Source organism: Drosophila kikkawai, chromosome 3R (genome assembly GCF_030179895.1).
Source record: "Drosophila kikkawai strain 14028-0561.14 chromosome 3R, DkikHiC1v2, whole genome shotgun sequence".
NCBI lineage: Eukaryota > Metazoa > Arthropoda > Insecta > Diptera > Drosophilidae > Drosophila > Drosophila kikkawai.
In genome coordinates this window covers 35,966,991-36,097,187 of record NC_091731.1, presented here as the reverse complement: position 1 = coordinate 36,097,187, position 130,197 = coordinate 35,966,991, and the positions used below count along the sequence as shown (strand labels likewise).

Sequence of the window (130,197 nt, the reverse complement as noted above, 5' to 3'; positions counted from 1 at the left end):
TAGGAACATAGCCTGGCCTAGCTATAGTACCAACGATATATGCTTGATTGGATACGCGCGTATACGGAAAAATGCCAGGCGGTGGCGGCGGCCAGAGGCCATCAAAATCGGAATGGAAATAGGGACTCGTGGGGGTCGGCCAATAGGAATGGAAATGGCTGCTTGTCATGCGAGTGTCAGCTCCACTGGGGGAGCTAGTCCAGGATCCGGATTCGGTATGGATCCAACTGCTTATTTCCTTTTTATTGACAACACCGAGATGGACGGGGCGGGGCGGGGCGACGGACAGCAGAGTCGTAGCTTTTAACTAGTGTAAATAACGTCCTCATCAAATTGTCATAAGGACTCACCAACACACGCACGCACACCACCGGTGACAGAGAGACAGACAGACAGTTGCAGGCGTAATATGCATGTGGACAGCAATGGGAGCCAGACACGCCAAGAGGACGGAGTCCAATAATGGAATACCCTGCCTTGAGGGGGTCTATGGGAATGTAAATCAGAGTTGGAATGAAGTTATTGAATCCTTAAGATCCTTTTTGATCTATAAAATAATTTTAGAAAATTTTAAAATAAATTAAATACAGAGAAATGTATATTGTATATAAATCAGAAGAAATCTCTGATATTTTTCTAAATTTCTAGTATTAAACTTAAGATAAATGCTCTTCAATTCAATTTAATTTATTAATGAAGCTTTAAAGAACGAATTTCATTTAAAAAAAACGTATTAATCTTTAAAAATATAGAATTTTTCTTATAATTCTTCATTATTTTCCCCATAATTAAGAACAAGAGTAGCACATCCTTGGCTAATATCCCAGACCTTAGAAAATCATTTTCGTTTTCCAAAAGTATCTTTGTTATTTGGGTCGCCCTGCATGTGGTCGTTGTCCTGCGGGAAAGTTACTCCCCCAATCCTAAACCCACTCCTCCGCCTGTCCCAAACGCACACCCACACCAGATAGGACGCGATAAGCAAGGCCAACTATTTTCATTGTCTGCCATGTTTGCCAACTTGTTCTTAATTAAGCCAGGTTGGAGGGCCAGGTACCCCGGCCAACGCTCGGTTGGGTCAACAAGCTGTTCACATTTCCAGAGCCGACAGACCGGCCACCATTTTGTGAGATTCTTGCCTTAATCAGCAGCAGCAGCAGCCATATAGGAGGAACGGGTGGCCAGCCGATAAGAGCCAGAGCCCGAGGAGCTGGAGGAGATTGGAGAGTCTGCCAGAGAGGAGACCGGAGGCTAAAGCCATCGCTATATATAGCTGCACACACATACTCGCCGGTGATTCCCGTGGTCTTGGGCGTTATCTCTTCAGAAGAAGAAAGAATTTGCTCTGTTCTTGGGTCTGTTTGCTCGCTGTCCCGTCTCCGGATGCACTCTCCGGACTCCGGGCGGACTGCGGGCTTATCGCAGCCCCGACAACTGTCTCATTATACGCGCTGCGATCGCGGCGACGATCTGCGGCGTTATTTGCATTTATGCAGCGTCTGATTAGATAAGCACCTCTCAACAGATACGGATACGGACAGCAGTGCTTTGTGCGTCTTCCTGTTCTCGAGTCGGGTCGCTCCGTACGTACCTGATCCAGATAATGGGAACCGACTTTATCGTGGTCGCAGATAAACGACGGGTCTTAGCGTTGATTCGCCTCGCCTCGCCTTGTTGACAAAGTGCAATTTACAACTTTTCCGAGAAGTGTACAGAGGAGAATATGCCGCCCGGTTCGAGTCTTAATAAATGCAGTAAAGAAAAATAAAGAGACAACGCCCAGGGAGTACTCCATTACTTCTCATGGAGCTGGCCTGGGACAATCCCCTCGATGGCGGACCCAATGCTTAATGCTTTCGCAAATAGTCCACAAACATCCGGTGGTCACACTCGAAATGCCACATGTTAGTCGCTTTTGAATATCCAAATTACTGTTTGACTTGCTGCGGCTTATTTCTCTCACAGTTTCCATTTTTTGTAGCGAAAAATTAAGATCACATTGGCATCGACAATGCGTCAAAGTAACCAAAACCACTCAAATGGGTAAACAAAGCCAAGGCTAAAAAAAAGGCTTGACCGACTGAGAGGGCTGCGAGTTGTGAGCTGCGAGTGCGGTGTGAAAACCAAAAGCTTTGCGATTCCCAGAAATGCCTGCACTCTTCTACAGCGGACAACCCATTAACGGGTATTCCCGACATTAATGGAATGCCTTCGAGAAGCAGGAGAAGCTTGAGAATGTCTTGGAAGAGCTCAAAGGGTTGCTAATTTGGTCGGTACTACATAAGGATGTATAACATAAAAAAATAACCAATATGATATAGAGACAAAATGAAAAACCTTATTTCCTTGTGGCTAATATTTGTTGATACCCCAATCAAAATTCCAAAACTCTCACTGACTCTCCTATCTCCGAGTCTTATCTGTGACGCCTGAAGATTTGCTAAACCCTATTCATCCCGTTGTCTTATCAGCTAGTTTCCAACTCTATCAGCCCAAAGAAAATCCCCCCCATACGGACATTTTACTGAGCTCAGACAACTTAAGACCCGGAGCTCCCTCTCTGGCTAATTGTAATCCCTGTATTTACCTATGCATATGACTGCCAGAACGCCTTCTCCAACGAATCGAACATCGATTGGCAGTCGGCGGGGGCGGCATGTTTCGATTGTTTATTATTATCACCTACCTACAGGTGTCGTTCCATAAACATTTTCAAACAAGGCCACTCCAGCTCCAGCTCCAAGCCAGGGAGCTGCTGCTGCTACATGGCCCAAGTCGGAATCGGAGGGGATCCGGGACGAAGACGGAGCCGGAGTCGACTGCCTGTATGAATTGAACAATTGCTGGCTTCGTTTGCGCAAAGCAAATATTTTACAAATCAAGCGCTTTTCTGATTTTGTAAATGTGGGCTACCAATTTCCCTCGCACACACACACTCTACTCGGTGTGGTGTGGTGTGGTGTGTGTACACACCAACGAAAGCGCAAGTCATTGGCAAAGATCTACATAAACTCACTCGCTCACTCGCTCACTCGCACTGAATAATAAAAAGCAGGGAAAAAGGAGGCTCGTGCCCTGCAAGTCCGCAAGAGGCATTCTACTAACAATATTTAACTGAAAAATATTTATTATTTACCAATTTGTTTGCTCGACTAATAACAATAATCGTAGCAGCACAAGAACAACAACGCAACGCCGAGAAGCCACCACAGTAAAATAAAAAAAAAAAGAATACAAAATAAAAGAAAAAGTCATTCATAGAGAGAGGCTCCCCCAATGCACATAACCCCCACCATCGATATGCCCACTTCGATTCCAGTTTTTCAAGCCCCCCGCCAGCTCTTCTCGCAGCCAAGGACACTGCACCGCTATGAAAATCGAATACGAAACAATCACAAATATTGGCAGCCAGCAGCGAGTGCAGGCGAGGAGCAGCAGGAGCAGCAGGTCGCCCCCACTTCGCACTTGGCAGACATGCGCTAGACGGCGGCTTGTGTACACTCTGCCCGCCATTTGCCTGCGACTCCAAATGCACTGGGAAAAATATTAAGGGAGATTCGGGAAATCTAGAAATATTTAAAGCAGAGAGAAAGGGGAGAAAGCGTTTTGTACGATGTTTAAAAATTCGATAAACTGTATTGAAACAATACAATCTCAAAATGAGAACTCACATAAAGTTTTTCTAATATTTTTTGATTATAATAACAATAAGTTACTGTTATTTTTAAAATTTTTAGATATTTTAAATGCGTTACTTCAAATATTGATAGACATATAAAATGGGACTTTTTCTAAAAGATACTTGCGACTCAGGGCTTTGGGCACCCCTGTCCCAACCCCATCTACATATTTAGATATTTAATATCAGATATATATATCCTGATATTTTTTTTTTTTGAGTGCCTGAATTGAAATGGGAGCGGCAGCACTGCCTTCTCGCCATCGACATCCTGCCGCAGCGGCATTGTTTTTGTTTGCCTTTTTGTATTTCTATTTGCTCGCAAGTTTAGTTTGAGTTTAAATTTATTCCTCGCCACCCACGCTCACCGCCCACCGCCTACCGCCAGGCGTCCTCCTGGTGCCGGCTGGATTTCTTGTTGATTCCGCTTTGGATTGCGATGCGCTCCACTTCGATTCGACTCAATTCGATTCGATTCCCACCCAATTGGCTGGGATATGGCCTTGCCTTCCCCCTCGGAAGCCCTCCTGCCCCGCCCTGGCTGCATTAGAGCCGAAGTTGTTAAGCAGCGCTAGATAAGTGCTCGAATAAACATAAATAATAAATGACATTTACTAAATAAAAATATTTGCGTTCGCATAATATTTGAGCAGCAAACTCAAACTCGACAGCTAGCTCTGGCTCTCTTCCATGGCTCTTTGGGGTTCTAGTTCGGTGTGTGTGTGTGTGTGTTTTGGCCAACATGGCCAGCACACACACACTCCCGCCTGGCTTTGGCTTTGGTTGATTTCGGAAGCAATTTTGGCACCAAAGTGAACGAACGTCGCGCTTTTCCCAGCTCTGCCGTACTCTGAACTCTGTGTGTACTCGTACTACTATAAAACGAAGAAAAAGCCAGGAAAAAAAAAAACATGGCGAAATTTGTGCTTTCACTTTCATTTGTTTGCTGTAATAACAAGCGCAAGGTAGCGAGCGAGCAGCGAGCGCATTCGAGGACTGCGACTGCGACTATATTGTTCGGCAGGAGATGGAAGTCGCCAGTCGGCGTGTTCTGGGGCGGCTCGCTGTTGTTTACCCTCAGCTTTGACTGTGCATTTGTCAATGCAAATATATACACAAAATTAAAACCGTACCATACCAGACCAATGCAGGAGGGAAGTCATTGACATTGACACATCGATTAGCTGCAAAGTTGGGCGAGTGAAGAGCTTAGACAAGGGAGCTGGTTCTTCATAAACTGATTTCTGTTCAACTCCAAACAGACCTTGATTAGTAAGCATAGATATTTACAATCCCAAAGATTCTGGAATCGTATACACGTTAGTATATATTTATGTACCCTTTACATGAAATTTAAATCAATGGAATGTAGAGCTTCTAAAGATGCATAACTAGCTCCAAAACTTTAGACACGCCTTCCATGAGCAGTCTTCCAATTTGCATAAACAGATCCTTAATTTCAGCGCCCCCAAAGGAGGGCAGTAATCGAAGCAGGAACACGGCGGCCAGCACTATGAGGACAGGCTTCACCAGCGACAGCAAGAACCTGAAGGCGAAGACAAGTGCGTACCAAGAGATGACCATCAGTACCACATAGGCCACCAGCTCGCCCATTTCAGAGGGAATGGCCAGGTTCTTGGTGACGAAGTCGAAGAATAGAGCGCCGACAGTCATATCGCAACAATCACCATCCTTTGGTTCAAAGCATTTGATTTGTGAGGTTACAATTTAGTCAGGTTATGCCTATGTCTGATATTATAGTCAAAGCTCACTAGATTACAAAATATATTTGAAATTTAACGTAGATTCCTTAGCTTTAATATAATACCTCCTAATACTTTTACTCTCCCAACTAATGAATCAGAAATCATTCAATTTTTAATTTCTTTTTCAACTCAAACCAGTACTTACTTTTTTTATAAACCTGTTCCGGCCTAAACAAACCCTGTTTAATATGCAGTTTCCGGCCAACTTCAATGACAATTAGCCGCGCTAATTATGCAAACTCAATTAAGAGATTTTCAATTGGGTTTTTTAGCTGAAAAAATCAGTAACTTGTAAATTCATTCAATCATAATTATTTCCAGCAATTTCCGCGACTTTCCTTTTTGGCCAAGACGGAAAATCTGGCAAGCAATTAGGCGGAGCTAAAGAAATACGGAAAAAACGAAAGAGATTAAACTACAATTGGCCAAGTCAAAGTCAATCAACTGTGGACTTGGTCAAACTTCTTTTTTATTCAATTTTTCTTTCCAAGATTAATGCAGAAATGCCTGCAATTAGCCTGAAGTATATGCAAGCAACGTGGAGAGTTCCGGATTCAAGTTGGCTTATCCTCCGGCGGACAAACAAATGTCCGGATTTGATGGCGGAATGAAAAGCAATCAAAACAACTGCGGCAATTGCACCATCGCTAAGCCGCAACAACACAACACAACAACAACCAACCATCCAACCAAACAAAAAGGCTAAACGCAGTTTTATATTAGCCCATCGGTGTGCAATATCAATTGTATTAACGCCACTGTAATCAAATCAAGATCAGAATCAGCCTCAGTCACAGCCTCTCCTCACTTTGTCCAAATCAAAGTTCAGCCTCACTATTAACTGCCAAAACGGAGAGCTGGGAAATCCGAGCACAGTTGGATTAACATCAGCAGCACCACCCCTGCAATCAGTGTCACATCTACATCCTCGCCAGCCTTCACCCCCCGGCTGCCGGGACCTGCTCACAAATTGCTCGCCCCTTGCAGTCACACAAATGAATAATGAAACGCTTATTGTCGCAATTATTTTATTGCCCCGATATCTGTAGCCTCAAAACATACACCAAAGACCGAAAGGAGAGCACAATGTCGAATGGAAATGACGACGATGAAGAGGAATCAGGCCTCGCCAGACTGGGCTGGGTCTGCGGGAAAATAAATCAACTGCAAGGGTGAATTATGAATACCCTGAAATTACAATGTTTTCAGTCTAAGAAAATTACAAATTATATTAAAAAATTCTTATAATGACTTACAGAAAATACAAACAAGGACAAATATTTTTAGGGAATTCAGATTACTACATTAAATAAGCAAAGAGGACTTATACCTCATTAGAAATAAATAAATATATTGGAAATATATTATATTAAACTCCCATAAATTTCAATAGTTTTAATTAATAATTACATAAATTTCTTATACAATTTTTATACATTACTAAGCAAGAAATCATCTAAAATATATAATATTTCAAGTCGAAAGAGTATTCCAACATAGCCAGAAAAACCCTCATAGTTTCCAATCCTGCCAGGACAATGCACTCTTTCTCCCTCTCTCCCTATCACTCCTTGGCCCTTTGCCGCTGCCCTGGGTCCTTCGAACACGAAACCCCAGCCCCGTCCTGAGTCCTGATGTATGGCATAATCCTTGCTATTATTTGGGGTTGATTGTTCGTGAATCGGGAGTGAGCCCGGGACCAGACGGCCGTTTTGTTGTTGGTTTGCTCTTATTTAGGGGTTGTCCCGGCCAAGAACAACAACAGTGCATTAGCACTTTAATGCGGCTAGTGAGCATAAAATGTGGAAACAAACGCTCGCGCCCATTTCAATTAAATGCTACACGAGGCAAAAGGCGGTAAGGGGCAGCGGCAAGGACAACACAGCAAGACGGGAACACAGCATCAGCAACAATAACAGCAACAAAGCCGACCCACTCCCCCGCACCTTCTGCCAGAGCAACCCACCACAAAAGCACCCACCGCTGGCTGGCACTTTTCATGTCCTGGCAATTTATTTCGAGGGTGTTGATGGGCGGTTTTGTTTTCATTGGATTTCTGTTGCTGTTATTCTAATGCCCAGCCTCGACGGCTGGATATTTCCAATCAAAAGGCGACAGCCCTTCCTCCACCACCGCCGGACGGACGGAGGCTGATTCCGGGCTTATGCCCCGGAACCCAGAAACCTGCGTGTTAAATGCCAGCATATGTGAAAATAAGCTGTGACAAATGGCTTAATTTAGATGTCAGCGAAGGGGCCGCGAGAATTGTTGAACATGTTTTAGGCATGTAAAAATATTGGCACATTAGCCAGAGATAACAACAACCTGGCGGGGGAGTTCAGGTTGGAAATGCACTTGAAGAAAAGTCTTGGAAGTAAGCAAGAGTGCTTAGAGCTACAAGGTAAAGAAATTAGCTATTAAAATTGTGATTGTTTAGAGGTTGAAACTCTTATTAAGTCATTTGCATGCTTGATGTAAGAAATAATGACTTAAAAATTAGACAAAATTGGTTAATCAATACAAAATTGGGCAGGTCTTTATTTCAAAAGGTTGGTATAAAAAGTATTTATATCTATAATTTTTTAACAATAAAAAATCTTCTTTTAAAATAATATATCCTGGAATTTAAATTATAATAAAATCCAAGCTAGCTTTGCAAGTTTTCAGTTATTTAATAATTTATTTAAGTGTTTATTAGCCTTCTTATAAATCATAAACAACCTAGCTGGCTAGTTGACCTTCTGTTAGCATTTGTCAGAGTTTAAGACCAATATCTGACCCCGGGACTTGCACCTGCCGCGAGCTCTGACATTTATTTGCATGTCAGTCAGGTTTAAAAAACTTTCGGGCCCTAGAACATCTGCCAGTATATGGTATATAGTTGGGGTTGCTATTCTTATATTGCCGCTGAAAGAGTGGCGACGTTCTGTCGTCGGTCTGGAACTGATTGACAGCCGCCTTATGAATGGGCGCCCATTGTGCGGAGCAGGTACTTAGCCGGTACTGCAGCATTACGGATTTTGTTGGGATTGCACCCGCGGCGACGACAGCCGCTAAGCTTCGCTTCGCCTCGCTTTGCTTTGCTTTGCTGTGCTCCATGTGCCGATCAATTACAGAGGATTTGGCGGACTTGACATTTACATGAGTTGCGGTAAGCTTTAGCGCCGGGGTGTCCCAGGGTCTACTGGGCTGCCCTGCTCAATTGTCCGGAAAAACTGTTGAGCCCACTCGAACACATGACTGGAAAAGTGCATTTCCATTTTTGCCATTTCGCTGTACTGCCGATCGCTGCTCATTTGATGTTCAAATGTGCGGGGAATTCCGCCTACTTAAATCTTTTTGACTTGCAATTCGGAAATGATGGCTTATCCTGTTTTCTTTATTGGTTAAAGATGCCGTCTCAAACCGTACTGAATGGTTTTTGTTTTGATGGCTTAGCTTGGCCAAACAATTGCAGTTATATCCCCTTTGGCCGTTCTCATGCCAAATAGGTTCTGTTGTCCTGTCCCTCCTGCTCATCTCCTGGCCATTCATGAATGGATCAGAGCCCTGAGCCTGCCGGGCAAAGGGATGCGATGCCTGTCTGTGTTGGTGGAATGAATGTAACTGATCTGTTCACAAAAAATGCAAGGCAACAATTGTTTTTAATTGAATAAATTTATTTTGTAAATTTAGGGAGGAGATGGATGGTAATTTTTAATAGAATTTATAGAATTAATTATTTAAAAATAATCTATATTCATGTTTTATAATACAACTCGTTGATCCTTGATTTTAATTTACCAGAAAGCGATCTATTTGAAACTCCTTTCTCTCGGTCTGATTTCCCAAGTCAAACATCCACATGGCATATCTCAGAAAATACCCAGAAATTAGGGCAGCCGGTCTGTGTGTCAGCCGGAGTCCTTTTTGGGTCCTGAGGCTATTGCTCTACGGCACTTGAGCGATTTTGAAGGACACACATGGACCCTACGATTCGATTTGGTTCCGGAGCCGGCTCCCCTTGCTGAGCTATGCAAATCCAAAAGCCCAACAAGGGGATGCCAATGGGAGTGGGTCTGGAAGGAGCAAGAGCTGGAGAAGGAGAAGGGGGCGGGTATGGCGCCCACTTGACAAATACCATTTTCGAAATTGAAAGACAAACTTTTGAACAGTCGACGTCGGCTGCCGCTGCTGCTGCTGCTGCTGCTGAAAATGGAAATGAGACACAATGTGCAGCAGTGGCGACGGCATCCGCATCCTGCTGACGAATTTGCTGAGTGTGTTGATTTGTTGATTCGTTTCGCCTAATCGCACCATCACCACCACCAGCTCTGGCTCTGGATGTGGCTCTGGCTCGTTCTCTGGACTAGAGTTGGAGCCATAGCCGGAACAAGAGCCAGCTAGGCATCCGTCAGGATCAGTGTTGAGAAGAGTCCATTAAACTCTGGGATTCTGTTTCTATTTTAAGTAAAGATATTAAATAATAGATATTTCTTTTATATGATGTTAGATATAATATATATAATGCGAAATATATTTTATATTCCCTCCAGATTCCTCTTGAAAAAGAAACCCAACTAACCGGAAAAAGGACTCATGCTCAGCACTTGTCACAAGGCTGCCCGGATGGCGGGCAAACTTGTCCAGTCGACGAGCTAGCGACGAGCCAGCGCACATTGTCCCAAGTTGGAAGCGGGCCAGGCTGGGCCAGGACAGGCTAGGAAGGCGGCTCCTTCGTCCTGCGTACGCAAATGTGTTTGTCCTGTGCACGGACATGTGTGAGTTGTCCGGGAAAGTTTGACTCTCGGCACTTGGCACTCGGCGTGTGTGTGGGTGGAAATGTGTTGAAAATTTATTGACATTATTCAATTAATTATTGTGCAAATATTTTCGCTTGCAAATACAGATACACACAAGCACACATACACAGAACGGGGTCGGGGACTGGGCTCGTAAGTGGCAGGGAATTTGTCATTAATTGTGAATTAGATTGCATGAAACTGTTGCCGGTGCCAAATTTGTTTATCCTTGTTGTGCCCGTTGTGCAGGCTCATTCAATCACTCAATCTCTCAATCATTCACACACTCACTACTCATTCGACCGTTCGATGAGCAGGAGGATGCGCCATGACCATGTCCATGTCCGTTTCCGCTGTCCGCACGCCGGAAGCGGCGGCCAGCTATCAATGCTGCGCTCCTCCCCTTCCTCTCTTGGCCTGGCATGATTTCACATTAATTTCGCCTGCGTATGCAAATACAATTCCAAACAAATCGAATTAATTTAATACGAGATTTTGATTTGGTTTTTGCCAAATGCTAAATGTATATATTTTTCCCCTGTTTGGCAATGTTCGGGCATTAACTTAATTGCATTTAAATTGAAAATATCGCAAGTGCATTGCGAACGAGTTTTAATTAAAACGAAAATAAATAATCAATCGCCGGATGTGGAGCATTGAAGCACAGGAGCTGGAATATTGACCCTTTTCTGGCTACCTTTTATGGTGCTGATAAAGGAAAAGGTTTTAAAATGTTGGAAATAAAATATAAATTTAAGTTTTATTGAAAGGAAACAATTTTAAGAAGGGGTTTATGCTTGTATTTCAGCCAGAATTTCATTTTTTGTGGGCTCTAAATTCTGTTGAAAATGTTTATAATAATAAATAAATAAGAAAATTCATTTACTCTTATAGAAAAACTAATTGTTGTGCTTTCTATTATATTTTTTACAAGAGATACCGCTTTAATCACTTCCTATAAGGACTCTGCCCTTGGCCAAACATGGTCCGGTTCATTCATCATACTCAACTGCTAATGAGCTTCGCTCCCCATATAGCTCCCAGCTCCTTCTCCCACTCCTCGCGGCGGCCTGTCAAAACGCAATTTGATTATTAGATGCCATCGTGGCGGTCGTCTGAAATTCCATCCAATCGAATGGGCTGCTGCTCCGCGATAAAGGTGTGTTAGGACTGCCAATCGATAAGCGCCGAAGCTTTGAAGCGCCTTTGCCGGAGCGCCCTCCTTCCTGCACATCAGTCACTGTCACCGAACCAACCGCAAATGGGCAACCTCCATGGTCCCACTTCCAGTTCCGATCCCACCGACTACCCACCACCCACCAGGCCATGCCGAAGCGTGATTAATGCGTTGACGTTGCAGCTAAGCCCGCTGTTGCCCGGCCATCAGCGGCAGATACAGGCCAAGATATCGGACAAAAAACGTATGGCCATGGCTCTCCAGATAATGCCCCGGCCAAGTTTTGCTCCGATTTGTAATGTTTTGATTGCCGGGGACGCGTGGCAGGACTTTTTGGTCCAAGGACACGTGCCGGCATTTGCAAGCGTAAGGTTTCGCGGATTAATTTCAATTTGTGAAGGGAGGGTGGAGCTTTGCTGCTAATTATGTGTGGAATGTTTTGGATAAACACAATGCATTGAGGAACAACAGGAAAAGGGGCAGGCACTGGAACGGAGACAGGGACTGCAGCGGCAAAAAGGACAACCAGACCAAAGGCGGCCACTTGCCAGTGGGTGTTGATGTTGGCATCGCTTGCTGCTGATGCTGATGCTGCTGCTGCTGATGTTGCCGGCCTAATCCGTAAGTGTCGTTCTCAAGCACGCAGCAGCGGCAGGCGCTGATAGAGCACACACACACACCCGGAACCCGGACAAAGGAGGAGGACCCTGGACTATGGACTCCAAGCCCGCCTGCCTGCCCGCCCGCTTATAATGATGTGGCGCTGTCGCTGTTGCTGTCGACATCGACGTGTCATCGACGACCGGCAACGGTTTTGGGCGGGGTCCGCAGCCAGCCTGTTGGTCAGAGATAACAGCAATTTATTTTCAAGTCATCATTTTAATTATCCCGTTCGCCGGCACTGGCAATGGGAATAATGCTGGCAACCTTGCGACTGAGCTGGGCGCGGCTCGCATTAAACGTGACAACCAACAGCAACAGCAACAACAACCGTCGCACGAGGGCCGCCATTTTGCTCATTAAAATATAATATGTATTTTTTAATTTCACAGAAATGTTTGCACAAAAATTTTCTCGAAACAAAGTTGAGAGAGCGACGACGCCGCCGTTGTCTCCCACCATTTCCTTTTTCCTTTCTGGCCCGGCCTCGTACATTTCCATCTTTTATTCCATGTCTGTCTCCGGCTGCAGCCCGAAAAAATCCTTTTTTCCTTTTTGTTTCCCCTTGTTATATTCTTTTTTCCATTTGCCTAACCAGGACTAACCCCAAAGCAGCTCCACCTCCAACTTCCCAACGCCCTCGCCCTCGTCCGCGCCCCAAAACATCAACCCATCCGCCATCATGCGTTTTTATAACCGGAAGCGTTCATGAGAAAGTTTCCGCTTTCATAACCGAATTTTAATTAACTTTCGAAAACCTAATTACAAAGTATTATTATAATGAAAAAGCAGTGCACAAAGCGAGTGGAGAGGCGCCGTGAGGCGGGTCTCCCCGGTCCGGGTCTGGAGTCCGGGTCCATGGGGGTCTCCACGTAGAGAGCAGGCAGCCAACCGAGCGAGTGCTGCCCCTGCAGCGACATCCATGACTCCATCCTCCAAGCTGCGTGTTTGTTACACGGGAAAAAATAAGGAAAACTATCAAAGTTGGGGAGAAAACATATCTGATTACATACTGAAATGTATTTATGTTTGAAGATACTTAAATAAAGAAAAAACATTTAAGCTCCTCCAGGCTTAATTCCTATATTTAAACACTCTATTCCCTTATTTTTCCCAGTGCTTGTTCGCTGTCTTTGAGTGCCTTCATGCCCCGGATATCTGAAGAGTGGAGCATGGAGGTCGCCGGATAGCAAAGGCACTACTTCCTGTGTATCCATCCGGCATAAGCTCAGGAAAAAAGGGTTGCCCGACCACTTTTTCAGCGCCAGCCGGCAGGAGCATCTCCTCCGCTTTGTGTGCCCAACTCTGGCTGTGTCTCGTTTTAAAATTAAATATTCCATTAGAAAATTACTACAAGATTGTGGTTCTTTATTAGCAGCAGCAGCAGCAGCAACAGCAGCCAGCTGGCTGGCTGGGATAGAGACTCAACCAAATCCAACTTTGTTGCCCGCAAAAACCGAGCTGAAACAGAAATTTGTCTGCTTTATAAAATGGCCAAAAATGGCTCCTTGCCACTTTAAAACTTAATATTTTCGAGCTTGGTAAATAATAGATTTTTCGGGGAAATACGTCAGACATGCAATGCTGATGATGATCATCAATTTTTAATAACCAAAATGTCATGACAAATTTTTCCTATTTGCCAATTTCCTAATGGTTGTGTTTTCCTCTAGTTGTGAAAGTTCAGCTTAGCTTGTTTGTGGAAATGGAATTTTAAATTTGTACCCGAATAATGGCAAATTGATGGCGTGGCGGGGCATTTAAGAATAGATATGCGGGGAATACTATGGCCGGGCCTTGTCTAGAGAGCTCAACAAACTCGGGGAGCTCCCCTGAACCTCAAACGGCGTCTTCAGCGCGCATGTCTGGCATTAAGGCATCGATATATAATACTCTGAGGGGTCGAGTGGGTGGTGGTGGCAAGTGGCAAGTGGCAGTTGGGGGTTGGGTGGTTGTCTCTGTGGAAGAACCAACCCCAAAACACAGATTTCCTAAGCCAGCCACGATGGGGTTGTTTGCCAGCCGGGTTGAAATGAAGAAACTCCGCCAGAACGAACGCTCGCTGACTGACAGTCACAATGTCAAGGAAAAATCGAAATTGAAGCGACAACAAACCAAACGCCATTTTGTTGTGGCTCCCAGACCAAGTCCCAGTCCCAGTCCCCGTTCCAGACCCAGTTGCGGTCCCAGCTCCTCCAAACCCTCATGCCCGGGGGACAACAAAGCGAGCTCTTTATGGAACAGCAGGCTATAAAAAATGTATTAAAGCCAGCCAGTCGCCCCCACATGCACATGTATAAATAAAATGTCGCCCATAGAACATATAGAAATGGTGACCTTCCCGTTTAATTAAAAAAGACAACAGCTTGTCAAACATGGCCCCAGCCGGGCTCTGGAGATAAGTGAATCGTTGGCCTGGCGAAAAAATGTTTAATGCCTACGGTATGTCCGAGGAGAAGTCTCGCTCCAAGTGAATCACACCGATGGTAATCAACGGTGGAAGGGTTCTGGTTAACTGTCATTACCTGCGCTTTTGAAGGGGGAATTGCGTCGGATCAGGCTGTTTATATGGCACAGATAAGGGCCCCGATAGGGAATGTACTCGTACTCGCACTCGTACTGCTCCATGAATATTACTAGAAAGCAAACAGAATGGAAGGGAGCTGGGCTGAGCTCTCAGCGGTCTTGGGAAGAGGGAACTGGGATAGGCGACAGGGTTGGGCCTGAGATGGGTTAGTCAGTATGTCAGGTCCTGGTTGTTTACCTTCTTTCCGTTCCGTTGCAATTTATGAGTGCAGCGCGATAAGGGTTTATCATCGGGCAGTTAGGGGATCGCGGATCGGGATCGGGTATCGGGGTATCGGTGGAAAAACTGCACTCTGCATCTGAGTGACACCGATAAGATAGCGTCTCCTGGAACTACTACCAGGCTATCGGTCGTTCAATTCGCTGCATCGCCGTACTATGTGTATATGGAGATATAGAGATATAGCCCGCCGATACTCGACAGATAGGCCAGCCCAATCAATATAGAAATGATTGTTGGAGGTCAGTTGTTTGTGTCAACAAAGGTGGCACTCTCCGATGGCTGATTGCTGGCAAATGAAAACTAATTTATGATCTTTTTTTTCTTGTATTTCAAACATTAAAATAGTCGATTTGTTGTATTTTTTAATAATATTAATTTTAACTAGCTTTAGAGTTGGATTTGAATTCTTGCATTGACATTTATTGAATTTTTATATTGTGTATTTTACAATAATTTTCATGTTTGTGTTTATATTTAGACTATTTTTTTTTTGTTTTGTTATCAAGTTTAATTAATTAGCTTAGCTCAATGTAAAAATGTTTCATTCGCTTTTTATGGGGTTTTTTTACGCTTGTTTTGTTTTTTCTGTTTACGCACAATATAACTAATATTAAAAATTATTGAATAATAATTGCAGTTTTTTTCGCTTTTATGTGGCGCTGGTTTTCCATTTTTTCTGTGTTTCGCTTTCATTATTTATGCTAATTAAATGTTAAATGCTATACAATATTTATATTTATGTTATATTTACTCTCATGTGGTTTTGTGGCATAATTTCATACAATTTGATTAATTCTCGAGTTAGTTAAAAGTGGCTGCTTGCAATTGGGCTCATTATGTTAGTTATGTTGGGGGCTTCGCTTAGAGATATCTATTTATAGACTATGTACAAAATGCCTTAGACTAACGAATTCGTACAACAACTGAAGACACACACAGAATGTAAATGAAATGCTGGCTTATCGGCGTATATATATATAAAAATGATAAATTATATAGTGTAAGAACGACGTTTCCTACATATGCATGGCCAGATTTTTGTTGCTTAGATAGTTTTGAAGATTCTTAGGGTTTTTTGCTGGGCGTTACGATGCTTTTTTAGTTTGTAGAATTTTTTGGTTTTTGATCATTTGCGATTCGAATTCGATTGCGATTGCGATTGCCTTTGGACAAAGGTTTTTAGTGTTTGTATCTCTCCTCTTGGAATCTGCTTAGTTAGGCTTTTGAAAGGACATTACACACGATCCCTACTCTCTCTCTCTCTCTCCCTCACTATTGGTGATACATTTAAAATGCTTTAAATTTTTAGTTTTAACCGCTTTGATTGTTATTGCTTGTTTCGAAACAACGAAAACAAATGGCACGGAATTATTATTTTTGTGTTTGTATATTAGCAAAACATAAAAATGTTAACAAAAGTTCTGCTGCACTTACAACTACATCACTTTTTCTTTCGATTCTCGAATAACCCCCACAGAAGGGCTTGGTCCTGGGGGTAGAGTTTCGACTGAATCCACAGAAAGGAGACTGAACCTAGAAGTATCTCTAGGATTTCAAAGTTTTCTTGGATATTTACACATTTTCTAGATGTTTAAATATTTTAAAAAAGTATTTATAAGATACTCTACATCCTACAAAAGATACTGTCGGTCCAATCAATCTCAACCTCTGTGGACACATTCAAAACTCTAACCCGAACCTCGATCGCTCTATGTACAGGTGCGAGGCGGCCAACTCACGTGCTCAAAGGATGCGCCCAGGTGCTAAAAGCCGCTGGCACGGCACTCGCTAATTGGCGGGCGGACGGATGGAGGAGATGGTGATACCACTCCGCTCCCGCTCCCACTCCCGCTCCGAGGGCCAACTTGGGGGCTACAGCTACAGCAGGTTCTGCAGGGCGGCGGCTCCGTTGAAGGTGAGGCTGTGATTCCAGTTCCGGTAGCCGGCCGCCGCGGCGTACTGCTGGTAGTTGTTGTACAACTGCTGCTGCGCCGCCTGGTGCTGCTGCAGTTGCTCCTCGCTTAGGTCGCTGGTGATGTTCGAGGAGTCCTCCTGGAGCTCTGCCGCCAGCTGGCTGTGCAGCAATTGCTGCTGTTGCTGGTGTTGCTGCTGCTGTTGTTGCTGCTGCTGTTGTTGCTGCTGTTGTTGTTGCTGTTGCTGCTGCTGGAGTAGCTTCTGTGTGTAGTTGGAGCCCCCTGATCCCGATCCTGAACCGGATGCCGAACCAGAGCCGGAGCCTGAGCCTCCCGATCCTGAGCCCGATCCCGCCTTGCCGCTGGCCTTGGCTGCCGCTGATGTGGTGTTTGAAGCGGATGTCAGTTGCTGCGCCGCCTGCTGCAGCTGCTGCGCCTGCTGCTGCTGCTGCTGTTGCTGCTGCTGCGCCTGCTGCAGCTGGTGCTGCTGCTGCTGGTGGTGCTGCTGCTGCTGCAAGTGCTGTTGCTGCTGCGAGCGCAGCATCTGCTCCGCGCGTCCTTAAGCCAGCGGGTACTGGTGGTGTCACAAGCTCGTGGTGCCGGCGGGCGCATGGTAGCCGAGGCTCTGGTAGTACGAGTCCTGGCCTAAGGCAGCGTGTGTGTTGGTCAGCGGACTGAGCGCGTTGTAGCCGGCGTACTGGCTCATGTCGTACATCTTGATGTCCGCCTTCGACTCCGTGGGCAGCAGGCGGTTGATGGAGAACGGGTGGCTGGAGGGCGTGTAGCCGGAGGGCTCCTGCTTCAGCGGGTGCATCGACGAGTGGTAGTCGCTGATCAGCGACGGGTGGCACCTATTCGCCATCATGGCCGACAACTCCTCCTGCTGCAGCTGGTGGTGCTGGTGGTGATGATGCGTGGGCACATGCTGGGGCTGCTGGCTGAGGCACAGCTCCGCGTTGGCATGCAGCATGGCCAGAGCCTCTGCGTCCTTGCTATGCGCCGCGCTCAGCACATTGACTCCCACTCCCACGCCAACTCCCACACCAGGGATCGAGGAGCCACCCGCGTCCTTGTGGTGCTGATGGTGATCCAGCCGACTGTGGTGGTGATGGTGCATGTGATGCGAATCCTCGTGGTCCTTCTTGCCCGGACTGGTCGCCTCCAGGCTGCTGTGCGACGGACTCTTGTGCAGCTGCCTGATGGCCTCCTTCTTCTCGTCCTTGAAGCGCTTCTGCCGACGCAGATAGCAGCCGTTCTCGAACATATTCCCCGAGTCCGGGTGCAGGGTCCAGAAGGAGCCCTTGCCGGGCTTGTCCGGCGTCCGCGGGATCTTCACGAAGCAGTCGTTGAAGCTCAGCGAGTGCCGGATGGAGTTCTGCCAGCGCTGCTGGTTCTGCCTGTAGAACGGGAACAGGTCCATGATGAACTGATAGATCTCGGAGAGCGTCAGCATCCGTGTCGGGTTGTTCTGGATGGCCATCGTGATCAGCGAGATGTAGCTGTACGGCGGCTTGGCATGCGTGTAGCTCCTGCGGTAGGTGGTGGGCTTATCTACGCGCGATCTCCCCAGAGAGTTGGGCGATCCCGTCTCCATGTCCCGCGATCCCGTCGGCATACCGCCATAGGTGGCATTCAATCCCGCCGCCGACATACTGGCCGCCGACATGGCCATGCATCCGCTCATGTTTCCCAGCGGGGAACCCATGCTGGCATAGCTCATCGAGCTGGGGGTCATGCAGTTGCCGCCCATGGAGTTCATGGCTGCGGCACCCATGCTGCCGCTCATGCTGGCCACAGCCGCTGCCGAGTCCAAGACGCTGGATCCAAAGGTGGCTGCCGCCTGGGGCGACACTGAGGACATTCCGCCCACCGGCAATCCCATGCTGTTCATCGTGTAGGCGGACCTGGCCAAGGGGCTCATGCTCCCACCGCCGTTGCTTGTGGGATTTGGATTGTTTTGGCTGCCGGGTGGAGGTGGTCCTCCGCCGCCGCCACCGCCACCGCCACCCGACGCAGGACCGCCGGAGCTGGCCATGCTCACGGGAGCACTGCTGGGCGGCGGCTCCGCGTAGAGCTTCTGCATGATGTCAATGGTGGTCTGGTGGGGGCTACCCTTCAGGAAGCTGTTCAATAGTTGCGCCGTTATGTTGCCGGCTTGGGTACGCTGCACCGATGGAAAAGGCAACGCGTGCGGGGGACGCGTTCGTAAAAAGGAAAATCAAAAAGGAGATCGTTTTTTGCTTTTGTTTTTTGTTTCTTTCAGTGCACTATCACTGCATCAATGGGTTTGCATATTTCGGGCATTCTGGCCACTAGCACTGTCACTCACTGTTTTGGTAGTTGGTAGTTGCTAGTTGGTAGTACTAGCCAGTTGTGGGTTGTTCTGGGCTTTGTTTGTGCACTTAAACACTGGGCACTGGCCTTAATTTATTTGTGTGTTGCCGCCGTTAAATAACGTGGCAAATATGGCTCTATTTTCGTTACGATTCAGCTGCCGCGCACCGCCACAGACAAGACAAAAAACCGACGCACGAACGTGGATAGCTAGCTGGCTTTTGGCCACTAAAGTCCAAAGCTAGAGCTGGGAGCTGGAGTTGCAGCTGCCTTGCTGCTTGCTGCTTTTTCTGCTGCTGCTGCTGATGCTGATGCTGCTGTTGATGCTGAGGCTGAGCTGTTGCTGGTCCGCTCGAGTGTCTCTTTGGCTTGAGCTCTTGAATGTGACTGTTTGCAGAGGGGAACGCTTGTCTACTATTTGGCTTGCGCTTGCTGCCAACAAATATTGTTCGAGCCGCGCTCAAGTGCCGACGCCGGCAGAGCAGTCGACGCTGTCGGCGGCAGCAGCAACTCCTACTCGTTCTCCCTCGCGCTCACATGGCCTGCCATAGCCGGCTATCTCGCACACACACACCACCAAGCTGCAAATGGCCAATGGGGAGCGACGACTCTCTTACGCACACAGCGGCAGGGCGGCGCAAGCGCATTGGCCAAGCGGCTCTTGTATCAACAGAGCAGCAGCAGCGGCAGCCGTTGTCCCGGTTGCCAGGCAACTGTGTGTGTGTCCGTGTGTGTCTCTGTCAAAGGAGGCGTGGCCAACGGAAACGCCCTCGCAGCTGCGACTCACACACACACTCTCACACAGACACACTTATAGAGAGACAGGAAAGCTGAGCGACGCCATGTTACAGTTAACGATTTTCCCTAATGCGATCAATAATCGCTGGCTCTCTCTCACACTCTCTGGCTCTTCCGCTTACCAAAAATACAAAAAGCTGCAAAAAAAAAAAGAAGTACAAAAAAATAAGAAAACAAAGTCTGGAAACTCGCTCTGTTTTGGCAGAGAACCCGGCTGCCTCCGTTCTTTCTGCTGCCGCTATTCCTTGGCTCCCCAAAGAAGACATTAATAATGGGTGAGTGTGTGTGTGTGGTGTGTGTTTATGTGTGTTTTTTCGTACCGCTCGCCTGGCTTTTTATACCCTTGCAGGGTATTATAATTTCAGTCAGAAGTTTGCAACGCAGTGAAGGAGACCTTTCCGACCCTATAAAGTATATATATTCTTGATCAGTATCAACAGCCGAGTCGATCTAGCCATGTCCGTCTGTCCGTCTGTCCGTCTGTCCGTCTGTCCGTCCGTCCGTCCGTCCGTCCGTCCGTCCGTCTGTCCGTTTCTACGCAAACTAGTCCCTCAGTTTTAAAGCTATCTGAATGAAACTTTGCATATAGTCTTCTATATGCTCTCACTGCTATATATGTCGGAACGGGCCGGATCGGACGACTATATCATATAGCTGCCATACAAATGTTCGATATATTTCTAGAAAAAAATTTATAACTTTGCTGTTTTTCAACATTTTTGCACCATTTTTTAGATATGGCCATTCTATATTATTTCAGAATTTTGGTAAAAATTTTATCAAAATCGGACGACTATATGATATAGCTGCCATAGGAACGGTCGAGAAATAAATAGGAAAAAAAATTATAGTTTCGTTGTTTTTCAACGTATGTTTATCTACTCTGAGATATAATATTTTTTTATTATTCTAGAATTATGGTATAAATTTCATAAAAATCGGACAACTATATCATATAGCTGCCATATAAACCGATCGGTAGATGTAGAGAAAATGTAAAACTGGGAATGTAAAACTGTAACTGTCAAACTGTAAACATAATAAGTATAGGTAAAATGTAATGAAACTCTGTTTTGTGAGTGTTTTCAGCATTTAAATCTATAATATAAACATCGAAACCAATCTGCAAGGGTATACAAACATCGGCGTGCCGAAGTTAGCTTCCTTTCTTGTTTGAGGTTAAGGTATGCCAATGTCACTCTCATTCATTCCCGTCCGTCCGCATTCGCATTCGTGGCGAGGCCTCGCGACCGGCAACAGCAGCGCAGCGTTCTCCTTTTTTGGCAAGTCATTGCGAAAGTGACCCAGTTCTGCGGCCTCAGCATCATCTCCAACCATATATCCATCATCTCATGCATCATCTCCCTTGCATCAGCATCCTTCCAGGTAGCAGCAGGATAACGCGTTCATTGATGCCGGCAAGCGGAGGCAGCGCGTGCTCTGGCTGCCGCCACTTCCTGGTAGGAACACCCAGACCTTTATGGCCGCGGATAAAACGCATTTTAATTTCGGCCATAAACCAGACTCGGAACGAGACCAAATCGCTTGCCTTTCATTCAGTGCACATTCCGCTTAACCCTTTCACCCCAGCCAAGTGTTGTGTCTGTGACAGTGTCTCTGTGTGTGTGTGTGAGCCAAACTCATTATTGCAGCCATAAACCTGGCAATTGTCTCGTTTCTCAATGAAAGTTCTTGCTCAATCGATATTTGTTGCTTTACCTAAGTAATAGGAAATGCAAGGAATTTCCGTATTAGCTGAATTGCAGTTTTCTTTTTGATTTAATATTTTCTTAATCGAAACATAGATCTTCATGGGATTAAAAATGATCCTAAAAGTGATCCCTAAGACTTTAACTTTCAAATGATCAAAGCTTGGATTCAATAGGTTTTTATAGAATTATAGAAATCAAACCTTCTCCTAGTCTGTTAAAGACCAAAGCCTATCTTAAGATGCAACAATAACTTGTCAATGACTAGTAGATGTTATAATTTAAAGTATAAATAATATTAATTATTTATATAATACGCTAATATGAGCTCTAAGCCTCTCCAAGGAGTTTAATTAGAAGCTCTTAATCAGTTCTTTATAGGGAAATGACTTTTTTCTGTTCTATATACTTTCCATTCTACAGATCTGAATAACTTATCGTCTTATCATTTCAATTAGCATTTTTAATTATTTTAATAACAAATAGAAATCGACTATAGAAACATATAATCGAGTAATTCCAATCAGCAATTGTTTCTTATTAAATCTAACCCCTAATATCCCGATCAGTAATTGTTTATTATTTAATATTATCATCATATTCCAATCAGTAATTGTTCATTATTAAATCTAACCCCTAATATCCCGACCAGGCAATTGTTTATTAAGCCCAGAAAACCGTTTGTTTATGTGCACAGCAAGCAGGGCAGTCACATTCACCACTCGGATATATATCTATATCTCATCATCATAATCATTACACACCAAATATCGCTGGTGTCTGAACACACATATGTACTTAAATCTTTATGTGCACTTCTAATAACCGTAATGTGCTTAAATATTTAATATTTTTATTGTATTTCACAGGCAATTCAAGTGGCTTTGGCTCATTAATGTTTGCCATCGCAGCAGTCGTACGGCCGAATGTGTACGTTTTTTTTGGCGTAGACTCTCCGCAAATAGTAATGCCAGCAGTCCAAAAATGTGTATTTATTTACCTTTTAGTCATTTATCTATTTATTTATTTGCTTTAAAAGCGCGCCACTGTGGGTCGGATTTGATACAGTGCCACTCGTAGTCGCACTCGCACAGTGGAGCCCCGTTCGGCTGCACTCGGCAATCGAGCGGGTCTAAGCCATGCTCAAACTTTTTAATTAGTTTCAATTGTTTCACCCCCCTATCCCTCCCGAATGGAGGATATTTATGGAAAATATTTGCCTTTCTGCTTTTTTCCCGCCGTTGTTTTGATTTTGTTGTCGGCGGTGGAGCTGTTGATATTGCTTTAAAATGCTGCGCTTTCTGTTTGTTTTAAGCATTTGTGTGACGCATGCGCCGTGTGGCAGTGACTTTACAAAAATATATATATATATATCCCATATATTGTATATCTATCAAAGCATTTGACCAACATTTCTCAGCTGGACGTATCTGTGCCTGTATCTGTATCTATATCGGTATCGGTGTATTGCCATAATATGTATAATATTTATTTTTATTGTTATTATTTGTTACTGTTGATTTATTTGTTTGTACAACATTTTCACACAAATTAAAATACCCGGCCATACCCGTCGGTCATCAATGTCGTTTAAATTGTTTTTATTTGCTTTATTTGCTTTGTGCTTTTTTGGCTTAACCCAATTATCGGGGCTTATTAGTGATTATTTAATCATTTGCCACAACACCAGATGATCGCAATGTTCTAATATGTGAGGTAAACAAAAGACGAGGGATCTTGCAGAATCTTGGGGAGTATTCTTTGGAATAATTAAAAAATATAAATACGGGTATTTAGAATTTTCTGTAGAATATTAGATATAATAAAATTATAGAAGGAAGGAATTTCCCTATACTATAAGATTTAGTCAGAGACCAATGGAATTTTTTTGTTTATTTTTTACTAATCTTTTGTTGTAGTTTACACACGTAGACAAACTGGTTTTGGTTAGCAGTTAAATGTGGTTTCGGTTCTTTTTAACTTATTAGTATTTAATTTGTACCAATATTTCCATGAAATTGAATTCTAAAGACACAGTTTTTGGCTGTATGTAATTATTATTCTTTGAATATTTAAAAACATACTTTTAATGTATATTGAATAAATAATTTGTATATTATTTACAATTTTCTCAGCTTATTATTCTCTCTTATCTTGGCTTTAAACGTTAAATTAACTCATTATTAAGGACTTTTTAAAATTTTAAAATACTCAACAAAACTATTGTCTATGTGGTTTTCTTATCATTTATTTTTCCTTATTCTTTTCTTTATAAGATCCTTGCACTTTATAATTACATCTAGCTTCCTTCCATCATATAAGAAGATTTTAAATACCTTTTAGAAATTTAGATGTTACTTTTAATAACAAAAACATTTTATAAAACGGTGCCGTATGATAAATATTTTCTTATAAATAATTGATTAGGAGTTAAATCACAATTAAGGTAACTTAGTTATCTTAAATCTCTCACTTAAATAATTAATTACCAAGTAAGAAAGGTCCAAAATCTGATTACGTAACATGGACATTCTGTTTGCAGAACTTTATTGAGTCTGTCGGCTGCTTTAGGTGTATCTCCTAGATACTTTTTGCATAGCTCTAAGTATCGGCGGTATCCGTATCTGCGGCTGCGTGTGTATCTAGGTCTTTGTATTGCGTGTGCCGTAATGAGCGTGGCCATAAAAGCGTCTTTTGTTTTACGACCACATTGCGCGCGTGTTTACCGTAGAAAACAATGCCAATTTTATGACTGCCTGCCCCTGCCACGAGGAGCCGCATCCCGGTCCAGTCCGGCGATAGCCGCCGATATCCCATATAGCATACAGACCACATATACACGTACCTTATGGCATGGTGCAAAGGTGACACCGAAACTGGAGCAGTCGCTGCATTAATTAGAACGCTCCGGACAGGGACAGGGACAGGGATTCGGATGATAGTACTTTCTTCGGGGCCATAAAATGCCGCTGGACTGGACCGAACCGACGGCGACGACGGCGACGGCGGCTCTTATCTAAATTAGGATGTTGCTTGTTTGCGGCTGTGTCTGCGCATCGCCTGCACTATTTGCGTAGGTGTTTCATTTCCGTTTCACAATTTATCCGGCGAGTGTTTGCCAACTCCGCGCACCTTTTGCCAGATTTTCATTTTCATTTTCCTTTTCTTTTCCATTTTTTCCGCTTGCATTCCCCTTACTTTCACACGTGATTTTCTTTGTGGCCTTATCAGTGTGGTTGTAGTAGGTCTTGTCGTCATCGTGACTCACTGTTTTCCCCATGGAAAAAAAACTGCAGTTCCACCAAGACTGAACTAGACTGCAGTTGCTATTCCTCTTTTCCCCGTGGAATTTGGCGCATTTGGGGTGTGCGTGCCTTATCAGGGAATGGAGCCCCATGGGGCTACGACACTAGATATCGCATAAATCACGGCCTAGTCGCCTTTTTCGCCTGATTATTTCCATTTTTTATCTATTTCGCTGCGGCTGGCTATAAAGTTTCTGGTCTTTATCTTTGTGCAAACACTGCAAAGCAGCGCCATTAAGGCCCTGGCGACCTTATTTCCTCTGGGCAAGCACAAGAAAACAGCGAGTTTTATTCTTTTAATTAAAAAAGAACTCAAGAATGTGAAGTTCCTTTTACGAGGTAAATATTAGGGTTTTTTGGGAGTTATTATTCAAAACTATGTTTGAAAAATTCAAATTTTTCATGAGCTCTGAAGATCCTTAATGGAAATTTGTTTACCCATAGTTCACGCTTAATCTAGAGTTCATGCTTAAAGTTTTTCTTTACAAACAAATTATTTTGTTCAAATCAATTCAAATGGTTTAATTGATTAGGATTTTGAGCCGGTTTTTCTACCACCAAAAAAACCAGTTTATGCAGCTCGAGAACGACCACCACCAGGGGCCCAAATTGATCATGCGAAAGAATGTTTTTTTGTTCGCTTCGCGAGATTCGTTTCTGGGAGCTCTGAGGCTCTCAAAAATACTCATGGAACTTAGCACATGGCCGCTAATTATTTATTCGTTGCCTGAAAAATTAACTTTCCAGCAGTAGCGGCGACAACGAGACTGCTGCCAGAAAAGAATCGAAAAATCTAAATTTTTATCTACTCGGAGTAGGTGCTCTCACTATATGTTACTTCGAAGCTACATAGCTATCTAACAATGTGCCATGGACTGAAGCGGCAGCCAAAAAGCTGTCAAATTGTCGAAAAAATTATTGTTATCTTGCTACGCGTTATTGAGTGGCCGTGTTCACACGCGTTTCGAGCCACAGCTCAAGATACAGATACAGATACAGCGACAGAGATACATTTGTATCTACACATGTCCGGGCAAACAATTCAATTAATTGTTGTGGAGCGGAATATGTCACGCCGGGGATATGGATGGCTAAATGGGGACTGGGCTCCTGAGCCCCACTCTATATATATGATTTCTTTTTTTTCGGTAGTTTATTGATTTACAAGCTGCCGGCCCCCTATCGCAAGTATAGTTTAGTATAACTATATAGTAAGTACCCATGTAATATGCTCGAGTTTATGGGAGGCGCCGTCCACTGGAACTGGAACTTATCGCAGTGGCGTTGTGATTTTTGGAGTGTCGAAACGCCAAAGCAAATATGATTGGGGAGAGAGCTTTATTGACTCAGGCCCGTCCGATTGGGTCTTAATTACTTCCGAAAACAATGACAACGATGACCAGTGGCGGCGATACCCGCTCCCGGCCAGGGCATTAATCAATTTACAACGAGATTTAAGCAATGGCATCGGTAAATAATAAAATAAATACAATTTGAAGACCGGTTTTGCATTTTCTGGCTATCATTCATAAACTTTTGCCCGCCTGACACGAAAATTAGCTCTTCAGCCAAGGCAGACAGCGCACTGAGATCCAAGATCCAAGCTCCGAGAGATCCCAGATCGGAGTCTAGAGTTGAAGAGCTGCAGACTTTGGAGCTCTGTGTGGCTCTGGCTCTGGCTCTGTGGAGCTGAAGAGCACCCGATGGGTACCCAGGGCTGTTGATCACGGTGATGACTGCGTAAAAACGGAAAAGTAAAAACACCAAACTGGCACACAGCTTCGGATGCTTGAGATGTGTTGGCCGTTTGTGTTAATCCCATCAAGACCCAGCACATTATGAAGTAGCAACACCAGCAACAATAGCAGCAGCACCACCATCGGGCCTAGCACAAACTGGAGCTGCACTGTAAGAAAAACTATTTGTAATGATATTACTATATATTTTTGAGTGAAATAAAATGATTTTTAAACTAATTTAAAGGGATTTTATACTTCTTGACAGTGTCTCAAAGTTTTTAGAATATTTTTGAGACTATTTTCTTTTCAAGGATTCAATGTTCCTGAAAATTGAGGAATTTTTATCAATATCTTCAAGAATTTCTTTCCGTGTTGAACCTGAATCTTAAGCTGGAACCTGAAGTTAGAGTTGGAGTTGGAGCTGCATATGGTGAGTGCTCATGTGCTCCATTGGAGGCTCCATCTCTACATCACCGGCACAAGTGACATAAGTGGCGCTTACCCGATGATGCGTGCGCATCCAACGAGCAGCCAAAAGTCAGTCCACTGCGGAGCTTGTCTTCATCGTTTTGTAAGAGTCATCACGCATCATCTCTTGGTGATGATCATGATCATCATCATCCTCGGCGGCGGCGTCTGGGCTTGGGACTGCCCTGATAAGAATGTGTGATGTGCCATGGAGTTGTTAAAAGCAGCACCGCCTTCGTGTGTGGTCCATCGATTTGGTATTGATAAGAGAATTTTGGATGGCCTTGCTCAATGGGTCATACTGAGGCTGCTCCTAGGGCTGCTGCTGCTGCTGCTGCCCAGGCTGGCTCTACTCTACTCTCCTGGTTTTTGGCCTGGCCTAACCTAACCTGGCCTGGTGCGCATGACGTGACGGGCCGCTGACGTGCCAAGTGCCATCGAAAATGGCAAGTCATTGGCATTTCAACTGGACATGCGGCACCCTTGTTAGCCAGAGCTGTCTCTGGTTCAAACCCTGCTTCCTCTGCCTCCGACTCCGCTACTCAGTATGTGACTGAACCCAAGTAACATCCTTCGACGCATAACGGGCTGGACAGGATAGCCGCCGCCGGACTCCAACTCCTCGCTCGATGATGACGCAGCAAACGGCGAAAGCGTTAATTCAATAATGGCCAAAAACAGAACGCAGTCGGTTACAACAATAATAATAATTTGGTGCAATTCGGTATATATGTTATGTGTGGCACCTTTCCGATTTCGGCGGGAGGTGTGTGTTTGTTTTCCCCGTGTCGTCGCCCCCTTTTGCTGCTGCCCATAATTGTTACACTCGGCTGACTGCACCAAAGTCAAAGCTACAAAGTCAATGACATCCTGGGCAAACAGCCCAGGAGCCATGCCATAGACGGGCAAAACCGAAAGTTTAAATCAATCAATAATAAGTGAAAGGGAGGGAAAAGTCGTAGGAAAACTCCTAGGCGAAGCTAACGCACTTTCGAGGTTTAGGATGTAGAGGAAAAGGAATAAGAATTCTGTTAAAATAAGGAGAAAATCGTATTGTTAACAATAATATGATGAAAACTTAAAGAAAATGCTGGATTTACTAGACGAAATAGTTTGTAAATAATTAAATATGTTTGTTGTTTTTGATTTTATTTGCATACTTTATTTGCCTTCATCCCAAGTGAGATGTCTCTACCTCCTGGCAAAAATGTATGCAAGTGGCATTAAGGAATCGTGCCTTTTATTGGCCGCCACAATAATTTGCTAGACAAACACTCTTGGCTCCTAGGCCCCTCTGAAAGGGCTTCAACTTCATAAATAGTTTGCACTTGACAGCTACTGGCAGCAGCAACCGTTGATTTGGACTCCTGCTCCAATCCCAGTCCCGATACCAATCCCTATACCATGTCCACGGGTGTGAAGTTCTTGTGTGATTCACTCGCGGTGCGAAATCAAAGAGATTGCCGGCCAAAAGCATCATAAAAGTGTTGTATCTTGCGTCCAGCAGCAGAGTTCATTGATTTTCTGTTGGGGCAACTCAATCAAAAAATCAAAAAAATAAAAAGAACTAAATGCGAAGACATAAAACACAAGAAGACCAAGAACTTGGGAAAACGCGCACGGCGGTGGCACTCTATTAGCACCTCTAAAGCACAATTTACAACAAACATTTACAACTGTCAATTGGCAACAAAGCAAGAACAAAACCGAAGGTAACGTATCGCAGAGGAGATCTTAAGAAGAGTCGGTGAATTAAGGATACAGGTCACACGGGGGGCACAAAGGGACCGACTCGGGGAACTGTGTTCCAGTAACCCAAAGTGCTCGCTGACGAATCGCTGGCAATTTGTTAGCATTAAACAAAAACTAATGGGTGCCATTGATGAGAACGAGTATCAAGAACATTTAATAATATATATGCACACAGAAACGTGCCTGTCACAGTCACCCAGCCAGCAGTATGTTGTGTGGTGCAGTTTAAAAACGAAATTAATAAAAATTTCACTTGAATTGACAAAGTGCCCGAACGCCGTGACGTTCAACTGACGACAAGTGCCACTTGACAAGCTGCCGAACTTGAATTTTTTTACCCTCAGCCGAGCACCATATTTCATTGTTATATAGAAGTCTGACTCCTTGTCTGGCTCGATTCGCTGGCTGATTTGCCGGTTGGCTGCGAGATGCTACCTACCTGTCCGCTAACCTCGTCCCACAGCTGGCGATCAATCTTGACATTGAGTTGCAGCCAAGACAATAGCCCGAGCAGCCGAATGCCCGAATGGCATATATAAATGTTTGATTCAATATTGTTGACAATAAATAATTTAGCCGTCTGCAATGGGAGCTGATGAGCTGAAGAGCCGATGAGCTCAACTCTCTCACAGTCTGGCCATTGCATGTGAGATCATTATCATCGGGGATGTCGGTCTCACGTGCAGAGCACGCGGCCGATTTGGCCACAAGTGCCACAGGGACCGAGGACTAAGGACATGTAAATGGAGGTACTTGTACTCGCACTCGTAATAGATTCCCAGGCCAGTGCCTGGGTGCTTCACGACAAGTGCAGGTCATCATAATCAGGGGCATCATCATCATCGACGATGGCGACCTCATCACAGACGACCGCAACTACTTTAATTACACTGTTGGCCGCGGGACAAATTACACTGGTGAACACAATTTAAGGGTAATAAATTGACAAACGAAAATCTTGAAAAGAACAGGATATATGTATAAATATCCAAGCAGTGGAAAATAATGTAATAAATCTTTTACCATTGATTTGTTAATAATAATACATTAGATATTTTATAAAAATATTTAAAGCCTATTTTTAAGGCATCCCAATTTTACGTTTTATTTAGAATCTAAAATTTCTGTAGTGAAAACAGTTGGATAAACAACCTGCTGAACTTTTCGTAGTATCAAATTTCTTATAAAAAATAATTTAAACTATTACTATTTTTATTATTAATTTAAAATTCTATGAAATGAAAGCCAAGAAATTTGTAGACCCCATATTTAACCCCAAAAAACCTCCCATTAAATATGCTTTCAATTCAAACCTATTTCCTTTGTTGACAAGTGTAAGCTGAGGTTAATAACTGTAGCAAGCCGTGGGCGTTTATCGGGGGAGATCTGGGGGTTGGGGGGCTTGTTCGTTCGCCCGGCAATTGTAATGCAAAGCTCGCACGTGTGTGTGCGTGAGTGGTGTGCGTATGTGTAAGCGAGTGCTTCGAGGAAGGATCCCCGCGGGCGTATTGCAAAATTCAGTTTCATTCGATGGCTAAAGTTGGCAAAGAGCTTCCTCCCCCCGTCTCGCCCAGCAGCCGTCGCTCAAGTGCCAGCCCGCCGGGCTATTGACAGAAATCAAAACGGTCCACGTTGGGCGGAACGCGGAACGGGTCTCGCTGTGAGGGATCAGTGGGCCAAGTGGCAAGCGCGCAGCCTCATCCCAGACCAGCCGGCTTCTTGCCGGCTTATCACGGCATCAAAACAAATTCGTTTGAAATTAATGCGGAGATTTGCTTTCATTAGGCGGCTTGCCGGGACGCAGAATGTGTAACTGTAAACACACAATGGAGAGAATGTGGAAGCGGAGAATGGAGAAACCACCGGACCAACACGTTCTCGCTGTGAGCTGCGGCTAATCCCTAAGCTAAACTTTTGGCTGGTGGAAGGTCGTTGCAAGTTTTAGCCCTTCTCCACCTCCACCCATCGTAGCCACGTGGCTTTCAATTGTTACCAACCCTGCTAAGACCCAGTTCAATTCCGGATTGTGTTCCGGAATCGCTTTTCGAGCTGCGTCATCACTTTGCATTTCGGCGACGATGATGATGATGATGAGCACACGGGTAGTCAGTCCTAATGTGACACTTTAATTGCAGGTGAGGCGCAGGGGTCGCGTGGCCAGGGAAGCGGCGCTGATGCAATTAGACTGCCAACGACTTTCGCATTGTCCTGCCGTGACTTACCCAGTTGAGGCGGCTGTGCGGGCGTCCTGGTGGTAGCTTCTGTTTGGTTCTGGGATGTAGGTGTGTGTGTGTGTGTGGTGCGGGTGTACCTGGCTGAAGCTCTTTTCCAGCTCAACTTAGATGACTTTCTAACAGGTTTTGAAAGGGGGGATGTCATGGGTATTGTTCAAGGTAATCTTTAAAAATGTTTATTAAAGGACATCTTATTTTTAAATAATAATATTAGTCATATTTCCCTTTGCGTTAATCATTTTTAATTGATTTCCAAGTCCCTAATGATATTTTTCATCTAAACAATATTAATATCTTAAGTAAAACCACATTTATATATGGTGATTCTCCTAAAATCCAATAAAAGAATTTCCAAAAACTTAACTCTGTTTTAAATCAACTTTTGGCACGTTTCTCTGGGGAATTTCTAGGGTCAATTAACCCGTCATTATTTCGGGAAACTTATTCTCAGGGACTCGCCCTCGCGGCCAAATAGATCAAAGGCGAACCCCCAAAAAGTAGGACTTCCTCCCGCTCTCATGCCATCCTCTCGTCGTCCTGCCGAAACTCGACCACCGACCGACAAAAACTTTCTCACATTACATCACGGGAAAGCGGAGGACGGCTAAAAACAACAAGGACAACAACTGGAGCGCTCTAAATGGACACCGAACAACATCGTTTAATATTGATGGACATTGTTTGAGCTCTTTATGATGGGAAAGTGAGGCCATCGCTGCCTACGCTTTTTGTTGCTGCTGCCTGCCTGCCGGTGGTTCAAGTGAATATTTAATTAAATTGTTTTCTAATAACCACGCGCAACTTTGTCGGACTCGAAACACGCGTCGACAAGCGGCGGGCGGCGGCCAGGACACGCGGCAATCGGTCCGGGCCAGGACACACCTTGTTGTGCCAACAACATTAGCAAGAGGCCGAAAAAAAAATCGAGAGAAAAAAAACGAAACGGCCGGAAAACGAGAGCGAAGTTGGGCAGAGCCACCCCTTTTAGCTGCGTATCCTGCTTCTAATTTTCCAAATTACGCACCATCAATCATCGCTAGCTTTGACGAACGTCGAACGGTAAAGTGGTCGTGGGATGTGGCTGTGAAGGATGTTGATGATGACGTTAGAAACTACCCCCTACCCCCTGGAACCAGGAACCCGTGAAGCCATCAGCCAATCCCCTGACGCAGCGACGACGCTCCGGCAGCCGCAAGAAAAAATTAAATTAAAACTTCAAGTGGCCGCAAGGACCTGCTGCAGCATTATCCTGTATCTCCCGACCAGCTAGCCATATTTTCCCTCGTAATTAACGCTAATTGCGTTTGCTCCTAAGCCGGACTTTTTGACTTTTCCACGTGTTTTTCGGATTGTCCCATGGATTTTCCCACCTAATCCGGCCCCCGCCGAGCCGACGACTGTGTTTTTGTTATGGCTTGACTTTGGCTGACAAAAATATTTGCGTTGCATAAATAAGCAAGAGATAATGCTGATCGGAAGTGATTAACATTTGCCAGTTTTCCCGGGAAACATTCCTGATCCCCTGGACAGGCTTTAAAGACGGTTAGATAACTCCTAGACCCCTCCTCCTCCATCTGGTAATTGAGAATGCACTCCAGCTAATGAAAGTGGTCGGGGAGGGGGACTCAAGGATTAATATCGCACTGCAATTAAGAGCTCAATCACAGCGACTCCGACTCGGGCTCTTGTTTGCCTCTCTCTGATTACATTTATGAAATTATTATTGATGTTTCGGCAGTGACCACCACAGCCCAGTGTCCATCGTCCGTCGTCCATCGGCCATCGTCCACCCCAAAAGCCAATGGCATTTCTAATTTTGTTGAGTAGCCCTAACTCCGTTGGCTTGGCCTCCTCCTTCGCCCGACCGAGACAGGCCATTTTGATTGAAATGCAGACACAAAATGCTGGCAGGCAGCCATTATATTTAAGCTGAGGCCCCCCCGATCTATACATAAGTATGTGCCAGTGCGTGGACACAGTGGGGTTCAAACTAATAGAGCTGCTAAGTATTAAAATCGTAATAAAATATTTTACTATAGTTATTATACCCTTGCAGGGTATTATAATTTCAGTCAGAAGTTTGAAACGCAGTGAAGGAGACGTTTCCGAACCTATAAAGTATATATATTCTTGATCAGCATCAACAGGGGAATCTTTCTAGATATGCCAGGAAGAAATCGATTTTTTGGCCATTTTTGCAAAATTCCATAAGGGGTTACATCATTAAAATTTTTGATTTTGATAAAAAATTGAATTTTCAAAATTTTTAAATGAAGTATGCAGATCTATTAACTGTAGAAATTCTTGCACAGAACAGTTTTCCGATTTAAAATTAATGCTCTTATGGCCGAGATATGATATTTTTAATTTAAAAAAAATCAAGAAGTTTTTTAATATAAAAAATCAGATTTTATAATACAAAATAATATTTTTCCAAGTCATGGAATCATTTCCGACCCCATAAACCACATATATTCTTGATCAGCAATAACATGCGAATCTCTCTAGACATGTCCGGAAGAAATCGATTTTTTGGCCATTTTTGCGAAATTTCATAAGGGGTTACATCATTAAAATTAGCAAAAATGGCCAAAAATTTGGATTTCTTAAAATTTTAAATTTAGTATGCAGTTTTTTTAAATTAATAAAAACTAACACAAAACTGCTTTCCGAATCGAAATTAATGCATTTTTGGCTTAGTTATCATATATTTTAATTGTTACCTGCAAGGGTATACAAACTTTGGCTGGCCAAAGTTAGCTTTCTTTCTTGTTTTTAATTTAATTGCAGCAAGCTGCCAGGAACTGAAAGCGAATGCCGATGGCGAGACAGAGAGCGTTGGCAAGGAGGATCAGGACGAGCAGGAGCAGAAGAGGACCAGGAGCTGCGGCAGCACGACGAGGGTGCCACCAAGACCAAGCCGAAACCACTGGGAATGACCTCCGACATTCTGTTTCTTTTATTTATTTAAAGCTGAAGTAAATAAAAAACCTTTAAAAATTTGTTATTTTTTACTTATGAGGAGGATTGCGGTTTTTGATGATGCAGATGAGCATCACAGATGCAGATGAGCATCACTGATGCAGATGAGCATCACTGATGCAGAGAAGCATCACCGATGCAGATGAGCATCACTGATGGAAGTGAGCATCACTGATGGAAGTGAGCATCACTGATGGAAGTGAGCATCACTGATGGAAGTGAGCATCACTGATGGAAGTGAGCATCACTGATGGAAGTGAGCATCACTGATGGAAGTGAGCATCACTGATGGAAGTGAGCATCACTGATGGAAGTGAGCATCACTGATGGAAGTGAGCATCACTGATGGAAGTGAGCATCACTGATGGAAGTGAGCATCACTGATGGAAGTGAGCATCACTGATGGAAGTGAGCATCACTGATGGAAGTGAGCATCACTGATGGAAGTGAGCATCACTGATGGAAGTGAGCATCACTGATGGAAGTGAGCATCACTGATGGAAGTGAGCATCACTGATGGAAGTGAGCATCACTGATAGAAGTGAGCATCACTGATAGAAGTGAGCATCACTGATGAAAGTGAGCATCACTGATGGAAGTGAGCAAAACTTTTCATTCAAATTGGCCGCTTTCCAAATTGGGGTAACAGGCGAACAGAAACCAGCAGCAAGCAACTGAAAACTGGTATAAACTGTTATAAAAACATTTGGGCAAAAATAATAATTGGTATAAACTGTTATATTTCATTTTATGCATTTATACCTATTTTTTGCCGACAACAACAGCTTATGGCAACAACAACCTTTTTACAACAACATCCCTACAGCAGCCCATCCAAATTTCCAAAAATTTCCATGCAAATTGCCCGTTTCCCAAACTGGGGTAACAGGCGAACAGAAATCAGCAGCAAGCAACTGAAAACTGGTATAAACTGTTATAAAAAGTCCAAGTTTCAAACCATTTAGGAGCCGGTGCAAGTAAGCGGAGACTCAAACCTTTTGAATAACTGTTATATTTCATTTTATGCATTTATTTGTTGCCGACAACAACAGCTTGATGGCAACAACAACCTTTCTACAACAACATCCCTACAGCAGCCCATCCAAATTTTTGAACATTTCCATGCAAATTGCCCGTTTCCCAAATTGGGGTAACAGGCGAACAGAAACCAGCAGCAAGCAACTGAAAATTGGTATAAACTGTTATAAAAAGTCCAAGTTTCGAACCATTGATCTTGGAGTAAGCGAAGACTCAAACCAGATGTGACCATACTGTAAATTTTTTGGCTAAAATGTTGCTTAAATGCACCTGGGCACACTGAGTTTCATACTAGCAGAGACTCAAACCTTTTGAATCCAAATTTAGGGATTATTTTACAACTGCACCTGGGCACACTGAAACTGATCGTCGTTAAATTCAAATTCAAATTTGGCAGTTGAAATATTTAAAAAAAATTTTTAAATTCTGAAAAAAATCTAAAATAAATATAAAAAATCTGAAAAAAATGTTAAAAATTCAGAAAAAAATTAAAAAATATCATATATATAAAAATATATATATATATAAAAATATCAACAATTTTATATTTTACAGATTTTAATAAGTAATTTAATTTCCTTCATTATTTTTATACGCATTGAATCACCCCTTTAATAATTATATCATTCAAGCTATTGTTTCACCCGCCGCTGTACTATGTGCATCCCATATATCCTCTCACACTAATCTGTATTATGTACACAGTTGATTCGCCTGCCACTCACCCAGGCCCACACTCCCACGGATCCCACACCCACATAACCAGGACATCCCCTACATAAGTAACGCCACATATGATTTCATTCATATGCAGAAGAACTATGCTGATGCTCCTCCCTCCTGCAGAAGGGCCCATCATTGATTTGCAATGCCTAAAATGTTTCAGCCTGATGATGGGAATTCCCTTCCTGACCCCCATCCTCCATTGCTGCTGCTGTTGCTGTTCCGCTCTGCCTAACTGCCAAACATTCCGAAATGCCGGAGTGCGTGTCTGCCTCTGTGTGTGTGTGTGGTGTGTTTGCCATCGTTTTTGGAAATATTATATGCTCATACCTCCGTTTTCGAGTAAATTGTGTAAATATTTGCGCTCGTAAGTGGATTGGAGATGGATGAGTCTATCAACAGAGAAGCCGGCGTCGCAGCAGGCAGAGCCGCTGGCATGGCCATCATCATATGCGTGTACCCCCCGGCCAGGTCCCCAGATATACTACATTCGGATGTACATGTGGTACAGCTGGCTACCTGATATCCTTTCCGAAGATGATGGAGCTTGTTGCATCTCGTTTACGTTCTGACAAAGAATTTATTCACTTAAACATTTAGAGCAACGAGTGCACAGCCCAGGAACTCACTAAGTGGGTCATTCAAAGGCCAGATTTTAACAGTTTCCACAACCCCGATGACCTTATTTGGCGGCTTTCTTGCCAGCTTCCTTATCCTTCTCCTTCTCCGGCTCGCTTTCGGTGGTCTCGCCTTCATCCTCCTCATCATCCTCGTCGTCGTCTTCATCGCTATCATCCTCGTAGTCGCCATCGGACTCATCCTCATCATCATCATCGCCGTAGGAGTAACCGCCGCTGGCTCCACCGCCATAGTAGCCACTGCCACCGGCACCGTAGTAGCCGCCGTAGCCCTCCTCGTCGTCGCTGCCACCGCCCTGTTGCTGGCGACCGAACTTATGCGAGCGCGTGGACATGCTCAGATCCTTGGTAACCGAGGTGTCGTAGTTGCACTTCGGGCAGGGAATGGCCTTGTTCTTGTCGTACTTGAAGCCCTTGCGGCGCACATGATCCTCGCAGTAGCAGGTCTTGCAGCGCAGGCAGGAGTACTGGCCCAGTCGGTTGCACGACTGGCACTTGTAGTTCTCCGATTCCAGCACCTGGAGATGATCAAAAATGGTTAAATAACAGCTCAAAAGGAGGACATCCCAAGAAACTAACCTGACAGCTGGCCTGGTGCTCGAACTGGTCGTCCTCGCACAGGAAGCCATTGCAGAAGGAGCACTTGAAGATGCGTCCACCATGCTCCCACACCCCGCGCTCGCACTCCAGGCATACCGCATTCTGCAGCGGGCACGTGCAGGCGTGGTTTTGCAGGCACTTGCGGCCGTGGCACACCCAAGCCTCGCAGAAGTCGCAGATGGCGCCCACCATGCCCAGGCCGGTGGTGTAGACGCCGGGATGCTTCACCACACAATCGCCCGTCTTCAGCATGCACTTGATCTTGCCGCACTGGGCGCAAATGGGCAGGCGCTGGAGGCTCTGGCAGAAGTAGCAGAAAGCTCGCGACTTCTGCTTCTTCTCGCACTTGTCGCACTCCATCGGGGCATTGCAGGGCAGATCGGCCAGCGGCACCTCGCGGCTGCGGATCTCCTTGAGGCGCAGCTTTTGCTTCTCGGCCTTCTTTCGCTGTCCAGTTTTCTTTTTCGGCATTTTGGAAAACCGGGGAAATTTATTTTCCTTTTACGTGTGCGATAAGTGTGGCTGCAAGTGGGAGCGGCAGAAAATACCAATAAATAAATGACATTGTTGGTATTTTTCAACTGTTATAGCTAGATATAGCTATAAAATAGCTGTTCTATGTCTATACCTGACAACCCTAGACGCCTAAGGTCATACTGCTGTGGAAAAAATAAATCAAATTTGTAAATCCGCATTTTCACATTAAATTTAATAAAATAGCGCAATGCCAAAGTACTATTGCGACTACTGCGACACCTACTTGACCCACGACTCGCCGTCGGTGCGGAAAACCCACTGCACCGGCCGCAAGCACCGCGACAATGTGAAATTCTACTACCAGAAGTGGATGGAGGAGCAGGCCCAGCACTTGATCGACGCCACCACCGCTGCCTTCAAAGCTGGAAAGATCACCAACAATCCATTCGCCGGGGGACCATCTGCGGCTCCTCCCAAGCCGGCGGGCGTCTCTATTCCGCCGCCAAACATGGGCGCTCCGCCGCGTCCCGGCATGCCTGGAATGCCGTACATGCCACCGATGATGAATCCCATGATGACGGGCATGCGTCCGCCTCCGATAATGAATCCCATGGCCATGATGGGCCCACCGCCACCGCTGGGCACTATTCCCGGCGTGCGTCCGTCCATCATGAACGGACCCAATTGACAGAAAGCTGGGATCTCCAGTACAAGGAAGGAGCCCACCTCTTGAGGTGGCCTAATTAAGTCGTAGCCCTTAAGTAACAACTATTGCAACCTAAAGAAATTATGTAAATTTATATAAAAAAGGAAATTTACTCAAGAAGTGGTAGTTTTGGGGATTCCTGTATAAAGAGATGTTTTTCTATAGTAATGAATATATTTAGGAAACATTTAAACACAAATGCATTTTGCCCTTTGTCTACAATACAGTTGTCTAGCAGCTTTTACAATTTTCATCTTACTCACTAGTTAGGTTTATGTGAAGAGAATATAATGCGGATTATAATTGTTAAAATACGAATGCGTTTCGGGATTGAAGTGTTAGTTGGGTAGCAGTAGGATATCCTGGCCATTGTCCCGCGAAGGCGCCGCTTAAACTAAATTGTTACTACACACACTTAGGATCTTAGGATACGATATATGTTAAGGAATTGGTCAGGAGCTGGGGCTATCTAGCGACACGCTGGCGCTTGCTGGGTGAGACCAGCACTGGAGATGGTTGATGGTTGCCGGAGATTGCGTCAAAAATGCTGGTCTCCGAGCGCCGGTACTCGCTGCCAATGTTTTCCAGATTCAGATCGGCGTCGAGAACCAGAACCTGGAAGATAGAACGAATGGTTTAAGATGCAGCGTAAGCTCCTCTTAAGAGAATTGCATTCTTACCTTGCAGGTCTGCGGTCGGCGGTGATGTATCAGCCAGTCCTCGTGCAGCTCGTGCAGGTCCTGGAGGTACTTTAGCGGCACACAGCTCTCCTCGGAGCGGGCCCGCTGGCGTATGCGCTCGTGCGCCACCTCGGGCGAGGTGCGCAGGTAAATGATGAGATCGGCTTGCACGTGGATGGACTCATCGATGAATTTGTACCATTCCTGCAGCGTGTTGAACATCCCCTCCTCCAGGGAGCCATTGCGATGCATGTTCTCCACGAAGCAGTAGCTGCAAAAGGGAACTCGATTAACCCTAGACGGTCATGCTTATTTTTCCTACGTTAAGGTTATGCTTCGTCGAATCGACGACGCCAATTTTAAAATAAGTATAATTGTTAAAAAACAAACAAATATTGTAAAAAAAAATTTAACATCGTTTAATTCATCATTTTAACTGTTCAAAATTAGAAATAATAATTAATTCTTATATTAAGAATATACTTAAAAACTAAGAATAAAAAACGACCTTTTTTTCATTTTTCGAACTTTTGTGATTTTGCGTCGTCGAATCGACGAAGCATGACCGTCTAGGGTTAATGACCTGGCCAAACCGGATTGCAGATGCACTTACCGCGAGCTAAAAATGGAGCGCTCCATTATTTTTAGCTTCTTGTCGGTGGGCGCCGTATGCGCCTGCAGCATGGTCAACGTGACATAACTCTGAAAGGGCATGGCCCACTTCTCGGGGTCCTTGTACATCAGCTCCAGCAGGTTGACGCCGTTGACGTTGCGCCACTTCTCCACGGGCTCGGTGAGCAGGCAAATGTCGTTCTTGTACTTCTCAAAGTGGTTCAGATACGTAGTCTTTCCGCTCCCGATGTTGCCCTCGATGAGCACAGTGAAGGGCTGCGTGCCCTCGGCGAACTTGCGTCCCTGCCGGGCACTGGATGCTGCCGCCGCCATCAGTCCGGACAAACCGCGATCTGCACGTGAAGATTGAGATAATGAAGTACGGTTCGGTAGGTACAGCTCCGCTCAGATTTTCCGGATACAAGAGAGTGCAATGTACTACTGAACGAGGCGGCGGGAGAATTCTGACTAACCACCCCGCCAGAGCGGCACAATGATCGTCTTTTACCGCCGATATTCCAAAAGAGCGGGAACCGCCATTTGTTTTTCAATCGGGTTTTTTCTCGATCGTTGTGTTTGTTTTTGTCAACCGGCTGACACGATTGTGCGTGTGTGTGCGTGTGTTGCGTGAATGTGCGTGTTAAAAGTTTAAATTTTAAATTAAGTTTGATTTACCAATAAAGGTTAATATTTCCCGTTTCCACATATCAGGCGTCGGTGGTGTCCGCGGAAAAATTAAATTAGTACATTACGAAATGTACTTTCTTAAATGCAAAAAGAACAGCATAGAAATCTTTAAAATAAGCCGGTATTTGTCTTTTTTGTGCCTTTTTTCCTTAATTTCACAAAATGTGTTTTGTTTTTGCAATGGCAAAACAGCTGATTAATCGATTCGCCACAGCTGTTTGATGGTTAGTTATCGAATATTTACTATCGGTTCTCGGCCATCGCTAAGAAGACGCATTTTTTTTATCAATATTTGTAAACTTTTATAAAAACCTGAATAAAAACTTGTTTTAAGGGGCAATTTTAGCCAGGCACTTGACTAGTCATGTCCATAGAAATCGAATCAGCCGAGTGAGTACCATAAAATACAAGTTATTACCCTGAAAAAGCAGTTTTAAGCCATTCTGAATTTCCTCATCCTCCCAAAGTGTGATCCGGCTTATCCAGCAGTATCTCAAGGAGTCCAACTTGATGAAGACCCTGCAGACCCTACAGGTGAGTCCAGCTCTTATCCGGAAACCCCTTTAAACCCATTTTTATACCAGGAGGAAACGGGTGTCTCTCTCAACACAGTGGACAGCGTGGATGGCTTTGTACAGGATATATCCAATGGCCACTGGGACACTGTGCTGAAGGTGACGCAATCCCTGAAGCTGCCGGACAAGAAGCTGCTCAATCTCTACGAGCAGATCGTGCTGGAGCTGATAGAACTGAGGGAATTGGGTGCCGCCAGATCCTTGCTTCGCCAAACAGATCCCATGAGCATGTTGAAGCAGCAGGAACCCGAGAGATATATACATTTGGGTTAGATTAAGCTCATTTATCAGTTTAAAACTGAATGTCATTATTTAATAATCTCTATTTATAGAAAACATGCTGCAGCGCGCCTATTTTGATCCCAGAGAAGCCTATGCGGAGGGCAGCAGCAAGGAGAAGCGACGCACGGCCATTTCCCAGGAACTAAGTGGCGAGGTGCATGTGGTGCCCTCTTCCAGGCTCTTGGCCCTCCTCGGCCAGGCTCTCAAGTGGCAACAGCACCAGGGATTGCTCCCACCTGGCACCACCATTGATTTGTTCCGCGGCAAGGCGGCCATGAAGGATCAGGAGGAGGAGATGTATCCCACACAGCTGTTCCGGCAGATCAAGTTTGGCCAGAAATCGCATGTGGAGTGCGCCCAGTTCTCACCCGATGGGCAGTACCTGATCACGGGCAGTGTAGATGGCTTCTTGGAGGTGTGGAACTTCACCACCGGCAAGGTGCGAAAGGATTTGAAATATCAGGCGCAGGATCAGTTTATGATGATGGAGCAGGCGGTGCTGGCTCTGAATTTCTCTCGCGACTCTGAGATGGTGGCCTCCGGGGCCCAAGACGGTCAGATTAAGGTGTGGCGCATCATCACTGGTCAATGCCTGCGGAAATTCGAAAAGGCTCACACGAAGGGTATTACCTGCCTGCAATTCTCGCGCGATAACAGCCAGGTTCTCAGTGCCTCCTTTGATTATACTGTAAGGTTACATGGCCTAAAGTCGGGAAAGATGCTGAAGGAGTTCAAGGGCCACTCGTCCTTTGTCAATGAGGCCACCTTCACTCCCGATGGACACAGTGTGCTCAGCGCCTCCTCCGATGGAACTGTGAAAGTGTGGTCCCTAAAGACAACCGAGTGTGTGGCCACGTACAAGCCTTTGGGCAACGAACTGGCCGTAAACACTGTTCTCATACTGCCCAAGAATCCAGAGCACTTTATCGTCTGTAATAGATCCAATACGGTGGTCATCATGAACATGCAGGGACAGATTGTGCGTTCCTTCTCGTCGGGTAAGAGAGAGGGCGGCTCGTTTATCTCGGCTACTCTCTCGCCCCGCGGCGAGTTCATCTACTGCGCTGGCGAGGATCAGGTGCTGTATTGCTTCTCTGTTTCATCGGGAAAACTGGAACGTACTTTGAATGTGAGTTGGGATTTTACTGTGCATCTAGAATTTCTTTTTCTAATATTAATTTCCCCCCTTAGGTTCATGAAAAGGATGTCATAGGTCTGACGCATCATCCGCACCAGAATCTGCTGGCCAGCTACAGCGAGGATGGCCTTCTGAAGATTTGGAAACCCTAGATCTTATAAGCAATTGACTTTTACTCCTAGTTTTAGTTTAACCAACAAAATATACCTACTGCCCCCGAAAGTATTTACGGTTTTGCATTTTCTCAAGCCCTCAGCTATACCCCCATCAATATCTTCAATCATGTCTCTCTATATGAAACAAATTGACTTTAATTAAAAATTATGCAAAGCGCTAATCCGCAGAGTTTGCCTCAATTGCTGGGCCTCAGCGCTTAAATTAGTCGAGCAACGACACTCAGCCGGTTCACTTGCCGCCAGCAATGAAGAGCGACGAGATCATTGAGAAAATCCGAAACAAGCTGAAGGAATCGGACCCAGCCCGGCGGACTGTGGTCAATACCTTTCAGTTTAACTTTACCGATTCGGATGGCAATCTCATCAAGAGCATGGGTGAGTGCAGTGCTGGGCCTTGTCATGGCTAAGTGGAGGCTGATCGTCTTATCGCAGTCTTTGATTTCAAAGCCCTGGACATCTACGAGGGCTGTGCCTCTAGTGCAGATGGACAGGTGACCATTTCTGATGAGGATTTCTACTTGGTGGGCACGAAGCAGAAGACGTTTCAGGAGATTTTGCAGCAGGATAAGGCCAAAATAGACGGCGATGAGGAGGCCATTAACAAGATGCTGGAGAAGTTTCGCATAAACACACAGAACTAGGGGTGAATCATATCGAAAATATCAGAAAGTTTTATATATCGAAATATATCGATATTATCGAAAGAAGATTTACAAAGCTTTTGATAAATAAATATTCTTAAAGCCTTAAATGAGGATGTTATTTTCAAAAATATTGCTTTTTTAACCCACCCCATATAGACTGCAATTAAATAATAAAAATTAAATTAAAAAAAAATTAAAATGTGTGTATTAATCACTGGCTTAAAGCCTTTAATTTAAAAATCATTCATTAAATTGGTTTTAGTATTCATTTATTTAATTACCTTTATTTATATTTAATGTTAACATGGAATTGTTTTTGTAGGTGTTTCCTTTTAATTTGAAATTTGCTGTTCTGCATTTTATTATTCAACTATTTTGTTATCTCTCGCCATCATACTTCTTTTGGTGCCAATACTGCGGTTTTTAATTTTCTGTTTATGGTTTTGGTTTTGAAAATCGTCTCCTTTTCTCAATTCAAATATGTGTTTGACTCTCCGTTGCGTGGCTTATTTATAGGTTTAATTGTAATTTTAACATTTGCTCTTTTTTGGGGGTGTTTTAATTTAACCTTGTGTTACTTTAGTAAACGTTTTGTTTTTAGTTTAGAACATTTTGGTTTTTGGGGGCAGGTTTCTTTTCTTTCTGGGGACTTTCCTTCTCGAACATTTTATTTGCTTTGGGTTTTAGTACTATTTTTTTTCTTTTTCTTTAAATTTATGTTTAATTTTTATTGCTAGAACACAAATTCAGAGTTTTCCTTTTTATTATTAACTAATTGAATTGTTCTTTTTCGGTTTTAATGTAATACAACAACAAAATTTGTACACTTAAACTAAGGTTTATTTTCATGAATTAATTCTTAGGAATTACTTGATCATTATGCTTTTTTATGCAACAATTTAACAACGTTTTACTTCTTCAATGTAATTGTATTTATTTTTTTGGTTTTTATTTATCAATTTTAATTTTTACTTTTACTTTTATTTAATTAATGTAGCATTTTTTGTAACACCTACATACGTTTATTATAAATGGGGGTTTTTTACGTTAAACGGGTTTAAGTTTCCATCGCTGATTTAAGCCATATTATTTAATTTTTCTCAATTTGTTTTCTTCTTTGCAAAACGTACGTGCGCTATGAAACCAATAATTATTATTTATTAGACGAAATTTCAGGGAATTTATCATCATTCGACTCCAAAACGGAGGAAACTGATATGAACTAAAGCCGTTATTAAATTCACAATAGGTTTTGCATATGTATAAGGTCGATAAAATAACGGTAAACATATGTAAAATATATCATACACAAAACTGAAGTGGAATTAAATGTAAATATTCGGTTTCCTTGTGTTTTTAGATCTCTTTTGTTTAGCTTCTTGTATAATTTACTTTATTATTATCGTTCCCTTTAGCGTATACATTTTTATAAATATTCTTGTTCGCCTTAAATGTTTATAAAAATGTGCTTAAATAGACAAAAATCTTTGAATTTATTCTCTTTCCATTTCTCTGTCGCTTTTCATTTCATTTTCCATCTGCGGGCCGCTAATTTTTATTAAATGTTTCTTTCTTTTATTCTCATATAAACCTCGCTCCCTCTCGATTTAGCGTCATTTAACTCTTTGCTTTTATTCTTTGCTGGAAGATACAGTTTTGATAGTCACTAATTCTTTTATTTATGCATTATTTCATCTTCAACTTCTCCTCTTGGTTGTTGTATGTTTGATTTGTGTAGCTTCAAGGGTAGAAGATTTTTCATTTTCATTAGTTTTTGTACAAAATGTATAAATAAAAAGTCATGCGCGTATGTATAGGTAGTTAATTATTATTGTTTTATGCCCTTTAGTATGTTGCTGCCGTTATTCGTTATCGGTTTATCTATCGGTTTGCGAATGTGTGTGTGTGTATTGTTTTATTTACGCTTACGCTCTTCGATTCTCCTGTTTGTATAATTAATTCAATTTATGCTTCACCTAAATATTACTCGTATCAAATATAAAAATCAACAACATTATTTTATTTCTTCTTCGTCCTGTCTGCGCGGTCGTCTCCTGTGGCTGTGAAAATGATTCGTTCCTGCACTTCCGCTTGCTCTATCCTGCCCATTTCCGCTTCCCTTTCATTCTCCCTGGTTTCTACATAATCCTTCTTCCCTTCGCCATACGTATTTCGCTATGTGTATAATATAGTTTATTAAATGTAGCTATTATTTGTTGCTTATGCTCCCCGTCACGCCATCCTTTACTTTCCTTACTTATGTGAAACGCTTCTGGCTAATCGTGTTATCGCAACTACAATATGCGCGCCCTACTGTACTTTTATAGCGTCGCATTCGCTCCTTTCCATCTATATTTCCTACTAATCGCGCCCCGCTTTGATCGCCATTAAATTTATGTCTTAATCAATTCGCATTTTTGCATAATTTCTTGTCTTTTAGGTATTGTTAACTTTTGAATTTCTGTTTCTGTTTCCGTTTCCGGTCTCCTCCTGCTGCTGCTGCTGATTCCTCCCCTGTCGCTGTATGAGCCTGTGTATCCTGTGTAAACTACTACTCTTGCTCTGCAAAGTTGCTTTGTTCGCCATTACCTAGTTTTAGCCTTATTCTAAATGCGTTTTAAAACCGAAACTGAAGGTTGCGATAAAAGTGCCTAAGACTCCGCTTCCGCCGAACCATCGTTAGACATTCGCCATTTGGTTGACATGGTCGATATTATCTTCATCGAAATGCACATCGTTGATGAAAATGTCCGCGGCCAGCTGGTCCTCGTCCAGCTCCAGGTCGTCCTCGTCGTCATCTTCCCCGCTCATCAGTCCATGGCCCATGTCCACGCCGGCAATGCAGATGTGGGGCGGCGGCGGCACACTAGTGGGTGGCAAGGGAGCTGGCGGTATGATCAGGTTGCCGCTGTTGATCCCATGCAAGCTGCCCGCAATGCTGGCACCGCCGCTCTGCAAATGCCGGCGACTAGAGCTGAGACCTGCTGTTGGGAGAAAAGTGGGATTAAGGTTGCTATTTAAAATGTTTTTAAATCACTAAGAAAATCCCCTTAAAGTTTTAAAATCATAAATAATTACCTTGAAATAATGTAAATAAAACCAAACTCAAAGAAAACCTGAAGAAATCATAAGGCAATGATAAGGTTATGTTAAATATAAGATTAAATTTGATATATCCTGATAAGGACTCACCTGTGGCACTCGTCTGCGAGTCGTAATGTGCATTGCGATGTAGGCCCAATTGACGGACATGGTTCCTACGGTTTCTTCTGGAGTGACAGAGTATGCATAGGAGACAGATTAGGGACGAGACGACGAGAAGTGTTATAATTATTAGAACGTCGTAGTCCTCCTCGGCCGCTTCCGTGGTACCTGCAGGGATGTAAAGCGTTTTGGGGGGAAAAGGCAAGAGCACACAAAAGGTAGACTCGTTAGTGAATAATACAGCTTAAAAATGAATCTTTATTAATAGGATGGAATACAGTTGGGCATGTGTGGGTAGATCTCTGTAGGAAGTTATCCTAGAGAGTCTTGGGTGTGTCATGAACTTGATGTTCTTGTTCTGAGTGCTGTGGTGTCGGCTGTTAACCTAGGCTTCACAAGTTTTTAATTAGCGATAGATTTAGGGTTGACGGTTTAGTTCAGTTTATCAGCGGCGGCACCAGGAAGGTATTAAACAAATGGACTACGTGCGGTGCACATGACAAGTGGGTTTTGGGGAAGGGTGCAGAACATAAAGAAGCCAGAACCAAAAAACAGAGACTATAACTTTGGCATGCTCATCAACTCAACAACTCTTACAATGCAATCGAAATGAACTCAAAGGCTGCAACTGAGGAGAATATAGGACTGTGAACAGTGATCATCTGCTGGTCAGGACATCTACGGGGCTTCAAGGGGGTTTGAGTTATTCATTCTAGGTTCAAGTTTGAGTTTATGTTCGAGTTTGAGTGGGTCTATCTCTGGGTTGAACTCTGTGCATGTCATGAGCGTGGCGTGGCGTGGAGTGTTGAACGATTGTAGGACAAGCTAATGCAGAACTCACGTGTTAATTGTGACCAAACAGTTTCTTTACTTATGTAATAGAGTTAATATTCTTTTCTTGGTTTAATGTTTTTTGTTTTATTTTGTCGCTTTGCTTGTTGTTAGAAAAGTGAGTACGAATTCTCGCGCTATCAGAATGTTTCATTTATGTTAATATGTTTTCTTAATAATGTTGCTCGCTTTTGATTCTCGTGGCAATTCCAATTCCGATTTGAAAATTTTGATTTTTCAGGTTTCATTTCGTTTTTTAGTTTTAGTTGTAAGTATTAAATACTAATGCCGTAATTGCTAAAACAAATGTCTGTAGAAATGTGGGCAAATGCGTGGACCTTGCGTCACCTGTGCCAGAGGTTTGGGGGTAAAGTTCAGATTCGAGGAAGGGTTTATTTTGTTTATATAAAAAGTTTCACAGTCGAACAGTTTGTAGTTGGTTTTTGTTAGTGGAGACAAAAGAAAGAACAGAGAGAAATAGAGGGAGAATTAGACAAGTAGAGAGAGAGAAATAGAGAAAGATGAGTTTAGTGTAGAATCACCGGGAGTGACATGATCGGGAAAGCTGAGAGAGTGTCTGTATAAGGGATGTTTATCGAGGGGGAAAAGATAGATTTGACGGACTGAAAATATTATATATTTTATATATAATATTTAAAATCCTTAAAATAGAATGCATCGATCTTTTCTACCATCCCCAGTCTGTATTAGCGAGTGTTCTGTATGCCATTCGAGGTGAGAAAAGTCATGTAATTCGTGGAGGGACCTATTGAAGGGGGTTTTTTGGGGGATCTGAGCTCAGAATGTATGTACAAAGGTCTCTGGCCAAAACACAAAACAGCTAGTAAATGTAGTTAGAGTTCAAAACACGAATACTTAGGTGCAAGAAGACTTAGAGAATAAATACAGGATAGCTTCGGTTGGGCCTTTAGCTGGTATTTAGGTTAGTATGGATTATTTTAGTTGCTATATTTAGTGGTTAACGCTTTGCAAGTGTTTCGTCGGGTTCAAGTTTTCTTTACGCATCAAATGAAAAGTGTAAAAAACGGAATCATAGTCATAATCATAATCATAATCAGATGAGGTACCAAACCAAGTTAAATGAAAGTGGAAACTATATATTGGCCCCATGGACGCACTGGAAACACAAACACGAAACAAAACTTAATAGTAAAATTAAGTTACGTAAACTTAGGCGAAAAAAGCAAATAAAAATTGAACTGAACCGTTCGACTCACTCACGACTCACAGTGCAATTCGTCAGTGTCATCGCCGGGCCCGCAGTTCTTGACTCCGTCGCAGCGCAGCTTGTCGGAGATGCAGTATCCGGCCCCGCACTGAAAGTGATACGTGGACTCGCAGTGCAGGCCCACGGACGGTGGTCCAGGACCAGAGTCTTGGATCTCGGTCCACACGATGCGAAAGCCCTAAAGGAAATGCGTTAAGAAATCCTTCCGGTTTCTAGAATGGAGCAGCTTACCTGGGCGCCCACTGTCTTGTCACTAGTGGTGAAGCTTATGCGCGCCGTCTGACCGGTGGAGGTGTAGTGCCAGTGCTCCACGGGTGGCTTTTCGCCGCACAGTTCCAGCGGCGGCTGGTCAGAGTCCACATCCATCCACAGTCGCAGCACAGCAGCAGGACAGCCGCGATCTGGGGGGAAATAGGTTTAACTACAGGAAATTTCAAAGAGGAAACAGGATACTTACTGGCTGGGTCTCCTTCCAGGCCAAACTGCTCAAAGTGTATGGACAGCTTGTAGCCAGGACGGGCCTTCATTACCCAATTGCAGGCATTGGAGGCCATGCCTCGGCCTGGCGCCTTGTAACCCGCTGGCCAGTTGGGCGAGGTGATCAGTCCCGAGTCCTGGTTGCTGAAGTTGCCGCCACAGTCGCCGGCATCCGATTTGGCAGACTCGAAGAAGTAGCGCGCCTTGAAACCACTGGCCACGCTCTCCTGGTCCGTGTGCAAAGTGATGCGCAGCCCCACCGCTCCCCGGGGGCTCTCGACGGGTCCGGGGGCTGTCTGACCGCAGTAACGGCCCAGCAGGCGGTCATTGTTGTCCCGATAGACCACATACATCTCCAGCCAGTCCTCAAAGCAGGCGCCGGAACTGCAAGGATTAGATTGGAATAGTTAGAGGAGAATTCTCTGTGAAAGAGTAGTGTAGTATTACCCATAAGCTCCCGCCGTGGCATTGGCATTGTTGTCCGCTTTGATCTTGAAGTGATCAAACACAATGGTCACCTGCTCATCAGCCTCGGCCAGGAAGAGGTACGAGCAGTTCGTGTCCGAAGGATAATTGGAGGGATACCGTGGACTGTTTAGTTCGCCGCGCTTCTTGGAGCTGCTCACATAGGTGAAGCTGCAGGTGCCATCGGGCGCTGCTGTCCCCGGGATCTTGTACTCCGTTTCGAAGGTGTACTTGCCCTTGAAGCCGCGGCCTTGAAGCTCACCGGAGCTGAAGACCATGGCCAGGCGGGGTCCCTCGCTTATAACGCGCTGCGTTTCATTGCCACAGAGCTCGTAGTCGAACTTGTCATAGGCGTCGGCTGTTTCCTGGCCCTTCAGATAGATTTTTAGATAACCGTCCGTGCAGTTGGACCTTAGAGAAGAAGGTAAAAAAAATATAGTATAAAGTATAATAATTATAAAAGATTTTTAAGTATTTTTTGTGAGATATTTGCTTACTCGCTCTTGTCCTTGTGCTCCACCTTGGGAATATTGAAAGCGTTAAACTCGAGGCGTACACGCTCCAGATGCTGGGCATCCTGCATGCCATAGATGAAATATCTAAAGGAGAATCACATGTTATTAAATGCATACTTTACCTTAAAATGGATTATAAAGTTATACACTCACCTACACACAGTTTTTGGTATATAGGGATAGGGATAGTTGGGTGAGAGCACAAAGCCAGTGGATTCCTTCTTCGATAAAATCTTTTGATCACATTCAGAGCCACGTATGTGAATGCCATCATTTTCACCTGATGTTGGCATTTTGATTGTAAAGATTTTGAGGTAATTTCGATAGGTCAGATCAGGAGCCAGATTGTAGTATATAGCAGAAGTCACCAGAGATAGTTTTTGATTTGAATTTATGTAGAGAGAAAGTGTTAAAGGTTAGCATTTTTTTTTGTAGAAAGGGGAAAAGGGTTAAATTGAAATAAAAATGGCATCAAAACTCAAACAAAGCCAGTGAATAGGTGGGTTCAAGCACATACAATTAGCACATAAATGCTACCATTTTTGGGGTCCCCGAAAGTAGGACATAAGAACCTTTCGGGAACCCCAAAACTCAACAAATTGGCAGAACTGAAACGACAAACAATTGTTATTGAGTAACGACAATACTTACGTATAAAATCTAATTTAACAAAACTCTCGCTAAATTCATAAATTCCTTTAAAGCCACGATTTTGGGTATTTGCGGTGCGCGGTAACGTATAAAAATGAACGAAAAGGCTCGACTCGCTCGAATACAAAACTAAGTTTCTTTGCTGTCCGCAATATGTACCGATTAATGCTGACGAATTATCTGGACCATCGTACACTTTCACATAGTCAAATGGGCAGCTGTTTTTTTTAGGTTTTTAATAGTTGTAGTTGTTGTGTTGATTGGTGATTGTTGAAATTTTGTTGTAGATAATATTGCAGATGGAATAGAAGTTGGGATAGAGAAGAATTTAGGTTTTAGATAGGTCACAGATTAGGTGTATTTTGTATGTGTGTTTGCTGCTAAACAAAGCAAGTCCTAGTACCTGGCCAGGACTTGCTCTGATCTTGACTCTTAATCGTGTTTATGTTTGTGTGTTTTTTTAATTGTGCAGCATTAGAGGTACTCACTGTGGTCCACCAAAAAACAGATCGAAATCACGAAACTCTAATCTAACTCTCTGATTCGATTCACCAAGAAATTGATATGTGCATGACATATCCTTCGGATAGGCACCTGGATAGGTTGGCGATATGAGCGCACCAGTTTTGTTGACGCTCATGCTTGGCGTTATCGTGTAGGAACATGGCGAGCCCGCAATGGGTATGCCGATTTCATATTCCGCTTTTTGAGGATGAATAATAGGTAAAGGTCAGTAATTTACTCTAAAATATATAGTATGGTCTCTAAATCTTTACTTACATGCATTTATAAACCTAAACGTGCCCTCGAACAGGTCCGTGGTCACATTTTTGTTGCTAAAAAACGAAATCGCAACTGCCCGGTACATGGAAATGCGACGACGAGGCGGAATGGTGCCGCAGTAACGGCCACCGAATGGCGAATTGATCAGTTCCGCCGGCTCCGACGACTGCACCTCCGAGTAGATATCCATGTACTCATGAACACAACTATAACAAGTAGAGGATTACTATGAATAACTTTCTATCCAAGATGAAACCTTAATATTTACCTTGGTAATTCACCGACGGCCGAACCGCTGCAAAAGCAAAATATAAAAACGGGGAAACATTAGCATTTCTTTTATCTTTTTTCTATAGTTCCTATTATATACTCACTCTGGCGGACTTCCTCTTAAATTAAACGATTTAAAAACTACTTCGACGCGCTGTCCAGGTCCTGCTAGGAAGGTGTAGAGGCATTGGCGTGAGTGATTGCGATGGTTGTGCAATAACGGGGCCGAGAAGCTGCCATTCTGTGGACCGCCGATCCGTGACACAAAGGTCTGATCACACTCTGTTTAGGAAGAGAGAGAAATGGAAAGAGAGCGGCGCCAATGGCAGCGTTTCCGGTGAGCTTAGTGATCTTATTTCCGGTTAACTTATAGGTTAGACATAGACACACACAACAATACAGAACACATACACAGAACGTGGCATCGCAACAAGAGCTGTTAACATGGCATCTCAGAGTTGGGTGTTGTGTGGAATGTCTATGTGTGTGTGTGCGGACAGAGGAAAATATCATAAAGGTTTGCCAGGAAATTTTAAGGAATTATCTTTAAATAAAACCTTATAAAAATCAGTAATAATTTATAATTTGTTTTCTTGCATTAAATTTAGCTCTTCATCAACAAATCATACACATCTGGCTCCATCTAAATGAGGAAACATTTAAGGACACTTATGACTTTATGATCTCTTCTCTGTGTGGCGGTAATCGTGGTTTTCTGGCAATGTTCTATGTCTATGTCTGTGGTGTACAACTAGAAGCGTTTTTGGTTGGTCAACTATGGCAACTTCAACTACGGGTGGACATTGAAACGTAACTGGTACAACTACGGGCCCACGCATACACCAAAAACGGCAAACACACACACGGCCCACACACACACAACACAGCACGCAACGTGACATCGAGAGCGGGGGAGTGAGACTGTGTGTGAGTGTGTGTTTGGGTGTGTATGCGAGAGGGAGAAAAAGAGACAGAGAGAGTGAGATGGCGCCACCTACTTGGCGATTTCGTGGGACGCGACGACACCTCCAAATAGGCCACCACCGGCTGCATCCAAGGCTCGCCGTCAGCGCCGTTCGACTTTAGATGAGCGCCACCTTTATACGCCAGAGGAGGAGGAGGAGGTAATGTTTATAGCCACGGGGAGAGGGAATCAAAGGTGGGGGGAAAGGTAGACAAATACACAGTGTTAATGATTTCGATTTAGCATGGAATGCGGATGCTGTTCCCTCCCCACTTGACACCCGACATGGAAATGCGCTTCCCGACTTTATGACAGCTGTCAGTCCGTCTGTCCATCTGTTTGTCTATTTGTTTGCCTGCCAGCAGCTCGCACGCTCCGCCATGTTATCTATCTATCTATCCAGCAGGGGGAGTCGGATAACCGCTGCTGATAGTGCACTTCGAAAAGGAAATTTGTGTACTCGTGGCGTATACGCAACGTTTGCTGTGGGTGTGTGTAGGGTGGCGGTGTGTATGTGCCCCAAAGCCAGCGGAAATTATTAAGCGCTTAGGGAAAGTCACCGGGAAGTAGGAGCTAGTGATATATATTGACAGGAAAAGTTATCAATCAAAATATCAGATTCAATATGATATTCAAAATAATATAAATTTGTTATTTATCACCAAGTTCTCTTAAATTTCCATTTTTATGCCGTCCTAGCAAAAGAAGAGCAATTGCCCATTTCATTAAGAAAGAAAGTTAAGGAAGAAAATCTACCTAATTCTTAGATTTGCTTAAAGCCTTGCCTTAAATTCATTTAAGCTTTTTCTTAATTGTAGAAAAAATGTCTTAGTTTTTAAGAGTGTCATAAAAGTAATTAAGCTGTTCACAAACAAATTAAATAAATCAGATTTCCTGCTTAAAATTCAAATGACATCTTCCTCGGGATATGTAAATGATTGATTCCCTCAGCTCCCTCACAAGTAACCGCCGTGAATTACACATAACTGGCTGCCGCTTTGGTTGAACATTAACCGACGCCTTGCGGGCTCCTCTTCTATTAAATTCGTTTCGAAACAGAGCACATAATAAATGAGCTGACCGAGAGATGTGTTTGATGTTCCGGCGGCGGAGGAAAGGTCGGTCTAGAGAACGCTTTGTGTTGGCTTTTGTGGGTTGCTCAGCTGCAGCTGCTGCGGTCTCTGGCAGTGAGTAGTTTTGGGGGGGCGGAAATCAAATTCACAGAATTTGGGGAAAACCCAAAAAGAGCTGGAAGGGGCTGGGCAATAAATAATGGCATGCCTCCTCACCATCGACTGGATAAACGGTTTGCTGTCTATTGATTTTGTGATGTTGCCACCAAAATTCCATGTCAACACTGTGTCGACTAAAGCCCCAACTAAGCCGTTTACATAATTTCCACTTAATTATTCACGCAACCAAATAGAATCCCTTTAGGCAAGCGATCAGGGCGATTATCCCTCCCCCCTGCCGTTTGGCGGTATTTTAAATTAATTTTCGACAAAAACCCACGCACACGGCGACATTTTATCTGAAATGCAGTTTACTAAACAGCAAATAAATGGCGCACGAGCACAAAGTTTGCTCATTAAAATGAGAGCGGATTTGTGTGGAACACACCCGCCCACACACACACACACACACACTCGAACTTGAGCGCACACAACACAGCTCACGTTGCGTGCATCAACACAAAGAGATATAGTATAAAAAAAGGGAGAACAAAGCCATGTAACCCGACTATGAAATACTCGGTATTCAGGTTTTAGGAAAGCTGATCAAGGTGTTAGTAGATATAGGAGAAAATAAGGATATATAGACACGTAAATATTCTTTAAAACGAATAAAGGTAATCCCCCTTTAAAGTACATTTTATACTAAAAGTTTTATAAACACAAGCAAATGAATTATTTATTTTTATATCAAGAAGCAAATCTCCTAATGAACTTCAGGAAAATCTATATTATAAAGCCTGAAATGCTTCACAAATTCTCTGTTGTACGATAATACCCTTGTAACCTACTCGTATTGGGTGTAAAAACGCTTCAGGGGCGTGGCCGTGAAGGTGGGCGTAACAATGTCAACCGCAGCACAAAAATGCTGGCAAACGGATGCTGCCGCCCAACTCCCCTTACACCTGCACCACACCAGCACCCCTCTGCTGTGCCACCGCAATGACAATGCGCTGTAAAGTGTCAATAAATTTTATGCAGACGCCATTTGCATTGCCATAAATATTTTTGTTCCGCGAGCAGTGCGCTTTGCCGTTGCGTTTTGCTCTGGCATTTGTTTCCCTGCCAACCACCCACTCGCACTCTGTCTGTCATTATGTTAATTTACACCTTTTGTTGGCCGCACCTCGGTTTCAATGCCAAAGCAAGCAGCCTGCTCGAACAATACAGATTTTAATTGCGAACCGTAAAAACTAACTGAAGCAATGAAAAGCTGCTAAATGGCAGCCATTCCGCTGTGCAAACAAGTTGTCTGCTAAATATATTTACCGTTCTGTGAATAGGTGTAATTGCCAAGGCAGCCAACAGCCGCATCCTTGGGTTTCTTGAGCTCAAATGACGCCCGAAGGATGCGTATCACTAAATGCTCCCCGACCGAAACTGAAACCGAGACGCATAATGATGTCGATGACGGAACTTGTTCCCCAGGAGGCACGTAATACCACTAATAACCACAGTTCCCACACTTTCACTCACACACAGGACTAAGTCCTGCCAGGCGACAATCAAGCGAAGGGGAATTTCTCATGGATTGTGTGGAATTTAATAATCCATAAACAGAATTTCACACATGTGAGATATTTAGACACTGTCACAAAAAGGGTTAATTCTAGGACTTAGTTGGGGAATTATAGTTTTAGTAAGTTTTCAGGATCTTTAAAAATCCTTAAAATTTGTATTATAATTTTACAATTTAATTTCATAATTAAACTATTGCCTCTTGAGATTTTCCTCACAGTGCAGCTTAGCCCAGTTTATCTTTCAATATCTTTCTATATGAAGCTGCACATTTTCACTTACTCGTAAACTCTTGCAAAATAAATAAACTTTAAGTCCTTGAGATTAACTTTGCCGAGTGAGTTTAGCAAAAGTTTTCGGTTATGAGAAAACTATAATAGTAACTAGAGTCATGTGTTGAAGCTTTCAAATCAAATCTTTCTTTATTTTGGTGATTCCATTGCGACACTTTTGTCGCCCTTTCGCTCATATAATCTTTAGTGGCTCTGTCTGTCTGCGGCCCTGATCCTGCTCTTGCTCCTTCTCCTGCTGCCCCCCGCTGCTGTTTGCCTGGGTTTCCTGCTCGAGTACACACACTTCTTGAAAATTTAATGGCTGCCACTGCTGTTGGCACTTACATTGCCTCCCGCTCAGCCTGCCTCAAGACACCTTCTCGTCCAAACCAGACTCGAACCCAGCACAACCACAGGCCCCTTTGCCAGTTACACTCCCCGTCGCGGAATCCCCTCTGACACCTTTTGTGGATGGGCTCATGCTACAGACAATTTGCGTTAAATTTACAAGTAACACCGTTTCCCGAATGCCAGGCCAAAACCAGAGACGGCGAAGCACCTTATGTTGTTTTATTGGTGCCTGGCATGCCGCTCTGATATAGCCAGGAAAAGCAGAGGCTACACTGGGAGAATATTTATTTAAAAAATATATTAAATTAGCTGGGATAATGAATCATAACCTTATGATTTCAGTTGTAAAAGTTAAATTCTTGATTCTTTAAAGGTTAAACTTTTTTAACAGGAGATTGAAAAAACCCATAACAAACTGAAAGCTCTTATATTTTCTTCAGTGTTTTATATCTGCCTGTCAGGCTGCCATAACCACAGCTCCAGATGGGCCAATGGCAATGGCAATACCAGCTCAGCAGCAGCGGCGACAACAACAACGGCGGCGTAACCGTAACAGCAATTAAAGTGGATTTTCATGAAAATGAGTTTTCCTAATAGTTTATTCTGGCCCGAAAAATAAAATCATGGCGATAAAATGCGTTGATTAAGACGAAGACGAGGAAGAAGAAGGCAGGTGAGAGAGCGACTAGCAAGGACTAGGCAGGTGATGAGTCTCTATGGCCATGGATAAGCATCTCAGACACAGCTGCCACGTCAGAAGGTGTTCTGGCTTGGATTTGGGTTACGGGTTACGATTACGGGCTTCGGGGGTAGGTGGGCATAATAATTATGCATATTATGTTGCAGGATCTTAAGTGCATATTTGTGTAGGCCATCAGGTAAATTGATCCTAATTTATTGGCAATTAGCACGGCGATTAAATTCAAGTGCTTATCTTATGGTTCATTAATAGCTCCCGCCTGCCTGCCTGACTGGTGTGCCCTAATGGGTTAAATTTATAATTAATATCACGCATACGCCACAGGGGTCACCGAGTGAGAGAGAGAGAGAGAGAGACACTCTGTGGGCTAAAAGTTAGTACAACTTTTTGTGGGCCCAAAAGCCAAAAAGCTTCCAACTTTATATATTGCATTTGAAATCTCTTTTGGCCCCCCAAACTGCTCTTCTGCATTTATTTATGCTTTTTACTTAGCTCGCTAACTGCAATTGAGGCGCCGCTTCAACTCGGAACTTTTTCAACTTTTATCGATAAGTGGCAAATAAGAAATAAATTGGCTGTGGCAGCAGCTACTCACGCTTTTGATTGACTCTTGGGAACGTACCTGCAACGAAACAGAGAAAAGCAGAGAGTCAATATGAATTAAATGTATTTCCTTTCGAAGACGCCTCCATTGACAGAGGGGGTTAATAGTGGTGGCTTGCAATTAAATGGTGGCCTGGCAGGAAAATGCAGGAAAATTGACATAATGGAAATGCAGGCGCCGCGGCGACAGTCAAAGAGATCGAGGGGTGCGGATAAGAACACCGACAGCCACTCGAGCATCCTTCAGTGTCCTGGCCTGCACTGGCGATTCCAAAGATACAATGCAATATCATTAACAGGCTCGGTCCCTCAGAGGTGGCCGTGGCATGGAAAAGAAAGGAACGAGAAAACGGAAAGGCGGCAAAAAGGGACCAAAGGACTCGGTAAGCGTCATATTATGCTGTCTGGTCGGGTTTCTGCTGAAGCACCTTGTGTTGCATGCCTGCTAATCAATCATGACAGGGCAAAGGATTACACTAGGAGAAAAATTCTATAGGGAAATGAGAAAAGAAGTCATTCTAAGTTGTGTTTTAGCTTCCTGGCTCTTCATATATTTTTTAAAATATATCGTCTTTTGGAATCTTTTCCATTTGATTTAAAATCTATAAAAAAGTTCTAGCTTCTAGACGTATTTATAAATATTTTTTAATAGCTTTTAAATTGTTTTTCCCTAGAAATTCATAACTCTGAAATGATTCACAGAAAAGTATTTTATTTTTCCCGATGTTCCACTGATTTGATTATATTTTTTCTCAGCCTAGTGAGTTCCCAGCGAATGCTCTTCCAGCAGCTGCCTTCAATGGGCAATTATTGATTGATGTCAAGTGCACATCGCTGGCAAGGATGCGGAGGACGTGGGAATTGCACTCGGTGTTGCCGCTGAAGTGGCCTGCACTGGGCTTGGTTGTAACCCTGATCTAGTGCCCCTTTTCTGCAGCATCTGCTGTCAATGTTAAGATTTTAGACATTGAAATTATTCCCTTTTGCGGGGTCACGATGCTTAAAGTTTTAATTTGTTGTTCGTTGCAGCACTTCACAGGCTTCAGTGGCTGTTGTTTTTTTTCTTTTCAGCAAGTTTTTCTAGGACTTCTGTTCAACAAAAGTATATAAATACATTTTACAGTAAATTTTCATAATTGCAAGTCAATGTTTTTCGGCCCCAAAAAGTATGCTAGATAAAATGATTTCCCCCAGATTTCCACGCAAAACGTGTTCCGCATATTTAAGGGCAGCCGAAACCAAACAAATTTATTTAAATGAGTCAGGAAAATTAAGTGGAAATGCGTGTGCCCCTGTGTATATGACAGGGGGGGAAATGAGCAAAATACGCAAGATGTAGATAAGTCGAAGCGGGGCAAATTTTAATGCCTCTCCAGCAGAGCGACCTTAGACAAATAAAACTATAAATATAGACGGAGCCGGGGAGCGGGAGAGCAGAATGTATTTACATAAGTGCCTTGTGACTGGCGCACGTGTTTGGTATTTCCCTTAGTTTTATGTCAGACAATGTCATTCCCCCCCGCGCACACATGCTGATAATTCAATAAACCAAACAAGATTCTGGCCAAGATTTATGGGTATGCTGAACCCGCACACACACACACTAGTGGCAGCGGCTTGTGTGCGACTTTCGGGAGTTGAAACTGCTCGAGGCTGGTTTATAAATCTTCATTTCAACCCCTAGATCTTAGTCGCTTATTAAAATGCCATTTCGGGGCGGGGGAACTGGCTGGCTGACTGGCGCGGCTGTGTTCATAAATTGCCAACACTTATGCTCAATAAATGGCCATAAATCTGGGTCCGACTTGTTGGCGGCATTAAAATGCGTAACGACACGGCGCAAGAACACAAAACCCAGAAGAAAACAAACCAAAAAACAGGAACATCAGGAACAGGAGCTACAAATGAAAAATATGCCCAATGTGCCGTTTGTTTTGTCGAATCATTTTCCACCAAAGTAGAATGTAATTTGGTTTTAAAAACACCAACATTTGTTACATCCTGCGCTCGGTACTCTCCTGTTCCTGTGCTCTTAACGTGGCCACATTAAATTGATGGCCCAGACAGCCTGAGGACTGGCCCTAAATTGATTAATTGACAGTTGACTCAGCGTCATTTTCCACGACTTGTGCGAGCGTCATGGCCCGAAAATAGGGCCAACCAATTGGTTTGTGCCACATTTCACAAAACTGCATTAAACTTCGAGTCATTAGGCAGCAGTTTATGGCACCCTCTTCCTCTCAATGCCCTTTTCCGTTTCCCTCCTAATATATAGCTGACAATTGCCAACATTGGCTGGACATCTTCTATCTGCGCTTTACACATCGCTGACTGCAATTCTTGTTACTATCGCGCTGCCATTGTGGAGGAGCGTTCATCATCATGCAAATGTCGGGGAAAATAAAAAACCTAGTTTTACTTATGCGCAATCATCGAGGGGAGAAGAGCAGAGGAGAAAGGGTATGGAGAAAGGGAGAAGAGACACGGAGAAAGACACAAACTTGCATAGAAGATTGGGTGGGGGAAAAAATGACATTTTTATATTGCCATTTTCATTTTTTCAATCATTACTTTGCTTGGGGAATTTTCTAGTCCCTGATAAATGAGAGGAATGAGTAAATCGGTTGGCAATATAAGGGAAATGTTGCAGTCTTAAAGATGAATTATGTTTAATAATAAAAAGAAACATTTAGGGATGTAAAGAGATTTATATTTTGAACGTAGATATTCATATAAAAATGGCTTGCAACTGATTTTAACACCTATTGATTTCTTTAATCTTATTTTTTATATATAATTTCTATATTTCATCTCTTAAGGTCATAAATTAACCTTAATATTTGTGTACTTTTTCCCTACATGTTAACCTCTGTAAGCAACTGACTCTTCCAATAGCTTTCTGCCTTTTTTTTGCCCCATTTTTGTGTGTGTTTAGTTTGCTTTTCGATTTGGACTTTCTAATTGAGCAATTTCCTTCAGATAATTGCTTTTGCGCACTGTCGGATCTGGATTTGGATTTGGATTCACATTCCGATTCAGATTCACTTCCGCGCCCACCAATCTGGCCACCAATTCCTGACAATCCTGCCCTGGAATTGGACAATTAATGTCTATCTGGCAGCAATTCATAAACAAACAAATTGAAATTGGAAGAAGCGGGCCATTTGCATAATGCTGACTAAGTGAGATAGGGAAAGTGAGGTGAACCAGGTGAGCACTCGAGCGGATGCAGCTAACACACACAAGAAACACACTGTTATGCAGAGAGAAAAATTATGGATTAATTATTAGATGAAGAGAGAAAATTCTAGACTCTCTCTGAAAATAAAATCTTTAGTTTAGGTTTAGTTTAAAATGTAAGTTTAATTTCTACACAGCTTTAATATATTTTTATATATTTTTTCCTTTGAATAGGTTTTCTTTTCTCAGTGCAATGAAACTGTTGATATGCAAACGCAGTCATAAAACGTGACATTTGCTGTCAGCTTCAATTTGGCCAAGGCATTGAATGCCCATAAAGTGTGTGTATGTGTGGGTGAGTGTGCTGCCTTTCTCTGGCAAGGCAAAAAGGTAGCAAAATTTCAAAATGAAATGTAATTTGCATATGGGTGAAGGCGGCAGGCAGGTGAGGTCTGTGATGGAGAGGGCGTGTTCAAGCTGCTCGGGGGCAGCTTTTTATGCACACTCAGACACACTGACGCTTGTTGGCTTTCAATGCCCCGAATCAAGTGAGTAAGGGCACAGGTAAGAGCTGAAGCTAAGAGGTAGAGGTAGAGCCTTGGTCTAATCTGCATAATAATAAACCGCACAAACACAAACATGGAGACCACGCAAAAACATATACACACAAACGCATAAATTGCCACCCTCAAGATGGGGCACCCATTTTGCCATATTTAATACAGTGTAAATTGAATTTCCATCACTTTATGATTACTTGATGCGGACTGAGATGGAAATATTCATCAAGCTGACTTTTGTCCGGAGACTGAATTTATTTTTGGGGCCAAGGTTTACCGGAGAAACTAGGCACTATATACTGGGCATATCCATTTTAATCAAATTGACAGGCACCAATAAAAATTTATTACCCACTCTCGCACTCTGGCAGGAGCAGGTGCCGAGAGTTGTGGCTGCTTTAAGCCTCGAGAGGAGGTCCTTGTGTATTTAAATTGAATTTGATTGCCATTTCTTTTTTCCCCCCAATGGAAACTGCAGCTTTCCCGGAAGTACTTTAATGTATATATGCTTACCTCTTGGTCTGTGCTCCCACAATGGCCATTGTTGTTGATGTTTATATTAAATTAATTTATTAATTTATGCAGCGCATGGTTGATCATTTGTTGCACATTGTGTTTGCTGATTTTGGCATTTGCATTGATTAAAATTGAATTGAATGGGCGCGGGTTTTATATATTTTTATCGTTTTATACAGCGCACGTACGTTTTGCTTTGAATTAAATCGGGGTCTGGGCTTATTAAATTACATTCAATGGTTTATTCAGATTTCATAATTTTGTAATGGGGATTAAATTGTTGTAGGTTTTGTTCAGTATTTCGACAGTTGTCTAGTTCTAGTTACACGCACACGTAAAACTTATCCAAAAGTTGTTTGATATATAAAATGCATATCTCCGCTATATAATTCATATCTCCTATATATGTTGTAGGTATATATATATATTTATATTTATATCTATGCTCCAGGACATTGCTTCCTTGCTGCTCTGCTGTGCAATTAACAAGTGCAATTGCTGGCATCCTTCCCACTTGATATGATCTTAGGGTAAATATATTTAAACAATTGAGCTCTCCGGTTGCATTCCCTATTGTCCTGCTCCTTCCGCTGATCTTGCTTCCGATCCTCTTCCTGATCCTTGGCACTCTTTAGCTTTTTGACCTCGCTGGACATTTAATGTATACTTATTCCACTTATTCTTGTGGTATATATATATATGGATGTATATACGTTGTATTCAACATCAATAAAACATCAATAAAAATCGGTTTGTTAACAACACTTTTATAAAAAAGAACGCAACGTTACGACGGTTGGGTTACACATATATATCTCTCTAGATATCTTTATATATATATATCTTGTATTTATATACATTTATTTTATATATATTGACAACACCTAACACACACACAGAAATGCGCTACATGACGATGTATGTATGTGTTGTTGTTATCGGGAGGCGGAATGTTCCGAAATTATGTGCTCTTGGGTTGATTTCTCGATTGGTTTTTGCTTCACAAATTCTAAAAATTTCACATCACAGCCAATGGATACTGACGATGGGACGCATTTTCTCCGCTCCTCCTGCTCCTCCTCTCCTCCTCCTCCTGCGTGCTGCTGGGTTTCCTGGGCTAATTTTCTCTGGGGCGAAATATGTTGATGATGTCGTCGATGATGATAAGGTGGCGCTGATTTTTGCTGGCGGCCCCGGCAAACTAACAGTTGGGGGGCCTCTGTTATCCATCTGGGAAGTTGCCAGGTCCCAGCTGGAGCATGTCTCACTTGGGCTCCTCGATCGTCTGGCCCACGACTATGATGATCACAATGAAGACGGCCAGCAGGACGAGGATGCAGCAAATGGCCACGGCCACCATGGCGCTGTTACTCATGCGGGCTCTGTTGTTGTTTTTCCCTTCCCTTAGGAGCTCACTTCAATCGGCTTCTATCTGTCAAGGGGGAGTGAAGAGAGTGGATATTTGCATATTTCGAGGGCCTGTGATTGAGTTGGTCTCACGGTGCACAGTTGAGATTATCGGGACATCCACTGGGCCATCACTTGTCATAACCAACGCCAACCAACACCCCGTCTGGCACTGACAAATGGAGAGCCTCCTGCCCCGCCTCTTGCCCTGATACCACACCACCATTGGAAACAAATTGCCTGCCATAAATTGCGAGGACTGCCTATCAGTCGCTCGACTGTGCATGAAATGCCCCGACAGCCTGTGGACAGCCCAAAACTTGTCGCCCACAGTCCGTATGTGTGTGAAATGCGACCCTCCGACGGTGCGTATGAGTGATATTCGTCCCCCTTTTCGTCTCGACACATATACACTTCATCGGCCGTGTCCCTCCCTCGAGTGGGAATTTTCCAAAAAATCACAACCAATAAGGTCGGGAGAGGATGGGAAGAGTCCTTTTGTCTGCCACTGACACATGATTAATGCTGTCCGGGGCCCAGAGTGGGACCGGAGCCTTGCACTTCCTGCCAGTCAGCTGAATGCAGCTTCAAGGGCCCTTTATCCTGCTGCCTAATAGCTGCCCATTCGACCTGAGCAGCTTATCTCTGCGGCAGAGTGCATTATGAGTCCTGACATGGCAGGACGACACGTTCACTTAATTATCGGAGGAGGTTCGGTACCGTCCAGCACGGGGGCGAAAATTCAATTACTTTGAAACAAAACTTGACAAGCCATCGTCCATTCGATTCAATGAAAAATGAAAATAAAACATGAAAATAATAACGAAGCAATTGAGTCTAAGGTTGGGTGGTGCTAGGTGAAGTTTAGATACTCTTTTTTAAGAAAGAAAACTTTGATTAAGAAGTATTTGAAGGATTTTAAATTATTTTAAAAGAAATTAGATAGTGTTTCTTATGCGAAATGATTTTTCTGGCTTTAAATTTTGAGATTCCAAAGTCTACTTAAGCCTAAATACCCCATCTCCTTGGCAGAGTATAAACAAATCAAATAAATGTTGCTTTTTTCGCAACTGAAAATGGCTGTTGGCCCATTGAAACGTCTCTGACATGGCTGGCCAAAACAGGAACCAACCAGCTACAGCTGACTTTTGATAAGTTTTTTGCAATGCCAAATGGAAGGTGAACGGAATTGAAATATAAAAACTAATGCAGACCCAGTTCTCGCATAAATGGCCACAGCTGTGCTGTGCTGTCAGTCGCTATCAATGGCGCCACCAATTCCATTCAGTGCGACACCAAAAGGGAAAAAAAAATATATACAACAAAATTCAGAGAGCTTAAGAAGGAGCGGCTTTAAACCACTACCCAGCACTTAAGCTTTAATCACTCGACGACTCTTGCGGTTCGTGCGATGTCTATTAGCCTCCTTTTAATTATGCCATTCACGCAAAATAATTTAGCTTTCGTCTGTGCCTAAACTAAGTTGAGTGGATTCCCTGTTTTCAAAAAGGCTTGGTTATTTAAATATTTATTTTTATTTATTTGGGTTCATTTGTCTGCGACACCGAGAGCCCCGCCGTTTTACGAAAAAATGTTATAAATACGGACAGGCTCTAACTGGCTTTTAGGCCTTTATTACGCCTCATTTTCGTGACTCAATTGTTCTTTGTTACTCTGTCCCTCTGAATTGGTCAATTAATATTAATGAAATGCTCTGCCCTCTGGAAAATATTTTACCTGTGCATAAATTTTGCTTCTCCCGCACATATATACAATGTACATATACTTTTTCCCCGAAAAAGAACAGTACACAAAACTGAAAAATTCCCCCGTCAGACGAATTAAGTTGTAATAAGTCAATTTATCAGTTTATTTCTGGCTTACACATGTAAGCCGCGGGCGCATCAATCAAATTATGTTTGCCAAGCGGCAGGCGTAAAATTAAATGAAATGCAGCCCTTGTTCGGTCCAACGTGGCGTATGCGCAACGTGGCCCAGTGTTTTATGGCAGGGCGATAAAAAGCCAAAGCGCCTGAAATGATATTTTATATTTGTTTATTGTCTTGAAGACAGTCGAGAGGGCGACGACGGTGGGGAGTCACTTGAAAAGATTTACAACACATTGCACTGACACATATTGTTGTCTGTTTTGCTGTGTGTTCTGTTCCTTCCGTCCGTTAGTCAGTCTTTGTCTATGAGGCTTAATTAAATTAGCGCCAGAAGGCGACGAGGCGAGCCACAAACGCAGATAAACAGAAAAGCCAAGATGACAGGATCCAAGACAAAAGGCGGACAAAGGAAGCGCCAAGGAAAGGCGCTGTCACACAATGAGTGTGTGTGTTTTGTGAAATAAAATAAATTTTTGCAATTTCGTAAGTTTTATGCGCACATTTGCAAAATTTGTTTATGCCTTTGCCGAAAAGTGGGTTGTGTGTGGGTGTGGGTGTGAGAGGCCATAGAACAAATGGGCCATGACGTGGCCAAGGGAGTGGGTTGGGAGTCAGCCCACCCCCTCGCAGTGCGTAGGCATTGCTTCGTTGCCAGTGACGTTGGCAAAAAAAAAAACATTTTTTGCGTGCTCTCTCGGCACTCAAATTCAATTTGTTTCGTTGAAGGGTTAACTTGGCTTAACCCCGCGAACAAAGCGAGAAAAATTACAGAAAATTGGGGGAAAAAACGTTTATGATATTACATATAAAATTAAAGACCAGCCCCCAGAAATCCTTTGTCAAGTTCAACTGCACGTTGCATGACCTTGGCTCGGATGCGACTCAAGGAGTCCTCTCCGCCAAGAGCCGTGTATTCGTGAGTTTTGTGTGTGTGTTTGGCTGAGACAATAGCCGCATAAATGCTTGAACAGGGCTTAAAGCCCGTTGTTGGCCCGTCTTGGCACGTCAAAAGTCAAAAGTGCATTAAAATAATTGCACTTGTTTAGGCGGCCCTTGGCAACTGCCAGCGAGCAGTTCTAATTTATAAGCGCGCAATAATCCACGGTCAGGTGAACCTCAATGGCCTTGGGTTGATCTCTAGTGTTTAATATATGAAGTAAAGCATTGTAAAATATAGAAAATATAGCTAAAAATAAATTAAATCTTTTATAAGATTTCAGAAGGAAGTATTCAAGTAGCTTACGTTTATTAAACTCTTTCATTTTATCTATATAATATTAAGCTTGCTTTTTTTATATTATCAAACTCTTTCTCTCTAAAATTCCTCCCTACACTACTCCCCCTTAATTGAATTTCTTTCGGTGTAGTATGTGCCAGCCTCACATTTCCGCCTTCAACTGCACTTAAACTTGATTTCTGTGTATCTTTTGTCTTAGTTCCTTGGCCAAGCGTCGTCTGGGCCGCCTCATTGTACCCCCCACATGAATGGCAGATTTATACTCGCATGGTGGCGTGTGTGCCGAGGGTGTGGGTGTAACCTCGACATAGTAGCTGGTAGTAGCTGGGATGGCCTTCTCCTGGCCCGCTTCCTGACCCAGCTTGTTGCATGTTTCAAGCTGCCTTTTATAGGAGGGGGCGGGTTTGGAGATTTTTAAAGCTTACACACAAAGATGCTGCTCTCGTTTGTCCTTTTTCTGAACATTCACGTATCACAAAGAGAGATATTTTAATATGCTAAGGAACGTGCGACAAAGATTAATGAAATTCCCGGCTTAAAGAGCCATCTCCTCGGAGTAAGTAAGTGAATTCATGTTGGCCAAGATGCGGAAACAGTGCGAATTTTTAGGCAGTAGAAAGCCAAATGAAATTTCCCGGAAATATTGTAAATTCAAATTGGGTAATCAGCCATTATGCCAAAGTAATGGCTGTTCTCTGTTTGCCATTTCCATTATAAATTAGGAATTCGCTGAATGCTGAACGCTGACTCGGGCTATTTGAATTGGCTTCCTGTTGCGGGTTTATTTTGTGCCAGGCAGCCTCTGTTTATTTATAATTCGATTGGGAATGTGTTTGGCCAAGAAGAAGTTCATTTCGATGGCGCCACCTCATCGCATTTTATGACTATTTGCGGTTTGTTTATCAACCAATCTCTCCCCCCTCTGTGCCTTTCTCTGTTTAGCTTAATTACCGAGGTATTTCATTCATATTTAATGTGTCGGAAAGTTTTGCTTGCCCACACAGAAACAACAGAGAACTCAAAGCAAATCCCATCGAATCGAATCAAAACGAATTGAATCGTTCTTTGAGTGCTCGGTTAATGATTTTTATTGAAATCGGCATAGTTTTCGCTTGGCTTGGCCATAAATACCTAATGCCAGGGGGAGCGAAACTTTTACTGAGCTATTTACTGTGTCCAGATTGATCAAAAGATTGATGGACCAGGCTGCAGCTAAGTGACTTCAACTTGCTGAACTTAAGTAAACCATAATTGATGGGCTTTGGTAAAAATCTAGGGCTAACTCAAAGGTCACCTCATAATGTATAGATTGAACAATAAATTAATACCATTTATTACCTTTAAATTGCTGTAAAATTAAATTTTTTTAGCCTGGCAAAAGACGGTCCTTTTTTAAGCAGCAAACTCATTAGCATCGTTCGCCAACTAAATACAAATTAAAGAAACAGCATCCACAGCTGGCAAAAGTCCGTTGCTTTCCCCCATTTTCCTCATTTCCCCCGTTATATTTCCCCCCTGCTTGGGTTGGCTGGTAAAAAGTTTTCACTTGGCAGCCGTCAAGTTGATGTAATGAAAAAGTTGCAGCCTTTTCCTAACAATATTTCCCATCCCGTATCACATGACGTGGACGCTGCTGCTGCTGCTGCGGAAAAGCCTTCAAAACAACCGGCACTCTCTGCAAAGGGCGCTAATTAGTTTCGAGTCGGGGATTAAATACAAAAAATATTTAGAGAAAAAAAATGAAATGGGAAAGCACACATTGCTCATACGCAACGTTGGCCCGCGTCCATGGGGTATTATTATAATAGCTAAAACGGAAACAGAGGAGCAAAAAATTGGAATACTTTTGCAAATGCTACCACCAGCACGAATGGCCAACAAACGAAAAATAAATAAACACTTTCTGCGGAAACTGAACGACCACGCCCACGCAGTCCTCCTCCACGGGCTCAGCCGGCGGGAAGCCGAACGAACAATGGGGCAAAGGCCAACCATGTGAGCTAAGGGTTAGCTGTAGGAGCCTGGCACGGGCTCATTATAAAAAATAGCCAAAGTGAAAACCCCATTTTCAATTCGGAGGCGGGTCAAAGGAGAGAGAGAGCCAACCGACCTCGATGTCCCGAAATTCACTTTGAGGCCCCAAAAGAAATTTTAATGATGCATATAAAAACCCAGCGACGGCAAATGAATAAATAATTTATGCGTGAGGGTCCTAAACACTCGAGTGAGTGGCTGGCTACCGACATTATTTGCGACTTTACTCGCCAGCAGCTCTCCTCAGCTTTTTAACACACTTTCCACACGTAGCAAATTTTATCTCTCTATTACCTGGCAGCAGCAGCAGCAGCAGTGGGAGTAGCTTGATTTAGTGGCAATGTCTGGGCTGGGATACCAACGAAAAAAAAAGGGTTGGGTTTTCCCCTGTTTACTTATCACCTGGCCAGGTTGCCCAGGCAGAAAGTAAAGAACGTCGGCTGCTGCTGCCCCACTGTTTGCGCATTTGGCAGGTTTCAATCCCACAACGATTGCCGAACTGCATGCAAATTGCAAGGATAAATCCTGTAGTTACAGGACTTCTAAGCTTCTTTGGACCGGCAAAGAAAGTTTGTTTCTTTCTTTTAGAGCTAAGCTTTCTTTACAAGCTGAGAAAAGGCTGGGAAAATATATATCTATCAACTTGTAAATGGTGTCTTGGACTGTTTTTTCTTTAAGATTTTTATTTGCTAGTTAAAAGCTATGATTATATTCTTTAAAAATATCTTACATTTCGTATTTCTTTCTGTGCATCTCTTTATGACATGAACAAAAGGGTTTAGCCTTTGTCAAAGTTGTCACTTGTCAGCGGCAGACGCTACTGGGTTGAAGAAATTGGAAAGTTCTTTCAGACATTGACTCCAATTAAGCAGTTGGAGGTAACAGCTGAGAGCAGCCATCTCGGCCAGTTGTCATAACTGGTTGTGGACACATTTCCATCTATTTTTCTACCTTTTCTTTAGCAGGATTTTATTGTTGCAACAATAAGAGAGAGAGCAGAAGGAAAGCCACCTTGTAAATCCCTCAACAATTGCCTCTGCCTTTCGTTGTTATGTTATCATATGTCCTGTGTAAGGACGCTCCAAGGAAAGCACTCTCAGGGTTAACGATTAGAAATATATAGTGGCTGTATGTATGTGAACTAATAACGCAATTGTGTATGGTTTCAATGGGGAGAGAGACAGGGAGAGGTTTCCCGAATATGCATTCATCTGCTACATATGCATTGAAGACAAACAATGGGGATTGGGTTTGAATGGAAATGGGTTCTGTGTAATTTTATGGATATTTCTAGACTTGATAAATATGAATTGATAACTTACTAAGGAATCCAAAGAAGGTTACAATTATTTTTTTTACAAAATATTTCAGATTAAGATTTAAAAACCTATTTTAACCCAAGTCTCTTAGAAAGTGATTAACCCCAAGTGAGTGATGTGATCCCTCCCTCTTCAATTTCGATCTTGTGCCCCCTCCGAAAAAGACTCCTCCTTATCTTATAAAAGCCCCAATATCTCAATTGTGCACCACGACGACCATGGCAATTTCAAAAGAATATGTAAATCAGGCATAAGTTCCATTTGAATATTTACGTCTCGCTGCCGCGGAGGGCTGCTGCCTTCTCAATTGATTTGTAATTCACTTTTGTGTTGTACAATTTCCAGTTAAGCTCTCCTTTTCGGCTCGCTGGCTCTTATTGCCCGGATTGGGGTTCGCTTTTTGACACCGAAACGGAATGGTTAAGCAAACAAAAATATGCAAAATAGAAGCGATAAAGCGGAAGCACACAAAGGGTCCGTCCGTCCGACCGACCGACTTTTCGTTCGCGTTTTGGGGAAAAAGTGCGCGCGTTGCTGGGAAAACGGTTTTCGTGGAGCCTGTGTCACACGTTGCGATTAAAAGGACGCGATTCCTTGAAATCAAGCTGCTTTGGAAGCTGAATCTGAAGCGTTGGGTTGGCGGCTTTGGCTGAAAAGCAGACTGCGTGTATGCGGCACGGCCGACAGAAATCGACTGAACACATTCGGCAGCTGCCACGGCTTTTAAGGCAAAAAGATTCAAAGAGAAAGCGAGAGACTGCGATAAAGGCCAGAAAAGCGGGAAATGGGAAATGCGAGTGCCGAGAGAACGATGGGTGCTCTCGGCGATGACATCAAGCGAAAGCTTTTGCTACACGAAGAGGAAATTATGACTGAATAATGGCCAAAGTATAAGAAACTTAAGGCTTAATCTTTATGAATATATAAATATTATAGGACTTTTTTAAAGATTAAACTGAATTGTAAATATTTTTATGTAAACTTTAAAATATTTTATTAAAATAATGGTCCTGAATATGTTAAAAACTAAACCTTTGAAGTTAAGAATTAAGGACTTTATATTTTAATGTGGAACACTTGTCATAAAACGTATTTAGATATATATTCTTTTAATGGTTTTGTTAATCATTTCCAAGAAATCATTTTATTACAATTTTTTGCAGTGCATCCTTTGACAGCATTTGAATCTGAAGGCGGTTAGCCCACCGCCAATACTGTACAGCTGAAATAAATCAAATTGAATTTATGATTTCGTTTTTGTGCACTTCTTATTTTTCTTGGATTTGGTCCGGAACCTCATGCTCCTCCTTCCCCTCCAACGATTCCTTTTGGATTGGCGGCTCCTTAGAGTTGTTTGCCCCGGGATTTCATTTCATTTCAGTCGCTCAATGAGCCGTCGATTCTGTTTGTTCGAGTGGCCGCCAAGGCAGGCGATGCCGTCTTAATCGCCGCCCAAAAGCCGCCACTTGAGACACCACCTGGCAGGTGGCAGTTGGCAGTTGGCAGTTGCCAGAGTTCAGAGAGGTGGCCGAAAGCTGACAGGTAAAGAGTCCTGTTTGACTTTGGCTTCCGCTCATTATGCCGGCTCCTTTGTGTGGATAATTGCTAGGCGAGGCTTTTGCTAATTTAAATTTGGCATAGAAAACTTGGGCGAGCTCAATTTTCGATTTCATTTAATTTTGGCGAAAATCTCATTACGCCGAGAAGGAGACAAGATAAATGGGTGTGTGTTCGATCTGCAGATACTTTGACCTGTGCCCGAGGCACTGTCTAAGTCTTGACTTTCCCGCTTTTCATCGTATCCCGTTGTTCCCCCATTATTCGAGGTCCGGCCTGCCAAGTCAGCGATTTATTTGGCCTAAACAAAGGGGCCAAGGCAGGATAACCCAGCAGACATTTCATGTCTCAGTGATAACAGCCAAAGAGAGAGGAAAAATGATAACATGGAAAAGCCTAAGCGCAAGCGCGAGCTTTCCTCCGAAAGAGAAAGAGAGTAAAATCAGAAGTTCTCATTTTCCGAGCGAACTGATAAGAAAGCCTGCATCTGCGGCTTCAATTGTCTTTAATCGCTGCTCAAATGTCGATGATGATGGCAGGTCCTGGCTGTCTTAGTGTCCTGGGTGTCCTGGGGTTTGGGGCTGGCAAAAGCTGAGGGGGACCTTTAACGAATTGTCATTGATTTCTTTTGAAATGGTGCCGCTTTTGTTTGCCTTCGCTTCTGCCACATTAGGCAGCTGAGCAGGGGCATCCCCGCCCTCCTGCCTCTAATGCAACTCCTGCTATCAGGCACTGATCACAAATTGAATTTGCTCCGGCGACAGCTCCAGCTTGTCTTAAATAATTATGTTCGCGTTTAATTAATAAGTTTGCAGCATTAACAAAGGCCACGAGAAGGGTCTGCCAGCATATTGTTTTGGCTGGCAAGCAATTAAGGACCCCAGCATATTGTCTTCTAGGCTCCAACCTCGCTTGACCCCTCTCGAACTTTGTAATAATTTTTGCCTCGTAAAAAATGAGCAGCAAGGATGCAAAAAAATAAACGAAAAAACTGTCACACAAAGAGTTTGGAAAAAAAAGGGAAAATGGAGAGAAAAACTGGAATCAAAGGGACGCAGAGCGGGGATTGTTTCCTTCCTGTCAAGGGACGCACACTTTGTCGGTCATTAAATTTTTTCGTCATTGCCTTTGGCAGTCAATACATATTTGGCCCGCGTACATAAATAATGAGCTCAGTTGTTGTTTGGCCAGATTTGCAAATGTTCTTCGACAGTTTCAATTATTTATTTACCAACCCGAGCGACTACAGTGGGCCCCGTGAATGAGGTCCTTAAAGCAGCACAAGGCACAATCACGAGGCTAGAGCTGCCACTCGAGGCTGGCAATTAGAGCCAGGAGAAAATTGCTGACAGGATATACAGTTCTCAGGGTGCTATGAGAGATGGCAAAAAAAAACTTTCAACAGAATTAAAAGTCTTACGCAGAAGCTTTAAGGGAAAAACTAACAAGGTTTATTGAAGGAAAAACTCTTGCTTTTGTTTTGTGATTTCAGTAAAAAGAATTCCATAACTTATTTAAAGTTAATTGGGATTAATTTCGTTTATAAAAGATTTTAAATGAATTTCTACACTTTTGTTCTTTGTTTGAAAGTTAAAAATTCATACAAAAACATAAATAAAGTTCTTAAAATTCAGCAGAACATATTTTCCCCCTCGAAATGTTATTTAAAGACAACAAATAACTATAGTTAAAAGTGTAACTTACCTGCATAGAATAAAGGCAGCAGATTGAAGATGATAACCAGCGGAAATATAGAGCGTGCAAACTTTTGCATATCCATAAGGATGCTGACAGCCGGATTCGTCGAAGTGGAAGCATCCGAGTCCCTTGTGCTGGCGACGTGCTGAAGGGGCTTTCGTTGTTGTGGCTGTTCTTTTTGGTGTGGTTTCGTAGAGTCCTGACTGAGACTGGCTTTGGAAGATAGACGTGATAGGCAAGAAGTGCTCGTGGCATAGCAATCCCGCTCCGAAGTCCCTGCAGTAGCTGCCAAGCAGGCAGGAGCAGCAGGATGAGTGGATTTGTGTTGCTGCTGCTGCTGCTGCTCGTGTCGCTGCTGCTGTTTAGCAGTAGAAGCAGCAACATGGAGTACAGCAGCACTGCTGGCCAAGGGATGTTGCATCCTGGGCTGGTTCTCGAGGCTAGCAGCGATCTCATCTGCGGTCCAGGACTCTCGTACATCATCTGCTGCCGTTGCTGTTCCTCCAGCTGTTGCTGCCCCAGGTGGTGTTGCTGCCTCGGGTGTTGCCTGGCATAATGTTGCTCCTGTTGCTCCTGTGACTGCCTCCGATTCTCTGTGTTTTTGTGTGTGGCCCAGAAACGTATCGCTTGGAAATTGCTTCCGCTTGCTGCTGTTGCTGCTGTTGTTGTTGCTGCTGCAGTTGTTCGTGTGCTGCTGTTGTTGTAAGAGTTGGCGTGTCGTTGTTGTTGTTGTTGAAGAAATTGTTGTTGGTGTGTTATAGAAATGTCGTATCTGTGCTGAGGCCATGTTGTGCCCTAAAATGAGATTTGATAAAAGAAAAACAAACATCAAGTAAATGCTTAAAAAGCCATAAGTAAATTGTCCGGTTTCGCTTTGATTATCGATTCCTCGAGCGCTTTTCGAGGATTACGGACAGCATTTGGGTTTTCTTGTCTTTTTAATCAATTTCCCGTGGTCCCGCCCATTTCGGTTAACGCCCACGGGCAAAGGATTGTCCAGCTTTTTTCCCCTGACAAGCTACCCCAACTTTTGTTCAAAGGGTCCTCGACTGAGAGTCCAATTCATGTTGTTTGTTTTCTTTTTTATTTTATTGTAGAGCTGGCTACTCCTTTGTGTGTTTTATTTGTATTTAAGAGGAATTTAAAATGGGAAACGCCACAGTATATTTATTTAACATGGAAATCTTAGTTAATTTTATCTTAATTTTATATATTTTATATATTTAAATTAATTTTTTAGTTATCTTTCTGATTCAAATTCCTACATTACGCATACGCCGTGTTTTATGGCACTGGTACCTACTTTATAGCAAATCCTTAGGAGCTTTTTACTGTAAAATGTGTAACTAGCAATCCCTTAAAAGTCCACAAAGCTTACAGGATACAAATAAAAGCTTACTAGCTAAGTTACAAACAATAAGGACTCTTTACGTATACGTAATTTTACTGTAAGTGTTAACAGGAAGCTCCTTCTGTTACAAAAAGCTCTCCTCAACTTACATATCTACAGGACCCAAGACTCTCATAACATTCAATGATAAGAAATTGCCTGAAACTGGAATATATATATAATTTTTGTTCCAATATGTATTAACTAGTTAACTCCCCCCTAAAACCCTCACTCATCCCCTACTTTCTCTTAACTAACTACGCCCCTGAGTGGCGCAAACACATTCCTCATTTGCAAGCCATAAAAATATGTGAAATAATCATAAATAACCAACAAGTACACTAGATAAACCCTTGGCGAGTGCCACGCCCATTGGGTCAGGGACCGGCATTTATCAAATTTCCGCCACTCGAAATGTTTTCTGGCCGCAATAACAGACGCCGAAACAAGTTTCGCTTTGGCATATCCATCAGAGGGTTGCTCCCCCTGCTTGGTGTTGTTCTTGTAGTGATTACAGACGTTGATAATAAAGTAAAAATTGCAACAATGAACGCATAGACATCATGTCTATGGCAGTCCACGGTCTGTTGGCCAAAGCCAGCAGCCAGAGCCAGCAGCAACGCCCACACGTAGCACGGAGCCATAAAGTGCTCGTAATCAACGTGAAACTGCGTCGCACGCACACACATCTATGGCGGAATTGGTGATGGGTGAGCTGTGTGCACACAAAAAAAAAATGTTGAAACTAAATAAGGATATATTATTTAATAGGTTTTTGTTTTACATTAAATTGGGTTGGTATAAAAACTAAAAAAAAAAATTCTTTCAAGCTGAACAATCGAATCTAGGTCATCAGAAACTTTGGAATTAATTGAAAAGTCCAAACTTAAAATATTTTGTAGTATATTTTATGTTTGGACTGCCAGAAAATATAAGCCACAAACAAGCATTTATAAAAATATATAAAATAAACCCTTATAAAGAAATCCTTTCATAAATATAACTATGATTTCTGTTTTCTGAGAAACCGTTGTTTCCTTTAAATTTGGTTTTAAATATTTTAAGAAATATTCCTAAATTTCTAAGATAAATTCTTAAACTTTATTTATCTTTCAAATTAAAAATTCAAGCTCATTAGTTTCTAAGAAACACCACCAAAGCCTTGCTTTTTTTCCAGTGCACATTTTGCGTGTGTCCTTTTCTGGCCCCTGGCCGGTGGCTTTCCCATTTCGCCAACGAAAATTGTCTGCAATGCTGCACTAATGTCATCAGGGCGTATGCGTAACTAGGTGAATGTCGAGCGAGGAGTGCGGAATTTTCCGGCCTGGTCTGAGTGGAGTTTTCTGTTACGTTTCAGCTGTATCCATTAATTCCGGGCAGCTGGCAGCAAAGGATGTGTGTGCTCATGTGTGTATCCTGCTGAATAATTAAGGAGCCTGCCAGGCAGTCAGACGAGAGCAGAGTAAAACCGAGTCGAGTCGGCCATGGTGCCATGGAACTTCGGCGAGCTGTCAACTGCGAACTGCGGCTGCCACATAATTGGAAATTATATGCTGCACTCGACACTGGGACAACTGTAAAATGTTAATTGCAGTCGAAAGTAATAGCCGCAACAATGGACAACGGACGCAAATAAATTGCAATTTGTTGTGGCTAATGTTTATTCAAATGCACGTTTTCATTCCCATTTCCCCCTGTTTGCCCACCTGCGGCTGACCTGTTTCTGTTTTTCTCGCAATTAGTCAGACGGACGATACTTTGACCCGTATCTGTGGCCCCGGCTAATTGTGCACTTGGCCAGCAGTTTAATGAGTGCTTCTCCTGTTCGCTCAAAGCTGGCGAATGCGAAAATAATAAAGCTGGCAAAAAAATAAAGTAAAAATTAAAAGCCAGCCAGAGCCAATTAGAACGGACTAAAGCGCAGGAACCACTTCAAAGCGGGGCAAAAAGTGGAGAAAGCGCAGCAAATAAAAGGGCAGCCGCAGCAGCGATACAGATCCTGAAGGTGCTCCGATGCCCTAACAGTCAGAGTCCTTGGGGGATTCTATAGATTCAAGCTTGGGAATGGGATATAATCTCTTAAATTACTTAATTGATCAGGACAAAATCCCTTTCTGGTAATTTCTTTTAATTTAAGTTTTATAAACAGCAATTTAAACTGTTATAACTCTTTCTAACCTTCACCAACTGCTCTTAGACAAGGATTTTCCCCTTTGTTTTTCTTTTTTTATACAGACCTCGCCTCAGCTGCAACTCCTTAGCAACTTAATGTCTTCTCCACTCTGCAATCTGGAGCGTTGCAAACACTCCAAAATAGTTATTAAACCCTTGGAGAAGCTAGAGCTCTGAGTGCCCAGCCAGGGAGTGGCTCTTGGCTGAAACAAATGGCGCTCGATGGAGCACAAAAAGTTGCAGCATTCGCATCATCATCATCAACAGCAGCAGGAGTAGGAGCAGCAGCAACATCAGCAGAAACCAGAACCGCAAAACTCTACACTTCAACGCCGCGAGTCTCTGGCATAAATTTAGCCGTATCTGTATCTGTATCCGCGTAGCCTGAACTCCCTTATACAGATGCATTTATGCATTCCGCCCTCGGGAATTTACATTTCTGATTCACAGCGTAGAGGGAGCCACAATATGCATTCACTTGGTTGATTAACATTCTGTTGGAATTAAAGTTTAAAAGTTGTTTGCATGCGGCCAACATCAACAAAGGCTGTCACACGTTTTTGTGAAAAATGAAATGCAGGCATGCCTTTTTCCCCCTCTTTAGATTGCCAAAGAACTTCATCATCGTCATCATCATCATTCACTAGCAGCAGCAGCAGCCGCAGGAGGAGGAGAAGAGAACCCAGCTGGAATGGAAATTAGCCAGGACACAGAGCCTTGTACGCACATGTTGCATGTATAGAACATGTCGCATGCCACCGCTGCAGTGACAAATTGCAATTTAAATTTGGCTTTCGCGGGTGCAGCACACTTGGTCTTCTGTGTCGGAGTGTGTGAGCGCGCTCATTACGAGTCTCACAATTATTTGTAGTTTTTAATTAGAAAACTTGGCTCGTCGCCCTCTATTTCTGTTATCCGTTGGTTGTGCTTGTGTGATGCCAGCTCCTTGCTGCTTGCAACAACCTGCACTCCAGGCACATCAAAAACAAATTCATGAATATGCAATGCGCTTGTTAATAGTTCTGGGCATATGCGGCGTATACGTAATGCATGATTTATAATAACGTCGTCTGTCTGGTATGGCTTAATGCCAGTATTTGTGTGTGTATGTTTGGATGTAAGTGTTGTGTATAGACGAGAAGAAGGAGCTGCATTTAAAATTAATCAGCCGGAAGCTCAACTTGTTGAACCTGAACTTTAAGCCAATCAAAGGATTAACTCAAGGGTTATCCCCGTTGAAGCGCGAAAAATAATATTTTCCTAAGGAAACTACTTGGGTATTTAATAAGCTTAATTTCCCAGCTTCAGGTAAAGAGTTTTAGTAAGATTTAAACATTTTTATACCCATTAATCTAGTCAGAGGTATGATTTATAAACATTATTTAAAACTATAAAAGATCTAGTGATCTAGATTTTTAGATAAATACTTTCCCCAGATGTATCTTAAATAAAACGCCAAGTTGGCTTAATAAATTTGATTTGGCCACTCACCATATCGTCTGCATTTAGAGCGTTAGGGTACAACACGTCCTAATCACGGAATTTTCTGAGTTTCTGCAAAGAGAGAAGCGAACAAGGTGACAGACGACGGCTGGCAGGACTTAAGTTTAACTTTAGCCTAGTTGCGTTGTGAAATAGATCCCACCATCCACCGACAGCTGGCAGCGCTTAAGTAAAAGTTGCCAGCAAAAAACATTTGCAACTGCAGCATTAATGCGACTTGGGCCAAAAGTTGCTAAAACTTTCGACACGGCAAAAGGCGTGTGGGCGTGTCAAAAAGATTGTAAAGTCTAGAGAAAAAAAAAGGGGGGAAGCGCGGAAACTTTGCAGCAAATCAATTTCGCAGCAAACTAAATTAAACAACGACAAGCCAAAGCAGCTGCCAAATAGATAAAAATGCCAAACACACGTGCCAAAAGCGAGGACGAGGGACGGGACGCAGCAGGGCAGGAACAGGACGCGCGAAGCCGCAAACAAAGTGTAAAAATGTAGGGGAGAACCCAGAAAGGAGAACCGAGAACCAAGACAGAGATAGAGAAAGAAAAAGAGTCTGGGACCGACACCGAGACCGAGAATCGCGCATTGGCAGCGCCTTGAGTCGAGTCCCAGAGCAATTTATCATCTCTATGTTTAAAATTTATTACATTTATTTTATGTTGTTCTGGCTCCTTTTTCTGTTTACTTTTAACTGTTTTCCTTGCGCGTTTCCCCTTTTTTTTTTGTAGCAGCAGCAGCACTTTAAGGACCAAGTCAAGTGGATAAAGTGGCGGAGGCGGCCAGGATTCCTCTGCTGCCGCTGTCAGTTGAGTTATAGCGCTCGACTTGGCCCCACTCGGCTCTTGTAATTGAATTTATCGCTGTAGCAATATTCATCAACGTCGGGCTGCAAGGAGCAGCACCAGCAGCAGCAGGACTAGGAGCAGCCATAGGAGTACCAGCAGGACCAGCAGGACTTGAACTGCCATCGAAGGCCTTACAAATGCCGGGCGATCAAACTAAAGTGCCAGAGATTATGCTATGCCTGCAGTTGCGTTGCGCATACGCAGCGTGGGCCGGACTAACAGTGGCAAAAATTGAATTACCCCCAACCTCACAGCCCACCCACATGGCCAGGCTTCAGTCCATAATCCACAATCCACCCTCGTAGCCATCCAAAAGCCGAACCCCCGGCCGTCCGTCCGTACGTATCTCTCATCCGCAGAGGGCAGCGGTGCCAAATTGCTTTCGATATCAATTTCCTGGCAAAAGCTTTTGTTTCGCTGGCAGCTCCGGCCGCAGCTGCAACGAAATCCGATTAGAATTCCTGCACTGCCAGCCCCTGTGACCCTACTGCCTCCTCTCTGGTCCCTGGTCCTGCTGCTGCCTCCTCCTCTGCCGCGTGCCTCAAAATCAAATTGTTTACGATTGCTACTGTTGTTGCCGGGCAAACAAACAGCATTGGAAATCAACTGGAAAGGCTATGACTACGAATGAATTTCCACATAGTTAGTACTCAATTCAGGATCTACGTTACATTTTTATATCTTTTTTCACATAGTTAGTATGAAATTCAGGATCTGCATTACATTTTTATGTCCGTGCAGGGTACAGTAACTTTAGTTCGAAGCCCGCAAAGCAGTGAAGAAGTTGTTTCCAACCCCATAAGTCCTATATATTCTTGATCAGCATCAATAGGAGAGTCTTACTAGCTATATCTTTAATATAATATCAAAACCACATTCCCTTAATATTCTTTAGAATACTGGGTACAAAATGAAAAACAATTCGAAAACAAAAACCAAAACCCTACCATTGCAAAAATCAATGGACCAGCGGCCGGAAGTGGCCAACGAAAGTAGAGTAAAACGGCATCCAAACTGAAGGGAAAGGACACGACAGGACCAGTTTGCAATTCGTGGAATAATCATGATAGGGTTGACTGCATGCATAAAATATGCATATGCTGCAGTGGCCAGCCCAGATCGAGGGACTAATGAAACCAATGCCAAGTCAGCAAATTGAATCAACTTTCTGTGGAACGAAGCGAGGACTGCAGGGAGCGTTTTCCAAAACATTTAACAAATCGCATTTAATTTAAGTGCAACTTTTGGCGCACTTTGACTGCTATATTCCGAGCTGGAAAAGTTGAAAATTGCGCGACTAATTGATTGGCAAGTGGTTTCAAGAAGGAAATATATCAAAATATATATATCAAATATATCAAAAGAAAAGTCTAAGCTTGTTTGATAGTAATTTGCAGAAATTACAAAACTTTGTAGCCTTAAAAGCTGAGTAAATCATTAAGTTTACTATCAATTCAAGACCCCGCCCCATTTCCCCAAGGCCCAGCCAGGTAAAACTCCAAATAAACTCACCTCTGTTTGGGCCAAGTTATAGGCTCAATTTACCTAAAGCATTTAAGCAAAGGGCCCCCGGAGTGATGGTAATTCGCAAATCAGGCTTTGAATCAAAAGCTAAATGCATTTCGATTGCAGCTGTCAATGGCAGGCGGGCAGGGGAGATGGGTGGCCAGTGGCCAGTGCCAAGTGGCAAGTGGCATGTGGCAGATGCTGTGCGCTGCGGGATGATGAATGGAGCCGTAATGAGTGTTATTAGACAGCGTCACTCGCACTGACCATCAATTTGTGCGGGCGATTGAACAAAAAGCTGCCGATGATTCCTGCTCCTCTTCCTCTCTCTCCCCGCCTTCCTTTTCGTCCTTGGCCAGCTGACAGAGCGTGTGACAGGATGTGTCCAATTGAAAACGAAACTGAAGCCCCGTAAGAGGAGTGAGTGTGAGTGAGTGTCCTTGACAGTCGGCATAATCAATCCATGTCCTTTGTGCAGCGCGCGCGTTCGTGGAAATTGAAAAAAAGCGTATACATTCTGCTCAGCAAGCCGGGTTGACAACGCCATCCTGGGACCTAGCAGGATCTCCCCTGGCAGCTGGGGCAAAGGAAGCCGGGAAGCTGACTGGCCGGATGGCAGATGTGATATATGCTTATGGCCACCGTTGCCAGGGAGCCTGCAACATAAATTATCAAAGTGCAAGTTGCAAATTGCTTGGCCTTCAGCCTGCGGCACGAAATGTGCACATAATTTCAAATTTATTACGAATTTACGTGCCGTTGCGATATGAAAGGAAATCCCGAACACTCGCCGGGGAAAAAAGAGAACTCAAAAAGCTACCTTCCATAGTTCGAACTATGTGTGCACTTGGAAAAATACTTCTAGCAAGGGTTCATTTAATCAGGAACTTATAAATCGCATATCAGCGTATTAATCTCTCAAAAATAAGTTGAAATCTATTTTTTCGAATTTTATTTCAACTTTTCTTTTAAGAATTTACTATATTTATTTTATAGCAATGCACTTTTGTTTTCCCTCAGTGCATCTACCTGCATGGCTGCCACACATACACTCAGGTATCCATGGCACGTTGGGGCGTGTGTCACATGCAAAGCAGGTGACACCCAAAACGCCCACAACCACGGACTCGTTACCGCCCAGGACAACGCCAGCGCCTGCTTGGGCTAAGAGGAGACCTTTGCTGGCGTGTCAACTTCCACCAGCCACGCCCAGGTGCTGCCTTTTAGTTTATTCCTCCTGCTTAGCCACCCCCCTTGGATCCGATTAAATGCATCATTTCTCCGCATTTCAGATGCAGCAGGAGCAGGCCACAGGACCTGCAGGAGCCACAGGAGTCGAGGCCACCGCATTTGCCATCCTCATTCCTCTGGCCAACACGATGCCCAGCGGGCAATGTCACTCGTTCCCATTTCCCTGAATCCCTACATTGAGGGAAATAAGAAAGGAAGGAAAATATCAACGAGAATACAAAGAACTAGGAAAAGCATAGATGAAAAACCTATGTGAACTGGAAAAATAAATAATACAATTAGGGATGCCTGAAGGACACTTTAAAAATTCTGTACAATCTACTAAAATTGGATAATATTTATTATTAAATTAAATGTATAGAAAAACTCCTTAAATTCTCTTTTAAATTAATTTTTAGCTACATTTTTGCTAATATTTCATTTAAATAATATTATTAAGAGTAAAATTAAACAACAAAAGGTACAAAAAACTTTCAAAAATTACTCAATTAAAAAGAAAACTATGTTTTATAATTCCTTTCAGTGTATTCGCCAAAGAATGTTGTGCATTTGTGTTTGCCTTTGTGCCGCCGCTCAGCGTTGTCCTGGCTCCTACTGTGTCCTGCGCTATGCTAACAATCTTGTACTTCGGAGCCCGCTTGAGTTTAACTATTGACGTTGTTGGCGCTGCTGCTGCTGTCGTTGCTGTCATTGCCATTTTGCCGTTGTCCCCGGTAATGTTACACGGCTTTTTATACTCCTCGGAGGCAACGGCGACGACAACGACAACAATAAAGCAGGTGAAGGATTCGCATAAAAGTTGTAAAACTGATTTAGCCAAGGCACACACAGATACACACACACGCGCGGATTGTACGACGATATTAAAAATCAAATCAAATTTCAGCTTAGGACAAGATAGGAAGTGTACATGGAACATAGTAAACTTAAGGCGGCTTTAAATTGAGCATAAAATGAGATGATCAAATGGAAAGGAAGATTTGGATAGTTCTGGTTTTAACTATGCAACTATTAAGGATACTACCACTGTTCAAAGGTATATTAAGGATGACAAAAAATATAGAAATCTCGAGACTGAATCGTTTTTTGAAGCTAAAACCTATTTACACATCAATATTTTAACGTTAAACTCTTTACAATTTACTAGTTCTGTTCGTTAATCCTGGAAATATCTATTTAAACTCCTCCTGCTGATTGAGTGCAAACTGGCAAACTATTGACACGCCCAAAGACGATTATTAGGAGCTGTTGAAACACTCGTTACACAATCAGTTCTACCAGGCCTGGCAATGTTCGTAAATCAATCTCGTTTTGGCACTTCGATCGATGCACTTGCTAAGCGCCATCAAATTACCATTTTTGGGCCAGGCAAACATGGCATTTTCTTTTGTGCCAAGAATCTATTTGCTGCCGATTCAATAAGTTTTGGGCCCAGGGCTCTGCCAGCCCACCAAAATCCAAATCCGCATCCGAATCCAAAACCATCCTCTGGCTATTTGGCAAGCCTGAGCTGCATTTCATATCAGTTGATTAAGGAAAGGACGAGAATGAGGATGAGGATGCGGGCGAGGACAAGGACCAGGATGAGAACTGAGGCTGGAGATGAGAACGAGGAGGCTGAGGACACAATGAGGCCGCTGCCAAGGAGAAACTTTAATAATGGCCGGGAAACGACGGCGAATGAAATGTGAGACGCCAAATTAGTGCCGAGCAATTAGACGGCAGCCAAATTGAAAGCAAATGAAATGCCCCGGCCCCTACCTTACCCTACTACTCCCAGAGTACAAGCCAAGATGTAGACTGTGTGTAGTAGACCCTTCGAGCAATTAGCCGCGACACCAGACCCGTTTCCCTTTTCATTATTTTCATTTGAATTTTCGCATTTCCTTGGGGGCTGTGTACTCACGTTTATGCTAGTTGCATCGCATGGCATTTGCTGTTCCAGTTGGGCCATGTTCTTTCCCCTGCTACATTTTCAGTTAATTGCTTCAGCCGGGCGACGAAGACGAGATCCTTCCTCTGCGCTGCTGCAATGAAAGCCATGCAAATGGAAATGAGGTTAGTACGCATATTTTGTGTAAGTAAGTGCAATTTGCAGTGGCAACAAATCATGTTTCGGATGAGGGAAGGTTAAACCACCACAGAAGTGGCAGCTGGGAGAGTAGAATTCCAAAAGGATGGAGAAGCACTAAATCTTGCTGGTGGTATGTAGGTTATTCAAGGGATGGAGATTATAAAGATTAAAAGTTCAGTAAAATATAGAGATGTATATTAAGAAAGTTTAATGATTTGTTTGAGATAAACCTAAGCTGAACCAAGAAAATCTCCTGTACATATCAAATAAATGTATATATATTTATTTATACATTTATATTTCTCTTATTTTATAAACATTTCTAAATCAAAATCAGTCTTTATTTTATCTCCAGTAAACTTTCTATTATTTAATATTTATCTTGTGCAATTTTATTGTATGCCATTAACAAGCTGCAATTAAATAAGTCATTAGGTCATTAAAATGAACCTTTACCTCCTGGAATTCTCACAACATAAGTTCTAGTTTATTTTCCAGTTTTGAAATTAGTTTTTGTGAAATTATTTATGAACTTAACTGACCCATATGCTGTTGCCAACATCATAAATAATGTATTTGCAATTTTTATGTGAAACTTGCACGTTGCATTCCTGCACGGTGCAGCGATAGTGATTCATAAAACATTAGCTTCCAGTTTTCCGAAACGAACCAATTATGCGACTCACGTACGAGGTGCTGTGTGTTTGTGTGTGTGGTGTGTGCATAGATGGCCATAATTGGCCTATGACTATGTAAATTGCGACCGGCCGCAAAGTATGCCATTCAAATAGTGGAGCCGCAAATGGCATTAAAATGAAACACGCATCAACGAAAGTTAATTGGAAGCCTAGAAAGAGCCTAGGCTCCTGCCAAGGGACAGGAAAGACAAGGCAAACAAAGCTCTCCCACAGGCTCCGTATCAATCACAACAAGGCGCACACACAGCCACGAACAGATACAGATACAAATACAGATACAAATACATATACAGATACAAATACAGATTCGGATTCAGATACACACGCTGGCAATGATGGGAGGCAACTAAATTACAACCAATTTTTATTGCTGTGAAAACAAAAGGCGCAGCAGCATATTATCACAAAATGGCGCTAGAGGGGGGCGTTGCGGCTTCCTTTTTCGGGGCGTGGCGAGACTATATATGCGTCTGTCTATCAGTCTATCTGCGGATAGACCGGCGCGCACGTTTTCACACAAAAGACACAATAAATGATAACACATAAATTCGCACACACAAGTTTGGCTTTCGTGTTTGTGTGTCTCTGCCAGTCGTATCGTTAAAAGTCAATTGTAAACTTGCGCGCTCAGAGGCACACACAATCCGCAACTATCGAGGCACAGTAAAAAATGTAAAGGGATTTTTAAGTTTAAATATTTTTGTTTATTAAAAAAATGTCTAGCTAAATTATATAAATTTCAGAAAGAGGGTAAAAAATAAAGCAAATAGGGTAGGTGATTCCGAATTCAAGCGTAAATCCGTCATATTTTACTAATGAATCTTCATTACTAAATATATGAAGAAATAAAGATGATAAATAGTCTATAAAAAATAGTTTTTTAATACAAAATATAGACTCTTTTAATATAAGGCAAAAATAAATAGGTAATATACATCAAGAATACCTCAGGAATGTCTCTAAAAAAAGGTTTGAAAAACTTCATCTTCCCTTGGATTTTTTGAATCAATTCTTGAAAACCTATATTATTTGTAGAAATTAACTAATTCCTTTAAAATGTTTATTAAATATAACCTTTTTAAATTTGTATGTTTTAAAATATGCATATTTTTTTACAGTGAAGACACAAACTCATTGTGAAGCCCTATGACTAAGGCAGATCGAATTATAATGCAAAAAGCAACTTCCTCCAGCTTCCTTGAACTCCCTCTCCCCTACCCCCCTGAAAAAAGATACCGCTAGCTCTCCTCTCCTTCCCCAAGCAGTTACGCGTAATGCCACCTTATCAGTGGCATTCAAATCAGAGCATAAACACACACACGCACACCATCAGCCAGCGGAGCGGCGACGGCGACGCTGCAGCAAAGGAAACCAGTGAAGCGGCAGCTGGATAAAAGTTACATTGACATTGCCCACCATTGTGTGTGTGTGCGCCTGAATGTGTGTGTGTGTGGTAAAAGAGAGCCAAAGAGACTGCGGGAGAGAGTGAGAGAAAGCGCCTGCGCTGGTCGGCTTACACCAACGAATAAGAGTCGCAAGGATAGACACGCAGAGAAAGCTAACTTTCCTCTCTGCTGAGCCGCCCTTTTTTCTGGTGGGGGGGGGGGAGGCTGGAGGAGCAGAAGAGAGTAAGGAGAGGGGAGTTCGGGGAGTGGGCAGAGCAAAAACGTCGTTTTTGTTTTTGGCCAGGCTTGTTGTTTACGCTTTGCCGCATATGTCGCTGCCAATGTATTTAATTGTGAACTGCGCACAAAAGTAGGCAACGATAATTTCTGCCTACCCATACTGTATGTGCGTGTGTGCGTATGAGCGAGTGTGCTGCTTGCTTAGGTGTGTGCGTGTGTGATTGTCTCTTATTTATTTATTTTGTTTGCTGTGTGTTGTCCTGGGCCTTTTACTGGCAGTCGCTTAATGACGTAACAATTATCTTTGGACGCATGCTTATGGCACTCACGGGTGCGCTTACTGCAGCATCCCGAGCTTGCCAATTGAAATTGCCAGCAAAGACCCACAGAAGCACACACATACACAGACAGACAACTCATGCCAAAGCCCCCGCAAGGATGTCACGTTGTGGCTTAGGATGGCTCACATTATATATGCCTTATTGAAAACTTTTTCAATTATGAAACAGCTCCCTGGCACTTGGCAAGCGGATTCCAGTCCATTAGCGCCCAACGGAAGCTTAACTCGATGAAACTCTCTAATTGACCGCCGCTCCCGTTCTTGTTCCTGTTATAGTACCCGTTCCAACCGCCTCCGCTCGAGCACCCCTGGGCTAAACGTTTTGCAAATAAACTATTTTTTATTCATAAACAAGCAACAACAGCGTGGCACACTCTAAACGACCACTTAAGTGTGTTCCCCCAACAACGGCAGCAGCATCAGCAGCAGCACAGTCAGCAGAAGGACCAACAACATCATCAGTGGCAACAACGATGTGGCAAAGATGCAAGTCTTACAGGCAGAGAAAACATAACAAAGAAACTATTTAAATATTTGATTATTTAAAAAGGGAATTGCATTTAAAATTTTTAAGATCCTTGAGCCATTAAGCTACTCCTGACTGCAGTATGAATAAAATATGATCATTTCCTAATTTATAATTAAAAACAGAATAAAATTAAATAAATAAATACTCAAAATATTCTAAAAATAAATAAATAAACTCTCAAAATATTGATAGTTTAGGCAAAAGTCATGCTATAAACGTGCAACTAGGGATGAAATAAAATAGATCAATACTGTGTCACAATTTAACTGAGAAAACTGATTCATTCATCGATATTTAAATGTTTCGATATACAAAATATCTCTTATACCATTCAAATTACTTATAATTACTTATATTTTTTCATTTCACTCCACAAACCTTCCTAGTGTCCACTATTTCCCCATTAAATAGAAATAGCCAACACTTGTGTTGTTCTCAATTATTGATGGGGGGTTAATATTAATGAGTTAGTTTCCAATTCTCATCACGTATTTCAAGAATGATGGAATACGGATTTGGGACATAAGTTGTCTAACAAGTTTACGATTACTTAACGAGATTTTGCAGCTGGGCAGGAAGGAGCGCCCCCCCCCCCCAGAAGCATAAACAAACTCGGTTTGAATTTATTTTCGTCGCATTTCCCTCTGTGTAGGCCACCCACTGGCTCACACACACATCCGGCGACATGGCCAGAGCGCATGAATGGATGAATGAATCCCTGAATCGCCACTGGCAGCCAGACAAGCCAGCATGTGAGGGGCGTGGCCAGCGGTTGGCCCCATTGTTGCTGCGGTGGCTGCTGCCTGCTGGCTGCTGCCTGATGTTGCTGCTGTCATTACTCGAGTTGCTCGTTGCTCGCTGCTCGCTGCCCGTTGTTTTTGCTGCTCTTTGTTGTGGACGCTGCTGGTGCTGTCGTTTTCATCTAAGTGCATGCGAAGAGCGCTCCAAGTCCTTTCTATTTTTTGTCTATTTTTTGTGCTCAGTCCACATCCACAGTCAGAGTCACAGTGCCCCAGCATTTCCCTCTGGTGGGACTGTGTGTGGGCTGAGTGCATGGCTTGTTGCTGCGGGGATCCATTTGTGCATGATTATTTTTGCATGCGACTAGCTGAGTTCCGGGGCCAGGCACCCACCTGCTCATGACTAAGAGATGTCAGCGTGGTCCTTTGTACACATCCCTGTGCATATTCTGTGCGGGGATGTGGCCATTTTGCAGGCAATTTATCTCAAGTGCGGATTGGCCAGAACCAAAAATACTGCTGCACATATTTGCTGCTCCTCCTTCGGGCACCTTGACACATTTAACCGATCGAAAAAGCGTAGTGGGCCCCCAGGATTAACCTTGAACTGTCCATGCAAACACGGACATCGATTGGTTCTCGTTGGAAGAAGGGATGCGGACTCGAGAGTGACACAGCAGCGACAGACAACAAAACATTTGTAATTAAGAAAGTTTTCGCAGCTGAAAGGCACTTAAATGAAATTTTAATTTATTTCTAAAATGCTGCCATCACCAATAGTCAAGGAGGGAGCTAACCAACAAGGAAAAAAATAGGAAACACACAAAAACAAAAGGCGAGGCATCTGCAAAAACTTTTCCAAAGTGACAGAGACAGAGAGTTGGAGGAAGGGACTCACAGGACCGACTGACTGACTGACTGACTGACAGACAGACAGACAGAAGACAGTTGTCGCTAGAGAAATTATCCTGAGAGGCTGCCTGCGAGGCTGCCTGCGAGGCTAGAGAGAAGAGAGCAAAAGTTGCAGGAGTCTCGCACACAAAAACCTATTAAATATTTAACCTTATCGCAGTCATTTCCACCGAGTCGACCAGGAAGTCTCAATGCGGCCAAGAAACCATCTGCAATTACCAAAGGCTAAAGCAACCACAACAACAACAGCATTGACTCGCAGGACAACAATTGGCAGCGTTTTAAAAAGCGCCTCCAGGACACGCCGGCCACATTATGGCGCCCCATGAAACGCTTAAGCCATCAACACAATGTTCGGTAATTAACCCGGCTAAATACGATACGACGACCAAATTATGCCTGACTGAGGCCCGGGCTCAGGCCAAGACGGAACGTGTGCTCCCTTAATGTCCTACGAATAGCTTCCTTGGGGGCGGGGCGGGGGACTCCCTGAACCCATCTCCTTTATTAAATAGCTACTACATTTTTTTGTTATCTCTCTGTTTGAATTTGGTTACTATTATAGACATTTTATTGCTGTTGGAATATAGTGTATATATTTCTTAATAGGAAATTAAGCTAAGTTCTAATTAGCTTCGTTTAGTTTGGGTAAATTAAAGGGGAAATGCCTTAATGAGATGACCCTTGAGGGGTTAATAACTTGTTACTAACAAACTATTACCTTTTTATTACAAATATTGTAGAGTAAATTAAGAAAATAAATTAAATTTGACATAAATTCTACTATGAATAAACTAGTTTTTAAAATAATAATAAATTAAATTATTATTTAAATGTTTCACAAACAAAACGTTTTTTAGTTATGGAATCTTTAAAGTTTACTATTTCCATTATTGTAGTTTTAAGCCATTAGAATACTGCATAATTCTGAAACTAAACCTGTGCTTAAATGATAATATTAATCTTTAATTCATCCCAAACTATCTTATCTATTTATCTTCATATCCCAAAGTTTAAAAACATCCCCATTCCTTTTAAGTTCAAGTGTATTTCAGAGTTCATGTGCGAGGGCGTGTGCTTGCTATTTATTTTTTTATCGGTGGCCCGCATTATCGCGATTAAAGTGTTGCAATTTGGAGGCGAGCTTTCAGAGCCATTAACAACTGTGCAGCATTGTTATCAGCCACAGGATGCACCCCGCCGCCAGAGCCACCCCCCGGGCACACACACAAGCAGCGAGAGAGAGAGAAAGTCCTGCAAAGAGAAAACGTGTGCGGTTTTTGGGGGTGGTGAGATGTGGAAAGCCCAGAAAAGAGACAAAGAGAAACTAAAGTGTGTGTGTGTGTGTGTGTTGGGGGGGGGGGGGATTACCACAAAAGTGAGAGACGGTAAACAACAGACTCTTGACTCTCGAGTCTCTAGACTCGGCTCAAAAACTCTCGGAGAAGACGGATACGAAGACCGAAAATCGCCCATTATCCATTTTTATTTTATCATCAATTTTATTACACACAAAGTAAAGAGGCGCAGCCGAGCAGCAAGTTGATGATGTACCAGGCCATCAACATCAATGAAAAACGCCAAGAGCGAGGGCAGCAGCATCAGGAGCAGCAGAGCGCCACAAACACACAACACACACACTCTTGTGCCGCCGCCGCACACCCACAAAAGAGATGCTGAGAGACGGAGATACAACACACGCCCTTTTGGTCGGAAAATGGCTCTGACTAAAAAGCACTCGACTGTCGACTTAGTGGCTATGTAAATGCTAATTGCAGGCGTACTTAGTCTCACTTACTTAGGGCTGCATCTGTGCAGCTCCTATGTAAATCCTCGCTTAGGCGCTTTAGGTATCCTGATGATCCTGTGAGGAGTCTTTTGTTGCTGAACACTTTTGTTTGTTTGGTATTTATTTTTTTGTTATTTTCTTATTTGTATATCCTTTTACACACACACTTGGGCTTGAGTTTCTTTCTCAGCTTGGCATTTCACACTCGAGACACTTTCCTGGAGGGAAATTGTAATTATATATCTTGTTTTAACACTTATATTTTATCCCGAATTCGATTCCGATTACGATTTCGCACCGCCGACTGTCCAAAAGCAACTAAACGCAAATCACCAGTCACCTCATCTGCTTACGGGCCATAAAACGTCTTTCGACGTTCTACAAGGGGCACCTTAGCAAATTTTCCTCAATTGACCGAACAATAAACTCAATTTGCATTGAGAAGACGCTCTGCATTGTGCGAGTGTTTGTTTTCGTACTCGAGTGCTTGGGCCTGTGCTTGGCCTGCGCTTGATTGAATCAACGGCAAACAAGTGAACAGATTTAGATTCGGTTCTCGGTTCGGACACTTTAACTAGTCGCACTGGATTAGTGCGCTTAAGGGGCCTCTATTTGCCTCTATTTGGCACTTATTCAATTGAGGCGTTTTGGGGACATTTTCGCCAGTTCTACGACAACGACAACACCAACAGGAGCAAGTAATTATATATATCTGTTTTATTGCCTGAGAGGAAAGAAAGCGAGACCTTCACGGGGAAGCAACTAGGTCGTCCTATTGTCTCTTAGTTTTTTTACTTGAAATGTAAAGCATAAAGGACTCATTAACTTGAAGCCTGATTCTGTGAATTAACATTTGCTAGGCAATAAATAAATTAATACATTTTTGGAAGGTGTAGATTAAACTCTATTTTTGATTGAACTTTTAATAATTTTAAGAACTTTTTATTTGGATAATTACAGGTTGCTTTTGAGGTTTATATTAACAGCCTCAACTATTTTTATACATTCAACTTTTGTTCTACTTTTGGCAAATTTATAATTCAAAGAAAATGTAAACTTAAATACCTCAAAATATATAAATTTTAGAAGTTTAGATTATGTTTTCGTTCTTTCCTTTTAAATTTATTGGGTTAACTTTATATTATAAACTTTTCAGGCTCTATTTTTCTCTATATTTTCCATCCGTTTAACTATTTAATTTTTTATTTTTATCATTACTTTATTCAATTTTCTCTTTCCTTTCTTTTTATTGACCTTTCTATCCTGCTAATTTCTATTTTATTTCTTTCCCTCTGCTTTGTACACTTTTCTTTAATTTTATATCACATTTTTATTTAAAATTCCCTTTTATTTAATCATCATAAAACCCTTGTTGTTAAACTAATTCCACTTTTTAAGGTTTCGCCTTATTATTTTCGCATTTCTTTGTCTGTTGTTGTGGTTGCTCTTTCTTTTCGTCCTGCTGCTGCTTCATCTCCATCTTCCTCTTCTTCTCGCCTTTGCTCTTGTTGTTGTTGATAAATTCGGATTTTTTGGGAGCGGCTCATTTGCTTTTCTCTTAAACTTTTCCTTTTTTTTTCTTTCTCGCGTGCGAAAACCTTTTGGCAGACTTTCTGGTGGAAATCAAAGATAATTTTACGCTAACTAACAACAAATTAGACCAAAGGAAATATTTTTTACAAGAAAAGGATAACTCCCACGTTCTGCGGGGGATTGATTTTTCTGGGGTTTCTTTCCCAAGGCGCGGAGGTTTTTCACAAGGGGAGGGCGGGCATAAAATTTGATGACGCGTTGTCTTTAGAAAAAAAGGCTTTTTTATATTTAAAAATATCTTTCTTTTTTTTGTGGTTTTTCATCATTTGATGCTTTGGCTTTTTCGTCACAATTCGCTTTTCCTTTTGCCATTTGCTGGACCGCACATGGAAAATGCTTGCAAAATGGCACACTGACCACACATAAACACTCGCACGCACGCACACACACGCACACAGACACGGGGATTACAAGCTGGCAGAGGCTGCGACGTCGACAGAGCCAGCGACTGCGCGACCATTTCCATTTGCCTATTCCGCTACTTTTTGTTGTTCTGTCAGATGCTGTGTAGCCGTTGTTCTTGTTGTTGTGGTTGGTGCCACTTTTCCACCATTTTACCGAGCCAAGTTTCCTTTGAGCCGCATTCGTCGGCGGCACAACCGCCTTCGCTGAGTGAAATTGTTGAACTGGTGGATAATTTTGAACTTGCGCGCGTTTCAGCCGCGAAGGTAAAGTTCGTCTGCGCTCGGGAAAACCCACGAAGGAGCCGAGTGGAATAAGCTTGATTCTGAATAAGCTCTGGATAAAAAAAATGTAAGCTAAATAAACTAGGAAAATAAATTTTAAAATAATAAAAAGCCCTAGAAAAAATGTAACCCTAAATTAACTATGGAAATTAATTTAAATAATAAGTTCTAGATGATAATTTAGAAATATATAACAAAAAAATTAAAAAATAATGATACCTAGAGTATAATATTATTTAAACTAAACAAAAAATTAGTTTCCAAATCGTTTATTTTATGTAAACTTTTTTAAGCATTCTTTTGAAATTTTTGTGAGAAGTTTTTCTAATTTAAAAAATAAATTTAATAATTAAATAAACTTATTTCAAATCGGTCACTTACGTTAAAAACGGTTACTTTTTGACCCCTTACGTTGTTTGATTACGTTCTGGTTTAGTGGGACCAGCTGCCGTTAAGGCAATATCCTCTCCTCCCTGTTGAAAAATCCAATTTTATGATCAGAAAACCCGGCGGGCACACTGCACTGTCGTTTAACAAAATTTTTTTATATAAGCTCAAAAATAAGGAATACACTTAGTGACAGGTAAACAAACAATATACTCCAGCTTTTCCAGTGTAATTACATATTCCCTAACTTTGTTTCCCTTTCCGGTAGATCAAAATTCGTGGTATTTAAGATCAAGGTTCCAGACGCGGAGCAACAACAACAAAACAACAACAAACAACCTGTAAGACCTTGAGGGGATTTTTTTTTTATTTGCATTAATACGGCAGACAGACAATCTAATCTGAATAATTCCACCAGGTGTGTGGATTCTGATTAATATTCGCTGTTGGGCCTTTTCAATTATCAGTTTGAAGCATCATGTCGATCCGGAGGACCATGGCCACCGCGGCCAACACGACCAGCAAGGAGTGGAGGGAATACTTCATGAGGTTGGCACAGATATAGATAATAGCAATTGCAATATATGACTATTTACTTTGGTTTATTCACAGCACCCACTTCTGGGGACCGGTGGCTAACTGGGGCATCCCTGTGGCTGCCCTTGCCGACACACAAAAGAGTCCCAAGTTCATCTCTGGCAAAATGACACTAGGTGAGGGAGAGAGGAGAGTTATGTGGGTTTTTGGCTAGAAAACCTGATTGCCAGACACGCGCCGCGGCATCGAAAGTTTCCGCTAAAGATGTCGTAATCAGAGCCGCTGTGATATGTTCCTGGCAAATCGCTGCCAGCGGCCTGATAAGCCAGATACGGAAACTGTCGAAGCGGCTGCCGATAAGAGTAGCGGAGAAATCTGTTTTAGGGAGTGTAAACTACAATTTAAAGAGTTTTCCCGAGGATTTTTAAATGATATTTGTTATTATATACATCTATCTATAGATATTTCTATCATTAATTTACATTTTGTTTCTTCCAGCTCTGACCCTCTACTCGTGCATCTTCATGCGCTTCGCCTACAAGGTTCAGCCCAGGAACTGGCTGCTCTTCGCCTGCCATGCCACCAATGCCACCGCTCAAACAATCCAAGGCGTTCGCTTCCTGCACTACAATTACGGAGCCAAGGAACAGGAGGCGTAAATAATGAAGGCGTGCCTTAATACACCCCCAAGAGAGACGTGCGCTGATACTTCAAATGTTTACCCAACAGCAGCAGCAGCAGTTACTGCAATTTACTGCCACTAAACACACGCAACAAAAATCAAGCAAATTGCACTGCCCCCCCAAAAACCTGAAGCCACAAAGTGGTGACAGTAATTGCAGTGAATCACACCCGCTCACAAATTGGCCGAATCTCGAATTCTCGGATTCCATCCCAATCCCAATTCCGTATGAGTCTAGCCTGGTTCTACCCTATTTAGTTAATACCCTTTCGGCAGTTGATCCAAAATTTCTAGTTGGTGCAATCCTTAGTTAATGAACATAGAATATTTTTTTATACTATTGGCCCGCGTGTAAATGGAATATTGTTAAAATTGAAATAAAGAGAAACATGAAACATGTATCTACAAAATGGTTGTTAATAAATCGGGTTTAAGTTGTTAATTAATAATTAGCAAATAGCTTTGTTCCTGGAAATTAATAATAAACCCAAATTATATACGCAAAGATATATATTTTTTTGTATTTTGTCATGCTATGTAAACATGCGCTTTATTGAAACAATTACGGTTATATATTCATATCTTGTAAAATATTCCTTTCAATTGTTCTTAACAATATTTTATTTTTTTGTTGACATTTTTGTAACATTTTTTGTTCATCAATGGGGTTAAAGAAAATAAAGAAATTTTAATCTTTACATAGTTTTTTTTTTTTGTGTGATTTTTGTTGCTTTTTTGTAGATTACACTTAGGACGAAAAAATATATGTTGTGTGTGTGTGTGGGTACAAAAACAATTAAAATTTTTTAGAGTTTTCTCAAACGTAATAAAAAGTACAATTATAATTAAAAACTTCTCGCGCTCGATGGGCGCCTCCTCTTCTATGCCTACATATGTACGTGGCTTATAATGGTTTACGTTTTACATCAATCGCTTGGGATTGATGTCCACATGTTGGAAATTGGATTTCTGCTTCTCTTCTTCTCTCTCGACTTCTACAACGACTACGACAACTTAAGTAGCTAAACGAATGGATGACGACGACGAGGTTTGGGTCCTCGGACTAAGGCTAATGCACCGCAATATGCGACATCGGTAGGTAACGACAGTTATGCTATCTATGGCTAAATGGCTACGAGAATCTCAATGCTGCTCCTGCTTGACGTAGGTGCTGTTCTTACGCTGGCGCTCCATCAGGTACTTCTTGTACTTGCGTTCCATGAGCGCCACCTCGTCGGCCTGGGCGCGCAGGCTTTGATTCTCGGCCATCAGCTCGTCCTCCGCCTGCTTCTCCTCCTCCTCGCGCTTCTTCGTCTTCCGGCGAGAGATGCGGCTGGCCTCGTTGTTCTTAATCCTGTCCTGGTACGCCTTCCGCTCTTCGCCGCTCATGCGGGACATGAGCTCGGGATCGGGTCCGTCGGCATGATCCTTGGCAGGACGGCCACGCTTTCGCTTGTTGGACGACGCGGAGCTGCTGAACTGGGAGGTACTGGCTACGGAATAGGCGGGCGAGGCAGGTGCAGTAAGGAAACCACCAAAGCCGGTCTGGCACGTGGGCGCGGCGCTGCTGGAGCTGGCCGAGTAGTTGCTGTGCGGGGTGTTGGGCGGTGAGAAGTCGTTGGTGGTCTCCTCCTCGGCACTGCGCAAATCCTCAACGATGTCGGCTTGGCTGATGGTGGCGGTGGTGAAGGTGAGATTGGAGGTGTTGTTGTTGCTGGTGCTGGTGGTGGCGGGCTCGAGCTGTAAGTTCCAGAAATTATCTAGATTAGCATCTAGCTGGCTGTTAAGGACGTCCAGGAAACTTACCCTATCGAAGTTCAATAGTTGCTCGATGATTTCGGGCGTGCTCGGCTCGCTGGCAGCTGGTGCCACTTGGGTGTTGATCTGGAACACCAGCCGGCTGCGCTTCTTCGCCTGGGTCTCCACCACTGGGGCGGGGGCGGTGCGCTTCAGCGACGTGGGGATGTGATGGATGCTGGATGCTGGGATGGCCACTGCGAGGTCGCCGCCAGTGCTGGCAATGCTGCCACTGGGCTTGACGTCCTCCTCCAGGCCGAAGCCGAGCGACTCCTGGCTGCAGCCATAGGTGCTGCCGGCGTAGCTGGCCACGTCGGAGATGAGGGGCTCCTCGGTGAAGATTTTGGTGTGAATGCTGGATGTTGTGGTCTGTGAGAAGTTATTCAGCATGGGGTCCTGCGAACCGGTGAGTATGGAGGTGAGGTCGAAGTCCTCGTTCTGGTGGGTGATGTCTATGCCGCACATCGCAGTCATGTCCAGGGTCTCCTCCTCGCCGTGCAGGGGCAGGTCGAGTCCATCCATTAGCTGGTAGTCGTCGTTTAGTGTGTCGTTGTTCATCTCGTCCATCGTCGGACTGTAGGGATCCATCTTCTTGCCGTCAAACTCGAAAAGATCCTCCTCGGCAAACATGTTTATATCAAAGTCAAGAATATCCGTCTCAGTAAAAATCTCCTTTCCGTTTTCGCTGCTGCACGTAGATGACGTTGCTTCTATATCTTGCAGGTATTCTGTGGCAAAGAAAAAGTACTATTAGTATCGAAGGATAAATAAAATAGAAAAGTTTCAGCTAGATGAGTGTGTGTAAGATAAGTTCTAGGTACCCAATTTTATAAGTTTGGAGAAAGGTGTATAATTTTAAAGTCCTATTAAAGCTCTATTAAATCATTAATAGTTAAATAAATATATTTAATAATAAATAAAATAAAAGAAATAAAGTTCCTTTTGACTTCCGGTTTCTACACGATATCTACGCCATATTGAATCTTGCTTCGAAGTTTGCCATGTTTTTATGCAATGGCGGCGCCACCTAAAATTTTTACACGGCCGTTTATCGAACTATACAAAGTGAGTCAGTAGTTGTCTCCCTCGCACAATTGTTGTGAAATTAAATAAACGAAAGGGAAATGGGAGAAGACGAAAAAAAAATATAACTAAACAAACGGAAAGGAAAAGGAGAAAAATCGGAGGACAAAAAGCCGATTTTTACAATTTAATAAAAATGTAAATTAAAATGAATTAAGAAAATAATTTTGTGTAAATAGAGGAAATATAGTAAGAAAATAAACAAAGAAAAAATATGAAGAAACAAAGTAAAGAATATTTTTCAATGAGTAAATTGGCAAGTTCAAGTTTTTTTTATCAACTCAATCTGCATAACAAAATATAATTATTTATTTTAACAAAAATAAGCAGCTACGGCTAGGGGAAATTAAACATTTGAATTTTGTCAACATAATTCAACTAGTTTATCTCTCTCCCTCGCGCACGCACACATTCATAGCCGGCAATTCCCCCCATACAATCTCATGAATCATAGCGCACCACTGACAACAACCACACGAAAACTGAACAGGAATAATCGTGCTCGCTTTTGTTGGTAGTGCGTGTGTGCCAAGGTAGGGGTTGGTAACACAGACAACACGCACTTTTGCTTTTTACGGATACCCCTATTCTCACACAAAATCAATTTGATCTAAGAATGAGAGAAATGCAAAAAGAAAACAAACAAAAATAATGTTTAAATGGCATAAGAATAAATAAAAAAAAAAACTATTAGGAATTAAAATACTATAATTATGCATTTTTAATATTTTAGCTCCATATTCACCTTTGTGTTTTTTATTTTGGCGCAAAGTATCTTTTAGTTGATTTATCCGCTGATCCGAAAAGACGAACCAAAACGTGAAGCGACTTCAACGAACTGCGGCCGCGCTGCTCAATACCCGGCAATATAAAAACGGTGCTTGCACTGGTGTGCGTGAGAGAGCGAGAGCTCCAACAGCTGACTGCGCAACAAGTCTGGGGCCCTAGCATCGTCTCGCTCACACTCCCTCAAGTACATGGTCAGAGGTGAGAGCGAGAGGCTGGTCGCTCTGCTGCTGCGCGGGAGCGATTTGTTCTTCTGCCAATTACATAGATTTTTGACCGCTATAGGCCGTGAAAATAAGTTAAACCGTTTGGAATATGCACAAATACAATGCCACTTGAATTTCACCAGAGCGACGAAGGTTCGCGAATAATTATTATTGTCATTTAAAGCAAACGCACGGAATTGCATTTTTACCAATAAGAACTTCCTAACTAAACTGGGAATTAATTTCTGATCGGAAAAGTGTCAACAAATCTAATTTTTTTAATTAAAAAAAAACAGAAAACTCTATACGAAACCATTTCAAATTAACTAACTGTATTAAAATTAAAAAATAAATAATAAATAAAGTATCTTCAACTCCCTTTGAGCGGCAACATTGCGGATACGCAATGCACTTTGCCAAAAACCAAACTCTCTTCTCTCATTATGTGTTTGAGAGAATGCGGTTCGGTTTGCTTGTACATATCTTTGCATCTGTGAGATACATTTCCCCTGCCGGTCGGTTAGTATAGCTATCCCTTTCGCTGAGAGAGCGGCCGGCATTTCGCACATGAACGGGAGTTAGAGCGAGCGAGGTATAGGAACCGGAGAGAGACTGGGGCACAGATACTCTCACGCAGCAGGTGTCTGTGTGAGGGGCAAACTATCCTCTCTCAATTTCTGCGGATCATTCCGATTGAATTTCACAACAAATAAGTTAAGTATATTAACCGTGAAAAAGAACGAAAGCCTACGACAATTTAAAAATCTGATTAATATTTATGTTTATCTATGTTTAAAAAACCGAAAAAAAAAACTAAATAAATATGTTTCAAAATATATGGGCTTTTTGGGGAAATGTTGCTATTTGCCGGCTAGAAAACATGTGCGAAGAGAATTTGGGTCATGAATCAGCTGGTTGCCCTCTCTCTAGGCAAGCCCCTATATTGCTTTGATTATATAGAAACCGAGTATATATTTCGCCAACTAAAAAACATTTATTAACAAGCAGTTACGCTGAGCAGTTGAGGCAATAATAGCCTTATATGGACATTTTGGAGTAGAAAAGGTTGGTAAAATCTATAATATATTGAGCTTTATAGAAACAAATCCCTGGGGAAAACTGATAAAATGAATAGGGGTTTTTTTTTAAGAAGAATTTGTGAAATACATTTTGGTAAATAATTTTCGGCAGCCTGTAAGTTGCACTAAAATTCTTTAGAAACCATTTCTAGTTGTAAGCCCTTTACTGATTCTAAGAGAAAAAATTACCCCAAAGAATAAAAAATTATAAGAACAGTTCATCTCTGACGCATACTTGTAGTAATTATATCCCTATCCAATTGCACATATGTATAGATATACAAAACGGTAGGTGGCATGATTTTAACTCTGTTTCTGATTGGACAATCGAAGACAAACCCCTACACACATTTAAGTAGCTACTCATATAAGTGATATATATTTATAATTTGGAGGCCATTACACGAGATACACACAATGTTTAAGCGTATGTAGTTTCTTTACGCTTATCGCATAAATTCGCCCTCTGCTGACGTGCGAGCGTTAAAAAATCCAACAAATTGAAAACTGCGCAATTAGTTTGAGATGGTACCATTCAAATGATTCACTCCAGTCACCGAGCGAGAGCATCAACTTTATCGATAAGAGCTTGTAACAAAGAAAGCACCTCCTCGGAAGTACATTCGTTGCCAGGCAGAAACTTGGAGGCACTTTTTAAGGTTGAAGGTCGAAATTAAATGGATTCTAGGTACTCAGCTAATTAATTTAATGATTGAAATATAAATCAGGAGGATTATATAACTTGAGTTGGCTGAAGCACTCTTATAGGTTTTAAAGAAAAAGAACATCACCTACTTTCAGTCCGGTCCAAGCATAAAAAACTTTTATATTGTTTAGGGAATTTATAGGGGATTAGAATCTAGTTAGAAGTTAATGGGGAAAATCCTTTTCTAATCAGTAACAAGACTTGTTCAGTATGGAAACCTAAAGTATCTTGTAGATACATACATATCTATTATGAAATTTTAATGAATGTTGTGTGCCTGAATGAATAAATTAAATGTATATATTCGGATTGGATAAAGCTGAAGAATGTACAAACTAACGCATGTGGGATCATATTAAAGCAAATATCTGAACTCTAAAGATGAGGTTTTTGTTTGAGAACAAAGAATACGTTACAAAATGTAATATCAAACTTTTATTACTTTCAGGCAAAAAAAACCTCACATCATTTTTGAATGATTAAAACCTTAAAACTGACATTGTGCAACGCATTGAAGAATAATAAATTGGAAGATACAACTCAGAAATAATTCCAGGACTACAAAAATATCAAAAAACAAGGTAAGAAAAAGCAAATTTTCTTAAAAAAAAAGTAAATATTTTTAAAAATCGGTTTCAAAAAGTGTTGAAAACATATAGAAAGAAAGTAGCCGATAAATGGAAGTACATAGATCAAATATCTGACAGATATCGAACGTACGAATTATTACGTTGCCATTTACCGACAACAGAGGCGGGACGGAGGCAGGCGTTAGCCGCCCCCTGTCCCCCTCCTCGATCTTCCACTCGTTTCTTCAATGGGTCATTGCACTGTGATCTTCGCCTTTCGCCCGCTACGTGGTTACACTGTACCTCGACGTCCTTGGCAGAGCGACGGCGCCGGGATCCAGGTGGGGGACCCAGGACCCAGGCCGCGCTCAATGCCTGCTATCTGACTCTTTCTCCAACTGATTGTGTATCTTTTGGGATCGCTGATCGCTGAATGCGCTTAGCAACAGTAATGAGAGAGTGCTGGGTACATAGGCAACGCACACACACAAAACACAGTACTCACCATCAATGAACACCGGAACGTCTATCTCTTCAACTGTGGCAGTAGGCATTGCTCCACTCATATCCCGGCGGGATAGCGGCTCGTCCGCACCTGTCAGCTGGATACCAGCCATGGACGCCAGGGTCTGTGCCGGAGGCGGGATCGAAACCGGGACCGTTTGGTTCACCATTTCCGTAGTCGGTAAACCTGCCAGCGTTTGTCTGGGCGAAGGGGATATTGCAGTCCCAGTCGTGGTGTACGTTGCGATACGGGTTGGCGTCGCCGAATCTGTCGGATTTACTATAGACCTCGTTGCAGGCGAAGCCCGGTTGGCTGGCGGACGCGTTGGTACCGACCCTGGTAAAAAGGGTATTCTGATAATGCGAGTTCGAGGCGCTCTGGGCTCTGTCCCGCTGCAATTGCTGCAATTTCTGTTGTTGCTGCTGCTTGTGGGTACTTTGATCAGCAGAATTCTGGGATTTGGCTTGCTGTCTATCACGATCGGTATGGTGGTGATCGTCGAAATAGGCGAATCCCTCGTACGCTCCGTTGGCTTTGTTCTCCTCTGATAGCAGCAGCAGTTGGGCCACAAGTTTGTCGCGCCAGCCGTTGCCTCTGGATCCTGGGATGTTGTTGACGTGGACGTTGCCTTCTGCTCTGCCCGGGTTGTCGCCTCGTATGTTGTTGCCTGTCGTCGTGCTGGCTCCTGGATCGTCAATATTATATCTCTGGGATTTTCGGTATTCCTTCTCGTTGCTGTTGCTTGAGTTGGCGGTGCTGTATACACGATCTGGGTTGCTCGGGGAGCTGCTCTTGGGGGTGTTGTTGCAGATACTGCTGCTGGACTCTTGGTTGATTGGGTTGCTCTGGTTTGATTCGCTCTTGGGCCTGGCTTGGCTGGTATGGGCTTCGACGGAGAATGCCATTTTGAACGTGGCTGTTTTTTTCAGTAACAACAATCAAATCAATTCGTTCGTGGCAAAATATACGGTTTGGTGTACGGTTCGTTTTTCAGACGGTTTCGATTTTTGGGTACGACAGGATTTGCAAAAATTTAAACGATTTAAATCGCATTATTTTTGGCATTTCAGGATTTGGTGGATGAGTGGAGCAAGCGCAGTTAAGAGTTTTCGTAATATTTTGTTTTGATTTTTATGTGAAAGAAAATAGACAAAAGAAAAAAGATTTTGTTATTACACAGATCGACGACGGGCAGAGGCGCGATCCTGTTTCCTTGAGGATCGCGCCCCGATATATTCTTGTGGCTTGGGTGGGTTAGCAAATGTACAAGTTGTGGGGCTGTGGGCCTCAGTGACGCAGAATATAGCTAGTATATCCTGGCCACTGCTCCTTTAGACCATCGTGTTTTATTGGCGATTTTCAACAGCATGAATGCATTGTGTTTAGATGGTTGGTTAAGGTGTTGGTTGGTTGGTTGTGTGAGTTGTGATTTTTTCGTTAGGCCTTGTTTTCATTTTCTTTTTTTTTGTTAGTTTGCTTTTCCATTTTTTCGTTAGCCTTTTTTTAAACATTTTTTCCCATTTTCTTTCTGTGTATATTACAAATCTTTTTCTTTTGAGTGTTTTTTGTTAATTTTTTATGGAATTACTCCTTTTTTCGTTTGGAATTACTCCTTTTTTAGTTGGAATTGCTCCTTTTTTGAATGGAATTGCTCCTTTTTTGTTTGGAATTACTCCTTTTTTAATTGGAATTACTCCTTTTTTAATTGGAATTGCTCCTTTTTTAGTTGGAATTACTCCTTTTTTCATACAACATTAGGTACTTATGGTCTAGTGGTTCGTGCAAGGACTTGAGAGTCATGAGGCTTAATGCTAGTACACAGAAAAAGGATAAGGTATACTCACTTTTAATTGACCGTTAGAAAGAAACAATGAAATTGTTAGGGTCCCTCTAAACAAGCTCTAAAAAGAGTCGTCGACACAAGTTCCCCTTAAGCTGTAAGCAAAGAAACGGAGAACGCACATTACTTATAGGCCCCAACAGGTAAGGTGATCGTTGATATATCTATTGTTTTGACGATGATAAGGGGCCCGGGTACATAGATAGGATTTTCCTAAGTACTCTTCAGTTACAATTAAAGATAATTTGGTGTATTTTTCCGCCCTAAACAGCAAATGGTTCCTCATTCGATACGTAGTCGACTTTCAGATAAGAATCTCTCGGCCACACGCCTGCTGTGAAAAGCTTTTTTTTCGAATTTCACAAGAGGCGGGCAGGCAAAAACAACAACAATATGGCAACAGGTCTCTGTTTTGCCAGTGGAGGGAGATGGGCATGGATCGTTGGTGGGGGGTCTAATCAGCGATTGGCAACCACTTCACCCTGCTCTCCTCCCTTTTCCACTTAGATAATTAAGTCACACACGCTCGTGTCAGTACATTATCGCCGCTCAGATATCAAAAATCGTGCGGCCGGCAAAAACAACACCACAAAGCAATTAACGACCGATGGAAAAATCCCCCACGAAAAGCTCACGCAAGCTCTGCCTAATTACACACCAATAAATGTCACCCTATAATTTATAAAGAAAAAATCCCCTAGCGTAACTTTTTTTTTTAGTTTTTTTAGTTGGTTTTTTGTGTCTGTGTGACTTCGAGGGCAAGTGACGTCAACGGCTCACTTAAGCGATTCAATATGGCGGCGCAAAAATAACTAAAGAGCTTTCAGTGCAAGTCTCTAATATATAGTATATCTTATATACACTTGGCTAGCTGAATTTTATATTTTACAGGTACTGGACTGGCTTTTTAACTTACATAAATTCGGTGAATGTGTCTCCAAGTGCGGGGGTCTGGTTTTTTAAAAAACCCGACCGCAAAATTCACTTGTCTTTGCTGCTACGCAATTGGGTTGGGTGGCTCCTCGCACCACCACTGGGTATTTGGTTCACGTCCGGCCGTTGCTCGGATCTGCTAGATACTTTTTGCCACCGACAAAAGTGTCCAGTTGTTGCTCCACGGAGAACAACAACGATTTGCTAAACTATTTTGCACTGCGACTCCTTGCGACAGGAATCGAAAACTAGGGTTTAAATTTGATTTTATTTGCACTTCTTTTTATATATAGAGAACTGTTCACTTGGTGTGTGGATCTGTTCAGAGTGAGTCAACTGACTGCTAGAAGTATTCACTGCGTATTGAATCGAACGAACCGTCACTGGTACGCTACAAGCGGCAAACAGAATCGAAACTGTGGGCTTCACAGGCCTTCTGTGAATTTCATTCGTTGTGAAATTCAAAAAGCACCCGTAGAAACCGGTTTGCCATATTGAGATACTTTTTCTTATCGGTGTCGTAGCGAGTGCGAGTGTGTGCGTTGGAGCTTTGGGCTCACCGACAACACATGTTCGTATTGTGAGATACTTTTGAGCGAGAGCGGGACAAGGCTAAAATTTCCCCCCGGTGAAATTTCCCTGCCATCTGCGAGAGCCACAAGTTGAAGGCCTTTGTCCCGACAGCCGGCCGGTGTTTCTTTTAAAAGCAAAACATTGCCGAGATCCATTTGTATATATGTATGTATATTTATATGTATAATAAAGACATTGGCAAGTTATACAGTCACTAACCCGCTTTTAGACATTATTCTATTGGGAGCAATTGCGGTGTGTGTGTTTGGTTTGGAAACAAAGAAAATCTCGGCAGCACAGAGACTTGTCAACTGACCTAGCACAAAGTTATAGACAAGATTTTTATAATTTGTAAGCTGGGATAAGCGTAATTACTGCCTAAAGATACATTTTAGAAAACTAACTGACTGTAATAAATATTAAATAATCTCATTAAATACTTGGTTTTAAATTTTAAATAATATCATAAACATTTTTATTACAAAAAATAAAATAAAAACAGCAACTGTGGATGCACTTAAAAGGTGCAAATATTTGTTTATGAATGTTTTGTTTTCTTTGATGGAAATTCCAATACATTAGGCAAGGGGTGGTTAATTCAGGAGTTACTTTTGACTTCTTAGCGTTGTGAAATTCAATTTCAACCCCAAATTTACTCTTTTTTTTGAAGACATCAGAGGCCTGATTCTGAAGTTCACAAGTCAAGATACGTTGAGGGAAATTTATTCATATTGTCTTGCTCTTTTCTTTCTGAAAGCTGCCTACCCATACATTTCAGTTTGAAAAGCTTATATTAAATTGGTATTAGTAACATTCGTTGGTGTGCGCAGATAAAAGCTATTTGAAAAGCTTGCATCTGTTCGCAAAACCTACAAATATAAGTATCTCAGAGCTTTGCCTGATAATTAAAGAAATCCATGAGTCACGCTGAAACTCAGAAATCACCGAAGCACAAAATGAGCTCTGAGCGGTTTGCAAAACAAAAACAAAAAACTGTCATCATGTGATATTTGTAATGGGGCCCCCCGATCTGCAGACAAGTACTTGGCGTGGGGCTTTCATACTATTTTGGCCACGTACAAAAGCTTTATACACCATTATTAGGCGGAATTCGTGGAAATTTTCCCCAGAAAGCAAACGCACACGCTGACTTTCAAATGCTAATCTTTTGGCACCGAGCACCGACTGGCACGAGATCTTGGAATCGAAGACGAGCCCCAACCAACACAATGGTTGGCAAATTACCAAAAAATAAATGGCCAAAACAACAGGCAAACAAGAAGGTTGCCTTTTCGGCTTTTTCACGATGACCGTGCGATTTTCACTCCCCAAGGGACTGGCCAAAGATAGTGCTGTTCATGTACTTGGATTATTATTATTATTGGCGCACAATGCCTCTTCCTTGTTCGATTTTACTATCTTATCTATCATTTTTTGCTATCAATTTGGCTTATCTGTAGTGTGAACTTACGCATGGTGGCTGCCAAAATATGACTAAGTTTCAAGAAATTTAATAATGATCAAAATGTGTTTGGTGTTGCCAAATTTGGAAAGTTTTTTAAGCCAGTTTGGTGTGCTCATTTTTGAAGGCTGTCTATATTTTTGGAGTGTTTAAAATTGAGGTTAGCTGAATTAAAATGCCGAAAACGTAGGATATTAGGTGTAAATTGGGGAAGGGCAATGACTGATGAAGGGAAATAATTTACAAGACAAGTGGAATGCCCTAAACTCAATTAATTGGGGTAGGTACTACTTTTTAAAATATTTTTCTGTGAATTTTGTAAAAGCATTATTGAAGTATCTTTAAGTTTATTTAAGATAAATTCTTCTGACATATTTGCCAGTTCCTCTAGAATAACCCTTTATGTTCTTGCTTATAATAATCCTTTTCAGCAGTAGCTACAAAATCTCTTATAAAATCGAAATACCCCATTGGAAATACTGTCTAAGGGCAGGCCCTATCAGCTTGTAAGTTTACTAAAGCCCTTAGCTGGGTGGGCTCGTCTATATAGCCCCCCTGTAAGTAGTGCCAATGTCAATGACACGGCAAGTAGCAGCAACATTTGTTGCAGCAACATTTGTTGTCTTGTTTACGAAAATGTTGCTAATGGATAGATGCATACTGAATGGATATAGTAAATGTATCTTTTGGCTTACCCTCCATCATGTTGCTGCCTTGGTAAGCAGGTTCCAATGATGACGACACGAATATGTTGCTCGGGTTGTGTTTCCTTATTTCCGCTGGATTAACTTAATTTTTTCGTGCCTCAAAAACGAATAATAGTGGCGCGGCGGCGAATGCAGTCCCGCTTCTTCCGTAGAAACTTGGAGCGCTTTAGGACCTTGGTGGCGAGGCTCGTACCCGTACCGGTGCCGATCTTGAGGGTAGTGACGTGGTTGTTGCAATAATACTTGTTATTATGCCAGCCGCGCATACGCATACACATAAAGTTGTTGAGCATGGGAACCTGCTGCTGCGAATGTTGCACACACATGAAGACAACGACAGGCGAATGTTGCATGACGTTGTTGCTCGACTCGGAGAGAGATTTTCCGCCTTTCCTCGCTGGTGATGTCGCTGTTGTACTCGTAGGACCAACCGCGGACACAGCGAACATAATATTCGGGCAAAGAGCCTATTGATGGATTTTCACACACAGATGGCTAACTTTAAGCGATCGGTTAGGTTAATGTTCTTGTCAAGTGTTGGTTCACACGCGGCGTTATCTTTATAGCATCTAGATACAACTCTTATCTCAGATACTATATGTAAAGTACAAATATGGAAATATGTTTGCTTTTTTCTGGGGATTTATTGCGTCTCTCGCAAATGTTTTTTTCAGGCAAACCTCGATTAATCGCTCTGAACTTTGCACTTGTTGTTGGGTTTATCTTTGAAATTTCCACACAAAAAGATAGATTTATTATTGTTCTATGAATAAGAAGTCGTTGTAACGGAATTCAGCTGATGATGCCATTAAGAATCGCTCGGTTTGGGTTTATTAAACTCGAATCGAAAATAAATTTCACAAATTCCACGATGATTTGCACACACGAAAGCTCTGGCTGCCTTGACTCACTGAAAATGTTGTTCTGTTCGCGACGACTGAAGTATTGTTACTAACTGACGGCAAAGCTGCGAGCGCTGGACGATTGCCGCCTGTCGGGGCTGATATAAAAACTTTGCTGACGTCGTTGGTCGTCAGCGTCTCCACCACCGCCCTGTCTATATACCCTTCCCTTTATCCATGCTCTCTCTCTCTCTCGGCTGCTGTGTCTATGTCTATTTCTATGGACGTGCCCCCAAAAACATTTCCACGTCTTGCTCGTGATGCCGAGAAACGGCCACATCGACAGACCTAATCTTCTTTTGAGGTTAGTCAGGGGGTTTAAGGCCAAACTGGTTTAAGGAAGTTTAGAGTAGTTATCACAGGTGTAGAAAGTATTAATCAATTTATTGTTTGTTTTGACAGTTTAGCATCAACTAATTTGTCAGTTGTACAATAAATTGAACTAAATTTTGCCATAAATAAAAATGAACTTTTACTGTACTTTTTTATGACCTATTGTAAAACTATAAAATTATTTACAGTGTATTTCAGATAAAGTGTAAGTTTTATACTTGTGAGTAATACATTTCTCTGCAGTGAGTAATATTTTTCTTAAGAAATTGGAATTTATTTATTAATCTATCTTCATACTGTAGAATAATTTTTCTTAACTTCAGTTCACTCTGACTACGCAATATCATAAATCTAGTGTGAAAATCAAACCAGCTATAATCATGACCCTATAATGCCGTTGGCCTATGCCATTTGGTATGAAAATGGCAAAGATAACATTTTGGCGACACTGTTCCTTATCAGGGGCACAGCCGAAAGATACAGATAAGGCAGCTAAAAGAGATTAAAAATAGCTTTCTCTATGTCTAGATAATATACAAATGTCGGCATAATGTTTGTTAATTACCACAGAAACGTATAATAAGCTGCACAAAAGTAGATAAAACACCAACTTTGTTTCAGGAAATATTTCGAAAATATCTATCTATCTATCTATCTATCTATCTATCTATCTATCTATCTATCTATCTATCTATCTATCTATCTATCTATATATCTATCTATATATCTATCTATCTATCTTCCCAGCTGTCGCCTATGCCTGCTCAAAATTGTGGTAGGGCAACTTGCTTGGCTGCTTGCAACAACAATCTCCCCTGAATGAAAATATATATACTTGTATATATTCGCACTCTTTCGCTCTCTATGGGAGTGAATCAAACTGGTTGCCACTCTTAGTCTCTTTCACTCCTTTGTGTGTGGGTCAAATGGCTGATGCAAGACTTGACACGCATTGCAACAGCTGTTTGGTCCCAGCTGATAGCTGGTGGCATGTTGCCAAAATCAGAGGAAATCTCTCTCTGCAACATGTTGCTAACACATGCGCATCTTGTGCTGCGGAAAACTCAAACGTTATGTTGTTAAACATTTCAATGGAAAGTTCTGGCACGATTTTTCTTTCCCCCTTTTGAGCCGGCCAAGAAGGGGTGGCTAAGAGAACATGGCAACGAGGCGCTAAAATTAGCCGGCACATGATTCACTTTTGGGGGGTGTTGACCAACTTACATAACCCACTGGGTTGACAAAGCTTGTTGGAGGAAAATGTGGTTTGGGCCATATAATGGTACATAAAAGAGGCTCAAAAGTGTACATAATTTTTTCAAGAATTTAATGAGAAATAAATTTGATCAAAGGAGCATGAATAAATATTCGTTATTAAATTTTTCTTTTAAGGTTTTAGAGGTACTCTGAATTAAAATAAAAATCTTGGTTATAAGACCTCAATCCAAAACGATTTAGATTTTTATAAATTAATATTGAATTATTTATTGAAGTATTTGTTTTTCTATATTATTTTTCTTTAACTTATAATATTTTTTACTTTTTTCGAACGTTTCTTATATTACTTACTAAGTATTGTCCATTTTCCTGAAGAGGTTTCCAGAGGAGGTTTAGTACTGGTCGCAGTTCGTTTGGAATTGAAAGAAGAATGTATACGTTTAAGAGTTTGTATACAACATTTTTAATACTCATCATATTTGTAATTTTCTCAAAGTGCAAACTACACAAACTGATGTATGTACATTTATATGTATGCATATATTTTTGCAAATATAGCATCGCACTTTGGGATTGGCGCAAAAGTAACGAACCCTGACGTGGTTCCAATTGGGCTTTGGGCCTGTTTTTATCATTTCTGTGTGTCATGATAAAATCTGAAAAACACCAACGTGTTGATTAACTAATGGCCGGTGTCCATCTTGTTTAAATATATAGACAGAAATTGGTTTAAATGGACATACATATGTACATGTATAAAATGGTAGTCACGAAAATATAGGTCGTGGAAGAGCTGGTGCCTTATAATTTTCACACAAAGAGTGAATCAAAAAAATATACAGATTTTTACGGGGATACTAAGTGAAAGAATTTAAAATTAGCAGAGAAAGAATGTGATATTTTTGAATATATATATAAGTGAAAAGTGTATACTGGATATAGTTATAAAATTTATGAATAAAATCTGTGAAGCTCATATGTAATCTTTGAAAATTATTATTCATGTTTTAATTTTACAAGTAATATATGCCAAATATTGTTTATAGTAAATATAGAACGTTTCTTACTTTAAGAAATTACATTTTTCTTGACTTTTATTGCCTAAGAAAATACAAATAAAATATTTAAAAATTTTAAATACAAAAATTTTTTAAATAAAGAAATAATATTAAAAATATTTACCTATTTAAAATTTAAATATTCCTTCACTGGTTTACCTCAACGAATGCCCACTGTAGTCAAACCGCCTCCGAATGAAAGTCGGGCCATGGTAAATGTACCTAGGGAGGCTCTCCCGCTGAGCTCTTGATGGGTTAGAGAGATTAAAACTGGAACTGGAATTGAATAAGACTTGAGCTGAGCCGGAGAAATGAGAGACTGGGTCGGTCTGTCTGCGATTACTTGAAAAGTATCGGACTCTCTTGAACCAGGCTTCAGTGTGGTGACGACGTTCAGTGGCTTGCCTTCTACCCTAGGGCAAATCCTAGTTCATTTCTTTTTTGGATCATTAACTAAATATATTTTCCATGCAGTTGCTGCGGTGGCTATGGCCACTATTCCTGGTGATTGGAGGTGGCTCCTCTGCCCCCCAGAATGTGCTGCTTCTTCTGGCCGACGATGCCGGCTTCGAGTCGGGAGCGTACCTCAATAAATTCTGTCAGACGCCCAATCTGGATGCTCTGGCCAAGCGGGGACTGGTCTTCAACAACGCCTTCACCTCGGTGAGCAGCTGTAGTCCCAGTCGGGCACAATTGCTCACCGGCCAGGCCAGTCACTCTAGTGGAATGTACGGACTCCATAATGGCGAGCACAACTTCAATGTGCTGCCGGAGACGAGTTCGCTGTCCAATCTGCTGCGGGATCAAAGTGGTGGTCGGATCTTGAGTGGCATTATTGGCAAGAAACATGTGGGAGCAGCAGCCAACTTCCGATTTGATTTCGAGCAAACCGAAGAGCAGCACTCGATCAACCAGATCGGTAGGAATATCACCCGGATGAAGGAGTATGCGCACCAGTTCTTGAAGCAGGCCAAGGATGAGAAGAAGCCCTTCTTTTTGATGGTAGCCTTCCATGACCCACATCGTTGTGGTCACATTACACCCCAGTTTGGTGAATTCTGCGAGCGCTGGGGTAGCGGTGAGGAGGGAATGGGCAGCATTCCCGACTGGCGACCCATCTACTACGACTGGCGTAATCTGGAGGTGCCCCCTTGGCTGCCGGATACGGATGTGGTTCGTCAGGAGCTGGCTGCTCAGTACATGACCATTTCCCGGTTGGATCAGGGTGTGGGCTTGATGGTCCGGGAGCTGGAACAGGCTGGTTTGGCGGAGGATACCCTTGTGATCTACACCTCTGACAATGGCCCACCTTTTCCGGGTGGCAGAACGAATCTCTACGAGCATGGTATTCGCTCACCGCTGATCGTCCGCTCGCCCAAAACGGAGGATCGCCATCATGAGACCACCGCTGCCATGGTCAGTCTCCTGGACATATACCCCACTGTCTTGGATGCTCTGGAGATACCCAAGCCCAATGACACAAAGATTGCTGGAAAGTCTATTTTTCCCGTGCTGAAAGAGGAACCTGCCATCAAGGAGAGCGATTCCGTGTTTGGCAGCCACAACTTGCACGAAGTAACCATGTCCTATCCCATGAGGATGGTGAGGAATAGACGCTACAAGCTCATACACAACCTTAACTTTTGGGCGGACTTCCCCATTGACCAGGACTTTTACACCTCGCCCACCTTCCAGCAGATACTGAATGCCACCATAACCAAGCAACCGCTACCTTGGTATCGATCTCTGTTGCAATACTACCAGCGACCCGAGTGGGAGCTGTTTGACATCAAGGCGGATCCGCTGGAGCGAGTAAATCTGGCCGAGAAGCCCAAGTATAGTGGCACTCTTAAGCAGCTTAAGCAGCAGCTCTTCGACTGGCAGGTGGCCACCAAGGATCCGTGGCGTTGTGCCCCCCATGCCGTGCTTCAGGAACAGGGCGTCTTCAAGGAGCAACCAGTTTGCCTGACCCTGGGACACGAGGCTCTGCAGAGGCCCAATCGTAGGATCCTCGGTCAGTACGAGGAGTATGAGATTGCCTAGACCTCCTATAATACCCTACAAACGTATAACCTAAGTATTCTGTAGATAGTGGTGCCAGTCTTATCGCATCGACAATAAAAAAACAATCAAAAGTGCTGATAACACAAACATTTTACTGTTTTTCACTTCCAAAGTGGTTACAATTTTTGCCAGGAAAATAGGTATTGTAAAAGTAAACTAATTAATAAACAACTAACTATTAACTAACTAAACAATTATTATAGTTTATCTGAAATCCCATAATATCATTGCTAAATAAAATACATTTAGGTACAAATGTTTATCAAAATTGCACACAAATTATAAACAATTTTTCTCTTTACCAAGAATTAAGAGAAAACATTTAGGAAAAGCCTTGAAAGCATAGAATTTAAAATAAACTCTTTTTGCCATAATTTTCCAATTCAATTACCTTTTTAAAGAACTACCTCTTGGCGCCGGTTGCCCTTGTTATTTCGTTCACCAAGTGGCCCCCACAGCACTCGTCACGCATCTATGTTAGTTCTCGGAAAAGGGCAAATTTTTCAGCCAGCTTCCGAGAGGTTGCATCAGTCCCAGACTGGCAAACACTCGTATCCTGACGGCATGACCTCAGCCACTTTAGGGTGGCGTCGGGAGATTCACGGGGTGGATGCGTCACGTTTCAATGTCATGCCCATTGGGGAGCCTTGGGGATGCAGGGGCTGGAGGATGTGGAGGCTGTTGCTGCTGCTGCCGCTGCTCTTGCCTTGGGGGTGGCTCGTACTCGTGTGTCTGTGTGGAAAATCGAAAATTTCAATGCTGCTCGGGTTTATTGGTGGCGCCGCTGTTATCCACCCATCCCCCCTCATGACCCTGCAGCATCCGAGATCAGAGTCAGTGTTACACAACAGGCACAGACCGAATGGCTGGGCCAAGGCTGTTAAAGGGGCGGCAACTGGGCGGAACGGACGTGCTTTAAGGTCAGCTCGTAAATATCAAAGAGTATAAAAGGAAACACACACAGGCTGGTTTGGCTCTTTTTCTCATTTATGACTTTGAACGAAAGACACATTAAAAATTAAATTTTATTAATTTTGGTTTGCATAAATTAGGTCATCAGTTTGTTTTTAGCGTAATTATTATATAGTTTATAATGTATATTATTTAAGGTTCCGCCCACACAAATGCATAATTACAATTATTATTGTTTACACTTCTTCGGCCCTCGTCACTGCGTCGATATTGTCCAGATAAGTCCGATGCTGAGGGTCCCCAGATGGGGCCCCTCTGGAAATGTTCGGTCTGGCCGGGGGCAAATGTTTCATCTTCGCTCTCAAATATAATTCTGTTAAATTGTTTTCGTCGCCTTTTCGGCTTTTAACTAATTTATTATCAACACAAGTTGCATGGATTTCAATTCAATTTCGCTTTCTGTATATATCTGTGTATATATTACTTTTATACGGCCCTGTTCCCGCTGACATTCCAATCTAAATTGGGGGAATCGGAATTTGTAGGAAAGATCTTTTTGGTTTTTGCAATAATTTTCAAATGTTTTTCTTATTTAAAATCGGAGTATTTAAATTGAATTAACGATTTAGATAATTATCAATGGAAACGCTTTTATGATGAATACCGATTTCCACATCATTTGATCGGAATCGAAAACGGGAACATCGGTGATATATGCTTGTTTCGTTTATATGCCAACATGAGACTATTTTAATATTTTTATAGCATTTCTCGTCTGTTTGTTTATTTCGTTTTTGTTTTTCTCGGGTTCCTCTTTAAATACATAAATATTTGATCTAGAGTTGCGGTTAGTAAACGCTTTAGTTAGTAGGTTTTTGTAAGTGTTGTTGCTATGCTTCTTCGATTGACTTGACTGGTTTCGCTTACGTTTACGTTTATTATTATCAACATTTTGTCTGGAAATCGTTTAACTAGAGTTATGCTGCTTGTTGGTATTGTTTAGGAGGATTCTGTTACATCATTACTTTGCTTTCATATACTTTAATATTGGTTTCGTATTTACTTCATTATGTTGCTGCTCAGTATAATTTATAATAAATACATAATAATAAATATACATGTAGATAATACGCTTAATAAATATATATATATTTATATATATTTGATTTCATTTAATATATAGTTTTGTTATGTATATAATTAACAAAAAAAACAACACACATAAAAAGGAGCAAAAAGTAGGATAAAAATTTCTCGCTTGTCTCCATCATTTTTTGAATTAGAATTTCCGAAGTATTCTTTACAATTTTACAACGAACATCGAGAGAACGTTAGAATAGAGTGTGGGGAGTATTGTTTTCGCACAAATATATATACGTAGGTAGAGTAGGTATAGGTATTCTTGGGTATACAATAAATATATATTTATATGCGGGGCGTATGATGTGGATAGGTAGCATAATAGCCTTATTTGCCAAGACAATATAAGCTGCAAGATGCGTAGTGCCTTCATTCTACCCTTCTACCCCGTTACGCATCTTGAACATTATATAGCCTTTCAAGGGACTCAGCTTAGAGAGCGCTTTGGTGTAGGTAAGGTAAGTTGGCTTAAATTACAACAATGAGACCGGAAGGAACAACATAGGGGCATAATAAGATCGAAAGAAAGAGACCCGTGATCGATAAGTTAAAGTATGGGTAGTTAGTTAATTGGCTAAGTGGTTGCTTTGCTTTCGACCAGCTGTTCTAATACGTGTGCTAATAGAACGGCGGCTGATCTATTGTGTGGAGTTAGTTAGCACTAAGACGCTGCTGCTGCTGCTGCTTCTGTTTGAGAATCAAAATTGAAAACGCAAGGAAGTCGCTTATGGGGCGCGTAACATTTCTCGTAAATTTAGTTAGTTATACATACGTATAGTACATTAATTTAACTCGTAATTTAATTTGTTAATTATTGTGTTGCCAACTGGTAAAATTTGTCGCACATAAAATTTAGTTAGCTTGCTGTATGGCCACCAAGAATATTTTAGCCGCAACGTGCTGCTCTGTGTGCTAGCTAAGCCGTAATTCGTAATATCGTAATCCGTAATCCGTAGTAACCCGCTCTTCTAATTCAACTATTTGTATATATATATACTATATATATATATATGCTTGCATGTGCGCCGCTGCTGCGCCTCTGATGGCGGCGAAACCAACATTATTGTTCTCCAATCCCTTCCGCGATCTCTACGTACGTTTTCAGCTCAGTTTTGATAGGATATGGGAGGATAATTGGGATGGGAGTAGCGGTAGCGGTTGGGAGACAGGATCCTACGCTTTAGTTGCCATTGGGCAGCGGTACCTGCACCTGGACGTAGGATTGCGGGAAGTAGCCGGTGCGGCCATTCACCGCTCCCTCGTACCAGTTATCGTCGACGCGATTCAACAGGGTTATGATGTCGTTCTCCTTGAAGCCCAGCTCCCCGGGATTCTCCGGCTCGAAATCGTAGAGGGCCTGGCAGCAGGGCTGCTGCTGGCGCTGCGGCGTTACGGCCATCGACTTGGCGGGCGAGCGCATCGGCGAGGGCAACGGCGAGGCGCTCGAACTAATGTGAGACGGCGTGCCATCTTCGTTGAGGCCGCCGCCACCGCCGTCCAAGTTCAGATCGAGCAGCGTCTTGGGCACAAACTCATTGCGTGGCCGGCTCTCCGCCTCGGAGCGCTTCTCCTGCAGCGTCTCCTGCAGGCCGCGTAGTACGTCGGCGCACTGCGAGTGAAAGTCGTAGAGTGCCTCGGCGAAGGTGACCAGCTGGGACACGTGCTCGGTGTCGTTCTCGAGCAGATTGAACATGCCAACCTGAGCCAGCTGGAGCGATTCACCAAACTTGTCCTCGGCACCCCGAATCTCATCGTCCTTGGCCTGCCGGCGACGCTTGCAGTCAAAGTCCAGCCGCCGGCCCTGCAGCTTCTTGCGATGGTGCATTACCTCCTTGAGGTCTTTGGTCTGCATATGGTGCAGTGGCTCCAAAAAGTTCTGCTTGATGTTGTCGTCCAGCGAATACTTGACGTCGGCCATCTGTTTCAGCGCCTCGCCGAATTCGACGAGCGCCTGCGCGAACACGCTGTTGTCCTCGCCGAGCTTCTTCCCATAAGTCAGCATGCATTCCGCGAGCAGCCCCTCCGGCTGCGGGTACGTGTTGGACTTGGCCTGACCCGACAGCTTCGAGATGCCCTTCACGGCGGCCATCTTGGCCCGCGCCGTGGGATTCGGTTGCAGGAACTCCTTCGTCTTCAGCTGCAGCTCCTCAACCAGCTCCACGGTGACGTCCGTCTTGCGTTCCATCTCCATGAAGTCCATGTCCAGCTTGGTGCCCTCGGCGCCACCCATCTTCTCGGTCATGTACTGGTTGGCCTTGTTGATCTGCTTCTTTAGTCCGGCGAAAGCCATGGTGCTGCTGCTGGTTTTTCCTGCTCGCCGGGGGGATGTGGTGTGGAGGTGGTGTTGCAATCACTGGCTTTCCAGTGGGGGCCAAAGACGCGGTGGCTGTGAACGGGTTGGTTGGGTTAGTCGAGACTCGAGTTTTGATTTCGTTTTCGATTTCGGATTCGCCTCAATGTCAATATCGCTGGCTGGCTGCGTTGTTGCTATTTTTAACGTTTGGAAGACTTACGCGTCGTGCACTTTTCCTCTCCTCGCTTTTCCTCCTGCTGCGCTGCCGCTGCCGCTGCTGGCGTCTCTGCTGCTGAGCTGCGCGGGTGGTGCTGCTACCTTGTGGTACCTTTTCGTTTGGGTATTCCCTTCTTCTCCCCCGCTTTTGCTGGGTGGCTCTTCTGCGCCGCGATGCCTTCGTGGAAGCTGTGGCGCAAATGCTGATTAGAGTACGGGAACGACTATTAATTTCGAGTTCTACTTCTCCGCTGGCACTTTCACTCGCTTCGCTTGCTCGGCACGTTCTGCCCGCTGCTTTCTTCGGATTCGATTTTTTTCCAGAACGTAACGGACCGCGGAACCTTGGGGCTGCGTAATGTTTGAAGGACCGTGTGTGTGGTGTGTCGTCGCTTCGTTACTACTACTACACGTCGTGCGCGCGGCGGGGGCGGGGGCGTTTTTGGGGTCGCGTTTTTCCTCCAAAAATCAATATCTCGGTTGGGTACAACAATTTCAGTGTGACCGTGGTGCGAAGAAAGTGGGAATTTCTCCTAAAACATCCACACCGGATATTCGAACCACACCTGATACTCGAACCACATCTGAATATAAACGAATACTTTTACGTCCGTTAAATTCAAATATGAGCGGACCTATAGATGCAAAGATTAATACTGTTAATTCTTGATATTTTTTTCCAGTTTGACGCTTAAATCCTTAAAACATTTTCCTGAAGAACGCTTAAGACTCAGTAATCTGAATTATTTAACATTTATTAAGTAAAGTATAAAGTATTTTTCAACATTTTTTGCAAGTCAATATATTGCAAAATTTCCGAGATATAGGGAGCCGAAGTACTACACGGAAAAATAAGGTACTGTCATGGTCAACACGATTCTGGGGAACTGGCAAGGTCGATTTCCACAATCTAAATACAGTTATGATCTGGATAAATGCGGATACGGAATAGACTAGGATATTTTGAAAATATTGAAATATAAGAATTTGGCTCTACTTTGATTTTTTTTTTTTTTGAAAAACGAATATTTTTTGTGTTCATTTTGTAGTGTAAAAACAAAACTCCTTGACCTATCTAAAAGTTCCTAGTTTATGCAATGTCTGCATATATTCTGAACACATTCTGAAAATTTCAGGACAATCGGTTAAGTCGTTTTTAAGAAATCGTTCAACAGTTGGAAAAACATGGTTTCGAGAAAAACGCAAAAGAAATAATCATTGCGGCAGTAAACTGCTCTGAAGAGCATGTTTTTTCAGTACGACATTGGATATCGAATAATCCTTTTAAGCACTTAATGTAAATAGTTAAGGAAGAATTTTTTTGCATAAATAATTTTCTATTTTTTGAAACCGTCACATGACCTCTTAAGAGTGTTGCATTCAAATATATCTAGATAATTAAAGTTTTCTGTTTACTTCCATAAAATCGCCTGTAGTTATAGTTTTATAATCTTATTATGATAAAAATATACCAACACTCACCGGAAACTATTAAAAACATACCCTAAAAACAAGACAAGTCCACGCTGACTCAAACTGGATTTCAAAAATAATTGTCATTTTGTGCAATTATGCATCAGCATTCCACAGTCTTTGCCAAATGGGTAATTAAGCTTATCTGACCAAAAGGTGCTACCGATTTTCAACCTGAAAGTGCTAGATAAACCTCCAGGGATTGTAAAAAGCCACGACGTCACAGCATGAGGCAGCAACTTTTCGACATTCTCCCAACACACTCTTTATTTTATTTTATTTAATTTTATCTCTGCAGATAACCCCCGAAGGCGACTTGGCAGCAGCGGCGAACAAATAACAATGTAAATCAGTTCAATCGCACGGCAGAAAGATATAGTTGAGATATAATCGGGGAGATAGCAAAGTCTCGGCCTGTTTGCCATGGCGTATAAAAGCCCCGCACCGCAGTGGAGCTGGCAATTAGTCTCGACGAAACCACAACGACTGAGAATCCACAAAGAACTCAGAAAAAAATAAAACAGAAACATGAAATTCGCAATTGTTCTATTGGCCGCCAGCATTGCCTGTGCCAGTGCCCAGGTGAGGATTATCCACTCTCTCTCGCTCTTCCTCTCTGTCGCAAGGATTATTTTGTTACGAGTTTTCTTCCATTTTATTTTCAAGTATCCACCTGCTGCTCCTGCTGGAAATCCCCTCACCGGAAATCCCTTTGCCGCTGCTAATCCCTATGCCGCTGCCTTCAATCCCTTCCTGAATGGAATTTTCGGTGGTGCCGGCACTGGAGCTGCCGCTGGAGTTGCCGCTCCCGTTGGACCCTCGGCTCCGTTTGGAGGCGCCTCCATTTCCAGCTTCTTCCAATCGATTGTCCTGCAGCGCGAGGCCGAGCGCCTGCTGTCCCAGCCTGGCTTCCCGGCCGATCTGGCCGAGCGCGTCCAGGATGTGGTGGCCAACTCCGAGGAGGCCATCAGCAGCTGCAACAACGCCACCTTGCCCTGGCTCCAGATCCGCTGTGTGAAGCCCCTGCTGACCGCGTCCAAGAACCAGTTGAAGGCCATCGATGATGAGTGGCAGGCGCGCCTCTCCGCCGCCTCCAGCACAGTGGCTCCTGCCTAAAAAACACTGGCAGGACTCGATTCTTTCTTCCTGCTCTCAGCTCCCTTATTTAATAACCCTTAATCCTTAGCAATCGACCAACATAGATGCAATAAAATTTAAATAAGCTCAATGCAGGAATTCTTGAAGCTTATACTTTAGAGGGGAAAGGGGTGAGTGGTGGCTCTTTGGCAGAACTCTTAGGTCCTGACCTAGGCCGCGCTTTGATGTGGCCGGCCGGCTGGGCTCTGCATTCCGGCGCTTTATTAAATTTCCCATCGGGAATTACGAACTTTAGCGTTGGCTCCTTGCCTCCTTGACGCTTTTTGGAAGGCAAATACTTGGCTGCTCACGTCAGCAAAATTTACCAGCTAGAATTTAGTCCTGCCGGGGAACGTGAACCATCAAATGGGAATGCTGGTATCCTGGCGAAAAGAGAAAGGTGTTCTCAATTAGAACACAAAAATTAGAGAACTAATCTTGATTAAGCGTTTTAATAAACGTTTAAAAATGTCTAAGAAGCAGAAGTTAAGGTCAGGACTTAAGAGTTAAAGTCCTTCAAAGTACTCCGATTCAAAATACCTATATTTCCATAGTTTTAAATGGGCCAACAGGCCAACACTGTCACGCACACTTGAGCGTGACCCAGACCATCGCTGGAACTTGACGCATTTTGGCCAAATATTTGAACAGGGTTTCCCCCTCCTTTGGCAGTCGTTAGCCTTGCCCTCCCCTTCCCTCCTAGTCTCCTTTGTGACGGGTTATGACAGCTCTTTTATGCATTTATCAATTGACGCTGCCAAATTGTTTCCAGTGCATGATTTGGCTCTCAATTGGACCTCATTTTGGGGGCCAGGAGTTCAGCTCGCTTGCATTGAGCTGAGTTGCAGCGGCAAATGTTGATTTATGTGCCAATGCAGCCTCAATTATCCTGGCATGTCCTTCGATTCCATTCGCTTCGATATGGCATTTGCATATGAATTCGAGGAGGTCCCAGGACTTGGCTTGGCTTAACGACCTTAAGCCCCAGGAAGGATGAATTTAAATTCAAATTCAACTTGAAATGTGTAATTAAATGTAAATTTCCAAACACCGGCACACACAACACACCCCTTGGAATAGGGGAGTGCAAAGTTTGAGCCACTTAATTGAAATATTTCAAGATTGAAACTTGGCTACGGCCGTTGTCATTACAACAACGGCGGATGAGCAGCAGCCGCTGTTGCCGCAACTTGGCAAAGTTTCGTGTAGTGTTAGCCGCGAACTCCTCGAGCAGCCCACTTGCCATCCCCCCCCAAACTGAAACCTAAGCTCTGTTTTGGTAATGCAAAAGTTGCGGCATTTGAAATTCACGCAACAGCAGCAAAAAATGGTAATTCCAGGCACAAAATAAAATCCAGCCGCATTCGGGGCTGCCCAACTAAATATATATATGCCAAAATTGGTTAGCAAAAACAAAAAGCGGGGGGTTGACACACACACACTGGTAGGACACTCTTTTAAAAGTGCATGTATGTAAATTTGTTTTGGGTTTGCGGCTTTTGTTTTGATGCAAAAGTTGGACGCAGCCCCCAAAGTAGGCAACGAAATTTCTGCGGCTTTTGGCCTCTGTCAGAGTTCGTTAGTTCACCATAATGTTGGGGGGGTTGGAAAATTAGTAAATCTCTTAAATCTCTCCTCGACCAATGTCCGAATTTAGTGATCCCTGGCTTTAATGGTGTTTAGCCGCTCGCTGTTTGCTTTTGGCACCTGCTACTGCCACTTCCGTTGGCCGCTGATAAAGCCATCTAATTATACAAAGTTATCCCAAGAGTTATGAGCATATACAACATAATGGGGTTGAGGCTATCTAGATATCAAAGACACAGATAAGGGGTACAGTAAACCCTATCAAGAAACAAACAAAAGATAAATATACAGCTGTGTTCACGGAAATAGCAGTGCCCAACGACCTGCACGTTTAAGATCGGAAAATCCTGTTACAAACACTATTTTCATAAATTTTTTTTTCATAAAAGCTTAGTATATTTAATTATTAACAATACCACAATCATTTAATTTAGGTAACATAAACCTTTTAGAAGATATAGCTAATAACAACAAAAAAGGTCTATATTATGCCGATCATTGAAATAGCAGTGAAAAACTAAAATTCTTCATAAATTTAAAAATTTCGTATAAGAAACCTATTTCTTCTTAAATTCCAATTGACTATGATCTAATATTTTGTTAAATAGCCTTTAGAAGCTATCATAGCCTCATACCTGGGTGGCATGGAGTCCACCAAGTCTTAGCAATGCTTGAGGGGAATATGGCCTCATTCCTCCTGCACAAATTGCCAAAGCTGCATCTTAGAAGTCGGAAACTTCTTTAATAAGTAGCCCTTGATGTCCCCCATAAGTTTTCGATCGGATTTATATCCGGGGACTGTGCAGGCCATGGCATTGCATCCACTTTTTCATTAAGAACCCACTCCTTGGCTACCTTGATGGTATGATTAGGGTCACTATACTGCTGAAATGTTCAAATTAATGGCATATTTTCCTCAGGATACGGCTGCAAGACAGTTTTTAATATTTAGACGTAAACATAATGGTCTTTGATCCCACCGATCATATTTACGGGACCTAAAACGTTGTATGAAAAGTATACCCATACCATGATTTTTAGGCCACCGTGTTTTACTGTCTTCAGCGTATGGTTTGGGGGGTACTATCTATTTGGGGGTCGACGGACATATTGTCTTGTCCTATTCCACCAAATAAAACCAGTTTGGAGTCATTTGTCCAAAGGATATTACGCCATTTGAAAAGTGGCAGTTCAAGGGGCTATTCGCGAACTCCAATCTGGCCTTGATATGCCTATAACCAAGCAGTGACATTTTCCATGGACTTCGCGAATCTAAAATTTATTCAATAAGTCCCCGGCGAATGGTCCCATGACTGATTCCCATGCCAATTCCCGCTCATATATCCCTAGAGGATGCAAAAGGACGAGCTTTGCTGAAGCGAAGTACGCGTCGAGCCTGTACAATTGGGGTTTTGCGAATCGTACCCCGTTTTTTTTGGGTTCGGTTCATATTTTATGACTTATAAACTATTTTAAAAGAACAATTTCAAAGATTTGGAGACTCTTTACATGTTTTCCCCTTCTTTCTAGGCTAAATTATCTGATATCTTTCTCTCATGGAGCAGTGAGGTCCTGCGCCCACTAAAATAATTTTTTTTGCGTTGTAAAGGTGTATTATAGTATAAACTATAATAACGACCTTAATTAAAGTAATTTTTTACAAAATTAAAAGAAATTTCGGCACTTTTTGCGAAAGAAAATTAAAAACTGCTATTTCAGTGATCGGCCAAAACGAGCTGCATATGTGAAAAAATATCAATAAAACATAAAAGTAGAGCAAATCTAACGGAATTTTTTCTCGATTCTTATCTTTATGTTCCATTTTACAAAAACAATGTGCAATAGATCAGCTTGCAAAAAGGAATATGTACAAAAAAACGTTTTGAAGTTGTTCCTCTGTCGCACTGCTATTTCCGTGAACACAGCTGTAGATAAAGATAGCTAGAGACATCTACAAATTTTTGAAAAATTGTATCTCAGTTGCTTATTGAAGGTTTAGCCAAGATGTCGAGTGTTTCCCTGATCGCAGTCTGTGTGTTGCTCTGCCTGGTGGGTTTAAAGTTAGTATAACTGTTATATTTTAATTAACACAAAATTCTTCTTTAAGAGCGGACAAGCCTGGGGTCAATATGAGGCCGTAGATCAGGCCATTGCCTGGGCCAACAATGTCTACCAGACCGTTGGGGTTGTGACCAGAGAGAAGCTGCCAGTTACAGCTTCGGCTCAAAAGGAGGGACAGGATATGCTGGATACCTTCAAATTGGGCCTAACCCATTGCGAGACTGAGCTGAAGGCCACCAGGAATGTGGACCAGCACAGGACGTGTGTCAACGCCTTGACAGCTGGCTATTACGCCTCTTTGGGTCAATTGGCCGGCGAGCTGTGGGCCATCCATGGAGCCACCTCTGGGGCATCGCGTCTCAGTTTGTTTTGGTAGTCTCAAAGTATTAAAAGAAGGTGTCAACTGAATCTCTTTGAAACTTGCACTTGTATAAAAATGAAATAATAATTGTTATTGGTTTAAGTTTACAAAAACATTTAGAAAATAAAGTAAAGAATTGAAGACATTTTGTAATGATGAAGAGACTTATTATTTAAAAATTCCAAGTCATGATGTGTACACAAAAAACAATTTTGATTATTTAACAGGCTAAAATACCAATCTGTCAAAGCTGAGAAAGTGACGAGTACAGATCCCAATCCATTTCCGATCGCTGGCTGTTTTCTTTGTGACCTCCCTGCGCCCTCTCTTGTACTTTAATTAGACTGTCTACTCTTGAGGGCCAAGTCCCTGGGCTGGGGTGGCTTTAGAGGGCTTTGGCTTGGTCTAGGTCCTGGGTCCTGGCTTGTCTAGTGCTCATTAGGTAAATGTGCGGGAGCTGGAAGCAGCATTTCGTAATTATAATCATTAGACGCGAGACAAAATCCGCACAAAGCAAATAGCGACATTAGCTGCGTGGAAATGTGTGTCAATGAAGATGAATCTGCCTGAGACGTTTCGAGTTGTCAGGCCCTTAGTCCCGGGACAGGCACTGCAGCTAGTTCTCATGAAATTGGAGGGCACTCCTCCGCAAGCTTGAATCCCCAGGCCAGGCCCTAATGAGAGTGCATGCACCGCGTTAGTTGGGCGTGTGTGTGGGAATTCCCATTTAAGTGTTCAATTATTTGCTCTACTTTAAATTTAAAACTAACAGACAAGGAAGCTTACTTTGTATACCCTCTGAGAATCTCTTAATTTCGATATATTAACGTGTCTTTTACTTAATTTTATTAGTTATTTTTTTTTTACATTTTTGAATCACTTTATGATGGCTGCGGGTTACCTTTTTTTACATTTTCGTGCCTCTTTTAGGCAATTGCATTTATCTTTCTTGGAGGCCTAAGCCTTGGACTCGGCCTCAGATGTGGTTTCTGTATCGGAAGCAGGTGCATCCGGTTTGGGCTCATCGGTGTTGCCGAATACGCACATAGGACACTGCAGGGATTGATAAATAAATATTATAAAATATGATCTACTTAAAGGTCTCACCTTTTCCTTGAGAACTATTCGGTATTTAGGATGGCTAAAGGCAAAGCAGGAATTTGTTAGAAATTAATTTAAATGAATTTATTAATTAACAAAAGAACCCCTCTCACCTTATGCCATACACAATAGGATTGTATACCGCGCTCGTCTTGGCAAAGGTGGCTCCCCAAATGGTGGTCAGGGGGGTCAAGCCATCGATCTTAAAAAGACCAAAATAGCAGATAACCAGGTAGGGAGTCCAAGCCATAAACCACAGAGAGATGGTGGTTAGGGCCACCTTGGCCAGCTTGCCCTCGGCACTCTTGTCGCAATCCTCAGAGCTCCTAAGCGACTTGACGTTCATCTTCTTGGCCTGCTCCCGCATTGCCTTCTCGTGGGCAGCCACGGCGGCAATAATGAACCAGTAGGAGTAGCAAATAAGGAACAGCGGCGTATAGTAAACGAACAAGGAGTAGGTTATCAAATACGATCGAGGATTCCACAAACGCGTCATATAATCAATACTGCAGGCAGTCAGATTGCCCTCCGGCACATAGCTGCTCCATCCCACTAAAGGCATGACGGTCCAAAAAACAGCCATCAGCCAGATGAAAAGGATTTTCATTATCGAAGTCTTGACGGTCATGGGAGTGCCATTAATGCCCTTTACAATCACATTGTAGCGATCGAAGGCAATCATGCACATGGACCAGATGGAGACGCAGCCAAAGAGGGAACCACAGCCGGCGTAGATGTCACACCACAAAGGACCCAGTACCCAGGTTTGGTAGTAAAAGTTGATGATCATCACCGGGGACTGCGAGGCCATCATGCAAAAGTCCGAGAAGGCCAGGTTGAGAACCAGGAGGTTCGCAGGAGTGCGTAACGATTTAGTTCCTCCAAAAATGTAAACAACCACTCCATTGCCGCAGCAGGATATAATCAGGATGATCAGGGTGAAAAGGCCTAGAATCTTGCTCATCATGGGGTCCATAGGTGCGAAGCGGCTCCAGTAAGGGTTCACGAGGTGCGCCATGTCGGGCAGCACCTGGCGAGAAAGTAGATATCATAAAATTATATTATAAATTAGGTCAGAAGCCTCACACTCTACTCACATTATCCAGCACGGAACCATTGCCGCCCGACTGGGCCTCAAACCGTGGCCCAGAAAGGGCCAAGGCCAATGGCGTCTCTGGCAAATGACTGCGCTCCATGCTCAGCTGCCCGCTGCCCCTTCATCGAACTCGATCTGAGCTGGACTGCTAAGAAAAACAGCCCTTTATAGCCAGGTTTTAAGCCAATTAGGCGTAACAAGGGGGGCAGGGCAAAGACTTATAAACGACGGACAGCTGCCAGATAAAAGTTTTTTATTTTTCTTTTTTAATTCCAACTCAAGTCACATTCTCAGACTCAGGTGCATACGCTTAATAATCAATGTCTCAAGATCAAAGAGCCTCTGAATCCATCTAAATTGGAGGTGGGTTGTCCGGCAGTCCAAGCTCAAGCTCATAACGTTGCAAGAAATTTCTGGCCGCACTTCTGGCAGAGCTTTCGTCGTGTTCCCTCCTCCTGGCAGCAATTCATCTCTGTGGAAGCCGGCGGGCAGTGCTGTTTACTGTGAGAGGCCTTCGAGTAGTAAAGGTCCATCTTGGAGGATGTAGTTTGTCCGCCAGTGGATCGGATGCTCTCAGAAATCTCAGCCGGATTGTTGTCAAAGTAGGCATTATCCTCGGAGCTGGGCACCTCGTACCTAACAATGTCTACCTTTTGGAGAAGGATGAGCTGCTTGCAGCACTCCTTGATCTGGTAATAGGCGGCCCTAAATATACTTTGCTTGCAGGTCTGCATTAGAAAGAGTAAATAAGGATCCGATAATGATAGGATAAGGATCAGGAGTCAAACTCACCGGGGTAAGGTTGTGGATAAAGGCCGTCTGGCCATCCTGGCCAAAGGAACTAAGCAGTAACAACTCGGAGTCCACCCTAGAGCGGTTGGCTTCAGCCCAAAGCTGGAGTTCCTTGTAAACGGTCTCATCCATGGCCACCACGTAATCGAAGTAGGCAAAGTCATCCATGGAGAACTGTCAGCCAGAAGGCCATATATGGTATAATTTAGATAATGTTGCATATTTAAAATTTTAAGCTGACCTGACGGCAGAAGTGATCAGAACGCAGACCGTGCTCACGGAGCACTCGCAGGCAGCGCTGATCAGGTCTGCGTCCAGTGTTCCAGGTCCTCAGGCCGGCGCTATCCACCTCCCAGTAGATGCTGGTCTTAACCATCAGGCTCTGCATGATTGCCTCGGCCATGGGCGAGCTGCAGGAGTTGCCTGGTTCCCCAGAAATCTTTAGTTAGATTCCGGAAAGTCAACACACGTGAAAGATCTTACCCATGCACACGAACAGCAGCCGTTTGAAAGACATTTTCAGCGTTTCTTTTACTTGGTTTTGCGTACGGGATTGTTTCGTTTATTTGTGTATTTTTACTAATATCAACTAAAATTTATAAAATTTTGTAAGCTTCCGTTCCTGGTTTATGCTATTTTTGAATGATCTGTATCTATCGAAGCTACATGTCGACTCGGAATACTTGTAACTGCAAGGCTACTTTGTTTTTGTCCGAATCCAAAATGACAGTAAATGATCATTTCCCCAGATTATTATCCGCACTAATGCACTTTTTACAGCACTTGCAGCCCACCCACTAGATTGAAGTCCTAGTATGTGTGTGCCACGCCCACAAGCCCATTCAACACTCTGCAGTCAAGGTGCAGAAGGAGGAGGGGAATGAGGAGGGCCACCAGATAGTGTCACGTGGCTGTCAGGTGCTGGCGGTGGCCACGTCGTGCCGCGAGCTGCATTCGAAATTAGCCAACAAGTTCAGCGAACTTGCAGGTGGCAGGGGTAAATTGGAATTGGAATTGGATGAGGCGAGTGCCAATCCCACCCTCGTATGGTAAATTTCTTGGAAACATGCACTGTGGGGACACAAATCTACATATATATGGGAAATGCAGAATTTAAGTCCTTGTTTCTTGGCAGCTTAATTTGGGAAAGCAGGTTTAATATAAGACTTTGGTATATTGTTTTAAGATATTGATTTATTTGGGTATTTAATTCATTTATCCAGAAAGATTATGGCTTATAAATGACTTAACAACATTTTAAAACTCTAATAAAAATCTTGGCTTTCGCTTTAAGCGTTCCCTTAGTACTGGTGTCCTATCTTCCTGTTTCTTGACGCTTTTATTCTAATTTCCAAGCTATAAAAGTCTCTTATAAGAACAATTTATTACAACAGCTCTTAAGATCAACATAAAATCGAATTTCTCCCTGTGTAATCGTGATTGATAGAAGTCCCTTTTATGCAGTTGTCATGTCATAAAGGTGCAACCCACACAATGCACCGGGAATTCATTTTATTTCAGTCTCAATTAAACGAGTTCTGTCTGAACGGATCAATTTTGAGCATTTCAGGGGGCCAATGCTAGCCACCACCGTTGCCTTTTTTATTTCCATTTACCATGGGGAACCGAGAGTTGCCCTGTTGTAACTTGGCCATTGGCAATATCCAATTGGAATTGCATTGAACGACTAAATTGAAAATGCAGCTGAAAAAGCATATTTCACTTATCACTTTTCACACAAAACACACACACACACACACACACACACAAGGGCCAGGCCAAAACAAAGAGGGCAGATGCTGCCAGAGGGGCAGGGCCAGGGACAAAAAACGGGGCAAAATGAAATTGTAAGCGCAAAAGTAAAACACACGAGCAACAGCAGCAGCGGCAGGAACAACAGCAACAAGTCAGTCAGTCACCGGGCGAGCGGGAAATAATATGTGCAAAAGCGGGTTAGATGCCGGACGGAAGGACGGACGGAAGTGTGGCTCTGGCACTGCATTGTTGTTTTAATTAAAAACAAACCTCCCGAGCTGTTGGCCCGACAAAAACAGCACCACCAACAGCACAGCCCAGGCAGCAGTGGCAGCAGCAAAAAGTAAAGCCAAAGTGAGCAACCTGAGAGGCAGGCTGGGGTGTCTGTACTGCTGAATATTTAGTGCAAAGCTGAGGGGGGAAAGAAAAATAAAAATAAAAATAGAAAATGGTTGACAAAATCCCCGCAAAGAAAACCCAACGGGCAGACGGAAATGTGCGACTATCTCACACATACACTTATGGGAAGTAAGTAGTTGTGGCCGCCGTCGTAATGCTGTGGCATTTCCCCAAATTAAAGGATGAGTCCGACCAAAGCCGCACCTAATGGCAATTTAAATGAACGGAGAGAACAAATAAAACTAAGGCCTCGCACCTGGCGGGTAAAATGCTTTTTGTGTTGACCGCAAATGCAATTCACAGCACCACACAATCGGTGGTGGAACGCGGCAGGTCAAGAAGAAACTAATAAAACATGGAAGTGGGAACTATGTACCTAAACTAACTAACAATTGCTGCAGCAAAAGCAAGCAAAAACTAGAAAAGCAGCAACCATATTACCAACAAAAGCAGAAGCAACAACAGCTGCAAAAAAAGCAGCAATAACTGCAATAGAAGAAGCAACAAAAGCAGCAATTCACCCCCCAAAAAAGCACAAGCTACAAAAGAAGCAACAACACCCACTATGGCTGCCATAACAGCAACAATTGCTGCAACAACAGCAGCAACGTAACGCAGCAAACACATCAGCAGCATCCTCATAGTTTTGGCCATACAAACACATACAATTAGGCACAGGCACACAAAACGCACAGACAGGTGAGGAATTGTGCCAGTCAGGTGGGCTGCTCGCTGTGTTTGCGGCCATTTTCCCACTGATTGAGGTTCAGCGTAGATTGATATACATATGTTTGTATGTAGTACTTCCTGTTTTGCTTTTTAAAATGAAATTTGCCCCCAGCATATGAAAATATGCAGCTTGCTGTCTCCTGAGGTGTGATAAATAAATTAGAATGCCAGCCAGAAATGGGCGTGGCTCTCTATTGTTGGCTAATTTCATGTGTTTTCTAGCTGTGGGCGGCCTCAATAAATATTTATTGTTGGCACTGACAAAACAAGCGGGCTTTCAAATATAACGTTTTCATCAGACGAAAGCAGAATTGCAGGTCAAACTAAGGGGAGAGATTAAACTCTATCATTTAAAGATTACGGGTTGAAAGTCTTGAGATTGTGTGCACTGACAGAAAATTACTTAAGTAAATTTTAAATAAGGGGATTATTATGGAATGAGTTGATTTAATTTGTAATTAAGTACGTTTTTATTTAATTAATTTGAAAAGGTAAGGCAATCTTTTGTTCTCGTCTTCCCTAATCGTTGTTTGCTCACACCTTTATAATCTTTTAACTAAACCAAATTTTATTTCTCCATAATTTATTTTTGAGTTTCTAAATAAGTTAAACTCAAAATAAGTTTTATTATTTATGTAATAATTGTACAACATGCCATTTGATTTAAAAAACATATCCTCCATACAATAATCTCCAGGGTATCAAAAACGAATAATATATTTCTTTTTGAGTGCGGTATCTTATCTGTAGAATATTTTTTTTTAACAGATAAATAACAATCATATTGTGCTGTATACTTTTGGGGTTTCGAGGGGGTCCGTTTTCCTAAATGTCTTGGGAAAACATTAACAAATGATGCGGCGGGCAGCGTGGAAGAGCGGAAACTGACCTAAGATAGGCGGATCCGAACGGAGGAAACCCAAACGAACCAAGGGGTCTCATTAAAAAGCCAAAGGCAAATATGGTCGGGCGTCTCTGCAATTTCCTCAACCTTAAATTCGACCTCATCAATAGCAACGGCAATGGCAGCCGGGTTGCAAAATCGTCTGGCCGAGATTTTTTGTGGCCGATAATGCCGCACGTAGCGGCAATTCAGCAAATGATGCAGGACAGGCTGGGACAGGACAGGAACCGGGGCAAGGAGCACGTTCCACGGCCAAGTCAAGTCAATCGTCTGGAGCGGCATCTTCATCTTCTGGCTCCGGCTCGGCTCCGGAGGAGCTCGTAAGTCATTTAACATTTTGAGGTATTTAATGAGCCAAAAACTTTTGGCCGCACATAAATTAAAAGTCGACTGGCAGCAGGCAGCCGGCAGCCGGCAACCTGAGGAGCAGTGCCACCCCTCCCGGGGGGAATCCCATCTAGGGTCAGGGTCAGGTGTCCGTCGGCTGACCAGGCAATGGCTCTATTAGCATGCCCATTAAAATTAGACAAATGGTTGCCATTGCCGTTTGCCGTTTCGCATATCCGCAACTTTGGGCCAGTCCGCAGATTTATGGCCATCTGA

The 130,197-nt window shown here is 42.8% G+C and overlaps 16 protein-coding genes across 24 annotated transcripts; 7 read left to right on the top strand and 9 right to left on the bottom strand.

Annotated features, from left to right (window-relative positions):
- Positions 1 to 15,183: 15,183 nt before the first annotated feature.
- fkh (fork head) lies at positions 15,184 to 19,510 on the bottom strand. Its single transcript, XM_017182444.3, is given in 1 exon segment — positions 15,184 to 19,510. A coding segment is annotated over 1 exon segment (2,118 nt). The 5' UTR covers positions 18,869 to 19,510; the 3' UTR covers positions 15,184 to 16,750.
- A 16,912-nt stretch (positions 19,511 to 36,422) lies between these two features.
- On the bottom strand, positions 36,423 to 37,648 carry Noa36 (zinc finger protein 330 homolog Noa36). Its single transcript, XM_017182374.3, has 2 exons — positions 37,085 to 37,648; positions 36,423 to 37,023 (listed from the first exon to the last, which is right to left on the bottom strand). The coding sequence occupies exons 1-2, from the start codon at positions 37,574 to 37,576 to the stop codon at positions 36,550 to 36,552; spliced, it is 966 nt and encodes a 321-aa protein (XP_017037863.1). The 5' UTR covers positions 37,577 to 37,648; the 3' UTR covers positions 36,423 to 36,549.
- Positions 37,649 to 37,739: 91 nt separating this feature from the next.
- Positions 37,740 to 38,408, top strand: snRNP-U1-C (small ribonucleoprotein particle U1 subunit C). The gene has a single exon (XM_017182377.2). It carries the CDS (start codon positions 37,830 to 37,832, stop codon positions 38,268 to 38,270), a length of 441 nt encoding a protein of 146 aa, XP_017037866.1. The 5' UTR covers positions 37,740 to 37,829; the 3' UTR covers positions 38,271 to 38,408.
- Positions 38,409 to 38,442: 34 nt separating this feature from the next.
- On the bottom strand, positions 38,443 to 40,397 carry dnk (deoxynucleoside kinase). Its single transcript, XM_017182376.2, has 4 exons — positions 40,256 to 40,397; positions 39,582 to 39,933; positions 38,969 to 39,239; positions 38,443 to 38,903 (listed from the first exon to the last, which is right to left on the bottom strand). The coding sequence occupies exons 1-4, from the start codon at positions 40,284 to 40,286 to the stop codon at positions 38,754 to 38,756; spliced, it is 804 nt and encodes a 267-aa protein (XP_017037865.1). The 5' UTR covers positions 40,287 to 40,397; the 3' UTR covers positions 38,443 to 38,753.
- Positions 40,260 to 42,487, top strand: Smu1 (Smu1 spliceosomal factor). Its single transcript, XM_017182373.3, has 6 exons — positions 40,260 to 40,388; positions 40,602 to 40,657; positions 40,735 to 40,801; positions 40,852 to 41,110; positions 41,175 to 42,253; positions 42,316 to 42,487. Exons 2-6 carry the CDS (start codon positions 40,632 to 40,634, stop codon positions 42,412 to 42,414), a joined length of 1,530 nt encoding a protein of 509 aa, XP_017037862.1. The 5' UTR covers positions 40,260 to 40,388; positions 40,602 to 40,631; the 3' UTR covers positions 42,415 to 42,487.
- Positions 42,488 to 42,658: 171 nt separating this feature from the next.
- On the top strand, positions 42,659 to 43,263 carry euc (eucalyptus). 2 transcript variants are annotated; one of them, XM_017182368.3, is made up of 2 exons: positions 42,659 to 42,813; positions 42,886 to 43,263. In XM_017182368.3, exons 1-2 carry the CDS (start codon positions 42,684 to 42,686, stop codon positions 43,077 to 43,079), a joined length of 324 nt encoding a protein of 107 aa, XP_017037857.1. In that variant the 5' UTR covers positions 42,659 to 42,683; the 3' UTR covers positions 43,080 to 43,263. The 2 variants fall into 2 exon arrangements, with proteins under 2 accessions (XP_017037857.1, XP_017037856.1); XM_017182367.3 differs by having other exon boundaries at positions 42,871 to 43,263.
- Positions 43,264 to 43,334: 71 nt separating this feature from the next.
- LOC108085711 (cubilin) lies at positions 43,335 to 92,140 on the bottom strand. Of its 7 annotated transcripts, XM_070287258.1 has the most exons (20): positions 92,084 to 92,140; positions 89,942 to 90,150; positions 83,132 to 83,249; positions 77,618 to 77,680; positions 72,571 to 73,359; positions 52,526 to 52,624; positions 51,632 to 51,809; positions 51,526 to 51,552; positions 51,255 to 51,463; positions 50,963 to 51,176; positions 50,475 to 50,692; positions 49,977 to 50,103; positions 49,806 to 49,907; positions 49,291 to 49,719; positions 48,824 to 49,227; positions 48,598 to 48,767; positions 48,367 to 48,544; positions 46,275 to 46,454; positions 46,161 to 46,198; positions 45,934 to 46,066 (listed from the first exon to the last, which is right to left on the bottom strand). In XM_070287258.1, the coding sequence occupies exons 5-19, from the start codon at positions 73,349 to 73,351 to the stop codon at positions 46,188 to 46,190; spliced, it is 3,327 nt and encodes a 1,108-aa protein (XP_070143359.1). In that variant the 5' UTR covers positions 73,352 to 73,359; positions 77,618 to 77,680; positions 83,132 to 83,249; positions 89,942 to 90,150; positions 92,084 to 92,140; the 3' UTR covers positions 45,934 to 46,066; positions 46,161 to 46,187. The 7 variants fall into 7 exon arrangements, with proteins under 7 accessions (XP_070143356.1, XP_041632178.1, XP_070143355.1 ...); XM_070287255.1 differs by lacking the exon at positions 46,161 to 46,198 and having other exon boundaries at positions 43,335 to 46,066; positions 89,938 to 90,150; XM_041776244.2 differs by lacking the exons at positions 46,161 to 46,198; positions 52,526 to 52,624 and adding an exon at positions 57,160 to 57,186 and having other exon boundaries at positions 43,335 to 46,066.
- LOC108085712 (uncharacterized) lies at positions 51,675 to 69,988 on the bottom strand. Of its 2 annotated transcripts, none has more exons than XM_017182435.3 (3): positions 69,583 to 69,988; positions 61,421 to 62,855; positions 51,675 to 51,809 (listed from the first exon to the last, which is right to left on the bottom strand). In XM_017182435.3, the coding sequence occupies exon 2, from the start codon at positions 62,796 to 62,798 to the stop codon at positions 62,688 to 62,690; it is 111 nt and encodes a 36-aa protein (XP_017037924.1). In that variant the 5' UTR covers positions 62,799 to 62,855; positions 69,583 to 69,988; the 3' UTR covers positions 51,675 to 51,809; positions 61,421 to 62,687. The 2 variants fall into 2 exon arrangements, with proteins under 2 accessions (XP_017037924.1, XP_070143360.1); XM_070287259.1 differs by having other exon boundaries at positions 61,421 to 62,851.
- A 567-nt stretch (positions 92,141 to 92,707) lies between the features above and the next one.
- Positions 92,708 to 94,218, top strand: Mpc1 (mitochondrial pyruvate carrier). Its single transcript, XM_017182408.3, has 5 exons — positions 92,708 to 92,794; positions 92,867 to 92,939; positions 93,017 to 93,147; positions 93,211 to 93,311; positions 93,634 to 94,218. Exons 3-5 carry the CDS (start codon positions 93,077 to 93,079, stop codon positions 93,792 to 93,794), a joined length of 333 nt encoding a protein of 110 aa, XP_017037897.1. The 5' UTR covers positions 92,708 to 92,794; positions 92,867 to 92,939; positions 93,017 to 93,076; the 3' UTR covers positions 93,795 to 94,218.
- Positions 94,219 to 94,328: 110 nt separating this feature from the next.
- Xrp1 lies at positions 94,329 to 106,512 on the bottom strand. The gene is made up of 4 exons (XM_070286268.1): positions 106,237 to 106,512; positions 100,549 to 101,464; positions 95,624 to 96,342; positions 94,329 to 95,557 (listed from the first exon to the last, which is right to left on the bottom strand). The coding sequence occupies exons 1-4, from the start codon at positions 106,510 to 106,512 to the stop codon at positions 94,961 to 94,963; spliced, it is 2,508 nt and encodes an 835-aa protein (XP_070142369.1). The 3' UTR covers positions 94,329 to 94,960.
- A 3,321-nt stretch (positions 106,513 to 109,833) lies between these two features.
- Sgsh (N-sulfoglucosamine sulfohydrolase) lies at positions 109,834 to 111,725 on the top strand. The gene has a single exon (XM_017182360.3). The coding sequence runs from the start codon at positions 110,043 to 110,045 to the stop codon at positions 111,615 to 111,617; it is 1,575 nt and encodes a 524-aa protein (XP_017037849.1). The 5' UTR covers positions 109,834 to 110,042; the 3' UTR covers positions 111,618 to 111,725.
- Positions 111,726 to 113,467: 1,742 nt separating this feature from the next.
- On the bottom strand, positions 113,468 to 116,719 carry EndoA (SH3 domain containing GRB2 like, endophilin-A). The gene is made up of 3 exons (XM_070286659.1): positions 116,444 to 116,719; positions 116,204 to 116,388; positions 113,468 to 116,076 (listed from the first exon to the last, which is right to left on the bottom strand). The coding sequence occupies exon 3, from the start codon at positions 115,978 to 115,980 to the stop codon at positions 114,871 to 114,873; it is 1,110 nt and encodes a 369-aa protein (XP_070142760.1). The 5' UTR covers positions 115,981 to 116,076; positions 116,204 to 116,388; positions 116,444 to 116,719; the 3' UTR covers positions 113,468 to 114,870.
- A 1,379-nt stretch (positions 116,720 to 118,098) lies between these two features.
- On the top strand, positions 118,099 to 118,908 carry LOC108085706 (uncharacterized). The gene is made up of 2 exons (XM_017182421.2): positions 118,099 to 118,254; positions 118,339 to 118,908. The coding sequence occupies exons 1-2, from the start codon at positions 118,201 to 118,203 to the stop codon at positions 118,786 to 118,788; spliced, it is 504 nt and encodes a 167-aa protein (XP_017037910.1). The 5' UTR covers positions 118,099 to 118,200; the 3' UTR covers positions 118,789 to 118,908.
- Positions 118,909 to 122,345: 3,437 nt separating this feature from the next.
- Positions 122,346 to 122,971, top strand: LOC108085676 (uncharacterized). Its single transcript, XM_017182370.3, has 2 exons — positions 122,346 to 122,445; positions 122,504 to 122,971. The coding sequence occupies exons 1-2, from the start codon at positions 122,401 to 122,403 to the stop codon at positions 122,831 to 122,833; spliced, it is 375 nt and encodes a 124-aa protein (XP_017037859.1). The 5' UTR covers positions 122,346 to 122,400; the 3' UTR covers positions 122,834 to 122,971.
- A 670-nt stretch (positions 122,972 to 123,641) lies between these two features.
- Positions 123,642 to 125,155, bottom strand: Rh2 (Rhodopsin 2). The gene is made up of 4 exons (XM_017182409.3): positions 125,017 to 125,155; positions 124,033 to 124,949; positions 123,926 to 123,959; positions 123,642 to 123,871 (listed from the first exon to the last, which is right to left on the bottom strand). The coding sequence occupies exons 1-4, from the start codon at positions 125,113 to 125,115 to the stop codon at positions 123,776 to 123,778; spliced, it is 1,146 nt and encodes a 381-aa protein (XP_017037898.1). The 5' UTR covers positions 125,116 to 125,155; the 3' UTR covers positions 123,642 to 123,775.
- A 96-nt stretch (positions 125,156 to 125,251) lies between these two features.
- LOC108085673 (low molecular weight phosphotyrosine protein phosphatase) lies at positions 125,252 to 126,468 on the bottom strand. Its single transcript, XM_017182366.3, has 4 exons — positions 126,291 to 126,468; positions 126,049 to 126,230; positions 125,808 to 125,981; positions 125,252 to 125,743 (listed from the first exon to the last, which is right to left on the bottom strand). Exons 1-4 carry the CDS (start codon positions 126,322 to 126,324, stop codon positions 125,408 to 125,410), a joined length of 726 nt encoding a protein of 241 aa, XP_017037855.1. The 5' UTR covers positions 126,325 to 126,468; the 3' UTR covers positions 125,252 to 125,407.
- Between the last annotated feature and the right edge of the window lie 3,729 nt (positions 126,469 to 130,197).

What these genes read in the sequence shown, in the direction of transcription:
- snRNP-U1-C (XM_017182377.2), top strand. Translation starts at nt 37,830, where the DNA reads ATGCCAAAGTACTATTGCGACTACTGCGACACCTACTTGACCCACGAC.
- Sgsh (XM_017182360.3), top strand. Translation starts at nt 110,043, where the DNA reads ATGCAGTTGCTGCGGTGGCTATGGCCACTATTCCTGGTGATTGGAGGT.
- Mpc1 (XM_017182408.3), top strand. Translation starts at nt 93,077, where the DNA reads ATGTCGATCCGGAGGACCATGGCCACCGCGGCCAACACGACCAGCAAG. An exon ending in TGGAGGGAATACTTCATGAG is followed by an intron (nt 93,148 to 93,210) that starts GTTGGCACAGAT and finishes GTTTATTCACAG; the next exon opens with CACCCACTTCTGGGGACCGG. An exon ending in CTCTGGCAAAATGACACTAG is followed by an intron (nt 93,312 to 93,633) that starts GTGAGGGAGAGA and finishes TGTTTCTTCCAG; the next exon opens with CTCTGACCCTCTACTCGTGC.
- LOC108085711 (XM_070287255.1), bottom strand. Translation starts at nt 73,351, where the DNA reads ATGGCCTCAGCACAGATACGACATTTCTATAACACACCAACAACAATT. An exon ending in GCGTCCCACGAAATCGCCAA is followed by an intron (nt 51,810 to 52,525) that starts GTAGGTGGCGCC and finishes CTTCCTAAACAG; the next exon opens with AGTGTGATCAGACCTTTGTG. An exon ending in ATACCAAAAACTGTGTGTAG is followed by an intron (nt 49,908 to 49,976) that starts GTGAGTGTATAA and finishes ATTCTCCTTTAG; the next exon opens with ATATTTCATCTATGGCATGC.
- LOC108085706 (XM_017182421.2), top strand. Translation starts at nt 118,201, where the DNA reads ATGAAATTCGCAATTGTTCTATTGGCCGCCAGCATTGCCTGTGCCAGT. An exon ending in TTGCCTGTGCCAGTGCCCAG is followed by an intron (nt 118,255 to 118,338) that starts GTGAGGATTATC and finishes TTTATTTTCAAG; the next exon opens with TATCCACCTGCTGCTCCTGC.
- LOC108085676 (XM_017182370.3), top strand. Translation starts at nt 122,401, where the DNA reads ATGTCGAGTGTTTCCCTGATCGCAGTCTGTGTGTTGCTCTGCCTG. An exon ending in TCTGTGTGTTGCTCTGCCTG is followed by an intron (nt 122,446 to 122,503) that starts GTGGGTTTAAAG and finishes TTCTTCTTTAAG; the next exon opens with AGCGGACAAGCCTGGGGTCA.
- EndoA (XM_070286659.1), bottom strand. Translation starts at nt 115,980, where the DNA reads ATGGCTTTCGCCGGACTAAAGAAGCAGATCAACAAGGCCAACCAGTAC.
- euc (XM_017182367.3), top strand. Translation starts at nt 42,684, where the DNA reads ATGAAGAGCGACGAGATCATTGAGAAAATCCGAAACAAGCTGAAGGAA. An exon ending in CAATCTCATCAAGAGCATGG is followed by an intron (nt 42,814 to 42,870) that starts GTGAGTGCAGTG and finishes GTCTTATCGCAG; the next exon opens with TCTTTGATTTCAAAGCCCTG.
- dnk (XM_017182376.2), bottom strand. Translation starts at nt 40,286, where the DNA reads ATGTGGAAACGGGAAATATTAACCTTTATTG. An exon ending in GGAAATATTAACCTTTATTG is followed by an intron (nt 39,934 to 40,255) that starts GTAAATCAAACT and finishes CTTCACGTGCAG; the next exon opens with ATCGCGGTTTGTCCGGACTG. An exon ending in CGCTCCATTTTTAGCTCGCG is followed by an intron (nt 39,240 to 39,581) that starts GTAAGTGCATCT and finishes TCCCTTTTGCAG; the next exon opens with CTACTGCTTCGTGGAGAACA.
- LOC108085712 (XM_017182435.3), bottom strand. Translation starts at nt 62,798, where the DNA reads ATGAGTAACAGCGCCATGGTGGCCGTGGCCATTTGCTGCATCCTCGTC.
- Xrp1 (XM_070286268.1), bottom strand. Translation starts at nt 106,512, where the DNA reads ATGTTCGCTGTGTCCGCGGTTGGTCCTACGAGTACAACAGCGACATCA. An exon ending in GTACGAGCCTCGCCACCAAG is followed by an intron (nt 101,465 to 106,236) that starts GTCCTAAAGCGC and finishes TGAAAAAAACAG; the next exon opens with CCACGTTCAAAATGGCATTC. An exon ending in CGTTCCGGTGTTCATTGATG is followed by an intron (nt 96,343 to 100,548) that starts GTGAGTACTGTG and finishes TCTTTGCCACAG; the next exon opens with AATACCTGCAAGATATAGAA.
- LOC108085673 (XM_017182366.3), bottom strand. Translation starts at nt 126,324, where the DNA reads ATGTCTTTCAAACGGCTGCTGTTCGTGTGCATGG. An exon ending in GCTGCTGTTCGTGTGCATGG is followed by an intron (nt 126,231 to 126,290) that starts GTAAGATCTTTC and finishes CTGGGGAACCAG; the next exon opens with GCAACTCCTGCAGCTCGCCC. An exon ending in TTATCCACAACCTTACCCCG is followed by an intron (nt 125,744 to 125,807) that starts GTGAGTTTGACT and finishes TTTCTAATGCAG; the next exon opens with ACCTGCAAGCAAAGTATATT.
- Noa36 (XM_017182374.3), bottom strand. Translation starts at nt 37,576, where the DNA reads ATGCCGAAAAAGAAAACTGGACAGCGAAAGAAGGCCGAGAAGCAAAAG. An exon ending in AGCACCAGGCCAGCTGTCAG is followed by an intron (nt 37,024 to 37,084) that starts GTTAGTTTCTTG and finishes GATCATCTCCAG; the next exon opens with GTGCTGGAATCGGAGAACTA.
- Smu1 (XM_017182373.3), top strand. Translation starts at nt 40,632, where the DNA reads ATGTCCATAGAAATCGAATCAGCCGA. An exon ending in AGACCCTGCAGACCCTACAG is followed by an intron (nt 40,802 to 40,851) that starts GTGAGTCCAGCT and finishes TTTTTATACCAG; the next exon opens with GAGGAAACGGGTGTCTCTCT. An exon ending in CGAGAGATATATACATTTGG is followed by an intron (nt 41,111 to 41,174) that starts GTTAGATTAAGC and finishes CTCTATTTATAG; the next exon opens with AAAACATGCTGCAGCGCGCC.
- Rh2 (XM_017182409.3), bottom strand. Translation starts at nt 125,115, where the DNA reads ATGGAGCGCAGTCATTTGCCAGAGACGCCATTGGCCTTGGCCCTTTCT. An exon ending in ATGGTTCCGTGCTGGATAAT is followed by an intron (nt 124,950 to 125,016) that starts GTGAGTAGAGTG and finishes CTTTCTCGCCAG; the next exon opens with GTGCTGCCCGACATGGCGCA. An exon ending in GAATAGTTCTCAAGGAAAAG is followed by an intron (nt 123,872 to 123,925) that starts GTGAGACCTTTA and finishes CAATCCCTGCAG; the next exon opens with TGTCCTATGTGCGTATTCGG.